The sequence below is a fragment of the Amblyomma mixtum genome, chromosome 4 (assembly GCF_055824585.1).
Source record: "Amblyomma mixtum isolate Tamu chromosome 4, ASM5582458v1, whole genome shotgun sequence".
Classification (NCBI taxonomy): Eukaryota; Metazoa; Arthropoda; class Arachnida; order Ixodida; family Ixodidae; genus Amblyomma; species Amblyomma mixtum.
The window spans coordinates 76,189,662-76,333,840 of record NC_143015.1 but is presented as its reverse complement, the minus strand read 5'-3'; the positions used below and the strand labels follow the sequence as shown (position 1 = coordinate 76,333,840).

At 46.9% G+C, this 144,179-nt stretch overlaps 5 protein-coding genes across 5 annotated transcripts in view; 1 reads left to right on the top strand and 4 right to left on the bottom strand.

Moving 5' to 3' along the window:
- LOC149347100 (4-vinylphenol methyltransferase 2-like) overlaps positions 1 to 2,954 on the top strand; it is an 11,620-nt gene extending 8,666 nt beyond the window's left edge. The window contains exons 3-4 of the mRNA XM_089541490.1: positions 134 to 293; positions 2,740 to 2,954. Coding sequence (XP_089397616.1) covers positions 134 to 293; positions 2,740 to 2,954 — 375 coding nt within the window. The remainder of the gene's footprint in view (positions 1 to 133; positions 294 to 2,739) is intronic.
- A 14,349-nt stretch (positions 2,955 to 17,303) lies between these two features.
- LOC149347099 (uncharacterized) lies at positions 17,304 to 21,600 on the bottom strand. Its single transcript, XM_089585492.1, has 3 exons — positions 21,465 to 21,600; positions 18,926 to 19,131; positions 17,304 to 17,561 (listed from the first exon to the last, which is right to left on the bottom strand). Exons 1-3 carry the CDS (start codon positions 21,598 to 21,600, stop codon positions 17,304 to 17,306), a joined length of 600 nt encoding a protein of 199 aa, XP_089441618.1.
- A 37,617-nt stretch (positions 21,601 to 59,217) lies between these two features.
- On the bottom strand, positions 59,218 to 72,189 carry LOC149347098 (4-vinylphenol methyltransferase 1-like). Its single transcript, XM_089541489.1, has 4 exons — positions 71,987 to 72,189; positions 69,659 to 70,004; positions 61,167 to 61,326; positions 59,218 to 59,387 (listed from the first exon to the last, which is right to left on the bottom strand). The coding sequence occupies exons 1-4, from the start codon at positions 72,187 to 72,189 to the stop codon at positions 59,218 to 59,220; spliced, it is 879 nt and encodes a 292-aa protein (XP_089397615.1).
- A 14,489-nt stretch (positions 72,190 to 86,678) lies between these two features.
- Positions 86,679 to 94,932, bottom strand: LOC149347097 (juvenile hormone acid O-methyltransferase-like). The gene is made up of 4 exons (XM_089541488.1): positions 94,721 to 94,932; positions 91,724 to 92,069; positions 88,774 to 88,933; positions 86,679 to 86,848 (listed from the first exon to the last, which is right to left on the bottom strand). Exons 1-4 carry the CDS (start codon positions 94,930 to 94,932, stop codon positions 86,679 to 86,681), a joined length of 888 nt encoding a protein of 295 aa, XP_089397614.1.
- Positions 94,933 to 121,840: 26,908 nt separating this feature from the next.
- LOC149347096 (4-vinylphenol methyltransferase 2-like) lies at positions 121,841 to 133,070 on the bottom strand. The gene is made up of 4 exons (XM_089585491.1): positions 133,011 to 133,070; positions 127,272 to 127,617; positions 124,383 to 124,542; positions 121,841 to 122,066 (listed from the first exon to the last, which is right to left on the bottom strand). Exons 1-4 carry the CDS (start codon positions 133,013 to 133,015, stop codon positions 121,897 to 121,899), a joined length of 681 nt encoding a protein of 226 aa, XP_089441617.1. The 5' UTR covers positions 133,016 to 133,070; the 3' UTR covers positions 121,841 to 121,896.
- Positions 133,071 to 144,179: the final 11,109 nt, after the last annotated feature.

The window sequence follows — 144,179 nt, the reverse complement described above, 5'->3', positions numbered from 1 at the left end:
TCGGACTGCTGTTTTTTTACAGATAGTGCTTGTAAACAGTGTCGTATCGCCTAATATTTGATGTCTTTTGTGGCTCGTTGCGAAATTTCTTTTTGAAGAATTTGAAACATCCTTCTTTTTTTCGAATGCTTAGATTCTAGAAAATCTCCTTCCGGAGTCTGCATATTTAAGTGACGTCGGAACCCTGAGAACATACGCTAAACAACTTGTCCGTTCTACAAACCTCACTCCGTTATCTTGCGAAGTTTTCATCCCGCCCTACGAACTTCACTGGAGCAGAGAAACAATGACAGGTGAGAAATTTTTCGCCCTCTATTTCACACCAGCACTCGTTAGAGCAATCTTACATGTATCTTACAATCTTACAAAAAAAACTCCGATTGACAGTGCGCAATGATTTCTTAGCGTAGAACCCATTTACGAATCATTGAAATTCGTTGAGTGATTTTTGAGGCTGAGTAAACTGAATGTACTAGGTGCTCGCGGTGATTTTCGTGTAGGCTTCTAGTGCATAGGCCTCTTGTGTTTTGGAAACTTCATTTCGCCTTTAAACGCTAGAGCCATAGTCCTGTTTATTGCGGCTCTAAACGCGGAATGTTCCCGGTACAGGAATAATTTCCTCAGCAAAGTTCTAGGGATTCACTTTTTGGCTCTTCATATAATATTCCAATAAAAACTAACCGCCAAAACACCGATTGCGTAAAAGTATTGATGCATGTTAACGAATTAAATTTGAGGCTTATGCCGGACTTAAAATCGGTATTTCGCGTAGTATGCACACAGCTTCCTGTCAAAAGTGATGCTAAGAAAGCAAATAATCGGAATGTGGAACTTTTCACCCGTTTATTACTAAGGTGAATACTGAGATATTTCCATTTGATAGCGGTAAAAGTGTCCAGGGTATTAATAGCTTGTGTAAGAAACTGTGTTTCCACGGCACCGTTCCCTATCTTCAGTTGCCGACGCACGACTGGTGTTCAACTAACTGTAATCAACAGCATCCGATGGAAGAACCAGAATCCTGGTTTAAAGCAAGGCCATTCGGTAACTGAAGCAAGCGTTCATGTTTTGTTGAAAAACGTGCACAACTCATTCTTCGAATTCATACACAAAATTACTAAGCTCCAAATAATAAAAAACAGCTATGAACCATCTGGACGTGAATGAAATAACAAACTTTAAATATCTGCAAATATGTTAATACCTACCGCGCAAAGAGAAAGCTTCTACATAAACAAAAAAGCGTGCAAGTGACCTCGTCTTCAATCATGTCACCTCTGCAAAGTTTATGAACATGAAAACCTAGCACCAGCGTGCACAGTAGCATTGGGGCCGGCTTGTCCTCTCAGCTACCCTATCTGAATTCCTGTCACGAAAAGCGCTGAGCTGGTGGATGCGACCTTGTTTGATAGAATTTTCTGGACCTGGATGCCAATCCCCATCCTCAGCATGTTCCTGACAGGTGTGGTCCAAACACCTTCAAAACTTGCATTTTCTTCAACTTCAAAAATGGCTTTTTTCTGCTCATCATCACCTTAAGAAGGGGTGTCCCTTGCAAGAAGCAAAGTGTGGGGACTTTTGTGTCAATACAGACCGCAGACTCAATGTTTCGCAAAACAAATCCTGAAAGTAGCGTTCCAGCTGTTTCAGGCAGAGTGGAATCGGAAAAACAATATCTACGTAAAACAGAACAGACGAGACTTGGGAGAGATACACAGAGAATAGCAAGTGTATTTCTTTTCTATGTATTGTCTGTTTCGCGCAAAAATTTTCCTTGCAATGATCATTGACCAACTGGCCCCAAAGTGTGCGCTACTCAGCAAGACTATCTAATGCAGGGGTTCTCAAACTTTTTTGCTTGGAGGAACCCCAAAAGCCTTCAATAAGTTCCAGGGAACCCCCCCCCCCCCCCACCCTGCTTTCACTTACCAGCAATGTTGTCGAGTGCATTTTTGCAAAGAGAGAGTTGCAAAAGTTAAATGTTTATTGCACCGATTAATACAAATACTTATATGATGGGTGGTACTGCTTCCCTTTTGAGAGCAAGTCAAAGCGTGGCTCAGCAGCACTCAGAGCCAGTCTCATATCAACTGCCGGGTCAGGGCCAGTGAGGGTTCTCGCGGAACACAAGAAGACAGCCCGCGGAACCCCTGTGTTCCGCGGAACCCAGTTTGAGAACCCCTGATCTAATGCAATGTCAAGCATCAAAGTCTTATCTCCGGCAGAAATAAAGCAGCCTTGTGTCCACACCCGCACGGCACAAAATCCGTCTGCCCTAAAATGTCGTCTGCGGGTCTAAAATTGGCTAGCAGTGTCCTGAAGAACTGACAATACCGCAGAGCCCAATTAAATATGGGACCACTACGAAAACGGCAACTTTGTCATGACAGGTTGCCCAAAGATCTCTCAGCAGCAGCCTCTTTCATGCTTCACATTGCTAGAGCCTGTGAAGTCGGTTACGAAGTATTTGAACAGCTTTCAGGTCTTCAAAATAGCCCAGCTGTGCTAAACTTCCACGGAACTCTGTAGAGAGTATAGAAGTAACGAACAGCAATGTGCTGTATGCTCTTACTCCTCAAAGGTCAGAAATCCAAGACTTCTTTTCGTAAATGGCTTTAAGTGTTGGATTATTTCCTGCTTGTTTCATTCTCTCTTGCAGGAAACAGTTCTCTGAGATCCGTTCGGATCAGATTCTGAGAGCGAAGAATTCACCTTGTTGTTCGTGTCCTCTTCTTTCAGAATCGCTTCTTTCCTTCAACCCAGTCTACTCGCTACTAAATGACGACGAACGGGAAGACCTTCGGAAATATATAAGAGATTTCGCCGCCAACATGTGCATAGACAGTTTCAATCAAAGACCTTCAAATCGAATGCTGATTTTTATCCATGCTTGCAAAGAACACAGCGCTGCAGACACAGCAAGCTGCGCTACAGCTATAAAAACAAATCAGTAAATGAATAACACATCGCTATGCGAGCGACGAAATGCCAAAAGCTTACTTCTAAAGGAAACAGCGGCAGTTTATTATGAAATGTGAAAGCAACGGTGACAAAGAAGTAATAAAGCAGTTCTTAGAGAGTAATAGCTCAATTTATCTGACACATTTTCTGTGTGGTCGCATTGTGCGGCACGCTCTGCGTTAATAACGGCAGCTCTTCTTAACAATAGTCTTCATTTTGAAAGCATGGCTTCTCCTCGTCTCAGAGTACAGCTTACTAAAACCCTTGAGCATCCAGAGGAGCTGTGCTTCATAATCACGCTATTTGGTCTTTCCTACTGGCACTCAGGTAAGTACAGAAGGCATCCACTCTAAAGACACAATTGTTTACTTTTATATATAAAACATCAGGGTGCTAATCAAGTTGCGCTCATTAAGGTAACTCCTGAGCTGCGCCGCCGTAGCATCCGCGAATGGATACGATCAGCCATGTGCAAATGACTTCTTTGAAGCGAAACAAGCATGCAGAGTTCGAAAGGCTAACGGTTCCACCAGAGCTCCTGGCGGCCACTCGCCGTTTTCACCGCTATCCGCTGCACTGTTAAATTGTTTGGTTTGCGTTTTATGGGGATTTAGCGTCACAAAGCGACCCAGTCTATGGTGGAGGCCGTATTGAAGGGCTCCGAAAATTTCGACCACGTGAGATTTTTTAACGCACGTGCACTGACATCGCACAGTACGCAGGCCTGTAGAATTTCGCCTCCATCGAGATTCGACCGTCGCGCCCAGGATCGAACCCGCGTCTTGCGGGTCAGCGACCGAGCGCCATAACCACTGATCCATCGCGGCGATGCACTGCTGAATGAAGGGCATTGGCTGGCATCATAGGGATCTTTACGTGGTTGGAAATAGCAGCATGTATTGATCTTCCGATTGTGTGTTGTGTTGTTACTCATTTTGTGTTTATAGGAATGTTTGGAGAGAAATTCTTAGTCAAAAATTTAAGAATTTTTTTTCCATTCGCCTGAGCGTTTAATGGTTTTGCTATTCTTGTGCTGGAGGAAAAAGACGACAGCTTCTCAAGCACATAAAAGATATATTAATCCGTGCACACACCCTGGGGTTTTTCCTGAAGCGAGTAAGTTTTGAAACGTCAGGCTTTAACAAAGGAGAAAAAAGGAGAAAAATCACACATTTGGCACAACGTCAAAATTGTTACGTGCCAGAAGTGGCCACGTGAGAAGCAAAACATTGCATTCGAACTTCATAATAGCTGTAGTAAACACAGTCTCACAAAAAACGGACACTTGGTCTCGCATAGCGGAATTTTTGGAAGCTCCTTGGAAACAGCGCCTACATTTGATAGCATTGGAATCACCAAAGCGTGATGTCCACTCGTAGCTTATTCCTTTCTATCTAGCCACTATCGCAAAAGCGGCTTCCAGCGTAATGACCAAGACAAAGCCGCGCACTCCAGCTCTAACACAGCCTCAAAAGGGGCGAGACCTCGTATGTCAGGACGGTTGAGGACCGGTGTCTACACCCTTCTGCGCAGTGGTTTGTTCTGCATGGTTGCCCTTTTATACGATGCACACGTACTACCGAGCACCCACATGACACGCAGGGTACCGTCACCGTTCTCGCGCATCTTGCACTCACGCATTAATAAGGATAATCCACTCTTGGGACGCTTTGATTATTTCCGGCAGTACAATTACGCTTCCCTATGTTCGCCTTAAGCAAGGACTCCACTGTACATGCGTCAAGATTGCGTGCGTCCTTCTTAGCGTTGTACGTTGGTCATTATATACACCTTCATCATCGCACCCTCTGAGAACCGGCACGGCTCAGCCTTCTAGTTTCACCAAGGACGGCCAGCCACCAATCGAGAACATCTGACCTCCAGTAATGGAGTGGAGCGCCTTTAATTCCGAGACCTCTGCTGCCAGACTTCTAGACTCTCAAGATATTGGATGTCTGGCCATCGATCACTAAAGTATTCTTCATAAGTGTATAATATCCCTTCAGCCTCCAGGACGCCATGTCATAGGCCAAGAAGCAGAACTAAGGCGACGGCCTGGCGCCTCCGGACGGCGTCAGCTTTGAGTACATATTGCGATTCCACTGCAGGGCAATCCATTTTTCACTGAAATGGAACTTCAGATGGAGCTGGCAGAAATGTGCTGACAAGGAACAGTTAAAATTACGAGAAATCTTCGAATCGTGCATTATTATAGAGGAGTGCGGGGCCGTCAACGGGTCGCTAGAAAAGTCGACGCCAAGCAGAAACCACTTTATTTCCTTGTAAGGGTTCTTCGTCATCATGAGGACGATGATGATGATGAAGTCAGAAGAACCGCGCCAGCAACACAAGAGGTAGAAACCCCGAAATAAATCCATTTTTATATTTACTTTTCGTGTGAATTAGGTACTACTTAATGTGTTTTGCCCCTGATTTCTTCTAAAATCAAGCTTTAAGTTTTCTCTGAGCCCTTAAATGTGCAATTCATTCATCAAAGTCAGTTCACAGTGTTGCGCACTATTCGTCAAAAAGATTAGAGCCTACGAAAGTTTGCTTCTGGAATTACGGCGAGTGGCTCGCTGTGCATCCGCGGAGATCCCAAGGATGAGAGAAACTAAGACCCTAGCCCTTCCAAAGGTTTCGATCCTCATGAAAATTACAAGGGCCCTAACCCCCCTAACCCTAATTACCCTAACCCCTTGCAAGCAAACTGCCCTCGGCCCTAAACTTTTGACAAAATCAGTACACCTCGGTTTTGTGCAGCACCATATAGGGGCTCCAATAGGTGGCATACTAAACTTAGCGCTATTTTTTACGTAAACCCAACTTGTGCCTATCATGCCACCAACCGCACCTCCCATGCCTGAAGACACAGTTTTTCAAGTCACGTTCGCTACGTCTAGACCCTCCTCAGGCCTCGGATTTCGTTCAGCTGAGCTGGCTTATTTAATTGTCGCAGTGTTGCAGTCAACTCGTCTAATCGTCTTTAGCATGCAAGCTCCCCCAGCTACCCTGCCTGCACAGCAGATTTGCAGTTTGCGCTCCACATCCCACCACCCTTTCCACATCACACCCTCCTTTCCTTTACCGCAACCTCTTCTTCAGAGCGCAAGCCCTAATTAACTCCTGCGAATGATGAACACCTTGCCCAGAAGACAAGTCATCTTGTCGAAACATTGGCAAGCAGACTCAGGCCATCCCTTGATCCTTGTTCATTTTGTGTTCATGCGAAAGCCTTTAATGCCTCATCGTTGTCGACGAAATATTGTCCTGAGACGGTTGTCAACAGAAGGTTGTCAGCAGAAGCTTGTCAGCTGAGGTGTCAAGCTTTTCTTTTGGTCAAAATGGTTATGACGTCAGAGTGCGCGGATTCAAAGTAGTGAGGTCACCCACGGGAAAAACAAAAAATACGAAAAATAAAAGGCTAAAGAATAAAAATAAAAATCAACACAGATGAAAAATAAAAGCAACAAAAACTTCAAAAATAAAAATGAAAAACAAATAAATGAGAAATATATGAATATAAATAAATAAATAAATGACAAACAGTGCGCCAGGAAAGGCTTTCGCCTTGCAGCACTTCAGAGAGCCAAAGTGCCGCCTTGAATTTTTGCGTTGTCAAGAATCCCATCTTCCTGCCCTCTCTCTCCACCGTGGAAGAGGTTTCAACAATTCTTGTCTTCAGTCATCGACAATCCCGGCCAAATGAAACAATATGCAGAAATGCCGCACAAACAGAACATGTGCACCAGAAGTTGGTTGGGAATGAGACACCGTACTTAGTGTACTTGGTATATTTCTAGAATACTTGCTAGAATACTTAGAATACTTAGTATATTTCTAGAATTTCACGCTCTAGAGCTCTCCAGAACACAACAAAATATGTCCAGCCTATGAATGTTTTAGGTCATACGTACCTAAAACATTCATGCTGCTTTTGCTCTTAAATGTCCTCGTGTTTTTGTTGTCGACAAGAACTTAAGAAAGCTATGATATGTGAGATGCTTATTCTCAGAATGCATTTTTATATGTGCTGGGTGTTCTGGAAACCAATAATTTGACGTCAAAAAGAGATATGATAGGTGTGTGTCATTAAATTTTCTTTTTCCTGCTTTATTTTTCACTTCAAATAACCTCGTCACCCCATGGATATCTATAAGAGCTAATGAATGGTTTGAGATGGAAGGCAATTAACCGAAACCTTTTCTTTTTTCAAGCCAGGCAGGTAGCAATCAGCCCCATCTAAGGAGTCTCTTTCTTGCTCAGATATCAATAGTAACCTCGATTTTTGGTTTTGTTTGTCTCACGCAGACTAATATAAACAAAAGAGCGTCCTAATTGCTATTCGATGAATATGCTAAAGTGCTATCGAACTATTTATCATCCGGAGGCGAATAGCACAGGATGTCCCTTATAAAGAAACTTCGCTTTGATCGTGGGCGCTTTGGTAAAACTTCCGCTCGCAGAACATGTTTTCATCTACTCCGTCAGAAATATAGCTCAACATATTGGGGACAATTATGTTCGACTTGCAGCAAAATGTGATTGTTGAAAATATTTTTATAGAATTTATATCCGTTTATATTTGTAATTGTTGTCTTGTACCCTTTTATGCGTAGAATGCGTACCCGCTCCTGCTATAGCCCCTAGAATGGAGCTGCAGGATTTTCAAATAAATAAAGAAATATAAATTCTCAAGAAACAATAAACAAACGCATGCCTCTCTTGTGCCTGCCCTGACGCAGACTTCACCGCAAGCCTGATGGTGATACCACCTAATTTTTTTTTTAATTCTTCCACTCTGGAGATGAACATAGAATGATCCATTTTTGATCATGCTGCTTTTACGCGCCCTTGACAACAAAATGAGATCGCAAACACCGAGAAACAAGCTATAGTTGTTCCAGACGGTTAGTACATGGCTCCTCAGTGTTACTCTCTTCAGCCGTTGTCCACATAATGATTTTGCCGTTCGGGATCTCCTGTGCAAAATTCAAGTATTTTTGTTTGGCCACGTTATGAAAGCACTGAATGTCCTGTGTGATTGATGTTGGCACAGAAATGTCAAATGCACATAGTTACGACTGGAAACGACAGAGCGTCTATTAAGGAAAGGGGAATTTTCAACAAGCTTGCTATTTAAATTATACTTTGGTCCCGGGTAATTGGTTCATAACTGGAACGGATTCTGAAGACGGCGCCAACAGGAAGTATAAGGAAGACACATAAAATTGGGGAGCCTGTCCTATTCTTTTTATGCGCCTTCATTCTCCCTGTTCTCATTTACGACTTTTTCACAGTCTGTCACATTTTGTATTTAAGAGCTGCATAGACTAGTAGTGACGCTATAGTAATGGCATCCGCCCCACCGAACAAGAGGATGAAGCTGGGAGGTCGAGTTCGGACCTCGAGTTGAAAATAAATGAACTGAATTGAACTGAACCCGCTAGGAATTTATAACAGCTATGGGAACCGGCCAAGCAGCACGACGTCTGTCCACTCTGCCAGCTCACAAGCCGCGGGGGCCCGGATCTCTTCAATAAACAGAAGCAGCCTGCAAGCAACTACCGGGGCCGTCTCTCACAACAGATGATCCAAGAAAGAGAAAATCGTAATGCAGCTAAAGAAAAAGAGGGCAAGGCGCCGCTCAAGTCATTTAGCAATTGGTGAACGCAATACGCGACTATTAAACGCTTTTGAAATTTGTGTCCACCTCCAGATAAATGTGTAATAGATTAATGATAATAATTAATAGGGCGGCAATTTGGATAAGCATTACCGACGTGGTGATATACACCAAATAAAGTGCGATAATGGCTGCTCTCGTTTGCCGATGGATCTCCACAGTCCGGCGTCAGGTATGGCCGCGGTGCATCAGTCTTATCAAAGCAGAGTGAATGCAATAGGCTGGCGATGATAACAGACAGGAAAAAATGTGAACTTTCAGAAAAGGAAAATGGGCAAGAACGATTAATAGTGTGGAGAGCGGAGGATGCTTACCTTGGGGAAGAAAAAGCGAACTGGGAACGAGATGAAATAATCCGCATGCGCTGCAGCTCCAGGATGGCTGTATATTTTTCGCCGCTCCTATAACCAGCGCATGCTTGGCGGCAAGGAGAAAGAGATAGCAAATTGTTTGCTTATGCCTTTTAATGCCCAGCCGATAATGTTCTACACAAAAGCACCGAAGTTTGGGCCAGTTGGTATTGATCCATCTTGAAAACGTAGCAGCATGAAAAAACGAGGACAAAAAAGACACAGGTATGACAAACGTGCTCTTCTCCGCCCCAAGCAAGCTATCAAGAGTTTGCCCTATGATGGTTAATAAGAAAAAGCCGATTTGTACTATCAAACACCAACTAGGTTTCTCCTGTTGCACCACTAAGATAGTGTACAGCATTCCGCTCACTTGCAACAGAGTGTACATAGGTCAGACTGGACGTTGTTTTAATGAGAGAGCTAGGGAGCATTACAATTCTGGTGAAAGAAGGGAAGAGCGGTCATCTTGCTATCCACTGCCGGGACTGTAAGTGTAAACCCATTTCTCGCAAAACTAAGTTTCTTGGGCATGGAAAGGATAGGATGGAAAGAGAGATTATTGACACATATCACATTAGAAAAGCAGGTGGTCAGTGTGTTAGCAGCGCTTCCTTGTCTCTTCTTGATAATGAACTGGCATTTTTGGACCATTGCGGTTGATTGCCACGGGACGATAGTAGCGCTGTGCTTAAGCTTTGGTTTCCGCAATAAAAATTCAGTGGGAAGTGCAGCATATGTCCTGTCGTACCTGTGTCTTTCTTGTCCTCGTTTTTTCGTGCTGCTACGCTTTCAAGAAAGATCGATAATAAAATCCTGTATAAAGTCAGCATGCAGGACATATTTCGGAGGTGCGAGAGAGGGCAATTCTTTCTAGTCGTTCCCTATGATATTGTCGTAGTGCAGTCAGTGCTTGGTTTTCGATCAACTGACTGCCCGAAAGACTCTAGTTCTTAGTTTTGGACGATGCAGTCAAATGATAGTTCTTTTCTGTGTGTTCGGCAGTAGCTGTGGCGGCGAGAAGAAAAAGTTCTTCAGCAACTGGCAGCGTCACTGAATTCTGCGAGGGGCATCATATCACGGGAGGCAGGAGCTCCATACGTTAGAATAACAGGAGTTTCTGTACCAGTCGCTTTGCAGAAACTCCTTCGGTGTGTTTGAACAGTGGAATGGTCTAATCTCTACATTAATCTCCCATGTACACGTAAAAACAATACATCCCTATGTGGTACTAGGTCTGTGGCAAGACTGCTCACCACACACTAAAAACACGGTCGCTGCTTAGCAGGACACAGTTACTGTACTGGAAAGTTTTGCAATAGGTGTTCCGAGGTCTCTTTATACTTCAAAACTGGCGGTATTCCTCTTTCCCTGCTGGCTTAATACATGGTCTCTTCTGAAAGTAGTAGGACTCATTTTTTTTAAACAAAATTTATTCAAGAGAATAGTACAAACGATTACAATTTTTCAAGGTAGCACCCTTCCGCACCTACACGCTGCTGCCAACGAGTTTTACAGTTTTCGTACGCCTCCAGGAACGCCTGGACCGGAATGCTGTTTAGCTCCCTCGTCACGGCCTGTTGAACCACCTCTACCGATCCGTGATGTTTCCCCTCAAGCGTCGATTTTATTCTCGGGAATAGAAAAAAGTCTGGCGGGGCCAAATCGAGGCTGTAGGGGGGCTGAGGAAGCGTTGCCGCCTTGTGCTGGGCAAAAAATCGGGGTCCTCATTAACATGATGAAGAAGATCCTACCGCTTGGCCTTTTCCTCCTCTGACAACACTCCCGGCACCAACTTCGCGTAAGCTTTCCTCATGGATAAGTTTTCTGTCACGATCTCAAACACTTGGGTTTCAGGAATGCTCAAGTCATCAGCAATCATTCGGATACTCATTCTACGATCACTGTTAAGTAAATGTTTCACTCGCTACACATTTTCGTTGGTCATGCTGGTCGAAGGGCGTCTGGAGCGGTCGTCTTCCTCCACTCTTTCCTTACCTTCTTTGAAAAGCTGGTGCCACTCAAAAAACACCTGATCTACTCATGGAAGCGTCACCGTAGGCCTCCTTAATCATGTTGTGAGTCTCTTTGTCCGTTTTACCAAGATTTACTCAAAATTTGATCGCGCATCGCTGATCCAGTAAACGCTCGACGATTCTGCGTGACGAGACGTTTCGACAGGGGTTCACAGTACAAGCGACCTCCTCTCTTCAATGGCCGAGAGCCGACTGCCGATTTTCCCCAGCATTCCCAATATCCCCCTTCAACGATCGTGCACGCGCAGACCACCTTTCGTCCGCCCGTGCGCCCAGGAAAAAACCAGTCCTACTACTTTCAGAACAGACCCTGTATTTAAGCGCTCTTGGTGTTTTGTATGTGCTTGCAATTTTCACTAGTTAGGGTTCGGAACATTGCTGGCAACGTGCAAGGCAAGAACGCCACCCCGATCAGAAACACGGGGCTCGCCAGAACCACGAGGTTTGGGCCGGCGGAGAGCAGCAACGACTTCTAGTGGAGGACCCGGAGTTGGAGGCTGATCAAGGTGATTCGGGAAAAGGGGGTGGGCGTTGGATGTTTCTTTTTTTTTCAGACGTAATTCGGGAATTTTCTATTGTGATCCTTTTCTTTGCTGAAGAAAGAAAATCCGGTGGCTCACTGACCACTGTGAACCCTAATTACGGAGGTTTCTTCGGCTCACGGCTGAAGCCCTTTTACACCATATTTATTACATAAATGGCGCCACAGTCCTTTATGTTCCTTCACGGCTGTACTTGCCGCGCTCAATAAAAACTGTCCTCGACGACGCGCACGGTAGTGTGCCGAATGTTTGTGTTTTTTTTCTGTGGAAACGCGACATCTATGCCACACTAGACTAAAAAACTAAAAAATGCATTTTAATTCTCGCGTCTCGGTTATAAGTTACACAGCACTCATCATACCTGCTAAAGACGAAAAAAAAATACTTGTCTAGAATACACTGTGTCCGTTCCAGACTCACAGCAAAGCAAATTTTATTGGGTGGTACGTGGAATAGGCCTTGCTCGCCGCAGGGGGGGAAAGGCCTTCAGAGAGGCCCTGCGGTGATACGAGGCGGGCACGGATAGGTGGCGGCGTTTCTTCAACTTTGCAACACGCCTGCACACCCGGGTAGCTTTACTCGGCCGCCTCTTTGGGCGCGCTTTATGACGACATTGCACCAGCAGTCGTTCCAGGACGCATGTCGCAGATGCCAGCAGCAGACCCAGGAACCACATCCAGAAAGACGCCTTGCAGTTAGCAAGGGTCAGAGTAAGCGTAGGCTCCGGTGCCGGCACAAGGTCGGCGTGAAAGTATTTCTTCCTCAAGTAGTCGATCAGGCCATGGTACCACAGCTGGAGGATCCTGTAAAAACGGAACAAGAGGGCACACAGATTTTTAGGATGAACCCATGAGTGGCTGTGCAGCTTCATCATGTCTGTGTCGCCGCGACCTGCGGCTCATGCCATGTGCAGACCTGACAGTCGATGCGAGAACAAGTGACTTGATAAGAAACGGCACTACCTTTCTCCTCACCAATTTCACATATTCACACTAGTGTGCGAATATGTGTTATTACTCTACTGGGAGAACGTACCGTACCCACTGGACCGAGGCTATCAAAGGCACTCAGGAAAACATGCTGTCCTTAACCCTCTATCGGATAGATTTTTTTAAATGGTACGCAAATGGGTGTTTAGTACGAGTGCATTGATCTGTTGACAAATAAAAAAAACCTTCGTACGAGCCTTACCCACATCAAACCGGACACAGAGGGCTAGGACACACCAGTTGTACTCATCACGGGCCAGATATGACAGTCGGCTTATGACGAGCTAGCCTTGTCCAACTATGTTTTATTAGTATATTATAACAATTCCTTCTCCAATCAATGCCATTTTTTTCATTTCTCATATTTCGTCATTTGCTAAAGTGACGTCACGCCTTGGCTTCAGCCAATATCAAGGGGAAACGTAGGGCGCTGGCTCGTCGATGGTGCATCTGGAGGCGAGAGGCTCCACGGTTGGTCTGGGGGCTTCACTTCAACGGACATCAGATTCCCGTAGGTACACAGCAACACTGATTCGCACTAAAAGATATGGGCTAGACTCCGGTCTTCAACATGGCATTCATGGAGCAGCTTTAGGAAGTCATGCACGCTTCGGGGCGGAGGTGTGGCATACGTGGATGTTTCGCTGAAATACTACGGCCGTTTCCTTTTATTAAGGCTATAGCGTTGGCTTGTGCCGCAGAAAATCGGGCGTCCCCGTCGGCGTTGCTGACTGTCAACGAAAAATCGACAAAAAAATACCGGGAAGCAAGCTATGAGGCAGGTGGGCCATCAAGGTCACGCAACCTTGCTACGTCCTGACAGACTACCCACTGGATTGTGGGCAAACTGAACTCCGTGGTGGGTGGCAGTTAAATTAAGGATTGGTTTCCTCAGGAAGAGCAACCTGGGTCTCGCAAGTCGCACCGCTGGCAACGCCTGCCACCGCAGGACAGTGGCGCATCGCTTAACCGCCGCACCACTGCGCCAGGAGTGAATGTTAAGTAGAGGGTGACCAATTCCGCAAATATGGGCATTAACCCACTAAAGCTATCGCGTCATACCATTAAAGCGGCCGCTTAGGTGTGCCCTGATATTGTTTATCTATTTCTCCCCAGACATTTGTTTCTCTAAAGAATTGTTTGTCTATTTCTCTCTAGAGATTTGTTTCTCTAAAGAATTGTTTATATATTTCTCTCTGGATCACCGTGCACTGCCACATCGCTTAACCGCTGCACCGCACAGGCAGGAATGGTATGAGGGCTCCAAGTAGAGAATTACCAATTCCACATATACGGGCATTAACGAAATAAAACTATTGTGTCATATCATTAAGGCGGCCGCTTAATAGTGCCCTCCAATTGTTTATGCATCTATTTCTATCTGGAGATTTTGTTGAAATAGTGTTAACTTTTGGCAGAGAATATGGCCCAGAAACTTTCATCCCTTAACTGTTCCAGCTTGCAGGCTCGCAGTATCTCCAACACTGCCCTGTCGCACAGTTTTCATGGAGAAATATTTCTATATGTCAAATCTACTCCACTGTTTCGCGCAATGTCCAAAATTTCTGAAGGGAAAATGCATGAGGTACCAATGCTGGGTTATTATTCAAGTCTCCCAACTGTACGTGTCAATTCAGCGGTAAGTACGGTTGCAGCGCTTTCCAGTCTTGTGTGCTGCCTTGCTACTCAAGATGGCAAAAATTACTGCCGCTCTTGCCGTCGTGTACGGCTATCGATCAGCACCGGTCGGTTAGCGAACTGATCATCACAGTGATGACATCACGCACCCCTGCCACTGCCAATTAACTTCCACCGACCGAACGTAAGTAGCGGCAGTAGCGAAGGATTGTTTAAGTGGATTCTTGACTGAGGGGAAGTACATGGTCTGTGCTGGGGTATAGGGTTAGAATTCGATTTCTCACTTCGCTTTGCACAGGGCAACTCCCATGCACAGTTGCCAAAAGGTCACTGTGACTGAGCCGGTACCTTCTGAAAAATGTTTACAGCTGTGCACATTTTTTCTGCGGAATCGGCCGTGTGGACGTGACAGTGGTGACAGCGACTACAACGCGAAATTTGACTAATACCGCAAGTGCTACAGTATTTCCAAGTGAATAAGTAAACTCAACGATGCCTGTGATAATTAGCGACGCGTTCAGGTACGGACACACTGGCGGCAAAACGGGCGCGGCACGCCGCCGGCGGCAAGGCGGTTGCCGCGAAACCTGCCGCGGCGGCGGGTTGATGTGCCGCGCAGTAGGGTGCCTCGATGCGCGCGCGCTCCGCTGAGGGTGAAGACAACTGCGTCGTCTGCTACGGCAGCCGCCATTGCCATGCCCACTTCAAAGGCGCGGGGCGTGCGCCAACAGGTTTTGTGCACTTGGCGCTCTGCAAAAGCGCGCTTGTCTTCGCGACCAAAAGAAAACACAACTGCGTTTCGCACCTTTTCTAATGAAGTGTCAACAGAATAGGCTTGTAAGAGACAACTGTCCAAATATTTTAAGATTTGGACGGTCATTTCTCCCAGCACACGGCGACTCGGGTGATAGATTGGAAGGAGTTCATAGAGCGCACTAGGAACTTAACTGCAGGACTAAAATAAATTAATAACAACAGCAATACCATAAGCAGGTAGATTGCATTTAATCACTCAATTGTGTAACTAATTAAGAACGCTTCAATCGCTTTATTCACATTTATTGGCAACCTCAGTACTAGAATGACGATTTTTTGTAGAAGAAAAAAGATTAATGCGTTTTACGTACCTTGTCCTAAGAAATAAAAGCCAGCGCATTCGCCACACGTACGCGAACCAAATATCGCAGTACCTGGGCCACGCATGCATACATTGTGCACTGAAAGCCCCAGATATCTCCAGGTATTTTTATACGCGTGTAGTCGGCCATTCGAACTTGGCGGGACCACTGTATATTGGTCAAATGATGAGGAAAGTTATTAGTCGCAGTGAAAATAAATCCGTTTATACTCGAATGGAATCGAAATTTTGGTGTCACTGATGGGTCAAACTAATGAGAGTCGACTGCATTAGTATAATTGAACGCACACTGAAGACAGTGTTTTAAAGACAAAGTAACAATATATTGCCGCGATCAGAGGTTAGTTGAAACGAAACAATCATTAATAGTGTTTATGACCATGAAAAATGTTTATTTGCCCTGAAAAAAATATTTCAGGGTACTTTGAAGGCATTTTGTGCACAATCATCATTGTCTTCAAAACCTGAAGCCAATGCAAACCAAACAATGCAATTTAGGATACTTATTAGGTGTAAAAATAGTAATTCTGTTAATGCTAGCAGAATGGCTGCACTTTAGTGTAGATAGCAACTTAGGTTAAATTAACTCCTGCACACAATTGCTTGCGTGACCATTGAGACGAGCTTTCTGAAGGTGTCGGAGGAAGATGCGCAGTCTCAATCTTGCGTACCTGTCGGTCAGCGTTTTCCAGATTTCTTCGTCATGGCTTGCGCAGAGCTTCAAGCGCGGTCGGTATGCTTGCATGCAGCAAACCTTTCCTAGGTGTGCTGTAAGTGAGCGGAGAGGTGACTTCATTGTCACTAGTTTGCCTGTGCACCATGAGTTTATTCCAACAAAGTGCTCCTCGTTGATTTTGAGCATGTGCATCACGTCATTACTGGGATAAATTAGGTTGTCACCCCCTGACACATATTCCTTCAGAGCAGTCATAGGCGCATGTTCATCACTAGCACATCCCAGTAGGGCATTCTTGCATTACTGCCAGCTGACAAACGGTAAGATTCCTTTAAAAATGAAGCCTCCTATGCAGTGCAGAATGCTGCACTCTCTAGTGGACAGTTCTTCAATGAACAGAATTTCTGAGTCATTTATCTCATCAGCTTCTGCTTCTGTCCTTTGTTTCTTTGCCTGGGAGAGAAGGTCTACCAGATATTCGCGGTCATCGAGATCGTAGCTCGTCGTCCGTGGGGTAAATAAAAACTGGCCCACGCTCACAAGCCTCAGAGCGCATTTCATGCCATACGCACTGGGTACAGGTTTTCTCAGACCAACCACCGAAAAGAGGTTCTCGAGACAATCTTGTAAGAGTCTGCTGGTAAGAAAAAAATCGCACTCCTCATTTCCCAGCACCACTTCTTGGAGGTGGTGGTGCACTGTGGCATACAACAACCAGGCATTTTTCGATATGCGCCCGGTCAGAACCAAGAGAAAAGTCGACAAAGCGAACGCACGTGTTACGGCCGCCGTGCCGCCCCGAGAAAGGGCATGAAGATGGCCGCCGGTGGACTGTCACGGCCGGTGAGGCGGCACTCGCCCTCTCAAAGGGTGACTTCACCCTAGAGAGGGCGCGCGCGCATCGAGGCACCCTACCGCGCAGCGAATGGGTCGAGGAGCCATTTTCGGCGGTTTGCCGCGGGCCGCGGAGCGGGGAGACCAATGAGGGGCGCCCGGCTTTGTCACGTGGGGAGCGTCTGTGTCGCCACCTCTTGGCTCCTGCTAAAGGCCAGCGGTGGCCGGTGCCACGCGCGCTCCTGCAGAATCGCGGACCTCGACCGGTTTGTCACGAAGGGAGCTTTGTGCACGGCGGCGACTCTGCCGCTCAGTGTGGCCGTCCCTTTCGCGGCGGGGGTGGCGCCGCCAGCGGCATGCCGCGCGTTTTGCCGCTAGTGTGTTCGTATCTTTTAATCTCCAAGATCAGCGCCCATTCTAAGCCTGCTATTTCAGATGGACCGTAGCGGAATCTTACTTGCGGTCGAATAGCGGCAGCAGCGGACTCCCCTTGGCCACGGCCATGCACCACCGGGAGACGGCCATCGAGGTGCCGGCTACGGAGACGCCGTGCAACCGGGCCTCTCGGATCCGTGCTCCGCCGAACGCCGCCTCGGCCACCCAGGCGGCACGGCGCCGCTGCACCTCCACCAACAGGTCGTCCACCGGGGTGCTCGCCTGGACCACGTGCACCTGGCGCCGGCGCCACAGCGACGCGTACGCGGGTTGCCTCTGCGCCGAGAGGGGTAGGTAAAGCGCGGGGACGGTACACAGCCCTGTGCGCCGCCATCACGTGTGCAACATTTTCTGACAAAAATTTTGAAAATTGGAAAATTCTAAGATACTGTTATGGAAACATTGAAGGCAATAGTCCATTCTTCTGATGTGTAGCAAACTCTTTCTTTTAAAGTGTTTGCGCCGAACGCATCGAACAGTTAAAATTGCCATTGAAAAGCAATGGGGGACGTTCTTGACTATAGCAAAAACGTTCATAGAAAAAAAAATGCAAGACTGCCGTCCGATGACCTGCGGAAATATTCACTGGTTTAGTGAAATCTAACACTATATGAAAAATTGCGTTCATAAAAGGTTTCCCGCTGAAAAATGCTTCTGTCCGGGATTGTTGGGTATGTGATACTGCTTAGAATGCTTGTACGAATAGAAGCGCTAAATCAACGGCCCACTGCGTAGATTCAAAAGTGTCTAAGTACGTTTTATCGTTTAAAAGGCGCCAGCGGTATGCATCTCTCGCATGCATGAAGTGGCAAAACTGCAAATCATTCTAGGAATTGAATGGAATCAGTTTCTAGCGCTATGGCCACTGCTTTTGGAAACAAAGTAGGTACGCAGTAAGAACACCTCGAATGTGGTGCATATCCGTAACTGAGTATTTAGGGCGTATAAGACAGCCTGCATTAGAATTCAGAATTGCTTCAAGAAGTACTAGAAGGCAGATGAGTTATACAGAGGGCTGAAAATCTTAACAATTTTTCAGATTTTCTTTCTTGCGTTGAACTTGAACTCGCCGATCGTACACTCGCGCTTGTAAACACGCAAAAAACAGTAAGGAGGCCTTTTTTTCCGAACATTGAAAGCGCGGGAAATGGTATGTGTAATCGTTCGATTTTAGATTTATATGCCATATTTATATGCTACATAGGTGCACAGTTTCCGTTTGCCGGCACTTGAAGCAAGTAGGGTACATGTGTCCCACAGGCCTACAAAGGAGGAGAATATTTCTGTGCTTCTACGCGCCGTGATCCTAAACGGACATTGAGGATGAATTGACGTTGGTTTGTATTCATAGATTACCGTAGGCTAAGGACAAATGCCTGTTTAATGAAAATGGAGCATTTTTGATCCAGAAAGGATGGGAAAATGCTATGGCGTTGCGAAAACGTACTGCAATCGGGTGTCCGTATGAATTTTTTTTGTTCTTGGTGCTGAATAGTTGGTACCCAAAACCCTTATTGCTCATTAAAGAAGTTACTGAGTTGTTCTCAGGAGTGTTAGAAACCCCCAACCCAATTTTCTCTCTTTTTTGCGCACACTACAATGAGAAATGTGCATCACTCAGGTAAGTGGGCACAGCTCACCACCGTTTCGTAAGGGAGCGAGCCGTTCTTGACGAGCACAACTGTGTGCGGGCGGCGAAGTACAAGCTCGTCCAAAGAGGAGACGGGTTCTTCCAGGGTAGGCAGGTAGAAGGCGGTCAGGCGGCCGCAGTACACGGTGCTGAGTACGAGGCACACCACGTACCAACAGCCCAGCAAAGGCCTCGGTCCTCCCTTCGTAGAGGAGTCTGCATGGGTTAGTGCGGTCGGCTATGGTGTGACGGAGCTGCTAGATTCATTTCCGGCCTTTGTACCATCGTGAGCAAAAGGTCACAGGTTACAGGTGTGAGGAAAACTAATTTCTCCGCCGTCATGCAATTGCGACTGTGAAACACTTGTAAACGTGATGCGACATGCACCCTCCTCACACTCGAACACCACGTGGCTGTGCAGCAAGATAAATAAATCAGAAGGAAATGCTTTAATGTGTTATCATTAAAAGCCCCACTATGGCGTGCCCGTCGTCGTGGTGTTGTTGGCAGACGCGGCCAAAGAATGACTGAGCACGCTTAGGCGTTTGAAAATTTCTCACGCGTTCCGCAGGGAAGATGTGGTTTGCTAGGCACATAAGGAAGCGAATTAGCGGCATGTGCTAATATATGTATAAAGTACTTCTTAATTTTTGCTAGGTAAGGCATTACAGGAGTTTGGTTGCTGAAGCGTGCTCCATAATAATGTGGCCGGGACTGTACACTTGCCCCCTGCCAAGACTCGCGGGTGACAAAGTGAGGAGAGGGAAATCCCCATCTCCATTTGCAGAGGAGATGAAGGAGAAGCCGAAAAGTCGCTCCCAGAGGATGAACCTAACAAAACACTTTTGTAAAAATGATCAGGAATAATAGTGACCAAAAATGACATAGCAAAAAATAGAATGACTGAGAATGACTCAGAAAAAATTGAAATGCCAAAGCAGGACCGAGAAAAACTGAAAATTATTACGAATGACTTAGCAAGCAGCATAGCAAAAGATAAGATGAACAGATGCAATTAAAAGAACGGAGCAGACCTAGTGCAAATGCACTGTCGTCACGTACTGATATTAAGGGTCCCCATTATTTCTCCAATACCCCATCCTCTAAACTTTTGTACGTGATTGCCCATTTCACGGAAGAAATTTCAGGTTACGCGGTAAAAAAAAATGCTATGGAAAGTTTCCTAAAATTCTCTAAAGGCCAGGTCGACTTATTGGCAACTCTTGGAGCGGATGGATAGGGGTGGAGATGTGGGGAGCGCTTTACTATTAGCAGAATGCACTTCTTGAGCTTCCTTCATCGGAAAAGTGAAGGGAATTCCTGGTGAAAATCTGCCTCAGTTCAACTGAATTATGGAACTATTCTCTGCGAGCTCCAGTTGGAATCAAGTAGAATCAACCGCATTGTGCCTTAAACCAGTTGGACCAGAAAATGTTTTTACCAGGAATTGAATTTTTTGCACTAAAAATTTCTCACCCAGGAATTGCGGTGGTATTAGTTCAAGTGGTGTACGTTACGGTAAAAATATCCGAAATTTTTTTTGTGCGATCTTTTGTGCAGGGCACCACGAAAACTGCTGCAGCATTGCAAGTGAATTTTAAGTTGTCGCAACACATTCTTTAACATGCACTGTCGCTCTAGTAGTGTGTCCTAAAGTCGGTCTCCAGAATTCTTTCGAGGTTCATGACACAACATCTGCCGTGTTTGACCATACGTTAAACGACACTCATGCTTTCCAAAAGTAATAATTAGGTAAAACAAGCTGCTTCAAGCGCAGATGCGATATGTTCACAATAGGTGTTAACATCGCCGTCGTGTTATGGAACAAAATTCATTAATATAGATCAAGTGTATCCGTCATGCAGCTTTCAATGTTGAAACATTTATGTTCAACACCATGTCGTAAAGTGTCACTTCTAGGCGAACTGCGCCGGCATCAAGCTGCCACAAATGATTCACCTTTCTTGCACAGATCGTTTCCAGGCAAGCACTGAATGCTTCCAATTCCACGCATTGGAAGCAGAGAATGTTTTTCAAACTTTGTGGGTAAAAGCGTTGGAGCACCACTTCAGAACAACACTATCAAACTAATATTTAGGAATTTTCGAAAAACATAAGGTTGTTTCGTAATCGACCATCAAAGACGGGTTGACATCCATTCTGCAGCGGTCACTGCCCTGTACGCTAAAGAAGACGAAGAGGGATATAACGGTTATTACAACGCCAGTCCCCCAACGTGGGTATGCGCCATTAATCCTGAGAGCGTCATCATCAGTACTACGTGGATTACAATGATTAGTACCTGAAAAAAACAAGCGCTAATCCTTGAGAATAGCTGAAAAGGAAATACCAGCCGTGGTTTGCCCCATCGACAGCGTTCATCGCGACCACTGGATGTGGCGGCTGGTCCCATTTGGCCCGTTTTCAATCCAACCCTGTACTGGCGTTTACGAGCTGCAAAAACCAGTAGTTACTTCTATACTGCTATGCTGTTCACCCTGTGCCCATGCAATTAGTTAAAAAGAAAGAAAGCTATACATTCGTCGCACCTTGTCTGAGTAGCGATTGCAGGACCAGCGTGGCAATGGCAATCACTCTGCTTCCGCGCTTGGGATGGCTGTGGACGCCTGTGAGAAACGCCCGGGCCACGTTGAAGCCGAGAAGAAACGCTCCAACCAGGACCATAGCGGCGAATGTGAGCATCCAGACCTGCAGTGAAGGCGTACTGGGTGAGCAACATGAAGTTCTGCGTCGAGGAGCACCCTTAACCACATTTTTGCCCATCACAAGAAATGACTTGGGAAATGTAGAGCAAATGAACAGCGCGAAATGAACAAGCACTGGAACTCGGCACCAGACTTGAGCTCTCACTGCCAACTTAGGTTTATTTCAGAGGAAAATATAGATATAATAAGTTGCAGTTTGACAATGCGCTGCCATCGCCGACTTCGGCGGAGCCACGTCGATAAATAAAAGATTATGAAGTTAAAACGAATAAATAAAAGTTTCAAAGTAGTGAGCCGCGAACACCAGCAAGGAGAAGAAAAAGCAGTTAAAACTAGTAAAATATTAGAAGTAGAAAGGCAACATGACGAGAAAGCCAGGGCTAAAATAGAAGTATAAAATGAGCAAGAGAACACCAAGGATTAAAAAAATTTGTTGCAGAGAGAACGATGCACAAAGATAGGACGCTAGCGACGGAACTCTCTGCGCGTGCTAAGCCGCGCCCAGTATTCCAGCTCTTCCTTGTACTGTATAAAAACAAGGACTGCGCAGAAAAAGGACAGGACAAGAGAGAAAAAGCATAATAGAGAAGAAGCATAGAGAGAAGAAGCCAGAAAAACGTAATCGTAATCGAAAAAATTAAACTTATTGCTTTGGTGTAGTAAACCAGTTCTTAGTCTGTGCTCGTCCTGTGCTCTTCTCCTCTCTTGTCCCGCCCTTTTTTTTTGCGCAGTTCTTATTTTTATAATGTCGTCCCAACTATCCCCTCACAGCAGTCTTCTAGATTCTTTCAGCAAAGGAATAGGGGATTCACTTATATACTGCTCATTTGAACGACGCATTTTTAGGGCTTTGAGTAATCTCCCTGGTCCCATGCGTCTCTCTCTAGGATTCCAGATATCTCAGAGAGTGATTGCGTACGTCTTAAAACGTGGAATCTTAATCTCGGAAGTTATCTCGGTAAGATTTCGCTACCTGCACCTGCATTTTTTGAGTACACATACCGCCAAGCCATAGCAGCCCTTGAGGTATGAAAACCGCTTCTCTCTCGTACTTTGCCCGTACGAAGCTTTTACGGCCAGGTATATTCGGCCAGTGCTGTCGTAAAACTGTTCAAACATTTTGCGAGCCCTTGTATGAAGACAGCTTGTGCAAAATAGAAAACGTCTTCTAGCTAGAAAGCACCCCTCAAATTTCGACATGTCATTAGCATGGAGCGTGATCAAGAAACGTGGACGTTCAAATTCGGCCGAAGGTGAAGAGAATGGCCGGAACAAAATCTTTCTGTTGCCCGCCTGCATTAAATAAGTAATTACCTGAAAAAAAGCAGGTGGCACGCAGAGGTGGAAGCGGTTTCTTCGGCACCTCGCACACGTTGCTCTCATCGAAAGAGAACAAACAAGTTCCACAAGTCTTTGAGCAGAGGCATTGCAATCAATAAGTTTTTTGTGCTACTTTTAGAATTATATAAAGACGTGCATTGGTCAGACTGGGAGATGCTTTAATGTCAGAACTAAAGAGTACGAAAACAATATCGGCAACACTGCAGTTTCTGGGAATATCAGCAAACACTATAAGTAATATGCAATACTAACGACCGCAATCTGAGGGAGCTTGTAAAGAACCCCAGGTGGTCGAAATTTCGAGAGCCCTCTACTACGGCGTCCCTCATACTCTGAGGTTCTTTGGGACGTTAATCTCCCACAAACCACCAACCACATTATCAGGAAAGAATGTCATGAATAAACCAGGGTGTTTATCGAGACTCGGAAATTCGTCGTCAGCAGGTTTCTGCAAGCCCGCAATCTCTTTTTAAGAAAGAGTTTGGATTCTTGACCATGCATAAAAATGCACTGGCCATGCACTGAGCATAAAAATCGATTTTGGTCACTTGTTTCGGGTACTCAAACGTCATTCACGTTCCGATTTTATTCAAGTACTTATATCCTTAAATGCCCTATTCGGCTCTCCGTCTTGTAATCACCAATGCTTTGTAGGTTGTTTTGTGATTTGTATTTTAGCCCCACCAAATTTCAGCACGTTTCCGTTGTTCGTTCTATTATTTACGGTTTTTTACTGTTTCGTCCCGAGAGGGACCTTTACACCTCTAACTTTTCAATTTGTATTGGTTCAAAATCCTCTCTGCTTTATTTATTAAAATGTCTTCGCTGAAATCCGGCCACTGCGCATTTTTTTTTCTCGAAGCACTGCCCATTTTTTGGACTATGTATGCACAGGGGCGTCTGTAGCCTCTTTTTCTTAACATCAAGGCACAAGCGGGATGAAAAAAAAATTCAGAAGGCACTTTGGCTCTCTAAAGTGCTGCAAGGCGAAAGCCTTTCCTGACGCACTGTTTGGAATGGACCTTTTTCATGGTGGCCCTCTGCTCATACGCACGCAATGCATTGCGGGAAGCGCGCGACCGCCATGTTTTTTGGTGGTTCGTCGGCCAGTTGAGCGGCCGGTTGCGTTGCTCGGTCGGCACTTCGCTGCTGCGTAGTTGTCGTCAACTCTGCGCTTTGCGTTCCTGCTGAAATCGCTGGCGAGATGCCTCAGCGATGCGCCGCCATGAGATGCTTTAATTTTAGCAGAAAACGAGGAAATGTAAGATTTTTTAAGTTCCCAGTGGCATCACTGCATGCAGCAAAAGGGCAAGTGGGTGCAGGCAATGTGCCATGTGAATGTTGATTTAGCTGCGAGGCAGCATGCTCGCGTCTCTGCAGCGATCACTTTGCGACAGGCGCACGCACATTTTCTTCTTGTATTCAGTTTTCTAAGAAGCTGTAGCGTGAAACACGGGGTGTGACGCCTCTGTTGTCCGTTTGCTAGTATAGCAGGAGTGGCTGCACAAAAGAATAAGCGGTAACTGCACGGGTCTGTCAATTACTCCCCGTGGATTATATTAACTTCAGTAGAACTTGTCGAGCTAGTTGGTTTATATAGACGCTAAGAACTGCGGGAACGAGACGCGGACAGCGAAGAGACAAAGACTGAGTGTTTGTGTGCGTCTTTGCCTTTTCGCCGTCCTTGACTCGTTCGCGCAGTTCTTTCTTTGCCGTATGCGGATAGAAGGGAGCCTAAAAGATAGGGTGAAAGGTAAAAGGAATGTAGTACGCCTGCGGGAATGTGCTCGCGCCGTGGCACGGCCGGCCTCGAGGGGAGCGCACGGCCGCGGCCAACAGTGTTCGCCGAAACGACGGCGATGTTTCCAGAACGCCGGGTACCTTCCTCAGGAGCAACTTCCCTGCGAAAGCAGTCGCCTCGACATCTTTTGCTGCAGTGGATTGTGCCCATTTCAGACCATAGCAGTGCAGTGGACTATGCGAGTGCGAGGCGACGGCTTCCTCAGCGGAACTCTCGTGCGCTCGCGAGCAAGACGAATACGCTGGTTAGTAAGAGCCTCGGTACCTCCACAGCGCTGTACTACGTTGCGAGATCGTCTGCGCATCATCGACACTCTGGCAGAGCCTTGTTACCGAACAACGAGCACGTTCGACTAGCTACCCCGATCGGGCTTTCAAACCATCGATCTTCAAACACAAGAATGCAGCCGCGTCGGGGCTGTCGCTCGCTACCTCAGTATCAGCAGCTCGCCCTCGGACGAGTGCTGAAGGAGGCAATATTAAATGCGGCGAATGTATTTCTCCTCTTTGAGAGGCCGTCATTTCCGCAGTAGCCTGTTCGATGCGCCAAAGTGCATGTCAAACACATTGTCACTAACCGGCAACACATTACTCAGATCATTCTTCCACTGCTTGCTCGCGTCCAAATATTGCGCGAAATCCATTGTCAGCTCAACAAAAAGAAAATTTTCACAGCACTAAAGGTAAAAGCATACTGGAACATTATAGGCGACGTTCGGATGAGCACGACAACTTCAGAAACTGATCAACGCACGGACGGAACACCGAACCGACCGCACCGACTGCTGCTGACCGCGCGACGAGAACCGACCGACCGAGCCACCAATTGTAATTCGGCGGCCGCCACTAGGGGCGCTCTCCCTACGTGAAAAAGGCCCATTGACTGCGAGACTGTTTGCGCTGTACTAGTGCATCATTTGACTACACACTTTGAAGGCTGACTTCGACTGATTCTTTTGCACGACTCTCTCTGCTTCGATGAGGTCGGTTGCATCCATGGCTCTGTTTGCAGTAATTATGTATGTAATGTGGTCACCCACAGACGCCTTGCGCCGCCTCTCGGAGCGGACGACAACTATTTTTATTAATTGTAGCCTGCTCCAAAAGGGAGCGTCAGGCATCCGTGGGTGACCTCATTACTTCGAACCCGCGCACTCTAACGTCATAACCATTTCGACCAACCGAAAAGCGTGACACCTCTGCTGGCAACCTTCTGTCGACAACGATGAGGCATAAAAGGCCTTAACGGCAAAAGCGGAGCGCGAAGGCGCCGCACTGTTCGCATTTCTTTGTATCCCGCCGGAAATTATCTCACGAATTAAATTTCACCTGGTGGTTAGCGCTCGTGTGGGACATAAGCATTCTTAATGCGTTGGCATTAGAAGAGTCACTGCAAGCTGAAGCGCCTAGCGCCATCTGTTGGCAGCCAGTACAACCCCAGCAGCACAGCGAATCGGCCCAGTATTGGAAATACATTGGCCACGGCCGGACCAACAAAGGACCAGAGTGAAAGTATTCATTCCCAATATTGGCCCGATTACCTGTGCTACTTGAGAAGGTGGCAATCTGCCCACCAGGCTACGATCGGACTTAGTATACTACCTGCACGAACTTAGTATACTACTTCGAATGTAACCAACCTTAGTACGCTAACTAGGTAATAACGAGATTTCGTTTGATAAACTAGGATATAACGAACCATCATATATACGACCTAGGATATAACAAACTTTCATGTGTTACCTTGGATATACAGAGTGTAGGTAGATCATCACGGATATAACGAAATTAGTAGTGTCGACCTCGTATATAATGAACGTTTGACTGCTAGAGCATGCAAACGATCCCCGCAGATGAATTAAGAGGTTTGTACTTGCTCATCCGCGATGCCAGGGGCCTTTCTTTATTATTAGAGGGCCACTTAGGAAAGATTGAAGCTATCCGTTATTGATAGATCACCACGCTTTTATATATATAAGATACTTTCACTGAAAATAGGGCTTTTGTAAGCTAGAAAAGTTCATGAAGTGAAATATAGGCAAAGACGTACAAGCGCACAAGAACATGGACAAATAAAGACGGAGACAAAACGAGCGCTACTTCCAACTGAAAGTTTACTAACACAAAAGTACATTAAAAATGCGATAAGATCGAAGCAGCTAGCATAGGCCAGTGTAAATTGGAGGGATATGAGCGAGGCTTTTGCCTTTCAGTGGGCGCAGCTAAGCTTATGACGATAGCGATGAAATAAAAATGCTTTTATGGCTAGTATTTTACCCGCTTCCGTTCATCACTAAAATCTCATGATAATCCTTTTGATGACTACATTTCAGATAACAAAAGAGAAGGTGATACAGCCACTTGGAAACGATTCATCCTTTAATCAAAAAAAATCTCTGCCTCTCCCGTAACCGAGAGTAGAGTAAGCATGAAATGTTTACGGGCCTAATGTCATCTCGGTGGACACCCGAACCGCACCGTACAGGAAGGGAGGAACGCCACCACCCGTTCAGCGCGATGCCTTGCCATTTGGTTTTTTGAGGAAAGGAAATGGCGCAGTAATTCTCTGCCATCTCGGTGGACACCCGAACCGCACCGTAAAGCAAGGGAGGAACGCCACCACCCGTTCGGCGCGATGCCTTGCCCTTTGAACGCAGCGCTTCTCCCCCGGGCCCCTGTGCACCTGCGCGGCTTTGCTTCGATGCGCGAAGCCCCTAAGAGATCACGTACGACAACGAAGTGTACGTGGCATTTATGTGCTTTTTGCAGGCGTTATTAGAAATCGGAAATTGTAATTCCTTGCATTATCAAACGCACAGCGCGACTGATATCTTGATAAACATTGAGAAGGCACTGGCAGCAGTTATTTTTTGTGACTCGTTTGGAGACCAACCGTTGCTTGCATGCCGGTCGCGTAGGAGGGCTTAGAGAGTCTCGTTAAATCTCGTTAAGTCTCGTACGGTGCCCGGATGTTCTCGTTTCAGAGCCCGGATGACTGGAATTCAGTGCCCGGATGACTCGATTTCAGTGCCCGGATGACTCGATTTCAGTGCCCGGATGACTCCATTTCAATGCCCGGATGACTCCATTTCAGTGCCCGGATGACTCCATTTCAGTGCCCGGATGACTCGATTTCAGTGCCCGGATGACTCGATTTCAGTGCCCGGATGAGTGGATTTCAGTGCCCGGATGAGTGGATTTCAATGCCCGGATGAGTGGATCTCGGTCTCGGCGTGACGTCACCACACTGCCGACAACGGGGGCTAAAAGCATTTCATGCTTAATACACCTCGCTGCATGACGTCAGATGATAGCACTGCCGACATCAAGTGGCCGCTCACAAGAGTTTTGTTTCTTCGGGATTCAGTGTAACAGATGGTGCTCTGACACAGGATGCACCCGGTTTCCTGCGTCAGGGCACCATCTGTTACACTCACTACCAAAGAAACGAAGATTTTGTGCGCGGCCACTTGATGTCGGCAGTGCTATCAGCTGACGTCATGATGCGAGGTGTATTTGGTGTACTTCTGTGTCAGTAAACTTTCAGTGGAAGTAGCGCTCGTGTTGTCTCAGTCTTTCTTTGTCCATGTTCTTGTGCGCTTGTACCTGTTTGCAATGCACCAACTCGCTCAACGGTGGGTGCTCCTAAAATATAGGCATCAGCACCACCGGCCGTTTCCGCAACTAAACTGCAGTCACGTCATGTAAGTTATTTATATCAACAGATCTCTGAAGATAGGCGACACTGCCGTTCTCTTTCCAACGGTGGTCACGGACTCATTTTCGGTCTTCACGCCAAGAATTCGGACCTTGAACCGGAAGCAAAAATTTTTCTTTTTCTAAAACTACCGAACGAAAATTGAATACTGTTGTTTTCAGAGTCGCTTTCAGTGAAACTGCCGACCATGTACAAAACAGCAGTCGCGTGTCTTGTACCTGCGTTTCTCTCTGGCAAGGAACCCATTGAAAACCGAATATACGTAATGTTATAACGTTCCTACCAAATGCTGGATTTATGTCTCTAGTCTATAGGGAATACACGACATTTTTCGGGTACAATGTATGACGCTCACGCCATTCAGAACGGAAAAAAGCTACAGAATTTGATAACTGAGTGGATTCCAAGCGAAGGCAACCGTAGCATGGGGCGGCAGAAAGTTAGGCGGGCGGATGAGATTAAGAAATTGCGGGAATACGGTGGCCACAGCTGGCGAAAGACAGGGCTAATTGGAGAGACATGGGAAAGGCCTTTGCCCTGCAGTGGCGTAGTCAGGCTGATGATGATGACAGAATTTGCGGTATGAAAGAGCACGGTCAGCAACTCCTCGCGCGGTATTAGTGTTGAAGTAGGTCTGAACGTAGAAACTGAAAGTAATTTTAGCATATGCCTATGAATTCTCACGCGGTCCTTAAGCATTTTCGGAGCAACGTTTATAAATTGACAGTCCCACATAGTGTGCTGCAACACGTTTAATTTTGTAAGCGTCTTTTCACTGCAATATTACGTTTTTCGAGCTCACTATATAAACGCCGAGTCAGGAAGCGGTTTACTGTAATCACAAACATATTTACCTTCCTCCCCCAATTTTCCTCAGTCATGCTGCAGTTGTAATAAGGGAGTAATTACTCATTGACATCCTCCCAAGCCCAGCCATACGGTTACAAAGGAAAGCTATACAGCTTTCTCAGAAACTTCGCAGTTAAAGAAAAACTCTTCCTGGTCCGGGGTTCGAACCCGGGACCACCGCTACACCGGAGCAGTCGCTCTACCAACTGAGGCAACCGGGACAGCAAGCTTATGGTAGTGGCAGCTCTCGTCCTATCATAAGCTTGCCGTCCCGGTTAGCTCAATTGGTAGAGCGACTGCTCCGATGAAGCGATGGCCCCGGGGTCGAACCCCGGACCAGAACGAATTTTTCTTTAACTACGAAGTTTCTGAGAAAGCTGTATAGCTTTCCTTTGTAGCCGTATGGCTGCGCTTGGGTGGATGCCAATGAGGATTTACTCCCTTATTAAAAATTTACTCCACCTTGGGAGATTCCCCTAAAAATTTGACCATCATGCTGCAGTTCTACCAAATTTTCAAGTCTCGAACGTATAAACATGCCCACGGATTCTCTTACAACATTCGTATCAAGCACTGTGGGGATCTGGGACTCACTGAGGTGGGGAAAGGCTTGAGCACCGTCCAGAGCCCCGGCTCTCTGGTTCCGCGCGAATAAACGAACGTCACGGCGTCGTCCAGGATGAAGGTGGTGAAGTCCACGAGTGCGTCACGGGCCGACGTCCGCGAGAGGTCACCCGCAGCCACGTCGGCCACCTGTGGAGTGCCCACAGAGTCACCAAAACAGCGAAGAGCGAAGTATGATGCCCTCTCTAGTCATGTCCAACAATCTTGGGCAAATATATTGAATACTAGAAAACTGTAAGGTACGGGTATCGAAATCTTAAAACTAATAGTCCATTCTTCCTATATGTAGCAAAATCTTTCTTTTATAGTGTTTCCATCGCTTGCATCGAGCAGCTGCAGCTGCCATAGAAAACCAATGGAAAACGCTTTTGACGATAGCAAAGAACGTTAATAGCAAGAGATTCAAGCCTGCCGACAGGAGATCTGCGAATACATTAGGTGTAAACTCGTGAGAAAGAGATTTAAGCTTCTCTGCCATTCTCGCTGCCATGTCCAATTGTGCTAATTACCGTCTCTACTTAAGATGACTTCCGAAAACACGCGCCTGCACTTACTGTAGGTTGAAGTCGCTGGAACTCTAACAATCTACGATCTCAGCCTCAGGTGCACTTGAACGCTCGGGTGGGACACGTAACATGCTCTGTGTTAATGCGCTAGAAATAATATATATGTGCCTGCTATTCGGTTGCGGGTCCATTAAAGCTTCCTTGAAGCCTTAGATAAAGTAAGAGCAGGAAAAAAAATGTCGGCTCGCACAGCAGCCTTTATTTCTCCCCGCGTGTTAATGACATCCACACGGGTTGATGACATCCTAGTCGAAATCAAGAGGAAGAAGTGGGGTTGGGCAGGGCATGTAATGCGAAGGCAGGATAACCGCTGGTCCTTAAGGGCAACGGAGTGCATTCCAATGGAAGGCAAACGTAGCAGGTGGCGGGAGAAAGTTAGGTGGGCGGATGAGATAAACAAGTTTGCGGGGATAAGCTGGCCGCAGCGGGCACAGGGAAGATACGGAAAGATACGGGAAATGGCTTTATCCTGCCGTGGGTGTATTCAGGCTGATGATGATGATGATGTGGGTCACTATGAAAGCAGAAAAAGGCCAGAAATGAGATCAGACCCAGGAGAAAGCCAACATATAGAAAGGGAAAACACTAACTTTTGGTGAAGCAGCTCACCTTCCGGACAACGTCGCCAATGACACCGACGTGCGATCCATTGTCTAGCTGAGCGAAGTAGTAGTGGTGCTGTGGGTCCGTGCTCTCGTACCTACGAGCCCATAGTATGAAGAAATTAGATCTCCCGCTTCGCTGAGGGCCCTCTTACATTTTTCTTGTTAAGTTGTGTATGGCCAACATAAAATACCTCAAAATGACGGAATGGCTAAAATCCTGAGGCGATTAGCTGTGTTTCAATAAATTAATGTAAGGCATCTATACGGCCATTAATATTGCGGGGAGATTACTATCCCTGCGCGCCTGTCAGCAACGTGCATTTTTCCGCCGAAAAAAAAAATCATCCCTGCTCTGGAGTTTGCGGCTTTCAAAAAAGCGTTTAGCAGATTGGCGTAAAAATTTTCTGAAAATATTTTGAAAGATTCAGAATCGAGTGCTTGTTTATAATCATCACACTAATGAACAAAAATAATCAACCGTAATCAACAATAATCAACAGTAATCAACAATGCTAATCACAGGCTTGGTTATCTTCGTCGTAATTTTTTCTTCTGTCCCCAGCTCAATTAAATTCCTCTTGTACAAGACACTTATCCGTAGCAAACAAGAATACGCTGCATTCATTTGGTACCCATGTTGTGCGTACCTAACTCATGGCATCGAGCTTGTTCAGAATAACTCCGTACATTTCGTTGTGCATAACTATCATACTACTTACTACTAGCATACCATCAATGAAACGTTTGTTAAGCCTACCCTCAATAGCTTCTCGTCGGGAATTTTCTCGCAGTTGCTTATTCCATATTATTTTTAATATTTGTCTCAAGATTCGTACCGCACTCATCGCTTGGCCGTCGTACATCTCATCTCGTCTGGACCACGTACACGGGGTTTGAATTGCACCATTGGGGACAAAAACACGCAGCGACTCGTGCATTCCCCGAACATCCAAGGAGTGGAACCACCTTCCTGGATCGATTTCCAGCATTGAAGACATTCCTTATTGCATATGTAGATAACTGACTTGTCTTCTTCGCATTTTCTTTTTTTTTGTATTGCATTCGTTCCAATCATTCACTCCGCTCTGTAATGCCCCCGATCATGAGGGTAAAATAATTAATTAATTAAATTAATACGTGGCAAAAGAGACGTAAAGTATGTACTCTTGCAGAATAAACTAAACTGCAGTTCTAAGCTTAGTGCAACATAGTAATCTAGCTTGTGTACGTAGGCATATAGTTATAATAGTCTTTCGGTTTCTAACTGGGCTTCATTGCTGTTTTCGAATCGCTAGCTTTCCTGGTATAACGAAGTGCAATCTCTCATGAACAAAGCTAATAAAATCTGATGTTTTAAACACACACTTCACCTTCGCTCAAATTCACTGAGTATTCATTCTGCCAATCCGTCAATTACGATATTTAGAAATGTCAGTGACAGCAAGCCCTTCAGTTAGACTTGAATAACATCCTTCTTTAACGATGAAAGCGGGCAATGGAACTAGCCACTAAGAATGCAAACTGATAAGCGCTTCACGACGTTTGGGATGCCCGTCCAGCTATACACCGAACAGCAGTAAACTTCCGTTTATTTTGCGGTGTCTTTATTTAAAGATGCTATCATGATTACATTAATCTCAGTACATGTAATAACGACCGTTTGTCAAGATTTTGGCACAGTATTTAGTCACAGCTCCTCCTTTTAACAAGGGAAGTCGACTTCAACTTCAGCATTAACCAATAAGCCTCATATTTGCCTGATGCTAACTCAAATCGCACATTTGGATACTGAGACTGAGCTCTATTACAGTTCCTTTTTCACTAAAACCGCTTCTTAAAAAATGTCTTGCACGCTCCAATTAGAGTACTCAGCATAAGTCTGGGAGTATAACGACGTGAATTCAATATAGCTAATAAAACTAACTTATAACTCTTAGTTCGCTCTTTCAAACTGTAACCGCACAACCACTAGCCAGTCCCCGCAGCTTTGTCACTTCGAAGAATATTGTTTTGTCTGGTTCTGTTTCATGACGACCATCATCATTAGCTTTTGCAAAGCCACTCGAAATCTGCGCCATAGTAGTCTTCTTCACCAGTTAATTACTAGCACAAATTTTAGAACAGTCAGTGCCCATATATCTGACTACTGGAAGCACCCTGCCGCAAAGACTGAATTAGATATTATACCATATTACCATTATTATATTATATTATTATATTTTTTTATTATTATATTATTGTATTATTATACCATATTACCATTAGATACCATATTAGATACCATGAAACCCACATCGTCACGACTGCTTTTAGAATCTTTTTATATACAGACCACGGATCATGTCATTAACAGGACGAAGGGTAATCTCCCGGATAACTACGCCCACTCATTGCGCTGTCAAGTGCGCATATAAGAAGCGGCCCATTCCGTCCATCATTAATTGTGAACAAGAGACCCGTAGGGGTCCCGAAACGTCAAGTTTTTCAAAAACCATTTTTTTTGCGAGTGTATGTTTTATTTTACCACCGAAGACTGAAGCATTAGCCGGTGCTTCCGTTTTCTCTGTATGCGTTCTTACATTGTTGCTAGTTTTTGTTTCCCTTTCAATGGTAGCACTTTGCCTTTTTTTTCTTTCAGCTTAGTTTGCTCGACATTTGTATTTTCATTGTGCGTCAGCTCAATAGATTCCTGTTTGCAAAGTTTGCCGCCTTTTTTTTTTGCTTTGTTACATGACAGCTCTTCCCTCCCCGTTGCTTCGACGATTACGGTTATGTGAAAAAAAAATAAAGCAATAACGCACCTTATCCACGGTGCTAAGGCCCATGATAACCAATAAAGCAGAAGAGACCGCCTTTGAAGAGCGCCGCCGTTACCTTTTCCCTGTCTGCTCGTGACGAACTCATTTTCTCTTCGTTTCTACGACCGCCTCACTTTCACATAGGAGGAAATGAGACAGACTAGTTGTCGCCACCCTCAGGCCATGAGATCACAGTAAAAAACGAACCTTCTCAGCGGGAGCGGCAGTGCCTGGTAATCTCCTCTCTCTCTTCAGCCGCCACCGGCAAGCGGACATCTCATTTCTCTCTTCCTAAGATGCACTAATTGCCCAAGCAGTCGTTCGACTGCAACTGCGAACAAATTACACCTTTATGTAACGATAAGATTAAACTTTACACATGCCACTTGTGTTTATCCCTGGTGCATTTTTTCTTTTAGTGGGCTCAAAGTGGGAACTGTGTTTCAGAATTTCCTCCTCTGAACCGCTGCGAAATCAACCACCAGGGAGCAGGATTTATGTGCATATTACACTGATAGGCCCACGGTGTCCTTTGTTCCTGCTCGTTATGCTTTCAGGTGCATTTTTACACCCCAGCTCCCTCGTTTCGCACTGCCTATGTGATTCCTGATGTTTCAAATCAAATGCTCTTATTATCTTATTATATGCGGAGGCTATTTATCCGGATACTGGTTAATTCTGCCCTATTTTATGCTACCTCACTGAATGAAACGATACCGTCTCTTTTACATTTATCTCTCTGAAAACTTACGAAATAGTAATAACACTGCCGTAGACAAATCTCCCGCGCGACCAGACGTGTTGTTCAGATTTAAAATAAATAAACAGGTCTCTTAAACTTCTTTGTATCTCAACAGGCAATATTTCACCTGTCCAGCTCCTTTGAAAACGTTAGTGGTCACCCTAGCAGAAGCTAAATTTGCAACTAACACGTATAGTGATTTTCTATTACCTCTATTAAAGGGAAGCTGAAGAGATTTTCGAATTCATTAAGATGCTCACGTATGGATGTGGGAACCTTAAAAATCATGCGGGTGAAATTTTTTTGCACATTAATCACTTAGGAGCGACGTAATCGCCGTTTAAAATTGCGCGGTAGCTCCGCCCCCCGCTGTCCGCCGAGCGCTGCTGATGACACTGACGATGCGAGCCGAAACCGGAAACCGTGGGGTGGTGACGTAAACGTTGGTGTTCCGTCGCCTCGCAGCCTCCGCGACCGTGCTTGTTTCTGCGTGCGTGCCATCATAAGCTGCTTCGAGCTGCCGTGTGTTTCTTTATTTGTGCGTTTTTATGTTTGTGGTGACGTACAGAAACGTGTGCAGCATCGAGTGAAGCGGTGAACCATCATGCCGGCGTTCTGCGCAGCCTTCGGCTGCACTAACACCAGCGGCATCGACGATGTGGTCTTTCATTATTTCCCGCAAAATAAGAAGCTTTCCGCGAGGTGGGTCGCTGCTGTGAAGCGAAGGGATTTCATGCCCTCAAAGCTACAGTGCTATGCTCTGACCACTTTCGTCATGAAGACTATAACCAGAGCCTGCCGATAATGCGTTCATTGGGCCTGTCAACAAAGTCAGCTCGACTGAAACCCGGCGCAATACAGTCTGTCTTCGCGCACAGGAGCTCGTCACCGCCATCGAGGCCAGCTTTCGCGAAAAGGAGGAAGCTCGAGGTAAGAATATGTGTATTAACTCTATGAGAATTTGACTGCGCGAACCGGTGTTGTGTGTAGTGTATGGCGCGTTATTTCGTGGATGCAAGACTTTCGGTAGTAGTGAGATGAACGGCGCTGGAATGAGAACGTCAGGACGGCAGCAAACTGCAGCTTACAAAATAAGTGCCTAGCTTTTATGCTTGCAGGCATGCATCTCGTACAGCATTACTCATATCAGAGCTCGGCCCTAAATTTTTTGGCTGAATAAAAATCTTAAACCGCTACTAATACTGCAAGAGCTGGAGCGACGCGAAGTGCGCCTCACAACCGGAGACTGCGCACCGCGCGTGAGCCGAGAACTTCGTTCGGTATGTGAGCATGTGAAATTATGTTGGAGCTCACATATTCTAGGATTCATGCGTAGCCCTCAGTGGCGAGAACATGGGGAGTAATACGCGGCACATTTTTCTTTGTGCTCGGAGCGCCGAGAAAACTCTTTGCAGATGTTTCTGGTATACGGGCGCGTGGCGGTTCGTTTTCAATTTGGTTTCGCCTGGGGCCTGTCTGATAGCCGCCTCGTCAGCGTCCAATGTGCGCAGTCATGGCGCTTGCAGTCCGGCCCCAAAGCGTACACTTTATTTTTTTAACGATCTACGTCGGACGCGCCCGCTGGCGCTGTGTTAGCGCGTGAAGTTGACTGCCAGGGTGTAAGTTTTTAAAGAGATATTTTTGCTTGGCTGTAGTATTTGCAAGAGGTGCTCCAAATCTGCAAATATAACATAATATGAAAATAAAAATTTAATTAAGATATGCAGTTTAGTGAGCTAATGGCAGCCTTCTGCCCATTACTGGTGTCTTCCATATCCCCCAATATAGCCCCAGGGATAAAATTAATACAAAATTAGTTACCCATTTTTTAAAATAAATTTTGGATCTTATAAAGAAACACCTGGTATATAGTAAACGACCTCACTTTGCACGGAGCTCGCCAATCAACAAAATGGTTTATGAAATAAACCAGAAGATTTTACTCATACTGAAGCACACTTTTGTTCTGTTTGCAACAATAACATCATATGGCTTATGCCTTTCAGGTTCTTGCCGAACTGCTGCAAGATCAAGACTGCACACCAGACGATAGTGCAAATCAAGAGTGCATGGAAAATGACATCACACCTGGAGGCTGCACACCAGACAGTCAAGAATGCACACCAAACAGCAATACAAATCAGGACTGTGCAACAAGTCGAATGCCACTGGCAGATGCTGCTGAGGACCCTGCACTGAACTTTTGTAAAAGTGCTGAGAGGTCTGTTCAACTTCTAATGCAGCCAATACCAGTAAAGTGTTCTGCCAGGAATACGTTTATAATAACACATGTAGTCGTAAAAAATTGCCGAGTGCAGCAAGGCTTCATACATTAATAATAATATATAATTGTGCGCCACGTGTGCTACAGCCAGCCTTGCGATTCGGCCTGCTCGGTTGCAGCCCGTGGCCATCGAGTTAGTGAAAAAAATCACTTGTCGCTTGATCTGAGAACAGCACGATAAAGGCGGCCGCAAACGGATGGAGATATTCCTACAAGGGCTTGCAGTATGAAGCAACTCGCCTAAACAAGGATTTTAATTTACTGCCAGATACCATCTTGGCACGCAGAACGGAAGGCGCACGTTTGTCACCTCGACGAGTTCTGCAGCAAAGCGCCGCGAACTTCTGTTTTACGCGTGTGTTATGAACCGAGCCGGCACGCAGCGACCGTGAAGCGATTGCAGCATAAAATTTGCGTGCAAAAAGAGCCTGATATCTTCTTGCGCATGTCAGTGGTCTGTGTGGATTACAAGCAGATTTGCGGCAGCACCGACAAGCGGCAAGACAACAGTGCCGACGATCGCATCCCGCTTACATTGCATTAGGAAAATTTCGTGGAGCAGTGCTATACAACATTTGCTCGCTTCAAAATTAATTTATTGTATCTCTGAATGAAGTTTGGCTAGAAAAGTATGCTTACGAAAGGACATTTCCAACACGTGGAGATGCTGACACTCAGCTTTCGTTCAAGCCAAACGCACCGCTTGCGCCAGCATCGTTGCTTCCTTGGAGCGGTTTGCTCTTTGCGATTGGTTCGTACATGTAGGGGATGACGCCAAGATCCTCCTGGTAATCTTCGATGTGTTCCATTGTGATATAAGCATCAAACCAACAGCCCGAACCACCGCGCGACGCGCTTCATGTACTACATCGGCGGCGACCGAGCCGGGCTCACCGAGCCAACGCCAGTGTTCACGTCACGAGGCGCCCAACCAATCACAGGCGGCAACGAGGCGCGCGAGCTGGCCCGAGGCTGCTGCTGCACTTTTCGCCAAAATAAAATAGGTTTACGCTTTCCTCTGCCTAATTTCGATGAGAAATTCGAATTCCGAGGGTGGAAAACTGTAAAGTGCATCTCTTCACTCAATTTTTTTGGGAAACCTTTCAGCATCCCTTTAAATTACAGCACGCTTTTCCGTTCGGCATTCTCATATGTGGACATATGCAAAGCAATGAAACCCATAAAAAACCACATGGCAAGACATTTACACTTATCACAATTTCAGTAGGCCCGTCACATTAAGTTAAATTGAAGGCTCACCTTTTATAATTAAACCGTGCCATAAATTTGCCATTGACCCGGTTAAAACAATTTAACACCTCACGAAGCAACCATTCTTTTATTCTGACATCTGATCGCCACTTGACTGCCGCATAATCATGAGGTCAAAATGAGTTATTTTGCCTTTCGAGCGAACTATTCCGGAGTTATAATAACAATAAAAATAATTGCAAGAAGAATACTTATTCACCTGATTATAAAAGCATCATACATTGCGAGTGTAGCCGCTGATCGCATATGAAACCCCGCGTCAGTTGTTAGACCCTTGTAACAATTTGTCTTGCCAATGTTACCAGATATTTCATATTTATGTAATTATGTGCCGATTCTGTGATTTCGCATAAAGGCAGCATGCTTTCCTGTTTCCATTGCGCGATGCGAGGAAACAGCTCGAATGCCGATACATGTTTCATATTGGGTCCGCAACAATGAATAAAGAAATAGAACTTTTTGCTCGGCTAGTTGGTCCATTCTAACAAAAGTGAAGCAGCGCAAAAGAAGAAGCCCGAAGGCGAAACGAATAAAGGACAGGAAAAAGCGCTTAACTGACAACTGAACTTTTATTGAGCGAAACTCGCACAATATATAGGAAGGCAGTTGCAAAGGTACTCAGATGCAGTCAACGTCACGTGGTGTAAAGAGCCATGAAAGCGATAACAAACGTAACAGGGTGATAACGCTAAAAGTGGACTGGATCTCAAAAGGGATGGTAATTTAAGGTCTTTATAATTTATATCATTTTACAATTTCATTTCGTCAGTTTTTATCCCTTTTACGCTTGTTACCATACTATTGATCTTTTATCGGTTTTTATGGCTCTTTACACCATGTTATTTTAACTGTTTATAGTCATCAAGTGTACTTTTTTTCATTTTGTTACCATCCCCTTTGAGATTCAGTCGACTTTTAGCTTTATCAACCTGCTATGTTTTTTATCGCTTTTATGGCTCTTTACACCATGTGACGTTCAGTGTATCTGATTATCTTTGTCACTGCCTTCCTATATATTGTCACGTTGTAGTGACGGCAGTCCAGTGGTCAGGAAGACACCAGAAAGACTTGAAAACGAAGCTCTTTATTTGGGCTGACTTGCGCCCACAAAAGAACTGGATCACTCGGTGGCGGCGTAAGCAACAAGCGTGCTCGTCAATCGTCGAACTACGAACGTCCGCCGCTCGCGGCATCGCTCAATTTAAAGGCGGCAAGGAAACTTCCAGATAACAGGACAAGATCATCTACAGTAATCTAGAAAAACCTAGATGCAGCCTTTCATGGCAGCGATCAATCGATATTAGTCTGGTCGCTTCTCGCGTCACGAACAAAAGTGATAACAGCCCTTTCCTGCAGCCTTGAGCGTGAACGAACAAACACTACAATGATACGTGGCATTACCCCCCTTCCAAAGAAGCATCGTCTCGATGCTTTAAAATGAAAATAAACACGGAGAATGAAAACTTCGAGTCCTTTAGCGTTCATAATACGGCTTCAGGCGTACGACATGTACGACTTCCGGGCGTGGGTGGCGTCGCTGAGATGCTGTCATGCCGTCGGGGATGACTTCATAGTCGAGGTCACCGATGCGGCGGAGAACCCTGTACGGGCCAAAGTAGCGTCGCAGCAACTTTTCGCTCAATCCACGGCGGCGAACTGGCGTCCATATCCAAACCCGATCACCTGGCTTGTAATGCGTGTCTCGTCGGCGCAGATTGTAGCGTCGGGCGTCGGTGTGCTGCTGGTCTTGAATGCGAAGCCGCGCAAGTCTTCGGGCTTCCTCGGCGCGATGAAGGTAGGCAGCGACGTCGAGGTTGTCTTCGTCGGAAACGTGCGGGAGCATTGCGTCGAGTGTTGTCGTGGGCTTCCTGCCGTATACCAGCTGGAATGGAGTAAACCTGGTTGTCTCCTGGGCGGCAGTATTATAGGCGAAGATCACGTAGGGCAGAATAGAGTCCCACGTCTTGTGTTCGGCGTCGATGTACATGGAGAGCATGTCTGCGATGGTCTTGTTCAGACGCTCTGTCAGTCCGTTGGTTTGCGGATGATAGGCAGTTGTCCTCCGATGGCTTGTCTGGCTGTACTTTAAAATGGCTTGCGTCAGCTCCGCTGTAAATGCCGTCCCTCTGTCTGTGATGAGCACTTCGGGGGCGCCGTGTCGCAGGAGAATTTGTTCGACAAACAATTTTGCAACTTCTGTTGCGGTACCACTACGCAACGCTTTTGCTTCGGCGTAGCGGGTCATGTAGTCGGTGGCCACGATGATCCACTTGTTACCTGATGATGAAGTCGGAAAGGGGCCGAGGAGGTCCATCCCTATTTGCTGAAAGGGCTTAGTTGGCGGTGGTATGGTGTTCAGGAGTCCGGCTGGTCTAGTCGGAGGTGTTTTGCGTCGCTGACACTCACGGCACGTTTTCACGTAATGGGAAACGTCGGTAGCTAGCCGCGGCCAATAGTACTTCTCCTGGATGCGGTGCAACGTGCGAGCAATCCCGAGATGCCCTGCGGTCGGCTCATCATGACATGCCTGCATAATTTCTTGCCTGAGAATTTTGGGCACGACAAGAAGATGCACTGTCCTGTTGGGCGCGAAGTTCTTCTTCAGGAGGACATTATTGTGAAGGACGAAGGACGATAGTTGGCGCTTGAACCCCCGGGGAGGCGATGCGGTCTTGCCTTTCAAAAAATCAACTAGGCTTTGCAACTCAGGATCCGAGCGCTGCTGCTGCGCGAAACTGCTGGCGCTTACCGGTCCTAGGAAAGCGTCGTCGTCTTCCTCTTCCGGTGCTGCGTCTACGGGGGCTCGCGATAGGCAGTCTGCATCGGAATGCTTGCGGCCAGATTTGTAGACTACAGTTATGTCGAATTCTTGAAGACGCAGGCTCCAACGAGCAAGGCGGCCGGAGGGATCTTTCAAATTGGCCAGCCAGCACAGAGCATGGTGATCACTCACAACCTTGAATGGTCGTCCGTACAGGTAGGGGCGAAATTTCGACGTGGCCCAAATAATGGCGAGGCATTCTTTCTCTGTCGTCGAATAGTTGGCTTCGGCTCTCGACAGTGAACGGCTAGCATACGCGATAACTTTCTCCTGTCTTCCATTTTTCTGAACGAGCACCGCTCCTAAGCCCACGCTGCTTGCATCGGTATGAACTTCGGTTTCGGCGTTTTCATCAAAGTGCCCGAGCACAGGAGGGGACTGTAAGCGGCGCTTCAGCTCTTTGAAAGCTTCCTCTTGCGGCCTTTCCGATTTAAAAGGCACGTCAGCCTTTGTAAGTTGGGTCAAAGGTTCAGCGATGCGCGAAAAGTTCTTGACGAATCGGCGGTAATAAGCGCACAATCCAAGGAATCTGCGTATAGCTTTCTTGTCCTTAGGCTGTGGAAACTCTGCGATCGCAGCCGTCTTCTGAGGGTCTGGGCGAACTCCATCTTTGCTTACGACGTGACCAAGGAACAGCAGCTCCTCGTAGGCGAAGTGGCACTTCTCTGGTTTCAGTGTTAGTCCTGAAGACTTGATTGTTTCCAGCACTATCCGAAGCCTTCTGAGATGGTCTTCAAAGCTTGAGGAGAAGACAACAACGTCATCTAAGTAGACTAGACAAATTTGCCACTTCAAGCCTGCGAGCACCGTATCCATTACTCGCTGGAACGTCGCTGGGGCAGAGCAGAGGCCGAATGGCATCACCTTGAACTCGTAGAGTCCGTCTGGTGTGACGAACGCAGTCTTCTCGCGATCTCTTTCGTCGACTTCAATTTGCCAGTAGCCGCTCTTCAAGTCCATCGATGAGAAGTATTTAGCGTTGCACAGCCGGTCCAATGTATCGTCGATGCGGGGGAGGGGGTAGACATCCTTCTTCGTAATGCTGTTCAGGCGGCGGTAATCGACGCAAAAGCGAAGGGTGCCGTCTTTCTTTTTCACTAGGACGACTGGTGCTGCCCAGGGGCTCCTCGATGGTTGGATGACGTCGTCACGAAGCATTTCCTCAACTTGCTTGCGGATAGCTTGGCGTTCTAGCGGCGATACGCGGTAGGGGCTCTGCCGCAGTGGTCGGGCGTGTTCGTCTGTGACAATGCGGTGCTTGGCAAGGCTGGTTCGTCGCACGTTCGATGCTGATGAGAAGCAGTCGCTGTACTTTTGAAGAAGGCTGCGTATTTGGTCTTGTCTGCTCCGGGTTAATGCTGGGTTGATATCAAACGTTGGTTGATGGCCTTGGTCAGATAGTTCTGCGGGTTGGTCGGGTAGGGCAAATACGTCTCTGATGTCTGCCAGCTCGTCGAGGAAAGCGATCGTCGTACCTTTGTTTAGATGCCGGTATTCTTCGGTGAAGTTGGTTAGCAACACCTGGGCTTGGCCATTTCGGATTTCGGCGACTCCCCTCGCGACGCCCAATCCTCGATCCAGGAGTAACTGGGTGTTCCCCTCGATAACGCCTTCGGCATTTTCGATGTCTCCAGTACCTACGCCGACGAGAACACTTGATCGGGGCGGCACGCTCAATGCTTCATCGAGGACGTTTAAGGCAACGTGATGAGTCGCGCTCGTCGCAACAGGTATGGCTTTTTCCGTGGAAAGCTTGATCGACTTAGATCGAAGATCAATGATCGCCCGGTGTTCGTTCAGGAAGTCCATTCCCAAAATCACGTCTCTCGAGCATTGCTGTAGGATCAGGAAGGTTGTCGCATAGGTTCTCCCATTTACAGTAACTCTCGCGGTGCAGCGTCCTGACGGCGTAATCAGGTTGCCACCTGCGGTGCGGATCAGCGGGCCATCCCAGGTTGTTGTTACCTTCCTGAGTCGGACAGCGAGTGGGCCACTCATGACAGAGTAGTCAGCTCCCGTGTCCACCAAGGCAGTAACCGCGTGACCGTCGACCGTAACTTCAAGGTCACTTGTTCGCGTTCTGGTATTGTACGTTGTCTTCGGTGTCCGATCTCGGCTTCGGCGAGTAGTGAGGCTGCGGTGGGCGTACTGCGACGTTACTTCACTGGGCAGCGGTAAAAGCTTCAAGTCTGGCCGCGTCGTCGTCGGTGTTGTCGTCGTCGGTGTTGTCGTCGTCGGTGTTGTCGTCGTCGGTGTTGTCGTCGTAGTTGAGGCATGGTCTTGAGTACTCGTCGATGGAGGATCTTTGTCATTGCGCTTAGAAGCAACCTCACCTCCAGAGGCTGCTTTATTTAGTTTAACCTTCGGGGGCTGGGGGAGCGTCCACGCACGGCGTAACCTCGGCTAGGAGATACGAAGCGCGGTGACGATGGCGACGGGGAACGTGATAGGCGGCTCGGCGATGAGTATTCTTCCCGACGTAAAAACTCCTCGATTTCGGCTGGTCGCTGGCCGGGTCGGGGTCGTGGAGCGTCGTAAGAGAACCCTCGAATGCCCCGTCTTCTGTACGGGCAGTGCCGGAGGACGTGACCGGCTTCGCCACAGTGGAAGCATAGTGGGCGGCGCTGGTCGGGAGTTCTCCACTCGTCGCATTTCCTCGGCTGCGCGCGTCGCTCGTAGGACGGGCGGGTTGGGGCGAGTGGGCGGCGGTCCAACGCAGCTGGCTGAGGGCGATAGGGGCTTGGGTCCCGTCGTCGAGGTGCAGGACGGCGCACAGCTGCGGCGTAAGTCATGGCTGGGGGCTGCAGAGGCTGCGTGGGTGTCGGCGTCACACCCAAGGCCTGCTGAACCTCGTCCCGGATGACGTCAGTGAGCGATGAAAGTTGCGGCTGCGTTCCCGTTGGCAGCAATCGTCGGAGCTCCTCTCGCACAACTTCACGTATAACCTCCCGCAGGTTATCGTTGTTAGCGGTATCCATGCAGCTTGCTGACAAAAAGCGCTGCTGGCGGTCATACTGGCGGGCTTGGGCGTCAAGAGTTTTCTCCATTGTGGATGCCTCTTGTACGAATTCCGCGACGGTTTTCGGTGGGTTGCGAACGAGGCCGGCAAATAGTTGCTCTTTAACTCCTCGCATAAGCAACTTCACCTTCTCTTCTTCCTTCATGCTCGCGTCGGCACGCCGGAAGAGACGCTTCATTTCCTCAGTGTACACAGCAACGGTCTCGTTTGGGTGTTGTATGCGAGACTGTAGCAGCTGCTGGGCTCTCTCCTTTCGCACAACGTTCGTGAAGGTCTTTAGAAGCTGCTCCTTGAAGGTTTCCCAGTTCGTGAGGTTAGCTTCCTCATTCTCAAACCAGACTTTTGCTGGTCCCTCCAAGGCGAAGAAGACGTACCTAAGTTTCGTAGCATCATCCCAGTTGTTGAAGGCAGCCACACGGTCGAACTGTTCCAGCCATTCTTCGGGGTCGGCGCCAGGCGAAGCGTCGAAGGTTGGTGGCACCCGGGGCAGGTGAAGAATGATTGGAGCCGTCGGCTGGGGCAAGCTCATGGTGGACGTTCCTGCTGGCTTTCGTTTCCGGGTAGGGTCAGGCAGAATCCCGAACTCAGGTGCGTCTCCTAGCAGACGTCGGCTTGCGCGGTGGACTGGACTCAGGTCCTGCGGTGAATGACTCGAAGGGCTGGCGTCGCGACTTGCTGGGGGTGTCCGGTACATGGAAGGCTACCCCGCACCTCCACCAGATGTCACGTTGTAGTGACGGCAGTCCAGTGGTCAGGAAGACACCAGAAAGACTTGAAAACGAAGCTCTTTATTTGGGCTGACTTGCGCCCACAAAAGAAATGGATCACTCGGTGGCGGCGTAAGCAACAAGCGTGCTCGTCAATCGTCGAACTACGAACGTCCGCCGCTCGCGGCATCGCTCAATTTAAAGGCGGCAAGGAAACTTCCAGATAACAGGACAAGATCATCTACAGTAATCTAGAAAAACCTAGATGCAGCCTTTCATGGCAGCGATCAATCGAGATTAGTCTGGTCGCTTCTCGCGTCACGAACAAAAGTGATAACAGCCCTTTCCTGCAGCCTTGAGCGTGAACGAACAAACACTACAATGATACGTGGCAATATTATGCGCGTTTCGTTCAATAAAAATTCGGTTGTCAATTCAGTGCTATTTGCTGTCCCTGTTCGTTTCGCCTTCGGGCTTCTTCTTTCGCACTGCTTCACTTATGTCACTATGGATAATACTCGTCGCAGTTTCCCGGCAGGCATCAATACATTCCCCCAACTTCATGGACTGTAGCCTCGTTTACTCGAACGCATATTTTCGACAAATCACCCGTGCAGCGTAGTCTCTTGTCTTTCGCCTAACATGTCAATACCTGAAGCGTCCCGTGTGCACTGAATAAATAGCGTGCTTCATTTACTACTTTTCTGAATTTTTTTCTCTGATTAGAAGCTTAAAGGGGAAAAGATAAATAGGTATTCACATACACGTTGATGACCATTGACAATAAGAATGACCAGGGAAACTCTTTCTGCTTTTATGTAAATTACTCCGGATACACCTTTGCCGTGCCTAGTTCGGACTGAGCTTTTGTAAATGCAATGGCAGGTCTGAATAAAAACGGAATGACCTTTACCTGAAGTGCAAGGAATCAGCGATGCAGTTGAGCACGTCGAAAACGAAACCGCTCCACTTCCACTCGCCCGCCTCCACCGGTGCCTTTCTCACTGGATACACCTGAATTAAAGCATGTTCCGCAGAAGGCAAAAGGCTGCCGGCTCGCTTAACACAGAATCAATATTAAGAGGCTTTGCCAACGCAAAACTTGAAATAATTTTTCACATATTTTTTGCGTGCGCTGGTTCATTCTCTAGTCAGAAAAAGAAACAGGGACTCTCTTTTCACTCACGATACTAAGAAATATAAACAATGTCCAGAGCGTCTGCATATAATATTTTTGCATGAAGTTACTCACCAGCAAATATATAAATCTACAGCAACAAAGAACAACATATACAGGGGCAGCATCACATTTTCTGCAACATGTAAGCGCAGATTTGAAACGCATACCCGGCCAATTCTTTAACAGTACTGCGCGGCTACCGGCCCGGCGGCTTGCCACCACCTTATCATGGCGCGGAGAGGCGAATTGCGAATTGCTGTTCTGTTGCTAGACTGTTCAATATTACTTTGGTTTTCTGCATGTTAATTTTTAGCCCCCCCTTTCTGCAGTGCCTGTCTAACTCATTGATCATGCTTTGCAGTTCATGTGAAGAGTGACTTAGCCAGGCAATGTCTTCAGCGAATCACAAATTACTCAGGTATTCTCCATTAACTCTTATCCCCAACTGTTCCCAATCCAGGCCTCGGAACACCTCCTATAAACAAGCGGCATTGGCGAGATCGTGTCCCCCTGCCTGACATCCCGTTCCCATAAGCTAAATCTTGTTCACTTTTTAGGCCGAATTAAGCCTTTATAAGCCGGATTTCTTAGCAACATAGGCTTTGGTGATAGTTAAGCTAAGTCTCTGCAGGGGTTAGCTGATGCGAGAGTGATGTTAATGTGATAGTTCCAAGCTAAATCAAAGTTGCGGTGCACTCCTACGTACTCCTACTTGTGAGTAGCAGCTACCTCAAAAGTTTTCTCTATGGCTTGAACGCGGCAAAAACATGTAGTAAAAGAGACGAGCTTTTTTGGATTTGCTAGCCATTGCGAAGTGATTAGCCATGGTGAACAGTAGGTGTTGATCGAATTTACGTCAGTTTCTAAATTCTGGCTGTTAGAGTCACTAGTAGCGTTAAGGTAACTGCGCCGCCATCGGCGAATAGTCTAATGGGGTAAGTAATTAATTAACGTAATTAACGCTATTCGGTTAGGCATTATTGTAAAAATAAATGAGCGTGGCACGAAGCACGCTTACTTGTGACACGGAATATCCTGGCCGAAGGATTAGTAATTATCAATAACTGAGGTGAACTGAGTCCGAGATGAAGGTTGTTGATTAATACGCAACCTGCGAGTGAATATACTGATATGCGTTAATCTAAGCGGACGTCGGTGGTGAATAATCCTGTCAAAGGACTTCGAAAAGACACTAAAGAAATAGTCAATTTCTATCCCTGCATCTAATGAAGTAAGTATTGAGCAAATCCAGAACCTGAGTGTCACATGGCAATAATTTGCAGAAAGCATGCTGGTAGTTAAATATGATGCAGCAATATTCGGGAGAGATAATAAGTTTTTGTGTGTTCAATGTGTTAAAGGAGCTTAGACATGGGGAAAGTTCATGAAATAGGTCGATGACTGAAAAGATCTCAGTGGTCACCAGAATTGGATATGTGTATTATTTTGTCTACACCTGAAATATCCTCCACTCAAATATATAATATAGTTTCTCATGCTGTGAACATAGCCAGCAGACGAAGGGGAATGTTGCGGCAGTTAGAACAGGATGGCTGTGTTTCTACGGGATTCTAGTGGCTCGAACGTGCTTGAAGTCTCACTTTTAAGCTTAATATATGCGTTTCTGTATGTATTCTGAACAATTTTTCTTCTCCATCATTTTCGTCTCATTTCTGTACGCTGTAGGACAAGCTCATTTTGGAATGATTTGAAGGAAACCCTGTCCTGCGCCATCTGCAAACACCGTCTGTACCCATTCGCGTATTGTCACATCCACCCACCTACTGTCTATAGCACTCTGCTTCGTCTCCCATCTCTGAAAACACTTCGTTAGCCTACAGTGACCATCCCTGTTCCCATGATTATCACTAGCGCTTTTAGAGTTAGCGTTTACGTTATTCCATAGGCCAAACAAGCAAGCTAGGAGCGTTTCATGAATAATATGACGTATCTCGTCCTTGTATATTCCACCTATCGTTAACGTTCCTTGCATTCGCCGACTGAAACTGAAATAATTGGGTAAATGAAAGTATTTTGAAAGTGGATTTGTGCTCACGCCAAGGGAGACTACTTTGAGCGTCCTTCCCGCGAGGTCGCTGGGGTATGGCTCGAAAAGCTGCACTTTCGGATCGGCGACGCGGTTCCAGCAAATGCTGCCATTCCTCGACGTAAGCAAGGAGTAAGAGGACGCTGCTGGTCTCTGAAAATACAAAGGTACCAGAGCAGTTAGTAGACGGGCCCCAGAAGAGGCCAAATCGGTAGTATAGAGAAGGAGGGTATAACAGCTGCAACAAATTACAAGGAATTTCAGCTCATTAGTTCTAACAAATAGCAAAATACAGCGCGCTGTATGAATTTTCGACTATTAAGTGCTGAATTCTGGACAGTACTCTAAATGAGTCTAAATGTGTCTGAATCAATAAATACATTCAATAACTTTTGTTATCATTAGCAAAGAGCCCTTATAAAAATGTTCTATAGACAGTCTATAGACTTCTATTGACTCTTTTGATTTCCTATAGATATTGCAGTTTGTCTATTCACAGTCTATAGACTGTCAATACACAAACGTCTTCTAAAAGTGTATGGGCATAAGTCTATAGATTGTCTATAGACTGTCTATGGCATTTGTATTGCCTATAGACTGTTGTCTAGGATTTGTTTATAGACAGTGTATAGACTTTATAGACAGAAGTCTATAGACACTCCATAGACTGTCCAAACCTTTTTTTTTGTAAGGGAGGTTTCGATTTAAACGTTGTAGAGCGTGGTGATAATCGCCCGTTTGGGGCGTTTCTTTCAATGTGCCTTTAATGTTGTTCCTTTTCTTTAAGCTTAAACTCTGCCCCGCGAGGTTCTGAAAATTCTCCCTTGATTTTGCGTCTTCGTTTCCGGATGTTATCCCCAATGGAATGAACTCAGACACGCAAACAGATAAACAGGCCACCAGTAAAGGCGATGACCCTGCGGTGAGCAAGGGACCTTCTTTTTTCTGAAATCATGATTTTGCAGCCATGGGCGCGACCACGTTCGACGCTAAGAGATTGTCTGTATCATGGAGTTAAGTGGTGATGGCATTTTCGAGTTCCTACTGCAAGCATTACTATTCGAACAAAATGAATCACCTGCACTGATCGCGAGACCATTGTTATTACCGACTGGCTGTTAGCTGAGCGCGTCTTTGTGTAGACGACTTCCCTCCAATTGAGTGTATTTGCGTACGCTAACATGGCAGTGCGGAAGTGCATGATCACATGCATGCTTTAGATCTCGCGGTATTCATTTCAGTTCGAAGAGAAAAACGACACTAAATTTACTGTGTAAAAACGAATCAATGGGTATTTCTTAACTTGATTTTAAACTCGTACACTGCGAAATTTTAGGTAAATTTAGGTAAATTTACTAGGTGCTCGCTAGCTGAACGTTAACAAAGCGCTATTTCTTTTGGTGAATCTTGGTACTACTAAGCAGAAGCGCACTATATAACAAAAAAGCACTTATTGAGCCAAACGCTTAGAATAACAAATGATATAAACATATTCTGGCTTGATGACGGAAATAAGAGCCCTGCACTGGGAAATTCAAAAGTCAATAGCAAGGGTAAGAAACCATCGACTACTGTATACAGAACGCACAGTTAGTCCTTTGTCAACGTAGCCTGAACTGTAGTCAGGAATGACAGAAGAAACAAAGGGATAAACAACTCCATGCTTTAGTGTTGTGTGTAACCTTATTCATTTTATCCTTGCCGCCTGCAGTTTAAAAATGTTGAGAAATCGGTAGTTAATTTAGAGAAATATTTTGACGGAGACGCGTAGCAAAATATGGCCGGCTGTTTTTTTTAAATAACAAATGTTTTTTATCAGTTAGTGCACCAATTTCATCGTGGTAAAGCGAGCAATCAAATATTTTCGTCTTTGTGTCTCACAAAATCTCATATTTCTTCTCAAAAAAGAAGATGCGGAAAATAGACAACACAGGAGGAAGACAGACGAGACAAAAGACGTGTCCTTAAAAGAAAGCCGAACATAAACTGCGGAGTCATAGTTGTTTATAGGAATCAGCATTTTCCACCCTACTAGGTAATCATTCTGACAGCCAGTGTTTCCCGTTCTTTCTTGATGCATTGCCTAGCTCTCCAGCATCTAGTATGTGTTCAAACATAGGATCACCTTTTTTTGTCCACCGCAATCGTCGTGCACAGGCGAAGGCTTGGGAAAATGCATTACCAGCTGTTCCCCGTCATAACCAGGAAGAACAAACAGGTTTTCTTCTAGCGATGAGACGGCCAATACCCAGCGAGCTCCTTGTCTGGTCAAGTTCCGTTTCTGCGAGATATTACATCATGAGAAAAACTGAAAAACAAAACGAGATTTTGCGACCACATATGAGGGGAGAGAGGAGCCTAAAACCACAGAGCGGAAAACATCGAATAACTAAGAGTTTTAAGATATCGATGCGTTAGAGTATATAAAATTTTGCAACGCTTTATTGCGTTAGGCCTTGTGTGGTTATCTATGTAGAAAGTCCACGGCACTTTAAAAAAAAATCCTTTTGCTTGGCCACCCGCTTCTTCTACTTCGATATTCCTGTTGATCATCAGTAAAGCGGCGAGTTGAGCGAGTTGGTACATACTTGAAGAAAACAGCGCAGCAACAGGGACAAGAGAGAAGACGGGACAGGCGCTTGATCAGTCATGTTGATCAGTCATTCCAATACAACTGTGTGACTAAAGCTTTGATTTTTGCTCGAGGCTTCGTCAAGCATTCTTGGCCTCATAACCAGACGCTGCGCCGGACAGCTGCCACGCTTTTTCATTTATAGGTCAACCATAGTTTGCCAAAAATGGCAAGTCCACTTGTAAATATGTGACAGGGCTTATCATCCACCTTTGTTGCCTAACGCTAACAGGTGCGCTTGCTTCAATTACTGCGCGGAAATCAGAATCAGGGGCATGTTTGGCCGTTAAATACTTTTTCATCTTGTCGCGTTTTTCTCCTGCAAAGGCTAGAAAAGACATCAGTGAACCGAAATGTCCTAGCTGCTGTGTGAGGTAGGAAGTTGGGCGAATTCGCACATACTGATAATCGGCAGGAGTGAAAAGCATGGACACCGACGTAAAACGAGCTACGCTGTCGGCACCGTCCCGTATCTTCTCTCATACTGTCTGTTGTGTCAGTCAGCCTGGGATTCTCATGTTCCCCCAGCTCGAAGCCATAGCAAATATTTCCCAGCCTAAAACATTGCCTTCGAGTAATCATTAAATGTATCTATATTTACACCCACCGTGGTGGCTCTACCTTCTCTCGGCACTCTTAAAAATTCCCGGCTTCTCCGTAACAAAATGCTTTGATTGATCAATTTCCTGATGGCTTCATCAAGATCACATGAACCCAGTTGACCAATCAGCGAGCACTGCGGTATCTGAAATTCCATTGTTGTTCGAAAGAGGCCTCATGCAATTGTGACATTAGTGGATTGGAGTTACGGCGGTCTCAGTTTAGCAGACCGGGGTATAGAACCTAAATTATGATCTATAACTTCGAATAAACTTTGAGAAACAGCCAGTATATGTCATTTATTTGCCTTTTAAAAGGCGTAAAAATTGTTTCCACAAATGATGAGATCGTCGCTCGTCGCCACTTTCTCAAAAAGATTTTTGAGGAGGGGGCGGGGAAAATATCGAGCAGAAACATGTTTGATAATAGAAATGCTACGGCAAAACATTTACCTTCAGAACTGCAAGAAAACCAAAATTCTTATTTTCCCACATCTTTCTCCACTCCACTTCCTATAGATGTCATAGCTAACAAATTGCGGTGGTAACACAATTGCTATAAACTTGAAGCCTCGACCACATGTCCCCTACATGCTTACGCATGTGGCGCACGTATGATTGTACAGAATGAAATGACTGTGTTCTAGCCGTTACAGTAAATATGTAAGAGGTACCCTCAGTGAGGCCAGAGCAATACTCAGCGTTCCTGGTGTGGAGGCAAGGAGCAGCCCAGAGAAGGCTTCAGTTTCTGGAACCAGGCTTGCTTCAGAGAACAGCATGACCGATGGAGCGGCTTCCATGAATCTTGGCCAATCAACACTCACTGGGACACACAAAATGAACAGGCGCAGATATGAAGCAGGTTCTTAAATACTAAATCTATGCACGTGTCCATGCGGAAAGTGATGTTACTTTCAGTGTGCCCTAATTAATTAGTGATGCACGTTTCAGCGGCTGCAGCCACATTATGGCCGCAAGTGAACTATATGACGATTCAGCTGCTTGGCACTTTGGAATACAAGCAATCCTTATTCGCCTAAATTGACCAGATTTTGGTGGAGGTACTTTCACACATCTAATTCTTCAAACCTCAACTGTACAATTATCGTCAGTTTGAAGCGAGAATAGCAGTTCCATGCTTTGTTCTCATTTTTGTTTTGTCCCATTTCGCCGTGGACCGTGGTAAACTGCCAGAAGGTCCTGCTTTCCACGTTCTAAAAGTGCACCAAAGTTCTCACAGTAAAAGTACGCTTTACTCTAGGCATAAACAAAAAAAGTAAAAGCATGAACCCCCGCATACATATTCGTTCGCGCATTCATTTGCAAGACTACACTAGGTGACTCAAGCAGCGAAACATGCAGGTCATCAAGGCTGCTGCCAACTATGCAGAATATTAGACATGTATATCAGAGTGCACGCAGTGCTATTAAAACTTATTTAAGTCATTACAACGATGCCGTTATGTCTGTAATGCAATGCGCCTTCGGATACCGTGTATACAGTCGTTAAGGAAAGCATTTTTGTTTACTATTTCGGCGGTGTGCGAACCTTGCGCAATAGAGAAATTTTGTGTTTCAGCTTTAGGACTATTTTTCGGGGAAACGCATTTATTGTATTAGTCAGTGAGTTACTGCATTCGAAGATAACTTTCGTGTACCATTCAGTTTCTTCGACGATATCGCCGCTGCTCGGGCCTGGCTTCTCACCACTCTCGTTAATGTAGCCATTTTAGGTTCCATTCATTGCATTGTAAATTCCTGCTACTTTAGAACTTTTCAGTGTGCCAGGTGACACCTCACTCCTCGAATCCAAATCCAGAACCACAAGAGCCGCACTCATGCACTTCTTAGCCCTCCCGTCGGCCTGACTTTATGGTCGGCTGTTGCCATACTCTGCGAGAGGTTGGTTCTGAATTCTGCTTTAAACGGCCCACAGCTTCACTTGGCTGCATGCTGTGATGTGGTAATAACTATAGGAACAGGCTGCTGTTGTCATATGGCAGTTCGGCGCGGAGGTCGCCGCGTCAAGAAATCTATACACTCGTAAAACGCAGTTGCTCATTCCGAATTTTTGTTTCCAGTTTCCTGGTCACGGTATTCGATGTAGAGGCTCATGCTCGCGTAATATTCTAGTGCTTACGGTATATGCTAAGTTCTGTGTCGCCCGTTATAATTTTATCCTCAATTCTTTAATTACTGCACACGTTCAGGTTAACTACGCATCTGCATGAACAGTAATTTTTCCCTGCAACCACATAGCGACAACGACCTCGTCACATTCCTTGTTATGTCAAGGTTACGATGTATTTTAGTACAAACCCATTGCTTATGCGCATTGAATGCAATATATTAGTTTGCGGACCGGGAGATGGAGGTTTGGCGGACCGCGCTTACCTTGTCATCAAAGATTATGTAACGAGGAATCGTTCTAGGAATGCAGACTTAAAAAAAAAACAAAGCACATACCATTTTTGTCTGCAATCACGATGAGCAGAGTATTCAGGGATTGGTTGGTTGCAAGTATCAGGGCACTCCTCCACGCATCCTGGGGTTCATTTTCTGTACAGGCATTAGACACACTTGATGTGCACAGCAGTCACAACATACATTTCTAAGTTAACCGCAAAGCAGGTAGTTTGTTATATTCTTTTTTTTAACTGACTTTCCACAATAAAGTATCTCGATTCGAAAAACAAGCGCATTTGAGCGTATCCTCGACTATGCCATCTTTAAAAAGCCTTATGTGAAGCGCTCATGTCAGGCTTGTTGTAGCGAAGCAAATTGGCCTAATGCAAGAAAATTAGCAACTGATTTCCTATTTTGCGATGTTTAAGGCCACTGCTGAGCATAATACTAGGGCTGATGACAGTAGAGTTAACGACATCATTTTTCTGAAGGATAACAATGACTCAAATTTGTCTCCCAGCGTCACAATAACAAAATGTTGCGAACATGCCAAATCTGCACTGCGTATCAGTTATACCTCACCTCTTTTCCAGCGTGTTATCCTAAACCAGCTACAGAAAAGTAACTTCAGGTGGGAGAGCTTAACACTGCTATCTGCTGTGAAGAAGTTTTGGCCCATGTTACACGGGAAACACGCATTGAACACATGTGCTCTGCTCAGGCAACTGAAGTTATTGATGTAAATCTAGAAAAGATAATCTTTTCTACATGAACCTTTAGTCATCGCTGAACCGGTGACGCTAACTTTCATGCCACGCCTTCACACTGCAGTTCACGTTAACAGTGTTCTCAACCTTACGCCAAAACCCAACTAACCTTGTGTCTTTCCTGCAGCGACCAGTAGGCACCAGATGAGAAACATGTCCTGCTTGTTCCCACAATCACTCACAGAATGGGACCTCCGCAAGGCAACACGAGGCGTCGTGAAAAGCGCGGTGGCCATTGCAAAAGGTCGTGTAGAGGGAGACGCTCTGGCACCACCGAGAACCGTAGTGTCTGCCCCGCGAAGAGACAAAGGCACTTGTCAGGAACCAATCGATTGCAGGCAAGCCCGATGGTGAAGACAGCAGAGCTGAAGGAAGAACTTGGGCGTGGGGAGAAACCTAGAACTGCGTCTGGCTTGAGAACAACTTAATCACAAAAGATCCGGAATCGATTACAATGCAGCACCCACGCAGCAAAAATAGCGGTGTGGGTAGAAGATTCTCGATGGACGCGTATGCATGTGTGTCTCTTGTATGAAGACTGAACTATTTCGAAAGCGCCAGGTCCGAGAATTATTCCGCGGTCTTCGTTTCCTGACTCATGTGACTCCGAAAGGTGGTTACCCTGCAGTGTACTGAACTCCGTAAATGATCATGGCAAAGATGACTTCGGAATCCCTGTTGGCCCTTAGTGGCCACAAGCGTATAAGCGCCCGTCACAGGATGCATTGGATAAGAAATTAGGACAATTGTGAGACTTACTATCAATTCCCTGGTTTACGAAAACAATAACACTATGTATTTCCTGATGAAAACACCACAGACAAATTCCACGCATAATGCAACCGGTAATAAGAGGTCTGAATACAAGCTGTTTCTTCGGATTGATATCATACGCTAAATATTACGCTGTAATAAGCGAAACTAAAGTGCTATATTACCACTCATTAAGTCAATGCTAATTAGCACACAGAGCCCGAAGGAATTTGTAACTTTCTAGCATGTAGTTAAACAAATTTTCGGGGCGTATTGCATGTAATTAACGAAATTTTCGGGACGTATTGCAACAATTTTTGACAAACCCACATCTCCAGTTTGTGTTCTGCCTCTGCACTGGTAGAGTGCCTAGTATAATATTGAATGATTGATTGAAAACCTATTCATTTGCTGAATATTCTTAGAACATGTGGGTGGGCCGCCTAGTCCGGTAGTCCACTGGTTATTGCTGCTGCGCTGGCCCTCCCCACCAGCCAGTGCTGACGGTCAGGATCATCGCTAAACCTGCACAAGTGACCGATCACCGGAGAGGCGCCTACTCTTCGCTGTTCACAAGGTATTTACTCAGATAATCCCTAGCAAAATCGACGCCGCGTTCCATCCGTGGCTATGGCGGTCAATTGCAGAGCCGATGGACGTGGATTCAATCCCGGTTGCAGCGGGTCCATTTCGATGGCGGCGAAATTCTAGAGGCCCATGTGCTATACGATGTCAGTGCAAGTTTAATAACCCTTGGCGGATGCCCATCCACCATAGTTTCCATTGACAAAGCAATGGAATCCCAATTACGAACGGTGCCAAGCAAGTAGACACGTTCTCTACTGTTCTATTACCCGGGTATTTAAGAGACATATTCTGAGATCTTACCTGGCCAGAGTTTAGGGATAAAAGTATATGTGGATTACCTCAGTAACCTGTGATTTCATAATGATATTTACTTGCCAAGTAACTCTGAGAACAATATGCAATGCCTGATGAAGTGCCTAAACAGAGGAAGCAGAGCGATGAGCCTAGTAACTAAAGTAATTATGAACACCCTCCGAAGAGCACTGATGTTTACAGCAGGTAGCGAGACACTGGAAGTTCTAACAAAATACAATTACTAGGGGTGATTAGTGACTGAAAATCCCGACAACGAGAGTGAAATACGTAGAAGAGTAAGTATAGGTTGGAACGGACTTAGCAGATACTCTCAGATTATGATAGCAGCTTTCCAGTGTCACTGAAGAGAACAGTATATAACACCTGCATATTACCCGTACTCACCTATGGGGCATTAACGGGGAGGCCTACGAAAAGGGTTGAATGTAAGTTGACAGCAGTGCGGTGATATATGTAAACGAAAACTAAAGGTGTGTGTAACTTTAGATACCGCAAGCGGGCAAAGTGGGTCAGGGATGAAATGCATGTTAATTACATCCTAGCTGATCTCAAGGAGTATAAATGGGCTTGGGCATGGCATGTAATGCGAAGGCAAGAAAACTAGTCGTCCTTGGGTGTAACTGAGTGGTTTCAAAGGAAAGGCAAGGGTTGCAGGGGGCGGCAGAAAGTTTGGCCGGCGGATGAGATTAGGAAGTTTTCTGGGATACAGTCACGCATGGCAAGGTTATGCTGAAGGATATGAGCGAGCCCTTTGCCTTGGGCTGGATGTAGTTAGGATGATAACAAGAATATCGCTGCTTAGACGGCAGCGCTATGAAAGGCCACTACAAATTCACGCGGAGCCAACCAACGCTCGAGTCTGCAAAGTGTCACTTCGACTCTCAAGAAGCGTCCCACTTGACAAAAATTCCTTCCTGCCCACTTCGCTTAGCTACGAATGTGTAAATGGCCTGTTACGCTCGCTGAAAATGTGTTCGCGAGCCGCAGAGCACCGCTTTGCGATTCCACTGTTCTAGTTGTCTGTCGCTTGGGCGAGTCGTTTTTGCCCTCCACTGTAGGTTTTTTCTGTGCCATAAATCGCACCAGCGACACATTACATATCTGACGAAGTTCTCTTCGCGTGAGCCCTTCATCATTCCTCACGTTATTCAGACACTGTTTCTTTTGTCCCAACTATTCGAAGTAGCTATTTTTCATCGTTTGGCTCATAATTGCTTCTTTTACCCAGAAAACTGGGTACCTACAAAGGATGCCCGTATTGTACAGCTTTTCGCTGTCGTTGGAAGCTTAAAGAAGGCCAATATAATTGCTGCCTACTTTCAGCAAAAGTCATCCCATGGATGGGCACTTTTTTACCATAGATGCCTTGGCCCGCCCATCCTAATGGTCCCGGTGGTGAGCTAGGGACTATCGACAGGCATACACATGCACTTCTTTGAGTCGCCCTTTCTGTCAGACCGCCAAAGAACCGACCAGCCCTCCTTGTACTTCTAAGTGCCGATCGATAAGTGCTAATTTCCTTTTTGTGTGCGATAAAATCGATAGCCATTGCCCATAAGACGAAAGAGCGCGTCCAGAAAAATCTTTCAGAACACATTTTGTCGTTCTAGGAGGTGATGTGAGCATTTAAAGCAGAAAGCGTAATATGCTTCCAGATGAACAACGAGTTGAAGACGATCACACCAATACGGCAAACTTTGGGGAAAAACACCATATCAGTCTAGTTGCACAATATTATAGACTGGTTCTTTCTGCTTGGCACATAAGTTAAATTCTTCTGTCCACTTCGTAGTGTTATGATCAAGTTGTAAGTCAGATATTATAATAAGGCGCTTGTAGGACACGTGAACAAAGGCTTTAGAGAAATCAATAAAAATTGAGTCAGTGTACAAGGCGGTGTGAATGGTAATATGAAAATTTGTTATATATTAAAATGATTGGTTTGACACGAATGCCGGCTTCTAATAATAAGCTCATCTTCAAGATGCACATCAATAATGTTTAAGTGTTCCATGACAATAGTGAATAATATGTGTTCCGATAGTTTTCAGCACACTGCAGCTAGAGAAATGAGTCTACAGGTGTTAAGATTAATATTATGCAGATTTAAATACAAGTCTAACTTGTGCAATTGGCCAGTTATCTGAAAAGCAGCTAATGTTTAGTTATTGCTGTAGCGATAACGATAACAGCATTGCTAGCACGTGAGAGGTCAATTTTTAAAGTTCATTAGTTATGATATCAGAATAGTGGCTAGAATGAAATGGAAGCAAATCAGTCGCACCGGCAAACCCATTGGTTGTGAGAGTGAAAGGGTTGGAATGATAATATATAGATCAGGAAACTTCATGTTCACGGGGATATGTGACAGATCTGTAGAAAATTGCTAAAATTATTCTTAAGAGGATATGCGCATGTTTCTACGGGAATCGAATTTCCATTTTCGCCCCTTAGATTTATTAGCTCGTTGGCTTCTTTGGGATTTAGCACAAGCCAAAATTTTTCTGGTTGGTTTTTAACAGGTATGGCAACGTATGAATCAAAAAATAATGTTTTGCTTCTTGTATAGTTTTTTCGGCAACAGCCTACAGTTCTTTAAACCTTTGCCAAGTACGGTGTGTGTAAGAATGAGTAGCCTCTGTGTATATCCTTTTTTTCGGATCAGATGCTTCTTCATGTCCTTCGTGAATCAAGGAACATCTCTTTTTGTCTTTCTCTGGAGTTTCGATTGATGCACTTAAGCTCGACACGAAAAATTAACTAAATATCGTTTGTAGTGTGATCGTCGAAGTTATGTCGGAAAGCAGGCACGATGTCTTCAAGTATAGGGTGCGTTTTGTCTTCGTCCGCTTTGATGTAATTCAAGATATATTTATTCAAGAGTTCTGCACAGAGAGCACGAGAGGGAGAGAATATTTATTTTACCGCCATAGACCGTGTCGCCGCCTCCAGTCGAAGAGCCGAAGTCCTTATCGCCCAGCATGCGGCCGGTATGAGCAACAAGCAGTGGCCACACTATTGGGTGGAGTGCAACAGGAGTGGCGCCCCACCTCTTGCGGACTAAGAGGGAACAAGTGCAAGCCAGCGCTTTTCGGTGTACAAATCCTTTTATTGAGAAAAAAGTAGGCAATACAATTACAACCCTAAGTAGATGGCTTGAACGCATGAATGACGAGCACCATACGATCTTCTGTCTTTTTATCGGGGTTTTTAGCGAACATAGAGTCTACGAAGTCTCTTGTAAACTCGAGCAACTCCGCCTTTTCATCTTCACCGATGAGTGCGTACACCGGATTAAATGAAAGAAGCACCTCTGAAAAAGAAAGAGGGTTTGACGTAATTAAGCCAAGTAGGCATGCGCAAGCATGCGCTCATTCCTCGCCTCTTTCTGGCATTTGCATGTGCCCGCAACCACGTTTCTCGCTCTTCATCTATCTTCACACCCTATCTCTACTCGGCAGCAGCTGCCGCGACACCCTCCTCCCATTGGCTACAGCTGGCGCGACACTCCTCCGAACTTACCCGAACTTCCTCCCATTCGCTGCAGCCTGCGTGACGCTTCTTCGGACAAACCCGAGTTTACCCGAGTTACTCCGAGGCTTCACACAGGATTCTTGGTTGGGTTTTACTCCGTTAAGTAGTGCTTTCAAACTAAAAGTAATAAAGCTATTAAACCAGTTGTAAATAAGAGCAGTTTTTCATTGTCATTCTATAAGAATTAGTTTTTGACGTCCACACCAAAAATCTCCTTCCTTTCAGAGCGGCCTAGAGACAGAGGCGCCGATTCGACGGCGTCAAGTAGTTATCGGAGGCGAGACCGCCGAGTAGTGGGTGGCACAAATAGGATCAAACACGGATCTAGCGCCAAGAGAAGTGATGATGTGCCGAGATGGAAGAACGCCAAGCTACGGCTACCTTGCGCTCCAGCAGACCGGTTGTTCTGAAATAAGTTCAGGCAAAACGGCAGCGGCAACATGCGTGATGCGTGAGCGCGACTATGGGTGGAGGGAGGTGCGTCATCGCCCGAAGGGCAGTCTTCGGGATGTTTATTCGGAGCAAGTCACTTTCAACATTTTTCACACTCTTCGCAGCCTGCCGACATTAACTTGTAAAAGCGAAATGGACAGCTACGTCAGCGTATCACGCTTTTAGGTACCCAAGTACTCAAGGGAGATTTCCCTGCCGGACCCCACCTGTGTCCCACCCTTACTGTGCAGGCAAACTGCCATTCATGCAAACACTACGTCTTGTCGTCGGTGGTCTCAGCACTATAGGGGAGGTTGCGCATGTATCACCTCTGTCTCTCTCTCCACACGCACATGGACGTGGTTACCTTTGTCCAAGTTCGCATGGATGTTCTTTTCAACTCGTTCCAACAGACGATTGCAAACATTTTTATCATTACAGAGAGGCAGGCCACCCTCACGAATGCTAATGCAGACATTACCGATAGAGTACATTATTACTTTATAGGGAAAAATAAAGGTGTTGTCTAAAAAATTTCGCAGAATACCTCGCATTGCATCTTAATTATTATTAAGCCAAAACCGTTATAAGCAATTTCAATCATGAGCTGCTGGAGGTCGCATGCTAACGTTAAGAAAATTAGGCATGATGTCAAAATATGGGCAGTAGGTGTCAAATTCAAGTAATAGTTGCAGACAGGTACTGTATTAGCGAAGGTAGCAACTAATCCTAATGAACAAAAAAGACAGCCATCTCTGCAGCTTCTATATAGAAGGTCAACGAAAAATGTCCCTTTCTCTTGTATTCCTTCAAACAGGCCTCACTGCTGTAGCAAACAGATGCACAAGATTTTCTTCTTTCGATTAAGGACTACGCAGCTAGAACTGCTCATCGAAATGAGCGTGCGGCAATAAAACCAACGCTAAATATTTGGTAGGAAAATCAGTAATTGTTCTTCGGCCTACTTTGCTACCTTTGCGGGCGTGATGGTATGTTTTTGGCTTCTCTATTTTGTTTCCAAACCCTAGTAAACGAACTGTATAAACGCTGAAGCACTCAGTTGTTTTACAAAACCAGTCCAAAGGTGATACCAATCGTAAAAAGCAAGCTGTTGTGTTCAGCTTACCAATTCCTTTGTCCTTACTCTTTCCCCTTGGAGTGGAAACTGCTAACACCTCGCAGGAGAGTGGTACCAGCTTTGTTGAGACGACCAGATTGCTTAAATATGCCCTCAAAGACACAACATCTGGTATATCCCATGTTTCCGGCATGTTGTCTTGCAGTACCTGTTGGCGAGAATGGATGGAGGTCAGGTTGTGGTCTCTACACCACGCTAACATGGCAGAACCGTTCACCGCACCACCAGTTCTGATCAAAACACGCTGAAGTACAGAAAATAAAAATTGCAGCTCCTTATGCCAACGGTACAACGAGTGATCAGCGCTAGCTAGTTCTCGAAGTGATTAACTCATGATGATCCAAGTGTGACGGTAGAGCAACTGTAATTGTGTACTGCAGTTGTGTGGTTCTATGGTGTGAGAAATTTGTGGGCTCGGACTTGGGCGTCTAGTCGCACGTTTCGTTTCCGGGCAGCATGCCGAGAGCGTTCGTCTTCTTTTTCGAGCCACCGCACTTCGGTGACTCTGACCTCTCACGTACGTGCAGCGTTCCGACCACGAGGCGCCGCCTCGGCTACGGGAAGCTTCCCAAGGGCGTTCGTGATCATTTCGACCTGTGGCGCGTTTGTGACAGAGAACTTCCCCAAACCCTCCTTTCTCTTTCCTCCTATAATATCATTCTGCATCCTATAATATCACTCCTAATACTATAGGAACATCCGTGAACTCCTATAGTATCCCGCTTTACCTTTCTTTCTCCATCCATGTTCAAAAATAGGGATATAAGTTGGAGTCTAGGCGGGACGGCGACGACGACTTCCAAACAACAAAGAATAAGGGGAACAAAGCTTCTGCTCTGAGATTACACATACTTTGCTTTTTGGGCAAGTAGTACACAGTCACTCAGCTGAACGCGGGCTTAAATTATGAGGTGACACAATCAGTACTGAATAAGAAGATTCAACATTTATGTAGTGCAGTATGTTTTCCTTACATCCGTTGCAGAAATTGACTCTCTTCACTGTAAGTTACAAAGCGCGAGTTCGCCATGAAAAAAAACTTGCCGGAAGTAATTATTTTTAATCACAAGCGAAACAATAGTGTCGGAAGAAGAAATACACACGAAGCTGAGCCAACAAATGATTTTATTCAGAGCGACACTTGTGAATAATTCTTTATGCAAGCAAACGTTTAGATCCCATGAAAAATGGAATGAAAGGGGGGTTCGCGTACTAGTGACCTCAGCTATACAGTTCACCAAACAGCTGAGCGGACGGCAGCAAAATCACAGTCAGTCTACACAGCCAGGGAGCTGGAGCCGCGCGCACCGGCACACTTCGTCGTCAACTTCTTCGTCTGCCATTGAGGCAACCTGAGGCGCATTCATAATAGTTCAGGCGCGTTAATTGTAATTCACTACAATGGCCCCGGGATGGAAGAGGAGCCATCCTGGCGACCTATGGTGCTGGCAAGAGGAGCGGGTCGTAATAAGTCTTGAGGCGACTGACATGGACAAGCTCACGGCCGCGACGACGCAAGTCCGAAGAGGGTGTAAGCGGCTCTACAATATAATTAACAGGGGATGTTGATTCGACGACGCGGTAAGGGCCATGATGTTCTCTGCGAAATTTCGAAGACTGTCCTGGTGTAGTGGAGGGGACCCAAAGCCAAACTAATGAACCTGGAGAGAAAGCGTGCGCGGTTTGATGTGCATCGTGTTCATGCTTTCGGCGACCTTGGGAGTCCGAGGTGAAAGAACGGGCCAGTTGGCGACATTCCTCGGCGTGCTTGGCGAGTTCGGAAAGGGGCGTGCATTCGGAGGCGTCCGGAGTGTACGGCAAAACCGTGTCCATTGTGGAGGACGGCTCACGGCCATACAACAGGTAGAAAGGGGAAAATCCGGTGGTTGACTGGGTGGCGGTATTGTATGCGTACGTCACAAAAGGCAGCACAGAGTCCCAGTTAGACTGATCTGACGAGACGTACATGGTGAGCATATCGCCGAGAGTGCGATTAAAGCGCTCAGTCAGCCCGTTAGTTTGAGGGTGGTAGGCAGTGGTGGTCCGATGAATGATGCGACACTCTCTGAGGAGGGCTTCCACCACGTCCGAAAGAAAGACACGGCCTCGATCACTGAGCAACTCGCGCGGCGCACCATGGCGGAGAACAAAATTGTGCAGCAGGAAGTGGGCAACGTCACGAGCAGTGGCAGCGGGTAGTGCGGCGGTCTCTGCATATCGGGTTAGGTGGTCGACGCCAACAATTATCCAGCGGTTCCCAGATAACGTGTAGGGCAGCGGGCCGTAGAGGTCGACGCCAACACGATCGAATGGGCGAGCCGGGCATGGCAATGGCTGCAAGGGGCCGCTCGTACGTGGCGCGGGAGACTTGCGTCGCTGACAGGCGATGCAGGAGCGGACGTATTGGCGAATGTACCCGTACATGCCCCGCCAATAATAACGCTGAGATATTCTTTGAAACGTCTTCAACACACCGGCGTGGGCACATTGTGGGTCAGCGTGAAACGAGGCACAGATCTCAGAACGTAAATGGCGAGGTATCGCGAGGAGCCACCGTCGACCATCTTGCGTGTAGTTACGGCGGTAGAGCAGGCCATCACGGAACGCAAAATGTGGTGCCTGGCGGCGTAGAGTGCGCGAAGGCACAGCAGTGTGAGCGTTGGTCACGACGTCGATGATCGACGCAAGCCACGGGTCTTTGCGCTGTTCCGCAAGCATATCAGAGGCGGTAAGAGGCGAGAGGACGGGTTCAGGCACGGATGAGCATGCAGCGGCGGTGGGCAGAGGAGATCGAGATAGAGCGTCGGCGTCCATGTGCCTACGGCCAGAGCGATATACAACGCGGATGTCGAACTCCTGAAGGCGGAGAGCCCACCTGGCGAGGCGGCCGGCCGGGTCTTTAAGAGACGACAACCAGCAAAGCGCGTGATGGTCCGTGACGACATCAAACTGGCGGCCGTACAGATAGGGTCGAAATTTCATGAGTGCCCAGACGATCGCTAAACATTCCTTCTCCGTAACGGAATAGTTGCATTCAGCCTTGCTGAGCACCCGACTCGCATACGCCACGACGTATTCCTCATAACCATCTTTCCGCTGAGTCAGGACAGCTCCGAGGCCGACGCCACTTGCATCAGTATGCACCTCGGTAGGGGCTCTCGGATCGTAGTGGCGAAGTATGGGCGGCGAGGTAAGAAGACGGCGCAGTGTGGTGAACGCGTCTTCGCATTCGGGGGACCAAGCGGACAGGTGGTTGTCTGTTCCAAGCAGTTTCGTGAGTGGCGCAATGATCGACGCAAAATTGCGGACGAAGCGCCGAAAATAGGAACACAGACCGATAAAGCTCCGAAGCTGCTTCATTGTTGTCGGCTTGGGAAACTCCGCAACAGCGCGAAGTTTGGCCGGGTCGGGGAGAACGCCTTCCTTAGATACAATGTGACCCAAGATGGTTAGCTGCCGGGCGCCGAAGTGGCACTTCTTCAGATTAAGCTGTAGGCCGGCGTCGGTGAGGCAAGTCAGAACCTGCTGCAGGCGCGTGAGGTGAGTGGAGAAATCTACCGAAAAGACAACGATATCGTCCAAGTAACAGAGGCACGTATGCCACTTCAGCTTCCGTAAGACGTTATCCATCATTCTTTCGAATGTAGCTGGCGCGTTGCACAGGCCGAATGGCATAACGGTGAACTCGTAAAGGCCGTCGGGGGTAACGAATGCGGTCTTCTCACGGTCAGCGGCAGCCATCGGGACCTGCCAGTAGCCCGAACGCAAGTCAAGAGAGGAGAAGTATTCGGCGCCTTGGAGACAGTCAAGAGCGTCATCGATGCGGGGAAGCGGATAATTGTCTTTGTGGGTAATTTTGTTCAGTCGCCGGTAATCGACACAAAATCTGATAGAACCGTCTTTCTTCTTGACCAGCACCACCGGAGAAGACCAAGGGCTGTGAGAGGGACGGATGACGCCACGGTGCAGCATGTCTTCAACGTGCTCACTTATCACTTGACGCTCAGCCGCAGACACGCGATAGGGGCGCTGCCGAAAAGGCGGGTGGGAGCCGGTCTCAATGCGATGAGCCACGGTTGATGTACGGCCTAAAGGCTGATGGGCTGCATCGAAAGCGAAGCGGAAAGTGTGGAGAAGGGCTGAAAGCTGCTGACGGTAGGTGGACAGAAGAGTATCGTCGATGGCGGCGCGGAAAAGTTCGTCAGGCTCAGGTTCAGTAGCGAGCTCGGAATGCATGGCGTTTAGAGAGGGACCGCTGGCTGCCTCGTGGACATTAAGGGCAGAGAGAAGGCAGACAGGTTGAATGCAGCCAGGGGACTCACCAGGTAGCAGGGTAAGGGCACACGAGGATGGATTGTAGAGCAGCATCTTCGTGACACCTCGCCGAACATCGAGGACAGCAGAAGGTAGCGGCAGGTTCTTCCGGCGTACAAAGGAAGCAGACGGCGTAAATAAAACGGTGTCATCCGACGCGGCACGGCACGACAGGGAAACAAGGGCAGATGCTCCCGGCGCTACTTCAACATCTTCAGCGATAGTGACCTTGAGTGGCAAGGGGGCAGATGTTTCAGTAGTAAGCTCGTCAAACAAAGGGGAAAATCCAACTTCAGCGCGGGCGCAATCGATGACGGCGTTGTTGTGTGACAGAAAGTCCCACCCGAGAATTATGTCATGTGAGCATGAGGACAGCACCAACAACTCGACTGAGTACAATATATCGTCAATGATGACTCGCGCTGTGCACGAGGCGAGAGGGGAAATGCACTGTTCACTAGCGGTGCGGAGCGAGAGACCCGTAAATGGCGTCGTGACTTTGCGCAAGCGGCGGCAGAGTTTTTCGTGAATCACTGATACTGAGGCACCCGTGTCGATAAGCGCATGTACCGGCAGTCCGTCGACGATGACCTGAAGAACGTTGCGTGGGGAAAACGGAGGCCTTGAGCTTTTCGAACAGCGCGCAGTTCTTGCCTCCGGAACTGCGGATCTTAGTTTCCCTCTTCAGCGGAGGGAGGGCGACGGCGCATTGGTGACAGTGAGCGACGGCGCGGTGATGGAGAACGTCGGGTCTCGTAAGCACGACGGTCGGGGGCGTACGCGTCTAGCGGCGAGGATGGAGAAGCCGAATAAAACATCTGGGATGGATGCACAGGGGTTGAGATGGTTGGCGATGCCACCATGCGATGGCGACAGTGGCGGGCGACATGTCCCGCGTACCCACAAGAGTAACAGATGGGTCGGTTATCCGATGTGCGCCAAGGGTTGTAAAGCCGCTGCGGAGACGGCGAAGAAACCGGGGCTGGTCGTAGAGACGGGACGGGGCGCAGGACGGGCTGACGAGGTGGAACAGTCAGGGGCACGGAGCGCGCCGCTGCTTCTGCGTAGGTCATCCGGGCGGGTATAGGAGATGGTTGGGGATACTGAGCCTCGGCGTAGGTTAAGGGAGCAACCGAAGGGACTGGATGTGCAGTAGGAATAGCCTCGGCAACTTCATGGCGGATGACCTCCTGCAATGGCGCCACCAGAGGAGTCGCAGCGTCGTGACTGGAGGGCATCAACGAGAGCTGACGCGCGACTTCCTCCCGAACAAACTGCTTTATCTGCGGTGACAGTTGCGCCGGGTCGGTGTCAGATGTGAGGGAAGCAAGCGATTCCTGCTGTGAGAGCGGAGAACGGGTGAGGATGCGTCGCTTCCGAAGTTCGTCAAAGTTCTGGCAATGAGTAATGACGTCGGCGACTGTGGTGGGATTGCGTGCCAGAAGCATCTGGAACGCATCGTCGTCGATTCCTTTCAAAATGTTCTCAATCTTGGCGCGCTCAGACATAGAGGCATCAACTCGTGTGCACAGGTTCACAACGTCCTCTATGTAGCTGGTGAAATTTTCACCAGGTAGCTGCGCCCGACTTCGCAGGCGTTGTTCCGCGCGCAGCTTGCGCACCGCAGGCCGGCCAAATACATCAGAAAAATTGGACTTGAAAGCTGACCACGTGGGGATGTCGGATTCGTGGTTTCTGAACCATAGGTTCGCAACGTCCGAAAGGTAGAAGATGACGTTGTTGAGTTTGAGTGCATCGTCCCACTTGTTATGGGTGCTCACCCGTTCGTACGATGCCAGCCAATCCTCGACGTCATCGTCGCCGGTGCCACTGAAGAAAGCGGGATCACGCTGCCGCAGCGCTCCAGCGCACAGAACGGTCGGGGTGGGTGGTGCAGGACTGGGCACGGAGTCCTTAGGCATTGTGAGCGGCGGGAGAAGACGGCTGCGAAGGTCCAGGGCGTCAGACGACTACAGGAAGCACATTCATCTTGCTGCCAGTAGAAAACTATGTTTCGGCGCCGAGGCACCCCCTAATTTAAATAACTAGAAGTAGAAACTCTACTCGATATGATCATTGATGTTTATAAAAGGCTTACAGACCTTTTTCTTTATTTTAGCAAACATCCAAAAAACCAGTGCAAACAATTCCTACTTAAAGTCGCGACCCATCGAAACAGCAAGTTGTTGTGGTTGTCATTATTTTTAAAATGTTTACTGTAGGTCATACGGCCCACTTTTTGGCGATCCATTTTAAGTGATTTTTATGAAGAACAAAACAAAGTAATCACTTTTTGGCGAATTTTAACTACGGCCCCTCTGTTGTCATCCCCGAAACCTTCATCAACTGACATGCGAAATTTTGAGATGGAAGTTACTGAGAGAAATCAAGGCTTGATTGAGTTTTCCATCCATGGCACACTTTTTGTGTCTCTGCCAGAGTTGAGTCTCTAACAGCGGCACAACGATGGGCTTGAGAGGGTGCCGGGACATTTTGTTTGCCTTTAAAACATGTTTATTTGCATGAGTCGCATGGAACCCAATCACAGAGAAGCTCCGCTCTTTTGTTTGCCAGTGAGTGGGATGTGCATATCTGTGCCTTCTTCTTACCGTCATGAACACTTAGGAGATGCGCGCTTTAGCTATCTCTAAGTACAATGTTTTCTATTTCAATGTATTCTGAGATAGAGCCGGCTATAACCAACAGCGACATGTTGGTTTTCCCTTCACACGGCACCTAACACCATTATCGCTGTTTAAAGTGCCGGACACGGATGCAGGATGTTATGATCCAGAATGGCGCGCTTGATATGGACTATTATTGCCTTCGCTGGAGCGGGCATGATAAGGCCTTGACATTTATTTTGTGAGAGGCACATATGTAAACAGGAGGCCGCGAAAAAAAGAGCAGTCCCCAGAAAACTGTAGTGAATGTGTGCACGTAAACACTACTGCGGATTAGCAGACGACGCGAGCGGGCGTCCACAGTGGCCCGCACCATGGCCTTCAAGTTCACCGACAGCTTATCCCAGAGGCCATGTCCACAATAAGGAGGGTCGCTGCTGCGCCGCAAGGTGGCGCCTCGGCTCGATCTCAGGGCCCATGTGACACTTCGGCGCCATCGTTGCGTCATAGTTGTGGTCGGTGTCCTCGCAGATTCCCACTCCTACCTAAGCCCATGACTGCTTAGTGTCCCTGGCTACTTTCTCTCGGCAAAAACGAATTCTCCGGCGCCTACTTACGTCTGCTGTAATACCAGTGCAGTGTCTCAAACGCATCGGACATCTGCACTTCAGCGCAGATTCACTAAACGCTCCAAATGGCATCTGAATTTTTGCACCAACCGAGCTGTAACTGGATATCGCATTACGACAAGGGTCAACGACGGACGAATTTTCAGTTAGCACATCGTTTTCCGGCGCTTTGGATACCAACAATTATGAACCTATATACGCAGTGCCGAACTGCATTGAAATGCATCTTAAGCATCGCAGACACTAAACAGAAAAAAAGACGTTGTCAGACATATGCACAGAGATTATCTGTGCATGTGTACATGTGCATCTGTGCATGTGATTATTAAAGGAAGCACATTATCGACAAACGCGTGGCCTGAGCCAGTTCCTCCTTGAGTGCAGTGCCTCCAGCGTCGGTGGTCTATCAAGCCACTACACTCTCTTCTGTTTTCTTTCCCAAAGGGGTAATAGCGTAGCGCCGCCTCGCGTCAACGGCGCTAAACTATTTCTAACAGACGCTTCTACCAGCTTTGCAGAGATCCTTTGCGCATTTTCTATCGACGTCTGTATTTTCAGCAATAATGAAAAACTGCCAGCTTTTCTAATAATTATAAATTTTACAGCTATAATTATACAGGCGTGGAGTAATAATAGGCTCGCGCTCCCCATTGCGCTCTAACTGAAACAGGCGGACAATCCCAATGCTATGGGAACGGGCGTGATGCTGCAGGCACTGTACTCAAGGAGGCAATAGCTGTGCACGAAACAACTATATGCGATAGAACATCGACTCTATATTCTTAAATATGTGAGAACATAGCAGTAACGTCCTATTTCACTTCCTTTCGTCTAGTTTTCCTCCAAACACTTTTCAAAAGATGGCAGTAGCTAAGAAAATGATCCCGTTACTTCCCACGCCAACAAAGCCTACCTGGCTGTACTTTGACCAGCGTGGGGACTTCATCATATTCTCGAAGAGTTCACAGAAGACGAGGCATCGCAGGAAGATCACCAGGCACTCCCCGCCGGGAGCCAGGAGCTTCTCGAAGTTTCGCATGACCAGCCGTTGATCCCTGATCCAGTGCAGCACTTGGAAAGAGTACAACCGCTGGAATTGGCCTTGTTCCTTCACGAAGTCGTCCACGTCTCCTAGGATGTCCAGCTGCAGGTACTGTATTCTCGGATGCGAGTACTTCTCCACAGCCACCTTCAGCATTTCCTCCGACTTGTCCGTGGCGACTAGTCTTCGGCACGGTGGGAGGGACGGAAAAAGAGTCCTGCAACGATAAAAGAGAAGCTGCATGTCCAATTTCTTGGACAAAAATTTTAAAAATTGGAAAACTGTATGATACTGTTATAGAAATATTGAAGGTAATTGGCCATTCTCCTCATATGTAGCAAAATTTTCCTTTTAAAATGTTTCCATTGATCGCATAGGACAGTTAAGACTCCCATAGAAAACCATTGGAGAACGCTTTTCACGATAGCAATAACGTTAATAGAAACAAAATTAAGACTGCCGTCGGGTGACCTGCGGATATGTTGGTTGTTATATTAAAATTTTCCATTATATTACAAAAAAAAGCGTTCATAAACGGTTTACTGCTCAAACATGTTTTTGTCCAGAATTGCTGGGCACCGCTGCGGTTGCTCAGTGGTTATGGTGCTCGGCTGCTGACCCGAAAGACGCAGGTTCGATCCCGGCCGCGGCGGCCGAATTTCTTTGAAGGCGAAATTCTAGAGGCCCGTGTGCTGTGCGATGTCAGTGCACGTTAAAGAACCCCAGGTGGTCGAAATTTCCGGAGCCCTTCTCTGCGGCGTCTCTCATAGCCTCAGACGCTTTGGGACGTTAAACCCCCATAAACCAAACCAAACCAGAATTCCTGGGTACGCATATACTATCATTTCTGAAGGCATGAGCCATCGTTGAAGCTATATCTATACCATGATGTCTGTCCAGGGATACAAAAACTATATAATCTATACGTGTTCTCATCATAGCAAATTTCAAGCAAAATAAATGTGTCTGTTGTTTGTACTAAGCATTTCACAATCTGTTTAAAGGCGAAAAATTTATCTACCTGGCTAACAAAAGTCCCCGCATAATTACATCAAGAGCTTTGAAAAGTGTAATGATGAACGAATGGCAAGAATATAGCACTGCCTCGTGTGCGCATTGCTATTGGACGAAGAACATATACACCATGGCTGTATTGTCCTCGTGTGAAAGACGAAGTGTTAAGGCTGGAGGCACAATTCGACTGCATGCTGGTAGTTCTCCTCAAGAACACCAAAAATTACCCATAATTGCTCATCTGCCAAGAAAAGGGCACAAAGGGCATATATTGCTTACATAAACCAAGGTTCCAAGACAAATTCTTAGAGTGAAGGCAGGAAATTATAAACATCTCGCGGAAACCAGAATTCTGAGTTGCTACCATGGCGGCAACAGCCAAAGATTACAGCCAGGTAGTGAAAAGTGTGAAATGCTAGCAATGTCGATGAGTTCTGCTCTGGTGACTACAAGTACGCTTCACAAAATCATTCATAAGAGCTAATTATTGATTTCGAAGACCTTTTATCCCCAAAGCTCTGCCGATTGTTGTAATTCACAAGAGCAAAACGCAACAAAAGAGACAAAATTTTGCTACAGAAATTAAATAAACTAGGAAATATCGTTCCCAGAAAAGAAGAGAACAACGGAGCAAAATACTACTCAGGTAGTAGCTCTAAAGGTGGAGTTAATTCCTGTCGCTGTACGTGTCAGGGAAAAATGAAAAATAAAAGTTCTCCTTGGGGGATTGAGTAAGAGTGAATTTGGTTCGCTTACCGACGGGCGGTGAGTGGTCGGTAGGTGAAAAGGGGAATTGATTGCGGGAAAACTTGCGACAGTAGTTCATCAGAAACAAGTCAGTGAGAACAACTTTACGGCGCAGTGGTAGACACAGTCAGCCTAAGCTGTACCTAACTGAAGTTATATTTAAGTATGAAGGGTGAAGCTAGTACCATTATTATGGTGAGGATCTTAGATGCAAGCAGGGTGTCCTAGTTGTGATCTGACAAGCGGTTAATGAAGAGGCAACTTTAGTACTCCGAAGCCATAACATAATAAATTAATCTTCCGCCCGGGAGCCGTTGAATGTGGTATTTAGAAGTACCTTAGAATCTACATAACGCAATATTTATTCGCATCAATTGCCGAAGACACATTTAGGCTTCTGCGAAATTGGAACCTTATGTGCAGACAACGTTCACTTACTTCATCGTGAAGCCACCGGGTCCGCAGCCGATCTCTATGAACTGCTGCTGCTCGACATTCTTGGAGAGCGCGAACGCCTTGGAGAAGAGGTCCAAGATGGCGGTTGATGTCTGTACGCATGGGTCGCTGCCGGCGTCGTAGAGCTCAGCGCTCTCAGGCTTGAGGCCAAGTGTTCGCGTTACACTGTTCTTTCCCTGCGACATGCTGCATACAAATCTGTCAAAAACATCTTAAACAGCACGTGGTGACAATTTGTTGATCCTTACATTTTCTTCGAAAGCGCATGTACATAAATGACAGGCGCGCCGTAACTCGTCGCCATAATTCGAGGAAGGCAGCACCAGCCTACAGTTCTTGCTAGCTCTCTCGAGAGAGAGAGCAAGATAAGAGTTCATATTATTGTTTCTGCTTCGTTCTTGCCTTTTTTACTTTGAATTAGGATCTTTGTGAAAGATTTCCAAAGGCAAACAATACGTGTTCTGGTTGTTCTCAGGAATAGGCTTCCAGATATCTTCTTCGTACGGCAACCCTTCAGTCTTACGAATGGCGCAGTAAAAGAGAACGAAAACTTTTGCCTTTGAAATCTATGAAAAGTGGGGATTAAATGTGTTCTTAGCAAAGTAAATGGCTAACAAATTTTAGCTGCACAATCTAACCTTTCGCACTACCGGAACACCCATGACTGCTCAACTTAGCACTCGTGGCTCAATTTTCAAAGCAACTTCGGAAATATGCTGACCGATAAAACGAGCGAATAAACGAAACTGGTGCAGAGAGCAGCATATAAACCACTGACCTGAACCACGAGAGAAAACAAACAAATTGAGACCATCTACAGCCGTACTTGCCGAATGTTAAGCGTCCTGTTAAGCACACAGATTTACTTGCTATCACAAAAAACAAACAAAGTGCATAACGCACTCAATAAGAATTGCGATCATACGTCTCGGTACATTATTGTGCCCGTAACTTATTATTCTGATCCTTTTATTTCTTCCACAAATTTTCTTCACCACTACATGTTCATTTTTCAAATCTTCCAAACTGCCTCATTCATAATACTGCACTGAACATACACCCGCGATGACGTATCTTCGTCATGCAATCAGCTCTGAGTAATGCGAATGCGTCCTTGTTTTCCTGGAATAAGCAGTTATCATAGCGTGCTGAATCACAAGTTCGGAATAGTGTTACGGTTCCTTGAACGTAGTAAGGAAAGCATGCGAATTAAAGAAGCGGTAATCACCAACTCTGACCCAACGGAAGTCCTGTCCGCCATAACTCTCGCGGGACTGTTTTAGTCACGAAATGCTTTTAGCCCCCATTCTCGGGCAACTATGGTGAATTAAGTCCGTAAACCCTGGCGAACCTAAGACAGAATATGAAGGCGAGTATGAGCGCGAAATTTTCCGTCCGAATAATATCCAAGAAAAAAATTTTCGCTATACTAAGGGTCCCGAGCGTGCCTCAATTTAACGCCTATGCAAGCAAAGGCGTTTCTATCCAGATGCACTGACAACTCGAGCATCGCCACAGCCTCTCGCGATCTGAATTCTAACTGATGACCTCTCGCGCTACGTATTTTTTAACTGTTCGTTCTAGGCTTCCAAATACTCGGCCGCAGCAGCTCTATATTCTTCCACGAACAATGAGGCCGGATGAGCCAAGAGATACCTCGGTTTGAGCGCAGCGCGGCTTAGACCACAATCAGACTGTTGCGCTGATTCTAAGTCGATTGTGCTCATATTGAGCCGTCTCTGGATGATCGTCTTTTCAGCCTGGGAAGGCAACGCTGCTTGCTTTCCCAGCCTGATCGTTTTCCTCCGTACGCAGCCGACCCTTGTGCCGGAAAGTTCGGCCCCGTCATGCTGAAACTGTTATGACCTGCCTCACATACAGAAAATATTCTCGAACACCAAATGCGCTCTGTGCGAGTTGTGAGGCTTCACTGGGAGTAACTGTTTGACTGAGGATAGCGAGGGCCCCATTCCGAATTTATATCGCGCTTATGTTCCCACTTTACCCATCGATTGTGTCGCAAAGAGCAGCCGCGCTGCGCTCAGACCGAGGTGTGTATTTTGGCGTACCCAAATGGTTCGCGCGCTTCGGTGGCCCTTTGAGGGTGTTGTGAGCCTTCTCTCTGCAAAATGGCCTATAAGCGAAAAACGCATAACGCTTCTGAGAGTTTTCAACGGTGTTTTCGCAGTGCGCTATATTGGTGAAAAACGGTACAAACCGCGGATTCTCAGCTGCTTACGAATAGCCAAATCACCGCCGGAACACGGACTCTTGCCTTTACCTCTTGTACGTTTGCCCTTGGGAAGAAGCTGGCGAGCAGAGCTTGGGCTGTCCCGAAGTTTTCAACAAAAGTCATGAGGTGGCTCCGCCGCTTGTGAGCAATATCCGTAAGAATTTTGCACGGCTGCTGCAGTTTGTTGTGCCACATAACGAATTTTTCTTGAGTGGTTGGCTTCACTGCAGTCAGGTGAGTCAGGTGCAGTCAGGCGAATGTGTACGCCTGTCTCACAACTACCAGCAGGACAGTGGGTCTAAAAATAATATGCAGAAAACTAAAGAAATGTACAGCAATCTCGGAAAGGAACTCCAGTTTGGATAGGTAGCGATGCGCATGAGGTGCTAAAGGAGTGCTTAGGGCGGTACTTTGGGCCGGCAGTGATCGCAAATCCGGATTACGAGAGTGAATTAACTAGAAGAATAAGAATTGGGTGGAGCGCATATGGCAGGTTCTCCCATATTATGAATGGCAGTTTACCAGTATCCCTCAAGAGAAAAGTATACAACAGCTGTATGTTACCGGTACTCACCTATAGACAGAAACGTGGAGGATAACGAAAAGTGTTCAACTGAAACTGAGAGCAACACAGTAAGCTATGGTAAGAAGAATGATAGACACGAATTTATGAGAAAGGACTGGTTATCTTGCCTTTGCATTACATGCCCTGACCAGAAATAGACATGGTCAGGGCATGTAATGCAAAGGCAAGATAACCAATGGTCTCTAAGGGTGACGGAGTGGATTCCAAGAGAAGGCAAGCGTAGCACGAAGCAGCATAAAAATGGCTGGACACTAATTATTAGGAAGCTTGCAAGGGTAAAATGACCTCAGTTGACACAGGAACGAGTTAATGGGACAGTTATGAAAGAACCATTTGCAATGCTTTGGGCGCAGTACGGTTGATGGTGTTGATGACCTGTCGAGTCGCTAATTTGACATATGTACTTTATGGCTCAGAGGGACGCTGTGCAATTTAACACTTCATGAAACAGATCTCTAAACAGGGAATTATATCTACAGTCAAAGCTTGTGTACAGTGTGTTTCTAGCTTCTCGACAATCTCTCGTAGCACTTTAATCCCAGCGGAGCATTCGTGAGCATCTGTCGGAGCCGTTAGTGGTACCCACAACATTAACAACTGTATTTTAGCTACAATAGTGCAGCACATTTTCTTGGAATGCCAAGCCTATACAATGAGGGAGCATGATGCTATCTTGCAGCAATGCAGCTGAATATCTTCTAGAGGTAATAAATTGTATTTTAGGTCCCTTGCTTCAGTCCTTTCAGGAACATCGTGCATAGAGCTTATTGCGTTCTTAAACACAAACGACTAGCTTCCGGATAAAAAACGAAAACATGAGAAACTTTCTCCAACACCAATGCGAATTCATGCCCAGGCTTCCATTCGAAGGGAACGTACATTCTTCAATTGGTACTTTTTTCTCCACTAAGCTCCTACGCAATATTTGTTACTTAAATCGCATCGCTTGTGCAGAGCACTAATGCCGAGATTTTAATCCTGAAATTCCCAGCGTACCACTTGTGATACGGAGAGGCAAAGTATGAGTAATTTTTAGTTCTCACAAAGCTAAGTGAATTGCTAACAGTATAGCAGCAGTAGCATTTCCAAGAATATTCACGAAATCAGTGATTATCAACTGACAGACGAGTAGAGGCTTCAGAAAAGCTAAAAGATACAAAACGCCCACCCTAAGAGCTGAACAACCAAAAGTTCCTATTGGCGTAATGCTGCATTGGCAGGCTATTAAGCCGTTCTGACTTTTGCTTCTGCTTATATGCGCGAATTTTTATCGTCCTTTATTGTTAAGTAATCAGCCCAATAGTGAAAATAAAAAACGCAACAATTCGGTCATATAAAATAGATTTTTTTTTGCATTCCTGAAATGGAAATTATAAGATAGTTAGATCCTAGGATTCCGTAATTTTTATACGATATTTTCCATAGTTCCGCACTACAGTGCTATATACGCTATTAAAACTACTTTTTGTTGTCAACAGCTTCCTTTCTTTGTCAGCCTTAACGAGGCACAGATTTTTGTTTCTATTTTTATTCAGCTGAAGAACTATCACAAACATCCTTGGCATGCCTTAACAGCGCTTACGTTAATTGGAATTATGATGACATACCTCTGGGGTACACGTCTGCTCTCATGATGGAGTCTCATTAGAGCTCCCATTAATTCTGGTAGGAGAATATCCAACAATTATGTAATCGGAAGAGGAAACTAAATCGCAAGAGGAATAAATATGCTGTTGTTAATATCTTACCGCTGCGCCTACCATTATTAGTAGCCGTGGATTGCTAACATGGCTATTAATCAAGGGTATTAAAACGGGCAATAAATTTCCGTGGGAAAATTTTTCTCACTTTTAGCAGTCTTTTTTTCTGAACGTGTTCTGAATTTTTAAGTATCTCGATTAAAGCTTTTGCATTAAAAAAGTTCTCTGCGATTGCTACGCTGTGCGCAGTGGTATACGTACATCGACGGGCAAGCGACGCGAAGTGGCCAACACTTGTGTTTGTACCGTAGCAGATGAGGAATCCTGTCCAAGCTGCGCGTGTACGAAGTGAGGGCAACCCCGGCGAGGAGAGAAGGCTGCTGGGATGAAAAATCCTGCCCGTTTGTCAGGTGTGCTACTTAGCGTCCGTTAACCTGACCGAAAAAGCAGGTTTCGGCGCAATGACGAGACTAGCACATGTATCTGAAAAGTTGAAAGGGTGTCCTTTTAGACGCGTCGTGCGTCAGCAAAAAAAAAACAAAAAAAAACAAAATTAGGAGTAGAGAACAAAGTAGTGCTCACCTGAGTCTTTTACTTACTGATCTCGGAAAAAGCTATAGGCAAGACTGTCTGTTTTCGTTAACCGATGGTACATGGATAGCGCGAGCTAGCATAGAAAATTGGAGAGTTAAGTAGTGTTGTTTGTCCTGGATTACACTTTGTCTGTGCTCGTTTAAGCCCCCACGTGCTGTTTCGCATTTATAATGTTTAAGCACAGTAACCGAACCACGTTCCAATTCACCGCACTACATTAGTTCTTACAGCATACCGTAAGGTAGCACCAAATCGCGTTTGTTTGTTTTTTTGTTTGTTTGTTTGTTTGTTTGTTTGTTTGTTTGTTTGTTTATATTGTCATCCCAAGTAAGAGCGTTTACAGGAGTGGAAAAAATACTACAAAGAAAAGATGACAAGTCTCTCCCCAAGTGGAAAGAAAAACGACAATCCAAAACAGTGGCAATATCTATATCCCACAACGGCGACCGCGTTTCGGTGGAGGCGAAACCAGAAAGCGATAATATGCTGATATATCAACACGTGTTATCGAACCCCAGGTTGTTGAAGTTAACTCTCTGTCCACCGCACCGGCTTTCCTCATAGGCAAAAGTCCAGCTTTAACTATAAGAACTCAATTTATGTCCGAGTTGAGAGAGTAGCGCATCCTAATTTGGCACCATCTAAAACGCCGCTGCAAAACCACGACCACTGGTTTCATTTAGACGCCCATATTCGTAAGCAATGCACAATTTCCTAAAAAGTTAGAACGGGCGTTCAATAAGTGCTAAGCCTCAGTAAGAAGCAAGTACCTAGAGGAATTTCAATGTAGCACGTGCATTACACCGCGCTTTGACGTCATAGCTACAGGTGATGTCTATCTTCTCTTATCAGCTGTAATGTCCCAATGAGTTCAGTGTCAATAGGTGGCAGGTAGCAGTACCGAAAGGGAGAGGGAAGCGTTGTGCCGTGATCAATACTTCTACCTAAGAGAGCGCAATGGCCTCCATTTTTCGCGGGTGTTTGATGGATATGCTTCAGCGGCATTTCTACGTCATGCGTATTTACGCGACCGTAGAGACAGTGAGCAGCTATGTACACGACCGTCAGCGACTATTTGTAGAAGTACCCATTCACCCGTCTCAGAGTACAAACAACCACTCCGTAAATTTGCTGCGCAGTGGCAGTAGCGCTTGTGACTAATAGGCACGTTATTGGTCTGCAGTGGCTGTTGGAGAGTGGCGAATTGATACTGGGGCCCTGGAAGTGATCCTTTATACACCTGTGTGCATCTCCATGGTTTGCTTTTGCTTCGTGGGAAATTTTTTTGCATGGCAATGAAGAATGGTTTGTTTACGGTTTATGATGCCGCCGGGTAGCCACAGGTCATGCAGCGGGTACAAGCTTTCCCCTGGCCGGGTGCTCCGTTTCTTCGGGATGAAATGCTTCAGTAATGGGTCTTTGACCTCACCTCGAGTACACACAAACACCTTACTCCGTGGCGCTCTTTGGCCACAGATGCCCTTTCTTCATAAACATTCATCATCACCTCTGTGCCTTGGGACAGCGAGTGCGGCGTTCACATCGCCATTTCTATCGGCAAAATACCATCCGAAACCGGTCGATGCGATGAAAGGTTCATTCGTCCGAAGGAAGACATCAATTGTCACCGCTACGCCGAGTATCCGCTGTCCCCGCTTGGGCAGGCCAACCTGGACAGCGTTTGCCACCGGCATCTGGCACATTGACCCGGGCCCGCTGCCTCCCATCTACAGGCGAACCTCCAATGACCCTACCGTGTTTCTGGATGAAAGGCGCAGCGGAACTATCGTCAAGCTCATCTTCATGCGTGCTCCGCAAATAGACAAGCAGGTTCACCTGCTCTTACTTGCTATCCATTTCTCGTTGGTGAGAGAATGCCTTTTTTTTTTGCTTCCGAATAAAGATATTGCTGTCTAGCTTTCTCGAATATTCAAAAGACATTTTGTTGCTGTAGTTCATTATGCTTTTCTTTTGCCTCCGAATCAAGATATATTATTGCAATGTAGACTTGCGAAGTATTCGAGACATTTTGTTACTATAGCTCATTGACTTGAAGCTTGCACACTAAGTATATAGGAATATAGTAGGATACAACTTAGAAAGGAACAGCAGTTGGTAAAACGGTGTACGAAGCGCGGAGTCCTGTGTTACTTCGGCGACCGATCCCAACAGTGAACAGAATGAGCTGTTTAATGTTTGGTGTATTAAGCAAGCCACAGCCATCAAAAATTTTGGAGCTTATAATTTTGTCCCCATGACTAGCTTCCTCTTTAGGTAACAAGAAAATACTTAATAATGGTCTACTTTTTGTCACGCAGGATTAGAGTTCCACGGTTCTGAATGTAGGCGGAGCTTCACTTTAGATTTGCGTTGCATCATAACTTCCTTGGTTGTATCTTTCTATGCTCTAAAACCGTGATCCTACTCAGCACATTTCTCACCTCATAATAACTTCTTTATACTTACATCGAGAAAAAATTATTATTTAATATGGGGTTTAACGTTCTATAACTGCACATAGGCTGTGAGAGAAGCTGTAGGAGAAGGCTTCAGATAAATTTGAACATCTGGGGTGCTCTAACGCGTGCTAACATTTCACAGCACACGGGCCGTTTTGCACTTGGCCTCCATTCGCGGCCAGGATTCGACCTCGCGACCTCGAGCTAAGCAGTTTAACACTATAGCTATTTGGCCACGGGCGCGAGTAACTAATTACGGTAAGTTCACAACTAATATCCAACGAAACACCCTTTAAGAACCGCAGTTCGTAAGTGTCATGCCTGCCATAAAATGAGGCAAAGCGGGCCGTCGAACGAGGAGGTATATTTAAGGAATTTAGTCGCATTGCCAGGCAACATCCAGAAACCAGACAACGTTCCAACAGTTAAGTTACACTTGCGCCGTTTTCTCCATTCCGTGTCAGTATTTTCTTGTGCGTTATATTTTTGCTATGACTACAGACTAACTGTCATGCATTCCAGATTTATCTACTGAGAAGACAAAGTTTCCGTTTCAGTCTCCGATCCTGACACCATCTTCATCAATTATCATTTCCTTTTTTTTTGTGTATTTTTCACCTGGGGCATGAATAACGCCAGATCAAAAAAAAAAAAGAATTAGGACACCAAGACGGCCCTCGTGAACTGCATAGACGCTTGCTCCAATGTACCGATGACGCCTGAAGTTGTAACAGCCTTTTCTTTATGTGGTGTTTTATGACGCTAAAATATGTTCCTCCAGACAAAGTGTCAGGTCCTGTGACCCGTATTCGCTCACGTCCCATGTGCGGTCTGAGCAGTTCAAAGACCCGGCCTTCATAGCTGTCTTGCCTGTCATAAAATGTAGCACAGTTCGCCGTGGTGTGAGGCTGTAAACTCGAAATGGAGCACGAGGCAACTGGATCGCTCACTAAAAAAATTATATCTCGGAAAGCGTCAAACTTCAATTTGGGATCGCTATAGCTTGGGTAAAATGTTCAATTTCCGTGCTCTATTCATGTTGTCCAGCTCATTCTATTGTTTCAAGCGAGGACACGCGAAGGATATCTATCTAGCCTACCAGAAGCAAGAAGGGATTGGAAAATGGAAAAAAATGTACTTAAATCAACAATAGCAGCTTGTGCACTCTGAAACGAAACATACTAACCTTATAAAAACGGTCTATAGACAGCCTATACACTTCGTATAGACTCTATTGCCTTTCTATAGGTAATTGTTTTTGTCTATTCGTAGTCTATAGACAAAAGCCTACTAAAAGTGTACGGCCATAAATATATAGATTGCCTATAAACTGACTATAGCATTTGTATTGCCTATCGACTACTTTATAGGATTTGCCTATAACAGACAGTCTATAGATTGAAAATCGATTTTGTGGCTTCCCATGGCTATGTTGATGGTGTTTCGGCATCAAAATATGGATTTATCAGTAAGAAACGTGGACTGGCAAGTTTTCCCGACATTGGCGCTAAGTTCAAGCCTGAAAGAGAATGCCTGTCATGCCATGGGCGGATAGCTGAGGTGTACGGCCTTAGGGACCCATGTTATCAACTTCGTCGCAGTCACCCAGTTCATTTCTGAAAATTACCCATGGGGACGATCCCGCTGCTCCATTTTATCATTTCCTAGTTTACGAAGGCTCCATTTTGATTAGATTAGTATCTGTGCGCTTACAAGGCGTTAATTTACGGATACAAGCATAATTAGGTGACTCTTACTTTCCGCGCACAATAAACAATTGGAATGCACTGCCCGAACAGATTGCATCAAGTGATAATTTTGAAAATAATCTTAGAAATGAATTCTTGTGTGCAGATTGATGTGTAATGTATTTCCTTTGAATTGTGTATTTCCTCATTTGTGTCGTGTGTAAACCTTTTGCCTATGTAATAACTATATGGCGTTTGTAATTATGCCTTATCTGCCCTTCCTGCTTGGACCACATGAGGTCTGCAGTATTATGTAAATAAAAAAAAATATGTTGTGAGCAAAATCTGCTGTAATTGCCTAGATTAAAAAGAAAAAGAAAGATGTTTATACAGTCAAGCAAATAAGTGTATATCTGCACAATGCTTCTTGTGCAGTATTCATCAAGAACCCCAGGTGGTCGAAATTTCCGGAGCCCTCCACTACGGCGTCCCTCATAGCCTGGGTCGCTTTGGGACGTTAAACCCGATAAACCAAACCTCAACCATCTGTTCGCGGCCACTTCGGCGGCCAGTTGCTCGACGCGTAGCCGGCTGTGTAGTCGTTTCCTTGAATAGGGGCACATTTAGACGGACTCCCAGTTCGGCTCTAAAGCCGCCTCGGTGGCTCAGTGGTTATGGCGCTCGGCTGCTGACCCGAAAGACACGGCTTCGATCCCGGCCGCCGCGGTGGAATTTCTATGGAGGCGAAATTTTAGAAGTCCGTGTGCTGTGCGATGTCAGTGCACGCTAAAGAACCCCAGGTGGTCGAAATTTCCGGAGCCCTTCACAACGGCGTCCCTCGTAGCCTGAGAAGCTTTGGTACACTGAACGATAAACGAGTTCGGCTCAAAGGTGACACGTTTATTGCTGGTCATGAAGATAATTCACGCGAGCTTGACCCCCAGCAAAAATCTCTCTTAAATAATTTCACCTCGTTTTCACGATTTGGTAGGTGTATACACGGAACTAGCCAATACTTTGGCAGCGCTTCCAAAAATATCCATATGATTAACCCGGACGCGCAGTCGCCAGCGTCTACGGAGCAACATGCCACGGCGTTGGTCATATCTGTGATATGCAGTACTAAACAGCCACTGCCGATGCTTGAGCATATCAGATAAGCAAGTCTGTAGCATATTTCCAACCGTTGTGATCTATTCCACAAAATACTGCCACGAGCAAGGTTTGGAGAAAGAACAGCATGATGAAGTGGCTGCTCGAGCTAGACGCTGCTTGCAGCAGCGGTTTTTGGTTGCGCTTTTGGCGGTCCCTTTCACTGTATACATATCCCATGCTTATGCACATTACGTTACAATTTCGCAGCTGTGCGTTCTTCACTTGGCATAGCGGATATTTTGAAAAAAGCCTCACCCTCGAAAAGCTTGTCCCGTCGTCCTCTACTCAGCCGTTCAAGGTGCGTCTGAAATGGGAGAGTCATTGTGCATTTCTTTGCTGCATCGTTTTCGATTTATTATTGAATGGCGGTTGAAGTCTCGTAGTGTGCTAGTAGCTCTTGTTTTCTTTTTTTCGTCTCGCGGTTGATTTCGTACAAACAAAAAGAAAGAAAAACTGCAATTTAGTTTCTGGCCCTAATCTGTTCATGCCTCTGCGTGGTGTCGGCAGTCCGCCATTTGTTGATCGCTTATCTCATTCATTTCCTCCCATTTTACCGCACCGTCTCAACAGAAAGCGTCTCACATGTTTCCTAGCTATCACCTTCATATTCTGACAATCATGTTTTGCCCATAGCGTGACGACTAGCGCATGAAAGCGCAGCTGCAAATACGCCAGGTAGCAAAGAGCTACTAAAATACCTGGCAATATGCAGCGTTGATATCTTTATCTGACTTACTCCGTGCCTCCTCAGAAAAGCAGAGAAGTGTAGGCTTCGCTTCCAAAGGCCTGTCTCCAGACTGAGGAGAAAAACTTGCACAGACAAGGCACGAGAGAGGGAAGCATGCAGAAATCGTTAGATTGGGACTACTGCAGCTACACTGTTATAAGTCTCCAAAACAATTTTACCGCGGCATATTTTAAGGACGACGCCTGACCGCCGTGTAATTAAAGCAAATTACGAAGGAAGTTTGCTCAAAGACCTTCATAGCACATTAAATAGGTACATTTCCAGGAACTGGCGGCCCGCAGTACGAGCACTAGAGGGCTAATTGAAGCTCTGTTGGAGAGGCCTTCATCTAGCAGTGTACGCACATAGGCTTATTATAACGTCGGGATGAGCATGTGATAGAGCCGTGACTGTTTGTAAAGTTTGTTATGTTCAAAGCCGCTGGTACGCAGCTTTATTGCCTTGTTTCTGACGCGAGTTGCGGCCAGATTTATCAGATTCTATCTTCAATGAGCGGTGCCATGCGCCGCTAAAAATGGCTGTGGCTTAGCTTGGTTAAGCCCGGTAATTGCGAAAGCAATATCCGTAGCTACGCCATGGTTCAGCTGGTAGTGTAACTGGTGGTGGTACTTGTGGTTAGGCTTGTGGTGATGCATCGGTTATACAATCCAATCCAATCCTATGCAATCCAATCTAATCTAATATTATCTAATCCAATCCAATCCAATGCAATCCGCGCCGCGCGCGGCGGGCGCAGGAGTTAGGCAGCAGCTACCAAGCGCGGCCTCGCCTCGCGACGGCACAAGTTGGAGCCCTGCTCTTGCAGCTGTGACGTCACACCGCTAGGCGCGCCGCTCAAGGTCAATTGTAGCTACCGCGGCCGCGCCACGCGAGGAGCTGAAAGTGAAAGTAGTATTGCTTCGCAATAATAATACGTTTTTCGAGATTGTAGTGGTTGCTAACACGTTCTACACGTCTCTCAACTTCACGGTATCACCCCAAATGTTCAGCCAAGTAACATGGTCGTACAGATCGGTTCACTGCACTGCATCGTCGTGCACCTTTGCTGTGTACTCTATTATGCTTAAACCGCTTGCTTCGCCCTTCTTCCAGCGGTACCTTACAGTTGTCTTTCGCATGAAAAAACGTCATTACAATATTTGGTCCCGGACCAAATGTCAGCGGCCTCACAAGTGACCTTTGGCTCTTGTCACTGGTGGCAAAGGTCTTCGGGGTAGGTATTCGGAGCTTGGGCTACAACGTATCGAAGAGGCGCCTAAGCTATGAGGGACGCCCGAGAGGGGAGATTTGGATTATCCCCTTATAGAATGGTGTACAGGCTTTCTATAGACTTTTTAAAAGACTAACCATGTTTTATACTTTTTCTTTTGTCTATAGCCAGTCTATACACTATATGTAGATTAAACAGTCTATAACCGTCTTAATTTCCTTCTGTCTATAGGCAGTCTATAGACTATCTATAGACTAAAGTCTATAGCAGCCTTAATTTTCTTTTCTCTATAGAACATAGAATTTCAAATGCTTACCATTGCGTCTCTGCGTCTTTTGGCCAAGAAAGAGTGACGGAAAGTCAAAAAGTGTACCACATCCTATTTGGTGGGAGACGCAGCGCGTATGAACAAACCAATAAGGTTTGGTTCTCGCGAGAACAATATTGTTGTTAAAGCGCGAGTAGAGAATTTAAGTTTATAAACCAATTGCCCTCTGTGGTCTTGGACACCACATCAAGCTACACACGGCAACTGTGCGAATGGTAAAGATACAACCGTTAAATGGGTTTCTGTTTCACGTTTTGCCCATTTTACCGCGAAACGGCGGAAAATCATTCAAGCTGCTAACAACTGTGTGCGCTGATATTTTGGTGTCGTCTGCGTGCTCTCTCGCGGGTTTGTTGTCAAGGAAATTCAACTTATTGTTCACTCAGGGTAAGCCTACATGATTTTTTTTATTAATATGGTCTCCTAAACCACCCTAAGCAGAGCTGTGTGTGCAGAACAGATTACCTGCGCAGGGACAAACTTCCTGTTCTCGTTCGTAATCGGCGTTATAAACAGCGCAGAAAATTGGGCTTTCGAGCAATGCCGCATATGCCTGTGCCGCCATGCTGTTCCTAACTCGCAGAAAAGCAGTCGGTGCGAAACCCGTGATGATAAGCCGCTCCTCGCGAGCTGTCTACTGGCTTTTTCGTGTTGCAAGGTAGATGCGCGGCCAGAAATATCGCTTAGCCCTTGAATGAAGATCGAAGTGGAACTATCCCTTATTTACCGTCGTGTGAGCTGGATTTAATCGGCGCCTCCGGAAACACACGCTCGAGTTTTGGGGTGCATTACGTTTATTGTTTTCTCTGCTATCGCCTGTCCGGACGATGAAGTGCTGTTCATTAAGAGGCGTGCATTGCTTGTTACGTGTAGATGCTCGCTCAGCACGCGTCGTGGACAGCGACGTTTGACCAAATATGTTTTGTAACGCTATAGGGTTGAGCACGGGACGTTTGTCTGCTGAAGGTTTAGTAGAGGGGTATATAGACTCTCTGTAGACAAAGGTCTATAGCATTGCCAGGCCTTAAATCCATCGAATGCCTATAGGCAGTCTATAGAAGTATGTCTGCTGGACCAGTAGACTTTTGTCTATAGACTCTGTATACAGAAATCTACAGGAAATTTATGGCCACAATACTAAAGATCATGAATACACTGACCATAGACCTGTGTCTATTAGCAGAGTGGTTTCTTGGGCGAGTTGGTTTACCATATTGAAATATACCTGCGCTTAAAAGACACGGGCTGAAAGAAAGAGACACACACACAAAGCGCTGGACTTACAACTGAATTTTTATTCGGGAAACACTGCTCTTTATGCACACCAGCAGCTGATAAAAATGGAAGATGGTAACACCCGGATGATAAAAAATTTGACAACTGTCTCGTCACATGTCCAGTCCTACCTTCCCTTTCGTAAAAATGCCCTTTCCTTCTTTCCGTCTATTAGACGTTTTTCTATAGACTGTCTATAGGGGAAAAAGTCTACTGAAAGCGGATGGCCATAAATCTATATACACTGTCTATAGACTATTCTAAAGGATTTGTGCATAGAAAGCGTATATACTTCATAGACTACAGTCTATAGACAATCTATGGACTGTAGAAAGAAATTTTTGCACGGGTCTTACGCCATCCGGGGTTCATTAACGTGCGCTGACATCGCAAGGCACATCGGCGCTTTTACATTTCGCTTCCATGATGCAACCGAGGTGGTCAGTATTCGGTGCATGACATTGGGATCAACGACCGAACATCAAAGGCACTCAGCAACCACAAAGGCTTCATCTTCAAGGTGTTTAGTGGTCGAAAATTCAATATAAGGGGATATATTAGCACATGTGCCCCATTTAATGCTGACATGCTTCTGCACAGAAGCATATCCCTGGACCATCAGATGCCCAATATAAACAAATATCGTCCTGTACAGGAATCCTTCTGTTCATAGAAGTGTAAGGAGTAGAGTGGAAGCCCTATTTAAGTGGCTTGAATGCGTGAATGACCAGCACCATAGGATCTCCGAAATTCTGAGCGGATCGTTTTGCGAAAGCAGCTTCTGTGAAGTCTCTTGTCAACTGGCGTAGCTCCTGCTTTTCCTCGTCGTTGATCAATGTGTACACAGGATTGAATGAGAGGAGCATCTCTGCAAAAATAAAGCAGTAATAATAAATTACCATTTTGAGAGCGGTCCACAATAGCAGAAATATACTTTTCCCAATTAGATTAAGATGTCTGACCTGAACACCTCTACACAAGGTTTTCTTCTTCTTTTAATTTTCAGCGGGAAACTTGTGAGGCCGTTCCGCAAACAGTAAACGTGACCGAATCAAGACATAAATTCTTGTGTTGAAACGGGATATGTACTGAAACCATTGATAAGCAGCGATGCCCTTTTTAATGCAAGAGCATTATGTGGGTCTGTCGCGTCAGCGAAAGGTGGCCGCAATTTTTTCCTCACGATTACGTCGTTCGATGAATATAAATGTATGAAAGTGTGATGTGAAGATAGCGTGTGATAAAATGTTGCCGTGTAAAAATTTGCCACATGAGGTCTATTCATGTATAAAACTAAACGCGAAAAAACACACTTAGATGTCAAAGTAGCCATGGACGTCGATATAGTGCATGGACGTCAGAATAGCCACGGACGTCGATATAGTGTGTGGACGTTTTGCTTTCGCATGGCTCCAATGCGGGTCGCCGCAATGATCTCAAAGTTTTTATTCTCTCTGCACTCTCCCCGTATGCAACCCAGGAGTCTCCGGCTAAATATGGCACCATAGGCATTTTTGTTTTCTTGTTCGGTGCCGTAGTTCTCACCCAGTTCAAAACTGGATGCAAAAAACTCGTTCGCAAGTTGATTAAATACTAAAAAAAAATTAGACGCACAGAAACTTGTACGAAACGAGCACGAAGAATTTTGTGGACACTGCGTTGTCCAACGACTCATTATATTTATTGAAGTCATGCAATAAACAGACAACTTGGGAGAGCATCAGCACACTGAAAATATCAAAAATAAGGTATTAAAGTTTGGAATAAACGTATTGCAGGTTTTAAATAGGCCAACCATGCCGTCTTGAAAGTTGAGATACGCTATTTCCTGACATTGCAGAACAGTGCTTTTCTCGCTGACGCACCTGCGTTCTCTATTTTACGAGTTCTCTATTTTACGTGTGTGTTGGGGATTGTAATCGTTATTTTTTTTATTTTGATTTTTTTAACAGCCTTTGACAGAAAGCCGCCCTGAATTCACATTACAGCTCGTGTGGGGCCACGTTTCTTGTGGGAAGTTATTTTAGAGAGTGCTAATGCGCTCTCAAAATGTCGCTGAGGTACAACGCAGCGATGTATGGAAAGAAAAATTATACATGTAATGTTAAGAGATCGGAAGCGGGCTGAGTGGGTGAGGGGACAAACGCGCGTTAATGACATCCTAGTCGAAATCGGGAGGAATAAATGGGGTTGGGCACGGCATGTAATGCGAAGGCAAGATAACCGCTGGTCCTTAAGGGTAATGGAGTGGATTCCAAGAGAAAGCAAACGTAGCAGGTGGCGGCAGAAAGTTAGGTGGGCGGATGAGATCAAGAAGTTTTCGGGTATACGTTGGCCATAACTGGCGAAGGGCAGGGTTAATTGGAGAGACATGGGAGGGGCCTTTGCCCTGCAGTGGGCGTAGTCAGGCTATGATGATGATGACTCATCCTTCGACTGAACTCCTTTCCAGTCGCCGCTCGATGTGCGCGGCTGCGCCTCCGCTGAGATTTTGAGGCGCAGCGTTTCGCACAAGCCGCAGCACACAAAGTGAACCAAATTCCTCTGCCCTCACCATATCCTCCTCCTTCTACAGTACCCTTCTTGGTTACCATGGTAATTCTCCTACGCTCGCTCTGCCGGCTATGCCGACGGTCTACCACAACGACAACGACACCCAAACCTAAGGAGCAAGCGCTTACACGCTGCACTGTAAAAAAAAAAGTTTATGAAACGCATCCCTCCTTGTCATCAAGCTGCAAAAGCTGTAAATACTAGTTCGTGAAAAAGAAAGGTACTCGACGTTCCCCTTACCAATCGTTCCTTCCTTGCTTTGTACCCCAGGCGCAGGAACGGTAAACACCTCGCAAGACAGTGGGATCAACTTTGATGAAATAACGAGCTTGCTTGTATACTCCCTCAATGAAATAAAATCTGTCATTTTCCAGGTTTCTGGCGTGTTGTCTTCCAGTATCTGTTGGTGACAATGAGGGCGCATGAATTACTTGTCCATACAGCACTCAAAACGAAGACCTGCAATTCATAAGAAAGCATGTGGACGTACATCACATACCATTTCACGAGTCCTGCATTTGGGCACGTTGGCAGGAAATGCAACTGTTAACGCCACGTTATGATTATGAAATACAACAACAATTATGTGCACAAGAAATAGAGAATAATAAGCGTCAGCTTCGCCATCGCCCGCTTTGTTCCAGTCAGCCATCGGCGAAACTGTTGGTCTTCACTGTGGATGGTAAAGACTCAAGTTTTCAATATTTGTTCAGTGCAAAAAATAAGGACGTTAGAAAGAAGAGATGCGGCTTGCGCTGAGCTTGCAGATGATCATATTCTAATGGACGCTGTAAAACAAATTGCTCACACATGGAAAGTCATAAATCATATCACAAACCATATCACATAGTCATATCAAAAAGTCATAAATCATCATATCATCATAAGTCATAAGCCATCATATCACAAAGTCATAAATCATATCACATATCGCCTACAGAAAATATGAGCAATATAGTATATGGCTTTATTTATTCACAGTAGACACGTTGTTTGTTTGAAGGCGCAAGGACACTATTAACGTGATAACGTTAAGGATCCTGCTCCGTAGAATACCCGGTTTCGTCGGCGATGCGAGTGACATATCTTCGAAGGAACCTAGGAGGGCCGCCTAGGTCACGTGACTTTGAGCCAGCATCGCAACCTGCCCACCAGATAGTGGATGTCATAAAAATGAGTGTCACTTTACCACAGTCAAAAATAGCTGTGCCGGCGGAGTTTGTCAAGCTTCGTTAAAGAACCTTTGACAGCATCCCTTGACAGAGCAGCTTTTCTGGCATAACGCATCCTCAAGACGATTAACTAGAAAAGTGTATTTCAACCTGAATATTGAAAAAAGGGCATAATATAGCAGTTGTGTTCTAACCTCACGTGGTGTCACGAAGTTTGAAACAAGTACTAAAGTGTCACAGTTGAGTTGAATAAACTTCGCAAAATTTATCAAGCTTCCAGTAATACTTTCCTTTGTCTGCGCCATGAAGCACCATAACTGTTTGGTATCATGAGCGCCTCATTGTTTCGTATCAAGCTGTCTACAGAATCCTTCTAATATGAAAATGCTACCCATTGCGAGGCAGGCAGCGGTGTTGAGCAGCAAGGTTCGTAAGCACAAACGTAATATTCGTAGCATTACGTGAAGGGCGTCTTGTGATTACTTAAATTGTACGAATATGCCACGTTTTCAAGACAGCGCTGTCAACACCAACGACGCCATTTGCTAGCACGAGAAGTCTTCGAGACCGATATTGCTGAGGCAAATAGCACGCTTGCGTCAGTTTGTAAATCCTTGAAAATCCTACAGTTTCAATCACAAGCAAATCAGTTGCAAGTCCAGCGCGGCTGTTGGACATAGGCTCGAAAGAACACGTCATAACCCTCTCCGTTATACCACGAATCAGATCGTAGAGAAGTGTTTTCACAATAAAGTGTCTAAGATATCGCATTTTTAATATAACCGGTAGACGTGAACAGGCTTTGTGACGAGAAAAGGCTCATCGTACTTGGTTAGAAGCAACGATGTGTTTTCTAGCGACTTCTTTCCTGCAAAGCGGAAAATTCAGCCACCTTTCATGTCATCTATCATATATCATCGCTAAAAGCTGATGCACTAAAAGTTCCTGAGAAATGTCCTTGGTTGTGGTATTCCTTTTCTTGAGCTAGCCGCTGCAAACCATGGCAGCTGTATGTGCTATTTGTGTAAACTAGTAAGGAGGTACTCTGAAACGGAATTATTTATGGAAAGCTTCAAGATTCTTGTTAGCAGCACATTTTTCACCGTATATGATCTCAGCCTTTGAAATCTTTATGTACAGCTCGGGTACCATGATATTTAGATTAAACACAGCAAACATTAAAAAGAAAATAACACTCTTTGAGCTGCATTTAGTCACAGCGGTCTTCAGTACGAATTCATGCAGAAAGAAGACGGGGACGCTGTTCATTTCAAAGGTTTCAACTTCAGACTAAAATTATCAATTGTTTATCGAACGCAGCACGAAATTTTTGCATGGTAGGAGTAGATCAAACTGATAAATTAAATTTGTAGAAATTGGCTTTCGCTCTCCGTGGTTTTCTCCTTCCTGACCAGTGTTGCGTCAAGCGCCCTGAAAATGACATAATACATCAAGTATAGAGATCATTGAGAGGACATAGTAGTAGCGCTTAAAAACAAGGACCAGAGGGTAGAGAAAGACAGCACAGGCGCTAGCCTCTACCCTCTACCCTCTAGGCTCTACCCTCTGGTCCTTGTTTTTAAGCGCTACTACTATGTCCTCTCAATCTAAACACCAACTAGCCCAGCTGTCTGCCTTAAATAGAGATCATTTTAGTGAACCATACCCAAGGATTCTTAGCAACAGCATTTTTGAAGGGAAAATAATTTATGAACGCAGTTTTTTTTTCATATATTGTAAGATTTCACAATAACAATCAATATATCCGGAAATCTCCTGTCGACAGGCTTTCATTTTTTGCTATTAACGGTTTTGCTATTGCCAAAAGCATTGCCCCTTGGTTTTCTATGGCAGCCTTAACTGCTCGATACCAGCGATCGAAACAGTACAAAAGAAAGATTTTGCTACATATAAGAACAATGGACCATTGTCATCAATATTTTCATATCGGCACATTGCAGTTTTCCAAAATTAAATTTTTTTTTCTGGGTATGTTGTACAGGGTCATGAAAACCTACTTGGCTATACTTTGACCAGCGCGGAGATTTCATCATTTCTTCGAACAGGCCGTGAAACGGCATGCTCCGCAGAAAGATCACCAGGCACTCTCCTCCGGGAGCCAGGAGCTTCTCGAAGTTTCGCATGACGAGCCGTTGATCCCTGATCCAGTGCAGCATGTGAAATGAGTATAGCCGATGGAATTGGCCTTCTCGGCGTACGAACTCCTCCACGTCTCCTAGGATGTCCAGCTGCTTGTATTCTATTTTCGGGTGCGAGTACTTCTCGGCTGCCAAATTCAGCATTTCTTCTGACTTGTCCGCAGCTACCAGTCTCCGGCATGGAGGGAGGGTTGGAAAAAGAGTCCTGCAGGGTTAATAAAGAAGCAAAATGTATTCTCTGCTAGCCTGCATTCAAGCGTTTTGAAGCACTGGCATCATCATGAAAGCTATTTTTGTATTATGAAACCTACTTCTTAGATACGAAAAAATCAATAGCGAACACGTGCTCACGAAATGATGACTTCAAAATAAAGCTTGGCGCCGCTTTGGATCGGTCATTTCACGACCTTGCTTCACTAGTAAAAAAAAAAATCTTCCAGCGTATCGTTTGGGCTCCCGCTCACATGGGCCTTGAGGGAAATGAGGCAGCTGACGCCGCCGCCCGCGCGCTCTCTCACCGGACATTCCCCTCCTACCCTGACGATCAGGAACTCGAATTTATTCCAGCTTACACCTTCAAAGACATCGTTTTACTCTATCAATCTGGCCATGGTCTTTATCCCCGCCCGTGTAAAGGTCTGTCAAAGGCGGAGGAGCGGCTTCTGCTCCGCCTGTATACTAATACTTTGCTGTGCCCGGCAGCTCTGAAACACTTCGACCCTTCTTTCTCGGGCAGCTGTCCGCACTGTGCGGAGAAGTCTTCGGACATCTACCACATGGTGTGGGCCTGCCCCTCCAACCCTGCTATCCCCCCTCACCCCAACCCAACCCGGGAGGACTGGGAGGCGACCCTGCTTGGCTGCTCTGACCTGCAGGCCCAACGGGCCTTGGTCGCGCGAGCCCGGGCGGCGGCCGATGCCACTGGGGTCCCGAACTAGGGACCTCCACCTAGTATTTGTAAGGGCTGGCCCCCTCTGGGTCAGCTCATGCATAACCTCCTGTATTATACCTGTACATAAATGTTTTCCACCACCACCATCCAGGGTGGTCCCCTACTGGTCCAGGAGTCCACGGGCTTGTGCTTCGCGTAAAGCCCGATCCACCAGCCATTTCTGGCCGGCGGGCTGAGCGGCCCGTAAAGCAGCCTCCCAGGAAGAATGAGTGGGATTGGGGATGGGAGGTACTGCCTTTGGGGAAGGACGTTCCCAAAGCTAGTGGAAAAGTGTGGATCAGGGCACGCCACAGGTGGTACAATCAGGAGGAAAGGTGGGGTGAAAGCATGAGAGACGGTAGATTGAAAGATGTGAGAAGACAGATTGATAGAAAAGACGCGCGTCGCAGCAACCGCGCCCGCCCAAGCGACGACGCCGGCTGTACCAGATAGATACGCCAAGCCCCTCCAGTTCGCAAAGCAGAGTTGTTGCTGCGACTGAAGGAAGGATGAAAATTCTCTGCCTCTCCCGTAACCGAGAGTAGAGTAAGCATGAAATGTTTACGGGCCTAATGTCATCTCGGTGGACACCCGAACCGCACCGTACAGGAAGGGAGGAACGCCACCACCCGTTCAGCGCGATGCCTTGTCATATGAACGCAAGGTTTTTTGAGGAAAGGAAATGGCGCAGTAATTCTCTGCCATCTCGGTGGACACCCGAACCGCACCGTAAAGGAAGGGAGGAACGCCATCACCCGTTCGGCACGATGCCTTGCCCTTTGAACGCAGCGCTTCTCCCCCGGATCACGTACGACAACGAAGTGCAACATGCAATTTATGTGGTTTTTGCACGCGTTATTAGAAATCGGAAATTATAATTCCGCGCGTTATCAAACCCACAGCTCCACTGATATCTTGATAAACATTGAGAAGGCACTGGCAGCAGTTATTTTTTGTCTCGTTTGGAGACCAACCAGCGCTTGCATGCCGGTCGCGTAGGAGGGCTTACGGAGTCTCGTTAAATCTCGCTAAGTCTCGTACGGTGCCCGGATGTTCTCGTTTCAGAGCCCGGATGACTGGAATTCAGTGCCCGGATGGCTCGATTTCAGTGCCCGGATGACTCGATTTCAGTGCCCGGATGACTCGATTTCAGTGCCCGGATGACTCGATTTCAGTGCCCGGATGACTCGATTTCAGTGCCCGGATGAGTGGATTTCAATGCCCGGATGAGTGGATCTCGGTCTCGGCGTGACGTCACCACACTGCCGACAACGGGGGCTAAAAGCATTTCATGCTTAAAAAATCAGCTACTGGGAAGTCAAAGCAAAAATAAAAACAGGGGTGCTTGGTGCCTCATCTTGAGATTGAATATCATTATCCCCCTTCCTACGGGGTTGCGCTTGGTCATACAACTCACGGACTTGTGCAAAGCGGCTTTCGGGCGCTGCAGTGAAGGACTGCAAAATAAGATGTGTGATTCTTTTCGACTGTATCCTAATAGTGACCATCATTAAAACGAAAATGTTTTGTATTTGCCCATCTGCCAGAAAAAAATACTCACAAAAAGACTGTGAAGAAGAGAGGTTCGCTGGAGCAAGAACTTTGCCTTTCCAAAGTTATTATCTCAGGGGCAATGGTAAAACCGATCTATAATGCTGTATCGCCGTGTGACAACAAGAACACTAAGTTGTCTTCCTCGGAGAGTATGATCAATGAATAGACCATAGTTTTTCAAACAGTACCAGTGAGGACAAGATGTGTAAAAAATATATTGGATGAAGCCTCTCATGGGGCCGCAGCTCGGGATGGAAATTAGTTTCTCGTTATCTAGTTTATGATTCGGAACATTAATTTGAATCAACCACGGGAACAACATCCTAGAGCGACAGCAGGCAGAATACAAGGTCAAAAAAAGAGTCGCTTACTTCAGCGTGAATTTACCGGGTCCGCAGCCGATCTCTATAAACTGTTGCTGTTGTTGACCATCGTGTTCGCAGGGTGCGAAGGTTTTGCTGAAGACTTCCAAGAAAGGGTTGCTTAAAGGTGCGCCATGGTCCACTGCAGCTTCGTAGAGCTCAGCGCTGCCAGGATTGAAGAAACGGTTTTGCTCTGCAGTCGTCTTCTTTTCCTTCGACATGCTGCGTGAATAACCCGAACGCGCCTCTTAAAGAACACCTACCAACTCTTGTACAATGACAGCTGTTAAGTGCGCGTTTCTACATTCTGCGGCGTTGGTATAACAGCGCACCACGCAGTGACGAAACGACTGACGTCATGGTAATGCGCCATGCAAATGATTATGTTGTCAATGGTCCGAGTACAGGGACGTAGCGAGTCACTGCATATAGACATCGCGCTCACACTACAAGAAAAGAAGACTAATAATCGTACATAAGTAATATAATCACCACTACAAACAGCTGTCGCTGAACATCTCGTCACAGAGTAGTAACGCTTTTTTTTCTATTTAGGGCTCAACAGGTGCGTATAAAGTATACGCTCGTCTGGAAACTAGTCACCTTACTTGTGTTACTGCTTCGCAGCATGTTATGTGGTAAAACTACCGTTTTTACTTCCCAGCAAAACAGCAAAATAGTTCTTTAATTGGGCTTTCTAAGCGTGAAATTCTTCTAGTTGTGTTTCTCGGCGTACTAAGACGAACATAGTCAGCAATATGCAGTGAAGCTGGCGCTGAAACTGAAGACGAACCGGATGCGGGAAGGTTTCGAAGCGCTTCGGAATTTTTCTAGCCAGAAGTATGTAGCAGGAAAACAAATTGAGGAGACACTTAACCACCACCTTAACCTATTAAAGCTATCACTTTAATGGCTTCCTTCAGCGGCCTGGGGTCCTCTATGCGTATCTCTTCGCAAACGCGGGTACTGTTCTTTCTTTCACCATAAAATAAGGCTTACCCTACTCTTAAGGGTAAAATGAGCTAGCATTAAAGATGCCTTCGGGCGAGAACTACTCCTCTCGCCTAGGTTCGGCCTTTGATTGATTGATTGATTGATTGATTGATTGATTGATTGATTGATTGATTGATTGATTGATTGATTGATTGATTGATTGATTGATTGATTGATTGATTGATTGATTGATTGATCGATCGATCGATCGATCGATCGATCGATTGATTCAATTTTTATTTCTCAACATTCATACAAGGCATGCTTGTGAAAACATCTGGATCCCTAGCTGAAAGCTAGTTGGGATCCATGCAGTTCAGTTTCAAAGAAAATTGCAGGCATAACAAAAACTAATTGCATACATATAAAAGCTCATGAAATTAGAAATACATAAATGGGTACATAGAGCAACGATATTCAGACCACCAAGCCTCTTTTACAAACAGATACAAACACACAAAAATACATGAAAAGAAAAAACGGTGGCTTCACTCATTGTTTATAGTATTTTTCAGTATTTCCCCATATATGCGGAAATGGTAATTTCCTACATTCATAGATCCTCATACCCCTCCTGGCGCAGTGGTGCAGAGGTTAAGCGATGCGCCACTGCCCCAGCCGATGGCTGTTTCAAACAGAGCCACCGGCGTCGCTCGTGAGACCCATGTTGCTCTTTCCTAGAAACATCTCTCAACCAATCTATCGCGACCAAGTGGTCTTTAAAGCGCTATTCTGCGAAAATCCTGATGGCATGATCGCCAGGATCTGGAATATGCGCTTACTGGGCTCGAGAAAAACAGCATATTTTCAGTTTTCGGAGCTTTAAGAAGCGCCACTAAACTTTCCGGCTGCTCAAAACACGGCATCGTACTGTGGCTTCTGACATAAAACTCAGGTATGCTTCTAGAGTATGCCCGACCGCGGTGGCTCAGTGGTTACGGCGCTCGGCTGCTGATCCGAAAGACGCGAAGTCGATCCCGGCCGCGGCAGCCGTATTTCTATGCAGGCGAAACTCTGGAGGCCCGTGTACTGTGGGATGTCAGTGCACGTTAAAGAACCCCAGGTGGTTGAGATTTCCCGAGCCCTTCACTACGGCTTCTCTCATAGCCTCAGTCACTTTGGGACGTTCAACCCGAATAAACCAATAAACCAGCTTCTAGAGTATTGCAAAGGTTACGGAGCTTCTGGTGTCGCTGTACTTTAGCGGTTGCCATTAGGGCTCGTGACCGTGACGTCCGCGCTACCATGCCGAACGACTGCTTTAGAAAGGCCTGCGTCATTCCTCTCCCTACTCGTGATATGCTCGACATGGATTCCAGCTCCTCACGAAGTTCCACTATCGTAGTAAAGGAGGAAAAAAAGGCCGCGATGCAGCGGCGGAATTGAGAAAGAGCCCCACCCTTTATTCGAGTACGCACCAACCGAGATCCCCCTCGCACTCGCTTTTATGGAGCGCTGTCTACCCTGATTCGCTCATTTTGGGATATACCCGTACTTTGGCAACTACTGTTTATTTGTAGGGGTGAACACGTAACTGGCTCAAAATGATGCAGTTGTGAAAATGGCACAGGTAACGGCTTGTATAATGACCCGTATGTATGATGACAGGAGCGGGCACTGAGTATATTGTCTATATTGCTGCGAATCTTTGTTCTGTTTGTTTGGTCATTCTTCAAAGCTGCCGGCACGCGGCTTTATCGCCTTATTTTTGTGGCAAGACGCGACCAGATTTATCTCGAAGGTTGTAGCCAGGCTGAAGTGATTCTACGTTTTCCCACACTGTTGTGGCTATTTTGTACGCCGCATCTCGGAAGTGAGTTGTCAGCTTTAAATTGTACACGGCCGCGAGCGGCGGGCATTCTGTTCGACGACTGCCGAACACGTTGTTGCTTTCGCCGCCGCCGAGTCATTCAGTTCTTTGCGGGCGCAAGTGGGCCCAAATAAAGAATTTTATTTAGAAGTCATTTTCGCTGCCTTCATCCTCGCCGCACTGCAGTAACCACTACGTGACAATATGCAAATCACTGACTGTCTTTACAAGCTCGAGAGTTTTTTCGTAAACAAATCCGAAATTTTTATACCACAAATCTTCGGCAATAGTTTTCGGCTGGCGCACATGTTTCCGTCTTGCAATTTCCCTCCGCTTTTCTGCTAATGCATTTTTTGTCATATCGGATCCCTTACGCATAGCAACATGTCCTTACTGAACACTCTGTACAATCTCTGCTTTCTGAAGTTTTACACGTCGGACACCCACACCTTACATACACACAACTTCTTACTAACAAAACAAGACAAACCTCTCTGCAAAATGTGTGGTGAACTCACGGTAAACCACATTTAATTTTCTGTACAAATCTAGAAGAACTGAAAAAAAAATATTATACATGATTTAACCATGAATACATTAATTTCCACCCTGTGTTACTTAGGGTGATCAAGCATTTGTTGATTTCTCACATATTTATTCAGTTTCTCAAGGAAGCTAGCATTTTAAACAAACTATAGGTATTCAAAATTTCACCTTACCTACAAGACACTTTGACCCTTTGTTTGACGTATCATAACCTTAGCTGCTTTTGCTCTATTAAACTCAATATAACTAATTCTTCTAGTGACTTCCTGCTTTACTCATTCTCCAAACCTTTGTTAACTTCCGTACCTCTCCATTAAAGCTTCGAGTTCATAAATGTTCGGTAATCGATAGGAAGTGAGCAATAATGCTATACGTACATCGAGGGGCAAGGGACCCGACGGTGACGAAGCTTGTGTTTCTAGCGGAGCAAAGGATGAAAACTGCCTCTACTAAATGCCCACGAAGTACTATGAAACCCCCTCATCTAATAAGGCTGTCGCGAATCAAAGCCTTGCATTGTGTCAGCTGCAGTATTTCCCTTCACTTGTCACAGAGAGAGAAATCTGGATTCGCCGCTGTAAAAGCGCGAGCAGGGTGAAAAAGAGGACGTTTTGGGAGCGAGGTCATCCAATTGCAAAAAAAAAAAATGAGATTACTGCGGCGACCCGCACTGCAGCAATGCGAAAGTAAAACGACCACATACTATATGTACGTCTGTGGTTGTCCTGACGTCCATGTACTATATTGACGTCTGTGGCGATTTTGAAGTCTAAGTGTATTTTTCGCGTATTTTGCGTTTAATTACCTAATTGCACCTCATCAACCAAATGTTTTTTGCACGGCAACATTTTATCGCACACTATCTGTCGCAATCACACTTTCGTACATTTATCTTCAGAGAATGACGCAATCGTGCGGACAAAATTTGCGGACACGTTTTGCGGGTAGTTTTTGCTCACGCGACTGGGCCATATAAAGCTTTTGCATTCAAAGAAAACGAACAGAGAGTACCACAAAGCTGGCATGGTCCTTCTACTTGTAGTATGGGTTACAAGCTGAACACGTTCTATCGGGGACGTAAGTAACTAAACCCTCCCTCAAAGTTCCCAACCATACCGCAGTGCGCCACCTGACTATCCACTCTGGACACCAGGAATGCATCATCATGTGGCACCCACATGCAGTACGGCACGGTTAAGAGCTTAGAGGGGGGGGTCAGTTGCTTTTGATCGGATAGTATATTTTTAATGCGAAAGCATTTCTTGGCTCATGAGGGGCGTCACCGGAAGCTGTGGACGGGCGCTTCAAGAAGGCATTGAAGAATACGTGTTGATTGAGCTAGCAACTAATGGTGCCACCAGGTGGCCAGCTACTCAATGCGTAGCTGGTACATAGCTTGATTTAACTGCGAGAAGTCGAGTGTTCTTCACGCAAATACGTGGCAATAAGCAGATGCCCAGCCACGATATTATTTCAATTGCTCCCATGAGCTTTGAGCGTTAATGCGGCCCTACTTAAGCAGAAAGTTTGAAACTTAAGTAACTTAAGCAGCAAGTTTTGGAAAGTACGGCGCTTCAGCGCCTCTCCAAGCAGCCGGCCATGCAGCCTTCAGAAGTAAATTCTTCCCGTGAAAGCTATCACCGCAGACAAATTGGTTCTTGAGGAAAGGGAATGAAGCACTATCTGTCGCAGATACCTCGGTGGACATCATCCGCCGAGCTCAAAGCCAACTTAAGGGTGCGGACCCAGGGAGTCAAGATCCACAGCGCCCGAATGCTTGGAAAGTCAAGCTCAGCCGTCATCACGTTCGACGGACCCACCACCCCAAGACAAGTACTATACTACGGAGGGGAGATGTGGTTCTACACTCTAAGAACTGCTACTCCTGCATTAAGAGTAAAAGAGCCTCGCTACTCCTGCAGGTCTCAATCTACTCTCTCTACAAACGAGAAAGAGTGAAAGGTCCTGTTCACTCCTCTTGACAAAAGAGTAAAATGGCATTTCCACTCCTGCATACCCCAAGGGAGTTCAGTGCTTGTTTTACTCCTCCGCCAAAGGAATTAGCAAACAAATGATAACGTTCATGCGGCTCCACAGGCTGCACAATAGATATCATTGCTCATCGTAGCAAGCAACTCGTATTATTTTCTTATGCCGCAAAGAATAATCTACAGCGAGTACGCGTTGTTCATTTTGCTAAGAGCGCTCGCCGTGCATTCCTTCAAACTTGCGTTTAACTGTATTTTCGCGGAAGCACTTACTATATACGTATACGTGAACTACGTGAACTAAGGGACTCGCTACTGCAACCGGGCATTGAATGCCCATTCACACTTGCAAGGAGCAAAGGGCATGCGACCAGCAGTCGCTTGCGACCAGGCAGCAGCTCCACGACACCGTTCCTCACACCTACAAGGGTGACCTGCGGGTCGCCTGCTCGTTTGATTCTCACGTGAAATGAGGTCTCGGGAATGACGTCAGTCACGCGCTTTGGCCCAGGCTCCTGCGCCCTCGCGCTCGGTCTTTTAAAGTGGTCTGGTTCCTCGTTATTAGCAGTGTGCTGCTACAACCTGAGCAAAGAGGAGAATATCGTGGCGGTTTTGATGTGCGCCACGGCCATACAATCGTAAGGGCGCGCTAGCTTCTCGGGGCCGGCCTGCCAGCCTGGATGCCGGCTGCCGGCGTCAGAAAAATGCACTGGTATTGTTTGTTCACGACGAAAGCTCTGGGATAGAGTATCATTAGCCAATGTCGAGTTGTTGGTAGAAGCGATAACAGCCATACAAATTTCCTCCCATAGCCGCTTTGCTGCTGCTCTGGAGTTCGCCTGGGTCGCGGAAACCGAGCATATATTTATTTCCCTATGACGCGGGGTTCAGAGTAAAACGGTGCCGAGGGTAGCACCTAAGTGCTGGCCAGTTTCGAAGCGCATTCAGCTACAGCATCTATGTGAAATCGGCTCCAGGTTTAGCGACGACAAGGGCAGCCAGCGAGCAGCGCACAGTTCGTCGCCCGGCGCGACCGCGGGCGGCGTCGTTGCCGAAAGCTCGGCTCGCTCAATGATTCGCTCCGTAGCTTGCGAATCGCGCACGCAAGGCTGGAAAATCGAGCAGCGACTGGCCTGCGATTGAGCGAGCCTTTATGCCCACGTTTGCAGCACAGGTGAACAAATTTAACACAGCCGCGCTGCGGTGGCTCAGTGGCTATGGTGCTCGGCTGCTGACCCAAAAGATGCGGGTTCGATCCCGGCCGCGGCGGCTAGAATTTCTTTGGAGGAGAAATTCTAGAGGCCCGTGTACTGTGCGATGTCAGTGCACGTTAAAGAACCCCAGGTGGTCGAAATTTCCGGAGCCCTCCACTACGGCGTCTCTCATAGCCTTAGTCGCTTTGGGACGTTAAACCCCACAAAAACAAAACCAAACCAAATTTAACACACATATATGCATGGAATATCGGCTGCGTTGCGGCGATTCTTAAGCTCGTCCTCGACGCCATCATCACCGTTCGGGTGGACCCGAGCATATCTTTATTTCACTACGAGACATAGTTCACAATAAAACGTACTTCGAATGCAAAGAGTAGCACCTCAGCGCTAGCCAGTTTCGAAGCTCTCTCAGCTCTGGCATCGAAGTGAAACCTCCTAGGCTTAGCTACGAATACGGCAGCCAGGGAGCAGACCGAAGCTCGTCGCGCGGCGCGCTCGCGAGCAGCGTCATTGCTGAAAGCTCGGCCAGGGAGCAGGCCGAAGCTCGTCGCGCGGCGCGCTCGTCATTGCTGAAAGCTCGGCTCGCTCACAGATTGGCTCAGAAACTTGCGAATTGTACTCGCAACTGTAGTAAAATGGCAGTTTGGGCGAGTTGGTTAAGCATCTTGTAATAAAAACAGCGCAAGGACACAGGACGAGAACGGAGAGTAGACACACACGGCGCTGAACTTGCAACTAAGTTTATTGGAAAAACACGCTGCTTTTCAAGGCAGGGCGTCAAGAAAGCGCGCGCATGCGCTTTGTCAAAGATACACTTATCGGGTAATAAAATGTCTCCTAAAGCGCCGTGTGTGTCTACTCTCCGTTCTCGTCCTGTGTCCTTGCGATGTTTTTATTACAAGATGCTTAACCAACTCGCCCAAACTGCCATTTTACTACAGTTCATTTCTAGTTCCTGGGCCTCTTTTACATGTCGACATCTGGATTTGTCACAACCAGCTGTTTTGTCTCCGCTCATCGCCGTGTGCATTTGCCGTGCCCGCTCAGCCTCCTACCATCTCCGTCATGGAACCTGCCCTACGGATCTACAAGCTATGTGTGGAATGTTGAGACCATCTGTGGGCCATACCAGGAGAATGTGCAAGATTATCCAGAGCGAATATTGGAGGCAGGCGAGGTTTTTCAAGGACATGCTTTGGACAAGGTGCTGCTGCGAGGATGTACGCGGGGATCAACGCCTCTTCCGCGAGTGGTGCAAGACTACAGAACAGCTCACGGAATTCCTGTGGAAAACTGTGCGCTCTTCGTTTCCAAGAGCAGCCAAGCGCCAGCAAGCTGAAGGCAAACTTTTGGTGCTTGGGGACATCACCGTGGATCCTCGCCAAGAGAAGACCCTACGCCTAGGACCAAAGTTTTGTTTGGAAACCGGTATGAAGACTGTTGAAAAACTTGGTTTTGCTCGCAGTGTATCGTCTAGGGCAGCAATAGATGACCGCTCAAAATGTGTTTCTGAGTGTGTAGATGTTGTAGGTCATTGTGAGACTACTAAAGGACAGAGTAACCGGTTTAGTTCCTTGGTAAACTATATGTGTGATAGGCAGCTTCGAGCGGTGCAGTCGGACAAAGAAGGGTTTTTTGTTGTCTTATCGGAAGACCTTTATGCCGAGAAAGCCCGCCATACAGTGATGAAGAATTTCAGGACCGCCAAGGTAAAACCAGCACGTTGTAAACAGAAGGCAGAGGCTCTGCTGCTTAAACTTAATTTAGAAGGGCTAGCAAAGAAGGTGAAAGATGCTGAGCTAGGGGTTCTGGAAATCTTCTTCGCGGCCAAGACACATAAGCCGGAGATTCCGTTCAGGGCAATAGTTTCCGAGCATCGCTCTTGGCAGTTGGTGGTTTCCACGTACCTAAACAGACATCTTTCAACACTGCATGTGAATGACCCGTTCCTGATTCCAAACTCAGAGGAAATTGTTAACTTTCTACTCAGTGACAACCCTGGAGACTGTTCTGGTTTTAGTATAGATGTGGAAGATCTGTTCTTTTCTCTACCGCATGTGCCTCTCCTGCAATATGTACAGCAATCCATTGAAGATCAAAATGACGAGCATGCTTTTCAAGATAGATGCGGAATTTCTACGGCATCCTTTCTGGAACTCCTCACCTTCTATCTCAAGAATACGTATGTCTCTTGGGAAAACCAAACAGTCTTGCAAAAGTCTGGCGTGTGTATAGGATCTAAAGTAGCCCCGGTGCTCAGCAGCATCTTCCTTAGTCATGTCGACAAGGAAGTGGCGAATGAATTGGCAGGTGGTTTTATACGCATTTTTAGGTATGTTGATGATTACCTTGTGATTGTGAAGTCCCCTCAGGCAGAAACCGTGTCAAGTGTTTTAGATTGTTTTGTAAGGAAAGGGTCCGGACTGAAATTTACGCATGAAATTCCTCAGCATAACACATTACAATTTTTGGACTTACTGCTGGTCTTCGAAAAAGACCACGTGTGCTGGCAATACTCCCCTCGGAGTGAGAAGCCCCTGCTGAACTATAGGTCTTGCCACTCGAAACTAGTAAAAAACGGGATAGTAACAGGGTGCATGAGTATGGCGTTAAAGAAATCCTGTTCTCACAAAATGAAGACTAGCCTCTGCGCCCAGGTACACCGCTGTAAGCAGGCCGGTTTCCCAGACTCAGTTCTTGTGTCGTGTGCGGAAAAGATCCTGAAGAAATTGAAAACCTCCGAACGTGACTCTGAGCAGCGCGCCAGTGTGGACGATAGAACAAAGAATATAGCTGTAATGCCGTACGTACATTCCCTTTCGCACAGATTCAAGAAAGTGGGGGCCAAGTATGGTGTCAACGTTGTGTTCTCGGCACCTAATAAGGTAGGCAAAGTGGGGGCAGCTGTTCAAAGGAAGAGGGATGGAATGGGAAAGAAAACAGGGTGTAAAATTAATCATGCAAACAGGTTCGTCTCGTGTAAGGTTGCAGTGGTCTACCAGATTCCTCTGTCCTGTGGCCGTACTTATATTGGCCAGACAGGTCGCTGCATTAATGTACGGCTTTTGGAGCACCAAAATTCTTTGGGTAAGAGTTCAACAAACTTGGCCAAGCATTGTCTCGAGTGTAAGTGCACCCCGTTTTTTGTTGACACCGAAATCTTGTTCATACATAACGATCGTAGCACGAGGGAAGTAGCAGAGGCATTTCATATCTTGAGGAAAGGAAACAGATGTGTCAGCCAGCCTTCAATAGCATTGTCCTCTAAGGAAATGAAGTTGCTAAACAGTGGTTAGCACCGATAATCACACGTGCCTTTAGGAGACATTTTATTACCCGATAAGTGTATCTTTGACAAAGCGCATGCGCGCGCTTTCTTGACGCCCTGCCTTGAAAAGCAGCGTGTTTTTCCAATAAACTTAGTTGCAAGTTCAGCGCCGTGTGTGTCTACTCTCCGTTCTCGTCCTGTGTCCTTGCGCTGTTTTTATTACAAGATGTACTCGCAAGGCTGGCAAATCGAGCAGCTAGCGGCTGGCCTGCGACTGAGCGCACGTTCGCAGTCCAGGTGAACAACAATTAGCGCACGAATGCTTGGGATACCGGCTGCGGTGCGGCCACGTTAAGGCGATTCTTAAGCTCGTCCTCGACGCCATCGTCACCGTACGTGACACACAGGCTGAGAACTTGAATTCGAGTACGTGCTAAAGTAAGCTGCTCGTATTTCTCGGAACAATCTGAACTCGAAAAGACAGTTGCTTCTGTCGGCTTCCATGCATGTGGGCTCTTGCTAGTGAAAGTACACTCGAACAGGATGCGGCGAGTGCGGGCCGCTGTTGCATATAAGCTAAAGTGTGAAGCAAGTATCTTCGTAGTTCCGTAACGCAGTTGATATCACAGTAATCCGCTTGTACGGGTCACATTTAAGCTCTGTTTCATGTAGATCTCCGTCGAGCATGCCAGTGTCGTGTAGAGTAATGCATCGCAGCTGCTCTTTGTCCTACCGCTCGCGTCGAACATATCCTTGATATGGACCAGTTTGCGATACGGTGAGTTTCTTTGCCTTTTTTGTCGCATTTAAGGGATTTTCGCTGCCGTCAATCGAAATTGTATTCCGTCAACAGCGTCATCTGCGCCGTCGTCTGCTAGGACACCCGGGGATGGGATCACAGGATCGCAGCTTCTACAAACGACATGTCAGCAAAAGTATCTAAAAGCGCTTTGGTATTCGCATTTAATAAAGAAATAAAATGAAAAAATATAATTTGTTTTTGTTGCGAACACAATTCAAATATTAGTAATAAAAAAAGCGCATTTGTAGGTTTTTTCAACGAAGCAAAACTGCAGCTGTCGTCACGTTTTGTGTTATTTGGGTTTTCGTAGCATTGTTTGAGTCGTTTGAGTGCTCGTGCGGTGGACGTGTATGAAGAACACAAGTGTGTTTTGGAAACCAACGACGAGAATTACGCCCTGTCAACACTGGTGATTTTGAACGGGTAAAGCCGTGAAGAAAGGTAGCGCTACGACTTCTTGTCATCTGGAGAGGCAACGAAGAAGAATGTGCGGTTTTGCTAAGCCTTGATGAGCCGTCTGAACGGTGAGTCCCGTGTACGTTTCTTTACTTCTGATCTCTATTCGCACGCGTTATTAGTGTGCGCCTATATAGGGATGGCAGTGCAGGCAGTCTGCGTGCGGTTGCCTCAGCTATAATGCGTTAAGGCCGATTCACACGACGATCCGTTCGCCCGCGGCCCGCGCACTACGTATTCATGCGTCACCACATTGAGAGGCGCGCTGTCGGCCGCGGCAGCTGGCGAACGGACCGTCGTGTGAATCGGCCTTTACCAGAAAAGAACGGGCGTATAGGCCGCATGGCAACTGTTGCTCCATAGTCTCTATCTGCGTTTAGTACTCGGGTGCCGCGGTAAATAAAAATGCCACCAGTTATCACAACAGAGTTATGCGGTCGCTTGCTAGCGCTGCGAAAAACAACAGACAATGTTTACTACATTCCAATAGCATAGATTTGTGCTACGTAGGAGAGGATGATGAGCGTGCAGTGCCACGTTAGAGAGCGCTCTTGCTAGGCCAGCTGCGGACAGACAAGGGAACTGACAACGGTCGAGTTGCCTCGCGGCTGGTGACCGTCGGATTGAATTGTGCTACTTAGAAGATGACGATGAGCGGCAGTGCCGCGCGACAGAGCACTCGCGCTAGGCCAGCTGCCAACAGACAGTGCTCAGTGTGTGTACTCGTCGGATTAGTGCTTACGCCTTAATATTTGTCATACAATTTTTTCGGGGACAATGATCGCGTGTAAAAGGCTGGGGCGTATCCCTTGCCTAGTCATTTGTAAATTTTTATCTGTGCTTCCCCATGGAACAGAATTTGACACAGTATTATGTCAAAGTTAGATCGTTCTTGCGTCTGCCCTGAGGTGTAGGTGTCGATGCTTCCTCGCCTTCAGATTTTGAGAACTGTTTGGGATGCAACTGCGCACTTATTTAGGATTTCAAGCTTTTTGCTATATCCCTCGTTTGTGCGGCCCGCTTTCAAGTCGTTCGCTATATCGGTGATGGTTTGTTATTGATTTTCACTTTCTCTTATTTATTCTTGGTTGACTGCCACCAGCTGTGCTGCCGGCGATTCTCCGCGCTCGGAACTATTCCCAGGCACGAGACCCTACCCACAGACCTCCCTGCACCACACTCACCAGTTTTCTTCGGTATTTTTTTCCCTTGCTCTTACTTGCATTGCCACTAGGCAGTTTTTATTTCTGTGCAGATTTGTTAATGCAATACCAATTTTCGTTTCATGCTGTGATGTGAGATATCGTGCTTCTTGCTAATGAATGCATGCCTTTTCCATCCTCTCGTCATTTGTGCAAAGCAGACGGGTCTACTGGTCGCTACGTTCAATTTAAAAATGCCTTTGGTGCTGCTGCAAAGCACCCTAGTAGTAATAATTAAATCCTGTGCATGCTATATTCGAATAGTTACGCTCTTTTCATCATGCATAAAAATAGTGGTATTCCAGCCTGCACATCTTTCTATGCGGTTGTGACAGTCTTGTAAATCTACTGAAAAAATGTATATCGGTGCATCACATACAATCTGTTCATTTCTTTTGTCATGGGCCATCTCATTGCTTTTTGTGTTCCTATGTTAACACCTTATTCTAATTTATGAAGCAGTAGACAATTTCTTCTCTTGTCATTCATGACATTGTTACGGCCACTGACAACAGTTGCTCTGACATATTTATTTGCAGTTGCCAGCTGCCAGTATCTACTGGGCCATTCGTGCTTCCACCTTTTGGCTGTGCTATCTCTCCTCAGCTGTTTGTGGTAGGTATTGTTTTCCAATGATGCATACCTTACCTGCCTATTTAGAAAAATTTCGTAGACATAGGCTCACAGCCGGGTTTAGAAATGCATGCAGAGCTCTACGTGCACTTAGCAGCAGTACCTCCCTGTATAATCACATGAATCTGATCCTGAATTACATGAATGTAATTGCATGATCTGTATGAAATAGTCGCTCATGAAGCTTTTGACTGCTGCTGTTAAAATAATGGAGTTTACACTGCTTCAGGTGCAGTGACTATTTCACACGTTGCCTCTTATGCATATGTGCCCTCTGAAAGGGTGAACATATTCCTTTATCCCTTTAAAATCATTGTGTTCTATCATGATGCTTTACCGGTATTTCTGGTGTATAGACCAAAATGTCACTCAGTATTGTAACATGAAGCGGGAACTCAGTTTGTCCAATGTTTTAGAGGTAACATGAAGCGGGAACTGAGTTTGTCCAATGTTTTAGGGGTCCTAAAACATTGGACCAACACAGTTCCCACTCGAGTTATTGATCACTTCGCTCTCGCCCTACCATAAGCTTGCCGTCCAGGTTGGACAAATTGGTAGAGCGACTGCTCCAGTGAAGTGGTGGTTCTGAGTTCGAACACCGGACCAGGACGAATCTTTCTTTAACTACGAAGTTTCTGTGAAAGCTGTATAGCTTTCCTTTGTAGCCATTTGGCTGTGCTCGAGTGGATGTCAATGAGTAATTACTCCTTATTACAGATCTTTTGTCAACGCCAAACTGATTCAGTAGCAACAAATAGTAGAAGGGTAAAAGCATGCTGCTCCCAAAAATTCGTTAAGCATGTTATAAAATGTATGCTGTATTGTTTTAACTGCTGCAAAGAAATAACGGTGATGTTAGATGCCCAGCCCCTATTAGGTAAACATAGCTCGCAATTAACACAGTGGATGGAAAAGAAATATGGACTTCAACCCTCACGACGACCCTCACCCCAGTAAAACAAAAAGTGCCAGTGTTGCCATACTTTAGAGCTTTGCTCTTTAAAAGTGCAGTAGACTGCCACTCAAAGTTGACAAAAAAATGCGTCTCGTTTTCTGCATGTGCATTCCACAGTGCTGGTGCCATTTTCACTGGCCATTGACATTCAGTCGCATGATGTGCACCCCGCTCCTCGAGTTGATTTTGTTTGTCTTGTGAACCTGCCGTCAAAATCAGTGCAGGATAATGCTTCCCCAGTTGATCTGCAGTTAACCTTGTCCTTTGCCAGCTGCTGTCACCCTTTCTCCACAGAGAAGGGCGGTGGGAGTCCAAGCCAGGTGGAGTTGAAATATTTGACTAGTAGTGGACAGGGATCCTGCGGTTTGTTGAGGACACAGGCAAATTGGAGACTTATGGAAGAATTTTTTTACCAGCCAAAAAAGACGCATACACAAGAGAGAACCGCACAGGACAAGGGCTGGTAAAAGCCGTAGTCCTCTGTGGTTCTCTCGTGTGTATGCGTGTTCCTTGGCGGGTAAAAAAATTCCTCCGTAAGTCTCCAATTTGCCGGTGTCCTCCACAGATTGGAGGATCCCTGTCTGTTACTAGTCAAATTTCACTACTCCACCTGGATTGGACTCCCACTGCCCTAATCAAACTTTTGAAATCCTGTTGCCCTAGCAGATCATCAGCTGTCGGTTGTATTACTTTCGCTTCAGTGAAATTTGACATGTAGCGGGCAGGGATCCTAGAATTTGTGGAGTACACAGGCAAACTGGAGACTTATAGAAGAATTTTTTTACCAGCCAAGGAAGACGCATACACAAGATTCGTTGTCTGTGTTTCACAACTGAAAGTTCTAAATGCGTGCAAAAGTGTATCGTGCATTCGCAAGTAGTTTGAAAACTCAATTTTTGCAGCGTTAGGTTTTCGGAATTGGAGCTGTAGCATTGCCGCCACAGAATCCCGCTCGTTAACAAAGCGCACACTTATTTGCTAGGTATATATTCGGTATACCGCAACCAGTACACGTCACTGTTTGGAAGGTTCTGTCGAGAAATTTCTGATTGTGCAAGGTAGGTTTTCTTTTAAATTCAAGCGCTCTCTATTTGCTTTTTCCTGTGCATATTCATCGGTCGTTTCAATTCGGAAGCGTTGGTGCTGCAAGACGTGCATACGGAAGCTACGTTTGTGCACAAAGCTCCTGAATTTTTGAAAGCGCAGCTCTGACAGTTCTCGTTGTCATAAACAAGTACAAAGCAGCCTAATCTTTTTGGACACACCATTTCATGCTCTTAGCTGTTTCTGAGAAACAGGCTGCCTTTTTTTCTGTTTTTGGTGTGAAACATTCCTAACAACTTCTTTCTTTCTCCATGCACAGATAGCCTATGCATACACGGGCAGCTTGATTGCAATATTTAGGGCAATATTTATAACAGGTGCAGTGAGCCTTGGTGCATGTGGACAGAAATTAAGCTAGGGTGGTGTGGGGTATTTTCGCACAGGGTAATGTTATGCGGAGGGTTTGGCGTATTGAAACCGAGTCTTTCTGAGCTCTTATTAGACGTCCCAGCACCAGGACAGTAGTTGAGGCTTTTCTTCTTTGTTGTCTAGTCAATGGTTTCCATCACATAAAATAGCCTTAATTCTAGCTATCCCGTGGCCGTCTAACAGAACGATGCAGATATACTGAAGTGATCAGTGTTGCATAAAAGTAGTGAGAACATTGCAAATGCAAGACAACTTCATTGGTTTGCAGTGCACTATTGTGGCAGTCATAGAGAATTACACATTACATTTGCAAATCTAAATTGTGCATAATAGTATGGACTGGCACGTAATGTGCGAAGTAATCACAGTTATCTCGTTCATGCCAAATGCTTGTGTCAAACATTGTCAGTATTGCATATTTATAAAGAGCAGACATGCTGCGCCTAACTTGTCGTTGGATAGATTTTATTACTATGAAAGCAAAAAGTTTACACATGGCTGTCGTGTTCTTGCGTGGGAAGTAGTATTACCTTAAATGAGTATAAACACCAAATTTTTGGTTATGTGTGTTCTTTGTAGCGACGTGCTGGGCATTCGTATACATAGAATTGTTGCATAGTATTCGTCTCCAATTGCTAAATAATTACAACCAGATTTCTTTTCTTCCCTGTTTCATTAGCATAGCAATTGCTATGACATCAATGTTCAGTATAGGTTATGGAAGGCACAAAAAAGCTACAATATCGCTACTTCATCGTTTTAATTAGTTACAATGCTAAAGCCAGCCTGCCTTAAGAGTCGGAATCACAATGAATGACGAAGCCGCAATTATATTGCAGTTTTCCTCATGCCTCCCCTGGCTTATACTGACCTTTGATGCCATTGCCATTGCTCAGTTTTTAAAAGTGAAGCAGGAGAGAGAAGATATTTAATTACAAATTATTTAGCAGTCATAGGCGAATACTGTGTGGTTATCCGTGCATAGTAATGCCTTATGCATCATTAAAAACAAAAAAAAATGTGCAACTGAAATTTGCTCGGCTGCTGACCCAAAAGACGCGGGTTCGATCCCGGCCGCGGTGGCTGGAATTTCTTTGGAGGAGAAATTCTAGAGGCCCGTGTACTGTGCGATGTCAGTGCACGTTAAAGAACCCCAGGTGGTCGAAATTTCCGGAGCCCTTCACTACGGCGTCTCTCATGGCCTGGGTCGCTTTGGGACGTTAAACCCCATAAACCAACCCAAACCAAACTGAAATTTGTTGTCTGCCTCGTTGAGATGAAAAATTTTGAATTTTTCCTTCACTATTTTAGAGCATGAAATTCAGTTAATGGTATCTGAGAAACAGGAATTGCAACAGACATTTCTCTTCAGCAAGAAAACTGTCATTGGTTTAAGTGTTTTCCCGATTCAAGGTTACCCTATATTTTAAACTGCACAATGTATTATGGGACAAGAAACCGTCAAGCACAATAGGTGTGGTTTTAGAAATGGCTGGAAGTGATAAGGGAATACATTTACTTAGAGCAGGTAGTGACCGCTGATCCGGATCATGAAGGGTAATAACTAGAGGAATATGAATGGGGTGGAGTGCATATGGCAGGTTCTCTCAGATCATGAATGGCAGTTTTTCAATACCCCTCAAGAGAAAAGTATACAACAGCTGTATCCTACCGGTATTCACCTATGGGGCAGAAACGTGGAGGCTAACGAAGAGGGTTCAGCTTAAGTTAAGGACAACGCAACGAGCTATAGAAATAAAAATGATAGGCGTAACGTTAAGAGATCGGAAGCGGGCGGAGTGGGTGAGGGAACAAACGCGGGTTGAAGACATCCTAGTCGAAATCAGGAGAAAAAAGGGTGCTTGGGCAGGGCATGTAAGACGAAGGCAAGATAATCGCTGGTCCTTAAGGGTAACGGAGTGGATTCCAAGAGAGGGCAAGCGTAGCAGGAAGCAGCAAAACGTTCCATGGGCGGAGGTTTGCAGGAACACGGTGGACATAGCTGGCGAAGGACAGGGTTAATTGGAGAACATGGGAGAGGCCTTTGCCTTGCAGTGGGCGTAGTCAGGCTGATCATGATACTTGCAGAAGAGCTTGCTCATGTTAAAATTTTCATTTGGTAAATATGTGCTTGTTTTACATGCACACAGCTTTTGAAAGGACTAGCATAGTGATAATTGTATTGGGCTTCATAAAATTGTAGCTCTGAATGAAGGTTTGCAATGAAAGGTGTCTGCACTTGGTCACAATATAGGTACACACTAGTGGCGACATGACACACACGATCAGTACATTCTAGTTGTATTCTTTCTTTTTTTTTCATGGGGTTATATGCAGGATAGTATGAAAAGGGCATTGGAATTGACTCTTACTTGCATTATTTTCATTCATGTTTGCAGGCACCCGGAGAAATGCACGCATAGCCAAAGCTCCTTCACTCAGCCGAGCAAGCTACGGCATCATCCAGCATCTTAGTTTCTTTTGAGCGCTTACAGCTCACTGCGGTGGATTTGGTAGATGGGTTTACTTTGCTTTTGGCAGTGTTCTTGGCATTTAATGTCAAGTACACCCCAAAAACAAAGCGGGCTTGTCTGCTGCTTGAGACACTAATGGGGCTTGATCCTAGCGAGCCCCTCCCGAGCGTGTTTTGGGCACCAACAGCAATCACAGCAATGACTTGAGAAATAAAAGTTATCAGTGTTGTACATTTGTGTCATTATTTCTTGAACCATTGTTATTCCCAACGTAGACAGAGCACCATACTAATATGCAAACTGTAGTGTAGCCATAAAGTAGTTGTATGAGCAAAAATTATTCTACTCAAAGATTATAATCCCTTTTGCTCATTACTCTTTTGTAGATGTAGCGCAGGTGGATCCTGCAGAACATATGACCAACTTGCTCTGAAGAATATGTGAAATAAGAAAATTAGTAGGATACATTGAGAACACGTGAAACTCCTTTTGAAGGAGTAAAATAAGATCTGGGCTGATACTCCTTGAAGGAGTATAGTCACTCTAACAAACGGAGTCCTGGAACTCTACCTGAAAGAGTAGTAGGATGCTGTTTCAATGTGGTAGCTTTACTCCCTCGGAGGAGTGTCTGTACTCTATTGCAGGAGTAGTACAGTACTCCTTGAGTAGGTGTTGGATCACTCTTTGTCCAGAGGGAGTAATTTTATTCTGGAAAAAGGAGTGGAATATGGGACAAGCGAATACTCCTTCAAAGTGTGTTCTGGGCACTCCTCTGCACTCCTTTAGTTCTTAGAGTGTACCCACACCGCCCAACGCGGCAGATTTGCTATATCTGCTGCCAACAAGGGCATAGATCGGACGTCTGCCCCAACCCGGAGAGCAAGGCCTGCAGGCTCAGCGGAACGCAGAACCCAATGGAAGGACATTCGTGCACAACCAAGTGCCTGGTCTGCGGAGGCGATCACGCAGCCGGCACGAGAGAATGCAAGCACCGGCTCAAGACGGCCGAAGAGCTGCGAGGAGGACCACCACGAGGAGGGCCCTCACAGCGACAAAGCCGGAGCCGAAACCGAAAGGGAGGACGTGGACCAAGGTGGTTCAGCTCGGAGCGGACCGGGAGCCAGGCCCGGGACGAGGCGAGCCAGTCCAGGAGCCAGTCGCGGAGCCAGAGCCGGGGGCAGAGCTGGACCAGAGACGAGTCCTACCCACCCCTGGTAAAGCAAAGCGGAGGCCCGGGACAACAAAAACAACAACAGAACAAGAGTGGAGTGAAGGTGAGCTGGGGAGCAGGCCCTCCCAAATCACTCTTTCCGCACTCGGGTCAGCAAAATCAGGCAAATAATGACAAGAAACTAGTTGAGGAGAACAGGGCACTAAAAAAAGAGCTCGAACTTTGTCGCGAGGAAACGCGGCAACTTAAAAAAGAATAGATGATCTCATAAGGGAGATGCAGCTCCAGAGGCAGGGTTCGCCTCCGCGGATAATGAGTCCGCCTCCGCGAACGCCGGGCCCGCCCTTGGAGCAGCATACACAACAACCACAGAGCTTAAAAAGCAAATTAGAGAGCTTCATGAGTATGATGCAAAATCAAATGACGCAACTGCAAACGCAGATGCAAAACCAAATGACACACATACAGCAGAAAGTAGCGCTGCAAGATCAGAACTTCCGAACATACGTCAAAAGCCAAAACACACAAAACACCACAAATGACGCCCGAGACAGGCTTGTTAATGAGAGAAGATTCGGAGCAGAAAACCAAAGTGGAAAAAGTAGTGACGCAATATGGCAGGACAGAACCAACTAGACATATGGCAGTGGAACTGCAGGGGATACCGGCGCAAGCAGGGACTCCTCCAGCAGTTCATTAACACTAGACACGCAACACCAGACATCATCATGTTACAGGAGACTAACATAACACCCACCCTGAGGGGCTATACATGCCAGGAAAGCGGACGCACCGCCACCCTCATCAGCAACAAGCTGGTCACCATAGCACACAGGGAAATTGAGGGCACACAGATAGAACGTGTAATAACAGAGATTATACCCAAAAAGAAACACAAGGCCAAAAGCACTTTCATAGTTAACCTTTACAGCCCCCCCCCCCAGACAAAGGGATGGCGATTTTAGCAAGCTTTTTTCGGAGGCGAATAAGCTAGCCAAGACAAACACCATAATAATCGCGGGTGACTTTAACGCAAGGAGCTCGAGCTGGGGATACCAAAAAACTGAGAAAAAGGGGCAGCAGATATGCGTAGCGGCGGAAAACATAGACTGCGACCTCCTAACGGATGAAAACCAACCAACTAGGCGAGGTAACAGTGTGAGTCCAAATACTTGCCCTGACCTCACCTTTATTAAGGGAGCAAAGCAGGCCGAGTGGGAAAATCTGCTGGAAGACCTTGGCAGTGACCACTACATTCTAAGAACGACAATCGAAGCAGACAACGTAAAGAAGAAGATCGGAACGGCCCACCTTACCAACTGGGACGCCTTCCTCAAGCACAGCGAACGGCTAAAAGGGGAAATCACTTCCATAGAGGAGTGGAGCCAACAGCTGAAACAAATAAAAGAACTCTATGCAAAGGAAATAGATAGAACAGAACAAGCACCGGAGGTGGACAGGCGGCTGCTCGGGCTATGGGATGCAAGACGCGGGCTCACCAAACGCTGGAAAAAACAAAAGCTAAACAGAAAACTCAGAAAGAAGATTGCCGAAATCACGATGAAGGCAGAGGAGTATGCGACGCAACTGGCCAGGCAGGGATGGCTGCAGTTCAGCAGCTCACTGAACGGCACGCTGAGCACGGCCAAGACGTGGTGCATACTCAAGGCCCTCATGGACCCAACCAAGACAGCAGAAAGTGGCAAGGCAATTCAGAAATTGGCCTACCAGTACGAAGGATCGGACGAAGAACTGCTAGAAGCAGTCCGCATCAAAGGCTACGGCAAGGACAACCCCCAGGGCTACAACGGGGAGTACCAATGAGCAGAAAATCCCGCAATGGACAGGCCGACCACAAGAAAGGAAGTCCAGGCGGCGATAAGCGCGACAACACGAAATACAGCAGCCGGCGCAGACAAGATCAAGAACGTCTTGATCCGCAACCTCAGTGACGAGGCGATCGACCACCTCACGGCGTACCTCAACACGCTGTGGGAAGAGAGAGTGGTGCCGAAGGAGTGGAAGTACGCTGTCGTGGTTATGACACCCAAACCCGGCAAGAAGCTTCAGATTGAGAACCTGAGACCCATTTCCCTCACGTCGTGTCTTGGCAAATTGTACGAGAGAATCGTCACCAGGCGAATTCAACAATACCTGGAGGACGAAGAACAGTACCCGCACAGCATGTTCGGCTTCCGGGCGAACCTGTCGACGCAAGACGTCCTGCTGCAGATCAAGGAAGAGATCATAGACACGGCACCTAGAACTGGCGAAAACATTATCATGGCCCTGGACATCAAAGGGGCCTTCGACAATGTTAGCCACGAGGCCATTATGGAAGGCCTAAACAACGCCAACTGCGGAAGAAGAACCCACGACCACGTAAGATCCTTCCTGTCAGAACGCACAGCGACAGTGGGATTGGGAGACCTGCGAAGCGACACCTTTACCACCCACGTAAGAGCACGCCGCAAGGATCCGTAATCTCACCAGTGCTTTTCAACATTGCAATGATCGGACTGGCCAGAAGACTCAGCAAGATCGATGGCATCCAGCACGCGATGTACGCCGACGACATTACGGTCTGGGTGAATCGAGGCTCGCTAGGACAAAAGCAAGAGAGACTGCAAGAAGCAGCAACGTGTGTAGAAGAGTACGTGAGGGAAAGGGGCCTAGCCTGCTCCACGGAAAAGTCGGAACTTCTTAGGGTAGGGTCCAACCCTACCAAGGAGGAACTGACAGTGAAGTTAGAAGGCCAAAATATACCAGAAAGGGATATGATACGCATCCTGGGCATGTGGATCCAAGGAAGCAGGAGGTGTACCTACACACTTAGCCTACTCAAGATGTCAACAGAACAAATAAGCCGCATGATAAAGAGGGTATCACAGAACAGAAGCGGGATGAAAGAAAGCGACACGATCAAGCTCGTCAGAAGCCTGATAGTCAGCAGAGTTACGTACTCGTTGCCATACCACCGCATGACCAAGAAAGACAAAGAACAGACGGAGGCGCTGCTAAGAATGGCGTACAAGACGGCACTCCACCTGCCAAGAAACACATCAAATGAAAAGTTGCTACAAATGGGCCTAAACAACACATTCGAAGAACTACGGGAAGCCCAGCTAAGTGCGCAAATAGTCAGGCTCCAGCAGACAGCCACCGGCCGCAAGCTCCTAAAGAGATTAGGGCACAACGTAGAAGGGATCGTAGATAGAACAGCTAGCATTCCAGACGAGGTCCGCCAGACACTGGACATCAGCCCTCTGCCGAGAAACATGGATCCCAACCTCCATGCCTCTAGAAGGCAGGCCAGGGCAGACTATGTGAAGCGGAACCTAGCCACAATGAAAAACACAGTATACACAGACGCGGCCCTCTATCCATGGGACCACAGGACCAGAAAGTTCCGAGTCGCGGCAGCAGTGATAGATTACATGGGGGAACCAATTAGCAGCGCGACATTAAGAAACTGTACGGTAACGGAGGGGGGGGGGGGGGAAGCTGCCGTAGCTCTAGCGGCGGCCGAAGGTTACCGTAGGAACAAGTTTTTGATAATCCTAACAGACTCCAAAGCAGCATGCAGGAACTACATACAGGGCAAAATAAGCAAGGAAGCGCTGAGCATCCTCCTCGAAGCAAAGCTTCCAAATAAGACCTTAAGACACAGGATTTTCTGGATACCGGCACACATCGGGATAGAGGGTCACTCGAGGGTAGACAGCCTAGTTCGCGAGATCACGAGCCGAGCAGGGCAGTCCGAAACCCTAGAGGACCCCATGACGGTGGAACCAACGTATGCAGAAATATTAAACTACCACAGAGGGCGGAGATTCAAATACCCACCACCCCACACATCATTAACACAGCACGAGGCGGTCTGCTGGCGGAGACTGCAAGCAGGGACTTTCCACAATTTATACATTCTACATAAGATGTTCCCTACACAATACAGGGACACATGTCCGTGGTGCGGAGCAACCCCCACGCTATATCACATCACATGGGAATGCGAACGTAACAGAGCATTTCACAAGCTAAATGACCCGAATGCGGAACAATGGGAGGGCCTCCTGACCAGCAGCGAGCTCACGGCGCAAAGGGCACTGGTGCAGCACGCCTGCGAAGCAGCAAGGCTCAGCGGTGCCCTGGAATAGGGGCGCCGACCTTGTGAAGAGGCCGAAGACATGAAGACAACGGCCCACCGCTAAAACCTGATTTTTGGAGCAATAAATGCTTTTCACTCACTCACTCCCGTGAAAGCTATCACCGCAGACAAATTGGTTTTTGAGGAAAGGGAATGAAGCATTATCTGTCGCACATACCTCGGTGGACGCCTGAACCGCGCCGTAAGGGAAGGGAGGAAGGTAGGAGTGAAAGAGGTGCCGTAGTGGAGGTCTCCGGAATAATTTCGACCACCTGGCGATCTTTAACGTGCACTGACATAGCAGAGCGCACGGGCGCCTTTTGCGTTTCACCTCGATGGAAACGCGGCCGCCGCCGTCGGTTTCGAACCCGGGTACTACGGCTCGGTAGACGAGCGCCTTAACCACTGAACCACCGCGCTAGAAAAACTTTGGTTTGGGCTAGTTGGTTCGTAGCCATGTTTGGCGCCTATCCTCTTGCATTACGTTCCTTCTTGTCCACGTCCCTTTCGCGCCTTTTCTGTTTCAAACAGAGCCACCGAGGCGGGTAGTCAACAGCTGTTTCTTACCGGTATTTACCGAGGGGGCACAAACGTGGATGCTAACGAAAGTGGTGCAGCTTGAGTTAGGGACAACCCAGCGAGCTATGGAAAGAAAAATGAGAGGTGTAACGTTAAGATGCCGCAAGCGGGCAGAGCGAGTCAGGGATCAATCGCGGGTTAATGACTTCCTATTCTATCGTTTATGAAAGTTTAATGTCCCAGAGCGACTCAGGCTATAAGGGACGCCGTAGTGAAGGGCTACGGAAATTTCAAACACCTGGGGTTCTTTTACGTGCACTGACATAGTATTGTACACAAGCTTCTAGAATTCCGCCTCCATCGAAATTCGACCGCCGCGGCCGGCACCGAACCCACGTCTTTCAGGTCACCAGCCGAGCGCCATAACCGCTGAGCCACCATGAAACCAAGAGGTGGTGGTAGTGGAAAACATTTATAGTGCAATAAAATTTTACAGAAAGGTGATTGGGGTAGGCCCTATTGGCCCTTTCCCCTAACAATACTAGGTGGAGCCCCTATTCCGGGGCCCCATTGGCAAGCAACGCCGCCCGCGTCCGGTGAACCAAGGCCTTTTGGGTCTTTAGGTCCTGACAGCCGAGCAGGGCCGCCTCCCAGTCCTCTCTGATGGGGTTGGGGGGGGGGGGGATAGATGGGTTTGATTGACACGCCCAAACCATGTGGAAGGTGTCAGCCACCTCCCCACAGAACTGGCACGTGCCATAAAAGGATGCGTTGAAATGTTTAAGTACCGCCGGGCACAGTACAGTGTTAGTAAGAATTTTGATGAGGAGGCGCTCGTCAGCGCGATCCAGTCCCTGACAAGGGGCCGGGTAGCGCCGGGCTTGGGCAGGGCATGTAATGCGAATGCAAGATAACCGTTAGTGCAGAAATTGCGCAGCACAGCATTCCTTTGGTATGGAATCGGGAGGCGCTATTTGGAATCGCATGCATCCCGCCGACACCTAAAATGGAGGGAAAGGTTCTAAAATTTAACTTCAATTAAGAATTTAGTCACTGGAAGTTGCATTGTACGCTATTTTCTGTCAAAGACAAGGAAGTGTTGATTTCCGCAAAAAATACTTTGAAATGCCTAATGAGCCTCTGGTTCCAAAAATGGGAGATGCCACCACACTGCCAAAGCAAGCACCATAGAAGCACACTAAAATTGATCAACTCGATGGAGGGTCGTGTTAGTCCAGTGCGAGTGTTTTGTCTTTGTGGCTTCGGTGAATACGGCCCCTTGCGTAAACTATTGGTGAGTCTGCATGCGTCCTACGTTTCTTTCAAAACTGTTCGCCATATTCAAGTACGGTTAGTATTCTCTCCAGTGTATCTCTTCATATGAAAAAAAAAAGATCTTATCGCCTGGTTGATGTCCTCTGTTGATTTCATATTAGTTGGCACTGCAGCCTGCCCCAGCGCAGTACAAAAGAACGAACAAACGAGACGTCTGCCGAGCCAGTGATTTTTTTTTTTCAGTTTTACTCTATGTTTTCATAGTCCGGGTCCCTCCGAGTTGGTACAAAGGCGTTTAAGGAAACGGAGATGAAAGATACGCGTCGCGCGGAAGCGACAGTGGCTGCTTTTCGAACACGGACGCCGCGTGCGACTCTTTGAAGCATGAAGGCTGCTTCGAAGGTGAAATGGGAGTGAGCTAAAGAGCTACAAACTCCAGAACGATGCAGCAACACCTTCACGGCAGAAAAGCAGCGCTCAGAACTAAGAGGCACAGCTGAGCGACAGCAGGGCCTCGTTCGGAAGTATATAGCAATGCAGAAAGTTGGGCGAGGTAGGAATACATGTTGAACTTAGCAAAGCAACTAGCTGTTTGTCCTGTGTGCTTCTTCTTCTTGTCCCTGTCTTTTAATTGCGCTTTGCTAAGTTCGACAGGAAGCATATAGGGCCAGAATCGAGGAACATTTTAAGGCCAAAACCTTTAATGACTCGTACTCGCGGCCATGACTCTGTCCGTCTGTCCGTCCGCCCCTTACATCTGAAGTGAAAGTCCAGAAAAAAAGTCCTAAAATTTTGAGTACGGCGAGAATGGAACCACTATCCATCGGTTCCATAGCCGAACGTGCTAACCGTATGCCACGCCAACTTCTTGCCAACGCATATGCAGTTCTCCTTGTCTAGCGTAAGGACGCCGGAGAGCGTTTCGGGAAAGGCTTTCGCCTCCTCGCACTTTAGATCACCAAAGTGCCCCCTCGAAATTTTTGCGATGTGACGTTTCCTGCATGTAACGCTGCCAAGACTATACGATGTCATGGGACACTCCGCCGCAACGAAAGCGTTAACGGTTGACAGCGTTACGCTTTAGGTTGAAGTAGACCTCTAGCTTCCCATCCCGGACGATGGCACAAGACGAACTCAATGAAACGAGCGTTTGAAGGTTTGGTTGCCTGTAATGCTCGGTGTCGACGCATGTGAATGTTTTCCTGCTGTGGGCTACGCAGACGTAGCATGTAGCACGGACTGCTCCGCAATTTTTTTATTAGGCCTACTGACGTAACGTGAAGCCGTACTGAAAATACCACCTAATTCCCCCGTTAAGGGCAAATTGACGCCGATCAAAGTAGATTGCGAAGTAGACCGGCGAAGAAGTTGCGGCAAACTCTCGTGAACGTGAAAGACTGTCTGCCAAAGGAAAAGTTTCCGGGCGTAGTGTACAGTATACCGTGTAGAGACTGTTACGTGGGTGAAAGTGGAAACTTTGTTAAAAGATTGAAACAACACCAGTATGATGTTGAAAACAAGAAAGCTTCGTCAAATGCACTCGCCGAACATTCCGAAAGCAGGCAGCATGACATAGATTGGAGCAATGCGCGCATTTTAAAAACCGAAAAGAATCTCAAAAGCCGCCTATATCTGGAATCATTAATCATTCAGACAACCGACCACACTCTTAATCGCACTGACGGGGCACTTCCTAGTGCATACGCCCGCTGCCTAGGGCAGGGCATATTTTAAAGCATAAATAGCCAGCCTTTTCACGTCTGTACCTTTTTGTGAACAAGGCTCCCGTGTGGGAGCCGAAACGTCGTTTAAAGTGTTCATTTTTATTTTGGTCGGTGTTCTGCCTTCTTCTTCATGTACACCCCCGACCAGACGGGTTTCGTCCAACCCTCGACTTCATCAAAGTAGATTATAAAAAAAAATCAATAGGCGATGAATGCGATTGACGCGGAGGGGATTGCGTTAGCAAGCGAGCGCCGAGGACTCGTGGCGCCGTCTTTATGCATACATGCAAACTATCTCGTAGATATATTCCTAGCACCTGGCACAGGACGGCATTGTTTCAAAGATATTGGAGAGGCCCTTGTCCTGTAGTAAACGTAATTAAGCTAAGGATGATGATGTGTTCTGCCGAAATCCACCTGCAAAACAGAAGTGTTGTTAGAGTGCTTCCTTTGAAAAACGAGCGCTCTCCTTGACCGAGAAGTGCCAAAGTGGCATTTTATTCTCAAAAATTGAAGCTACAAAGTGAGAGCATTACTGATGGGGCTTGAACGCGTGGATGAGAAGCAACATTCTTTTTTCCTTCTTTTCATCGGAGTTCTTAGTGAAGAGAGTTTCCGTGAAGCCTCTTGTAAACTTGAGCAGCTCCTGCTTTTCGTCGTCGTTGATAAGTGGATATACCGGGTTAAAGGAAAGGAATCCCTCTGAAAAAAGAACGGTTTAACTTCACTATAATGATCAAAGCTCAAGGAAGAAATTAAGGAGGATGTTTTTTTTCGTCCCAAATCAGTTCACCTGAACGGATAGTAAAAACACAATTGTACAGACTGCACGCTTCACTCCATCAGCACTTGGTCATAAATGTTTTGTTGCGAGAGAAATACTTGGCTCGTTGTGCGAACCCCCCCCCCCCCCCTTATCAGAAAGCCATGGCATACAGGCGCGGCAGAAACGTGGCATGCGAATGACGTCAAAGCCCCTCCTGGAGGGGTGGAGTGTCACCACCACCACCCAGGTAAGAGAGGGAAACACTCCTCCTTGCATTGCTAAATGCGACTCTCCCCCTCCGAGAAGGGCAAATCGACTTCCGGGATTAATGCAAACAGGTTTGGGGCGCACCTGCTCCTCCCTGGGGTGGCTGTACAATACCTCCTCAGTCTGATAAAAAGCAGATAATGCTCAAAATGGTAGTGGCTGGCCGGTCCCCCGCAGGCCCTTGCGGAAAGGCCACCGTCCCGCCTGACTTGATGTGGCAAGTGTTAAAAGTAGCATGTCGCCTCAATGCAATACGCTACGAAATACGATTTTCCACTGACGTATCGTTGTAAACGCGGCTAAAGATTACACTAAAGGGGAAGTTACGGTGCGACAACTCTAACGCTATCGTATTAAAATTTTAACCGATGATAAAAAAAATGTTCAGGCTGTCGTATGATTCGATGCGACAAATCAATTTTGCGTTACAGGTCATACATTTCGCTTCACCAGGGGTCACCTTCCCGTTGAGCCTCTAAACTGCACTTCGCCGTCGATGTTTTGTTTCAGTGCTGTGTGTGCTTCTCATGGGGGCAAACGTCTGGAGGATGTAGGAGGGTGGTAGGTAGGGCCTTCTGGAGGGTGGAGGTGGGCTGTTAGTGGTGGCTGGCAGCTTCTGGACGTTTAAAGTGGGTGGAGACCTTCTGAAGAATACAAGTGAATAGTTGGTGGTGGGTGCAGGTAGGTAGTTCGGTATTTGGTGGAGGAATTTTGGAGTTTGGATATGAGTAGAGAGCAAAGGCTACTGGGAAGCGAACGGACGTCTTCTAGAGGATCGCGGCATCACAAAGCATCAGACGCACAGATTTTACGAAACTCAAGGTAGTAATGCTAAGGCATTAAAAATACAGGATAGATAGCTACACGGATGTGCTAGGGGGATCAGCACCAGCTGGCTTGAATGAAAGTAGTGTTTGGAAAGTTTGTTGCACAACTTAGCCTCTCGAGTACTTTTATGTGGCTTTCGCGACAGCCAAGGCGGTGAGCCGGTGCAGCCCATCAGACATTAATCAGAGCGGCCTACAGCCGCGCTGCTAAAGACCCTTTGCTCTAACTAGTGCATGCTGCAGAGAATATAACGTGAGTGAGCGTTTACCAAGGGTTTCATTATTAACGGCAGCACTGAACTCTTAAACTATAAGAATTCTTTCCTCTCTGTAGTTATACTGCAATATGTCGGGAACAGTTTGAAAAGAATTTCCGCTCATGTGTCTTCTATTTAGTATGCAATTAAAAAGCATTCGTTGCCAACAACTGCTCCTTACCAGCATGGTGCTTTATTGTTTCGCTAATTGATCAAGCAATAATCAAAATCATGATCAAAGCATGATCAATCAGTTACACAGGCAGAGCACAACGGTGGGGCTATGAATTAGCATGCAGAAAACCAAAGTAATGTTGAACAGCCTAGCAAGGGAACAGCAGTTCGCAATTGGTAGCGAGGTGCTGGAAGTAGTAAGAGAATATGTCTACTTAGGGCAGGTAGTGACAGCTGATCCGGATCATGAGAGGACAGGGTTAATTGGAGAGACACGGGAGAGGCATTTGCCCTGCAGTGGGCGTGGTCAGGCTGATGATGATGATGATGATAATCAAAATCAACAAAAAATGCTTCGTTCTATTAAATATCAAAGGCTTCAAAATGTTCGTTCTTGCAATTTAATCTTGCGTAAACTTTTTGTTCAGTTATCAAGAAGAGCTTTAACAACGAACTGTTCCTTTCACCCAAGAGAACAGTAAGCGGCAGCCATCATTGTGGGCCGAGCTTTACTGCAGACTTGCGTTGTATACAACTGTCGCCTCAGCTGCTAATTCACTTCCACTTATGTGAACACTTTTATTGCTATCATTTTCTTCTTTTCAGTTCTGGCTTTGAAGGAACAGCCTGGTAAACACTGCTTAAAAGCAAAGCCATTTTCAGCGCAGAAACTGCGCATGTCAATTTTTAACCGAAGTAAAAATGTAGAGTGGTTGACAGTTCTTACCAATCATTTTCTCCTTTTCCCATTGCCGCAGAGGGGGCTGAGAGAAAACTTCGCAGGACAGGGGAAGCAGTTTTGATGAAGCAACGAGGTTGCTTGCATACGTCCTCAAAGAAATCGCGTCTTTAATTTTTCGTGTTTCTGGCATGATGTCTTGTAGCACCTGGTGTAGAAAATAAATAGGTGTCAAATTCGTGCCTTCACCAACCTCTTGGTGACATTAAAATAATTCACACCACTCTGACACTTCCTTACGACAGCAGACTTACAGATACTACCCTGCTGAAAAAAAGTTCTATGATGCAATAACCTCATAGATCATTCATCATAGAATATCATACAATCGGTATGATATTTCATACGGATTGTATGATATATCATACAGATTGTATGATATGTCATACCGATTGTATGATATTCTATGATGAATGATCTATGAGGTTATTGCATCATAGAACTTTTTTTCAGTAGGGTAGCATTGCATTAGGCTTGATAATGGGTTCAAACGGTGTGAAACCATACTGCTGAGTACCAGTTTACGCAGTAGAGACATTGCCAGTACTTACGGAGAAGTGTCAGCGCTGACTTTGACCCCTCTCACTTTTGTTGTCTTCCGTCCAGGAACCTCACGAATGGCAATGCAAGTTCCATCTAATATATTTGCCCGCAAAACCTGCGATCAGTCGAAATACCATCTCCCCCTCCCTTCGTACCACCCCTTATCCACTGCTGATTACGAATAGAACAAGGGAACTTGCACAAGACGTTTGATTACAGTCGAGCCCGCTTATAACGAACCTGATGGTCACGCAGTTTGCGTTCGTTGTATCCTATGTCCACAGTAAGGGAACTTTCTGTATTACGGCTCGAAATACTAAATCTGCCAATACCGGCGTTTGTTCCCTAGAAATTGCGCCTTCCGCTTCTATTTCATCAAAGGAGACCCTACTGCGGAGCTTTCCAGGGTCTTGTTAAAGGTGGGAAAAAAAAAGACTTCACCCGTGTCGAACGGAGGCACCGAAAGGATGGTGTGAATACTATCCCACGGTGAACCGACCTGCCTTGAAACGACTCCGTTCTCTTCGCTGAACTGTCTAACAGCGGATACTGTCCCCTGGCATTTCTTTACGAAGTCCGGGTTATGCGTTGGTGCCTTTGCTGGGCGCAATTCTTCCACTTAATCCTGGGCAACAACTGATGCATCCAACCCCTGTTATTCATGATGCTGCACTTCTCTCCGCCACCATTTCCTTTTTTAGGTCAAGATGTTCTTTCCCGGAGTTTTCTAGGTGTCTGAGAGACGCTCTTAGTTTTCCGGACTTAGCTAGAAGCGGTAGTTTTTTAACTTGGCGGGCGTTTACGGCGCCTCCTAGTTTTCTACACTTGAATGGTGCGACCACTGTTGCTCGCTGTATCTGAGACGAATCGCCATTCGCCAAAAGCATATTATGATGGTAGCCCCACACTCGTTCGTAATAAGCGAACGTTGGTTATATCTGCAGCCGTTATAAGTAGGCTCGACTGTATACAGACGTGAAAGGCATTTTGAGATGCAGGAAGCGCATGTCATACTTTTGTGAGATTCAAACCCAAAAGACGGCGTGTTAGAACGGTTTCTGTCAAGAAATATATAAAATTCTCTTATTGTTCAATTTACTCATCAGGTGCTGCTGCTAGAAATATAGTGCATTGAGAAGGCAATCGCAAATATATACCAATGTGAAGCTCTGCAACCACGGTGTCATTTAATAGGACTTTTTTCTCACTACCAATAGTGGCTTCCAAGAGAGTACAATGAGAGGAATGTTTCACGCTATACCTAGGGCCAGGTTGTGCAAAGTAGTTGAAACGATTAAATACGCAGCTGCATCCACCGTGCGTGATTACGCGGACGAATCTAAAAAGAGGCAAGTTTTCATTCGGCGCGATTGCCGCGAAACTTAGGCATAGTATTATCCTAAGCCTGCGGATGCGACACAAAAGCAAGACACTTATGATGGAATCCAATGAGAGATGAAATAAACATTAAAGCAATATAGCGCTGTTCTAACCACTGTATTTCTTCTTCCTTTATTTAATGCGTGTGCCCCAGAGAGCAAATTAGGAGACAGGTGGGCAACCTAGGTCACGTGACCTTACGACGTCATCACGTGACTTTACGGCGTCATTCAAAAATAGGCTTTTTGGGGTAAAAATGTGGCTTTTGCGGCATAGTATTACCATTGTTGGCGGACACCGAAAAACCGGTGAACTGTCTTAAGTAGTAAGCTGCTTAGCTACTCTTTAATAATTAACTTTTCAACTAGTAGAGTTAGACGCCTAGTTGCCATTAGAGATTGGTAGCCGGTCGTTGGTACTAACCATATCAGTTTTAAGAATTTCGAAAACGCGCTTATCATTGGCGCTGTGGCACGACAGAATTTGTTTTTTTTTTTCGACTCGTTACGTACATTGGAGGGGTTGCTTTGCCTGCGTGATTTCCAAGGCGCATGTATTTTTGCACGGCGCAGCCAAATTTTGTCGAGTCACGGCGGCGAGGGTAATCGCGTTTTCGAAATTCTAAAAACTGATATGGCTAGTACTAACGGCCTCCTACAAATCTCTTTACCATTCAAAGCTATTCATCGGTTTTCTCGGGCCCGCCAAGACTGGTAATATTATGCCGCAAAAGCCATACTTTACACCAAAAAGTCTATGTTTGAAAACTTTCGCTGAAGCACCCGATATATTGGAACTAACGCACAAGGCTTTCGCGTCATACTTAAGTCTCCCCTCAAATTTTCACAACACTCATTTTCTGTAACACATATCTCTGAATAAAATAGCTCATATCCCGAAAATCAAACGCAATGACACCTATGTCAAATATGGACTAGCGTCGTAGAAACCTACGTGGCTGTACTTGGACCACTTCGAGGACTTCAGCATTTCTTCGAAGAGATCGAAAAAGTGCAGGTTCCGCTCGAAGAGCAACAGACACTCCCCTCCGGGTGCCAGAAGCTTCTCGATGTTCTCCATAGCCAAACGCTGGTCCCTGATCCACTGCAACATGAGGAAAGAGTAGAGCCGCTGGAACTGGCCTTCTCGGCGCACGAACCCATCCACGTCTCCGAGGATGCTCAGCTTCAGATACTGTATCTTCGGGTGCGAGTACTTCTCGGCTGCTAGCTTCAGCATGGCTTCCGAGTTGTCCACGGCAACCAATCTACGGCAGGGCGGCAGTGATGGAAGCAGATACCTGTGACGGTAGAAAAAGAGGATAAAGTGGTTTGATGCCTGCGTCCATGATAGCTTTGCGAGCACAATATATTGTCATCATAGCTGGATATCTAATAGAAAACATGTCTGTAGATACAAAAAAATCTGCGCAAGGCACTTGAGAGTACTTAGGTCCTTTGAGTGAGTGAGCGTTGCTTTAGACCACAGCTCTAAAGCGATGGTTCGTGGGTTGAACCGCCTCGTCACCGATGGTGCAACTGACCCAAACTACAAATAAATAAATATAATCATTACCGCGATTGGGATTCGAACCCGCTGCACCGCGAACAGATCAACTTTGTTGGCCAATGCTCTAGAGCACCAGACTATCGCCGCCGATTTCTCTTCCTTGCATGGAAATCAATGCCGCTGAGCTACCAGATGCTTTGCGTACGCACATACTATTCCGCAATGCAGACACGCATTCTGATGTCTTCGTACACTGCACTCCACCTGCAAACCTAAATTGCGGGAGAGATTCACATGCTTCAAGAACCAGCAGTCATTCTGGCGGCCGGTCGTAAGCAGCATAAAACCCCCGCACCAAGGCGCACGAGGCGATCACTCCTCGTGTTAAACTGCATGCAACTCTCTCGCGCTGCGCATTGCGCGTCGTCGTTTTATTCAACTGATACTGTTATCAAACTAACATGCACATTCTCGCGCGCTTTGCATTGCAGAACGTGGACGTCTTCAACTAATACTGCTATCGAACTAATCTCGTCGCCAAACGTGTCGACTACCCAGAAAAGGAAAACAATAAGCCAATAAAGCCCAAGACACCGGCAGCGCTGTGTCAGATTTTGGATTATGTAGAATCGCCATCGCCCATATAATTGTTACCCGTTTATTTGCTTTTTTATTTTTGTCTCTTCCTTTCTAATGACACACCTACCCATTATCATACAGACGTAAGGCGACACATACACTAGGTCCACCTAGTGGAGCCCACGGCTCCCATAGGGCTTGGCGCATAAGACTGCGCGACCACACCACATGCCATCTGCGTCATTTGTGTGTGAACGAGTGCACCCGAGTGAGACACCACCGCTCATGTCCGGCACGTTCTTTGTCAGCACAGCAGCGAGCATGCGTGTGATCCCGCCAGCGGCTAGATAAGGCCGGGCTGACAGTGCACTTGGGATATCAGCGCGGTAGCGCTGCCTGTGCATTTCGTGGTCAGACGGCGCGGACCAGCTGCCTGTGAAACGTTCGTAGATCGAGCTTTTCGGGAGTGGCCTCGGATCCGGCACGGCGAAGGCGCCCCGCGAAAGTGACAGCAACGCCGCCAGCCCATTATTTGTGTAACGTTGAAAGCTGAGTATCTTTTACGAAGTTTGTTCAAGCGGACAGCGCCCCTGTTTTATCTTGTGTCCTATAACATTGAATTGTTATTGGCAGTGTAGTCGAGTAGTCTTTGATTGCCGCCGCTGTAGCTCAGTGGTTATGATGTTCGGCTGCTGACCCGAAAGACGCCGATTCCTTCCCAGCCGCTGTGATCGCATTTCGATGGAGGCGAAATGCTAGAAACCTGTCTTCTGTGCGATGTCAGTACACGTCAAAGAACCCCAGGTGGGAACTTCCGGGGCCCTTCACTACGGCGTCTCTTATAGCCTGAGTTGCTTTGGGAAGTTAAACCACCACAAACATGCAACAGTCTTTGATCGTTGTAGAACGCGTGTGGATGTAGCTGCGTCGTCAGCACTGTTTCAGGTAGCGCGCATTGCGGACCGCTGTAATTTTTAAAAGCTCGGACGTTACTGTGCCGTGACAAAAGTTTGAGAGCTGTATCTTGCTTGAACCGCAGTGCAAGTGCATATTTTGTACATTTTAGTGCCGCTTTGATAGCCCGTAATAAACGGTGCTGTGTGCTGGTTCTGGTGTGTTATTTGTCGGGCGATACCATGGCCCGTGAACCCCCCTGAACATGGAGGTTCCATCAATCTCTGTACGCTAAGAATCAACGGGATTTTGTGGCCTCTGGGAGGTTTCGTGCTCACCTTGCAGTCTGGGAGTCCTGGGGTCAATTCCCCGAACATTCCGAAGAAATCTTATTTTTTCTTTGACACCACGGTGACGTCATCTCGAACTTTTCGTGATCACTTTTGCAGTCAACGACAACGCCTTGTTTCGTTGTGTACGAAAGGTGTAAAGTTTTCGCATTAAAATCAAAGCAGAAAACGTAATTGCGCCGCGATCAGTTCGAACCAAAAGAATAGAGAGCTGCCGCACAGCGCATTGTGCTTACGCGGTGACCCTGCTTCACGTGCGCAGTGGCAGGTGTATACGCCCTTTGGAGACACCTGCATATGCACAGATACTTCTTCCTGCGGAAGCGAATAGCTGTGGCGGATCGCCAACCGCGCTGTGCTGGAAGTGTACAGTGGTTTGTTTTATGGCTTAGCGGGGGTTTAACATTCAAAAGCGACTCAGGCTATGATAGACGCCGTAGTGAATGGCTCCATAAATTTCGACCACCTGGGGTCCTTTAACGTGCACTGACACCGCACAGTACACGGGTCTCTAGAAATTCGCTGCCATCGAAATTCTGCAGCCGCCGCCGACATGCAACCCGTGTCTTTCGGGTCAACAGCTGAGCGCCTTAACCACTGAGCTGCCTCAGCGTGTAAACAATCCAATGAAATGCAGTCAACGTGTTTCGCACTTGCCTTCAGAAGTACCAGCAGAAAATGAAGGCTGTGCTCTTGGCGCATGGTCTTTGATCATGGAAAGCGGTCCTTTTAATGGCAGTTTCTACGTAGTGCTCTAACCTCTTCGAAGGACTGCACTAGGTGCTGTCCGACATCATCGTAAAGGTATCTTTCAAGGAAGCGAAACACTGTTCAAGAGATCCCGTCCTAAAAGCTTACAGGCTGCTGCGTGCAAGCCAGGTTGAGTAGGATAATCCAGGAAAGTGCCGTACTTCATTTTATAGAATAGGCTGTCGTTTCGTTTCGGTTCTCGTGAACACGTAGAGACCCATGTATTTTGCGGGTCTGTCATCTTCGTGCATTGCCTCTTCCTCTTCTTCGTCTTTTTTTAAGCGTACCTATACAAGATGGATAACCTCTCCTGCACCCGCGGTCATGTACACAGAGCGCATGGTACAGTTGTACACACTTCTCCTGCGCTGTGGTAGTGAAGTAATGATTGGTTTAGGTTTGGTTTATGCGGTTTAACGTCCCAAAGCGACTCAGGCTATGAGAGACGCCGTAGTGAAGGGCTCCGGAAATTTCGACCCCCTGGTGTTCTTTAACGTGCACTGACATCGCACAGTACACGGGCCTCAAGAATTTTGCCTCCATCGAAATTCGACCGCCGTGGCCGGGATCGAATAATGATGCGCCGTGTTACGCTGCTGATCACACATCAAGACGTGTGAATCAAGGTGCATTTATTCACTCTTTTCTTTGCCGTTCCCTTCGAAGGCGTCGCTAAAGACGGCGAGTAAAGGCATGCGCCAGGTGAATTAGCTACGCCACGGAGATCATTCTGTTGACGGACGTGTGTATCACGAACAAGTAATTTGATAATGCGAGTGGTGTTCCTGGTTGTCCGTTTCGGTGAGTCGGTTTTGTTCATTTGTCCCAACGTTCTCAGCTCACCCGGATGCGTCTGGATGCCAGGAAGCGTGTATATGCAGTGTATTCTTGCGCTTACACTGGGGCTCCTCTGTTATCTAGGTGAGCTTGGAAGAAGCTATTATCGGTCTGAGGAAGGCTGCCGCTGAAGACCACGTATTCTATAGAGACTCTCTTGAACTACGTCTACAACTCTGTCCTCTTTGCATTCAAGAGGCACCTGGGTAACCCAGCCTCCTACTTACGCGATCATGTAGAGGTGGCAACGGACACGGTCATGGTGTTGCGGGTTATTTGGTTTATTTGGCAAACCAATGAGGAATTGTGCTAAACTGCTGAGTGTCGTCGCTTAGCCCAATTTCACAAGGATGTAGACACCTTGGGCCTATAAAGACTTGTGCATTGTTCCTTCTTATGCAGAACTGAGACGTGCAGATCTAGGTAAGTGCAGTCTGTGTATAGGATGAGCACAGAAGCAAAGGTTTACAGAGGTGTACCTGTGATTGTGCCCGGAGGGAGGAAAACAAGCCCAGAACAAAACCGTCCAAAGTAAAGTGAAAAAAGTAAACAAAAATTACATTTTACGTATTGGAATAACCGATTGGATGGAAGCGGACAGAGGGAGAGTGTGTGCCTGGAGTCCGAAACCGGAAACGGGAACCTCAAAATATAGGATGCATTTCATGCATTAAGCCAATTCATAGGGACGCTTAATCCGATTATATATTGTCACTGCGAGAGCATTAGCAATTATTAATGCATTTAAAGTGACACCATTTCCGGTAAGTTGATATGAATACCCCTCTGTTAACGTCCCCTCCCTCCCGTCATTGGGAATACTCCCGCCTGGTTACATCGGTTCCCTCTAGCCAATCATAATGTTCCGGTCTTGTGACTTCATTTTCTTCCAGCCAATGGGAATTTTCCTCTATTGTGACGTCACTTCCCTCTAACCAGTGGGTGAAACTTATGACCAACATCGAATGGGGAAACGCCCATGGGGAAACGCCCTGACCATCCGCAGTTGTGAGAGCAAAAAAGCAGCTGGTCGAACAACCGCACTGCATTGGCAGATGCATTCGCAGGAGGTACAAACAGTAGCTCCGTTTGTCTTATACTATGAACACACTACGAATGCGAATGTACCAAATTCTTGTTGTTCTTGGTGGTGGTGCTAGGCGAAAAGACGTTGATGGTGGCAGCGGAGGCTTAAACGTCTCGCGGGTTTCGATGGAAGCGAAAAGCAAGAGGCGCCCGTGTGCTGTGCGATGTCAGTGCACGTTAACGATTCCCAGGTGGTCGAAATTCGTCCGGAGACCTCCACTGTAGCACCTCTTCCTGTCTATCTTTGGCTCTCACCTTCCTCCCTTCCCTTACAGTGCGGTTCGGCTATCCACCATGCGATATTGGTACTGCGCCATTTCCTTTCACCAAAAAACAAATTTTTAGCCCCATAATAAAACTGCCGGCAATTGTTTCGTCTTTGCTATATAATTTTTTAGTTGTCAAAGGTTGTCTTGTTTTAGGTAAAAGCTAAAAAATCGAGCGAGACCTCTCTATAATTAACAATGCAGGTAAGATCCCAGGTGATTGTATCGGGCGCGCTATTCGGTACCACCTCTTTCACTCTATGCATACATGAGCGTAACCTATACCTTAAATATTTTTGGAAGTTGCCCTACTCTCGCCGTAGCCTGCCTCTTATATAGCTGCTATTCGCGGCAACAGCAAGATTTAACAAGGCTTAGCTACACTTCAAGATGAACGCGGGGAGATGAAAAGGCTCACATACTTCATCGTGAAGCTACCGGGTCCGCAGCCGACGTCTATAAACTGCTGTGACTCCTCTTCTCTGCAGGGCATGAACATTTTGTGAAAGGCCTCCAAGATGGCAGCACTCTCTGATGCGTAGCGGTCCACCTCAGAGTCGTAGAGGTCAGCCCGTTGCGGCTTGATGCACGATGTTTGTGCTGTTTGCATGTTGTTCTCTTTAGATGTCCTGGGGGCAAAAAGTTGAAAAGTTATCTCTAACTAAATTCCGCGACATCTGCTTGGCGCTTTCCATGTCGTATGCTAGCATACATACGCTAAAGGGAAGAAGCTGCTGTAGGCGAACTCTTCACCTTAAGCGTAGGAGAGGATATTGAGTGCACTGGAGCTGACCTAAAGATGTTCTTCTGCTTAAGAACATTCCACTAAGTGAGGGCAATAACTAGAAGAATAAGAATGGGTGGAGCGCATATGACAGGTACTCTCGGATTATGAATGACAGTTTACCAGTATCCCTCAGGACAAAAGCATACAACAGCTGTATCTTACCGGTACTCACCTATGGGGCAGAAACATGGAGGCTGACGAAAAGGGTACAGCTTAAGGACAACGCACGGAGATATGGAAAGAGAATTGATAGGTGTAGGGTTAAGAGATAGGTAGAGGGCAGAGTGGGTGAGGGAACAAACGCGGGTTAATGACATCCTAGTCGAAATCAAGAGGACGAAGTGGGCTTGGGCAGGACATCAATGCGAAGGCAAGATAACCAATGGTCCTTAAGGGCAACGGAGTGGATTCCAAGAGAAGGCAAGCGTAGCAGGGGGCGGCCGGAAGTTAGGTGGGCGGATTAGATTAAGAAGTTTGCGGTGATACGGTGGCAGCAGCTGGCAAAGGGCAGGGTTAATTGGAGAGACATATGGGAGGGGCCTTTTCTCTGTAGTGGGCGTAGTCAGGCTGATGATGATGAAGTGAATCACTTCGTTTGCAATCTCTTGTTTCGAAAAATAAACCTCCAAAACCTCTGTTTAACGCAAACAGTGTCTACGGTGACCTTGCCACCTCGTTGGTCAAAGTCGGTTTCATGGCAACGGCTCAATAGGATGTTTAAATTATTTCCTACCGATTAATAAATTATGCGCAAAGTCAGTGGGGCTACTTGTTCAAAATCACTCGACATTCTTAGGACTGCGCTGCTGCGTGCTGCGGCCAGTATCAATGAGTCAGACTTCAGGTTTCACGCTAGAAACTAACCAGCCTCAGTGCGCGCAATGTACTATTTGGAAAGTGCTCCGATATTCATGTTTCTTCTTGTAGGATTTAGAAGTGTTCCCCTACAAATAATAATGAGGCATCACCACTTGCACATCCAGAATAGCCTAAATGTCTACGCTAAACTTCATTGGCATTCACTGTTTTTAAGCATCTGAAAGTAGGCGGATGCAGATGAGTAATTACCTCAATATTTGAACCTCACCTCTTATCAATGAAATTGAAATATACCTGCGCTTAAAAGACACGGACTGAAAGAAAGAGACACACACACAAAGCGCTTTCAATATGGTAAACCAACTCGCCCAAGAAACCACTCTGCACTCTTATCAATGGACTGCTCAATTGCAACTACTGAATAAAGCCTGACTCTTTTTAATCGTCCGAAGGCATTCCACATTATTAGGATTTGTAGGGCCTGTCTTATGATTAGAGACCGGATTTTAGGCAAATGCCTATTTTTTTCAACGCTTCGTAGGTGCACCATTTTTACATATGAGCACGAATTAGGTGTTGACAATATGTTTAATACTCTTTTTATAGCGCCTATAAATGCATATTTCCGACGTCGGTGCCTAAAAATGCCCTATTTTACAGAAAATGAGACTGAAATACGCTGTGGTTTTGCTTTCAGATTCTGTTTGCTTTCGAATCCATTTCGGTTTTAAGTAGAACACACACGTGGCAACATTAGATGACCTCGTCAGTTGGCTGTGGTGAACACTGCACCTACGCCGGCTGTGTACACAACACCAACCACGTCAGCCGAAAATATCGAAGCAACCTTTTTTCCTATTTTCTGCCATTTTATCGTGGCAGCTTCTTGATGACTTTGGCTGTTAAAGTGGTAGTTGATCAGATGGCACGACATTTCGGAATATACGGAGTAAGTTATAGGTTCGTCCAAATAATTTCCAGTTGGCTAAAATTGAAAATGTTCCATAAACCTGCTGGAAACAGTTTAACTGATTTTTTTTTCTGAAGGAGATTTTTTTTCTTTCTGAAGAACTCAGAAAGCACTTCAAGGACGTTAATGAACTTATTGCTTCAGTCAAGTGTGTGTTTTTGAAAGCGCCTTCTCGTGTGTGCGCGTTTAAAGAGCAGTTGCCGGAAGTGCCTCTCCCGCCGGAGAGGCACTTCATCTCACGTTGGGGAACGTGGCTGGAAGCAGTTGAATACTACAACTACCACCTTTCTGACCTGAAGGCCGTTATAAACAGTTTCTCAGGTCAGGTGATGAGAGTGCTCTAGTCAGGGGGGCTCAAGCTGCCCTCTTTCAGGACAACCTCCAAGGAGACCTCGCGTACTTGAGCGCTAACTTCACTTTTCTTGCGAGCACTATAAAAAAATGGAATGTGGGGATGTAATGCTCACTACCAACATTGAACTAATTGAGAATGTGCAGCAACGAATCGCTGCTCTTCCTCACGGAGAAGTTGCCAAGAAAATCCGCGCAAGGTTGCAGTCCGTCTTGGACAAAAACGAGGGATTCTCAGTCTTCAAGCAAATTTCAGGAGTACTTACCGGTGAACATTCTATGATACTGAACAGTGTAAAGCCATCAAATGTTCCTAAGTACAAGCACGCTCCTGTAACATCTGTTAATGTTGAGCGTTCCTTTTCAGCATACAAGCTTATTCTTACTGATAAGAGGCATAAATTTGAGTCCATCAACCTGGAGATGGTGCTTGTCTGCTACTGCTTCCATAGCTTTAACAGTGATTTCTTGATGGATGATGTTTATTTTAGCATGGATCCTCGTGGATGTACGTAGGCCCGTGCAGAACTATGATTCTTTTCGGCGTATTCCGCATCAAGCAGCACTGTGTGTAACATTTTCTAGCACCTCGTATTTATGGTTTCCAGACCCTTCTAATGGCAAGCACCATTTGATAGACGCGTCGCTCCAGACACGTGAAGCCACAAACTATAAAACACTGTTCAATTCCTGTGTGAGCGAAGACTGAACTCATTTGTCAGATGCTTTGAATTGACAATGTTTCTATCAATTTCTAAATACATGGCCACCTCTTAAGGTGTTCATTGTTTCTACTTTTGTACACGACAAGCGAATTGTTTGTTTCAAGGTATATCAAAGTGTTTTAACATGGTTGGTAAACGTCCCTTTTGCTCTGCTGAAGCATGTGTATTGTATGAAAAGTTTCTCGACAGCCTTAAAAAAAGCGGCTTCTAATGTTCGCACTTTGCTTAAGGTCCCAGATCGTTCCTGCTGTGTTTCTGTTTTATTTTACGGCAGATATTGCGTGCTGAAGTTCGGAACTGTGTGCACTTTTGATAAAGTTTATAGTGCCTATTTTTCTCCTTTAGGTGCCTAAAATGCAATTTTAGCCGCCTATTTATGGCGCCTAAAACGTGCTTTTTAGTGCCTAAAAATCCGGCCTCTACTTATGATGTCACTAGTGTAACGAATTACCACTCAGCGTGTTCGCATTTATAGCATGGCGATGGAGGAGAGAGCTGACACACTTCCCGAAACAGAAGGAGACGACATGAAGGCAGTTCAGCTTCGTTTGCTGGTAGAAAATTGAAGCACCACAATGGTTTACCCCATCGCCTTCAAGGCAGAAGCTCCTCAAATTTCCATTCGATATGCCCGGCTGTGGCTTTTCTTCCTCATCTTTAAGACACTTCGTAGGTATGTTTCTTGAAAGGATTCGCATTCTGTGAGCATGACCTTTCAAAGCACATCTCCCCTCAGTACGCAGAATAATGGGTGTACAATGCAGGAACGTACTAAGACTCGAACCAGCAACACTCGTGTCAGAGCGCTCTGTAGCCTCGTATCTTGTTTTACCTCTCTGCGTGTGTTTTTCCCTCTTTGTTTAATTGTTAATACGTGAAAACAAGCCCCCCTCTCACGCTCCTAACATCGACCGCCTCTGTCCCTAATTTTCCTGTCTTGTGCGAGAACCACGTAATGTTCATTTAACTGCATACAAAGACGACATCGGGCTCGAACTGGTAACGTGTCGTGTTGGTCGTACGGCACAGAAAACTAATAACTAGACAGAAAAGAACGGACGCGCATGGTGATGTTACAATAGGGAGAACCGCTCGTACTGTCAGAAGCTATACTACGACGCCCTCATCCTGTGTTTTCACAACGACAGCCTTTAAATGCCCGTTCGTAAAGGGCTTAGCATAGCAGCAATTGTTGTGGTTTCATTAGCAATGGTAGTTGCAGTAGGAGGAGTACTAGTAGTAGTAGTGTGCGGTGGAACCAAGGGGTGGTAACCAGGAGAAAATGGAGGGTTACCGTGGAAGAGGAATGCTTCGTTTGCGGCGACAATGGCACCTAGCGCCGGGGAGGCTTCGTTGAAGAATGAGATGTGTGGAAAACTAAAAAGAATACTCTGTAACCATGCATTTATGCATGCCGCCATCAAACTCATTACCTCAGTATATTGCTAAAGCAAAATGCATCAATAGCTATCTCTCAGTCTCGCGTTACGATGTGGTAACCGTCCTGAGAGGATTTTTTTTTTACTGTACGGCTTCGTCGTTCGTGGTTTTTACGCAGTATTAGCAAGCCTACTCCCTCGATTCTGACATTCGTAAAATGTCGCCATGCAAATACAGCAGAACTAGAAGCACTCACTCGATCAAGGGATCTTTGTCGTCGATCGAAAGCAAGCACAGGTAGCTGTTCGCAGTGAGACACAGCAGGGTAGTACAATTCTAAAAGTAATGCTCTCTCACATCGAGGGGGTCTGGGGACGCGCCGTACACTGACCTAAAAAAGTAACCACAGGATGTCCTCTCAGTTCACTTGCGTTGCTGAGCGGAAACGAAACGATAAAAGCTCTGCTTTTATTGTACCAAAAAGAACAACGTCAGAGTGAAAAGCTCTCCTCTGGCCAGCTGCACTTTTCCCGGTTTCAGCGACCGGCAAAGAATGCTATGCACAGGTTCTTCCTTTTGCTGATGGCTAACGCATCTAACCTATTCGGTTTTTTGCCAAGAAGGCCGCAGACATGTGTTAGCTCTGTACCCTGTCCTGTGGCACCTCAAAAAGGCGACATGTCTTCGGACGTGTCCTATCCTTTTGGAGTGCATAACTAGCGGATAACTTAAAAGATAGATCAAATAACTGCACCATACGTTTTTTCTTTGAAACATATTTAAGCCAAATGGCTCGCCGCCATGAACAAGGTTTTGGAGCAGTTTGGAGTTAGTGTATTCCTTGGGAATGCCAGCTCGTGAAATAAAAATGTCTCAGTGGCAAGGAACGCCACAATATAAGGTGACCAACGCAGCGAATCATTTACTTCACCAGTTGAACTCAGCCAGGCATTGCCCTACGAACTTCCATGTAAATTAAATATATTGCCACGCGCCTAACGCGCCGCGCGGCCTCCGCGCTGAGTCGAAGACGACGACGAAGCGACGGTGGGCTCTCGTGACGCGCTGTTCTGTTCTGTGTCGTGGAAGCTGGCTCGATAATTAAAAGAAGGCTCCCGGTCTTGGGTTCTTCCCGACTTCTACCTTCACGGCTCCTCTGGTCGTGACACTGGTGGAGGTGCGGCCGATGCTCCCTACTCCTGAGGACGACTCGACGCGTCCGCCTCTTGTGACCACCCCTGTCCATCGTGCCAGCCGGAGGATCCGCGGCCTGTCCCCCGAGGCCCTTCCTATTGTCAGCGCGCCTTCAACTACCACTCCACTCATGGCGACGCCACTGCCCGCCCTGCCTACGACTGTCCCTCCAGCCAGCCCCACCTATCTCTCCCTTCAGACTCCACGCACGCCTAAGCCCTTTCACGGCGAGCTGTTTGAAGATGCCGAAGACTGGTTGGCTCACTACGAACGGGTCGCGACCTTTAACTGCTGGGACGACGCTACAAAGCTGCGTAACGTTTACTTCAGCCTTGAAGACTCTGCACGAACGTGGTTCGAAAACCATGAGACTACTTTCTCTACGTGGCCGGACTTTCGACGTCAGCTCCTGAGTACGTGCGCCAACAGCGACCGCCGGGAGAGCGCAGAGCGTGCACTGTCCTCTCGAATTCAGCTTCCCAATGAGGGTGTTGCCATGTACGTCGAGGATGTGAAGCGTCTTTGCCATCGCGCCGATCCGGCCATGCCTGAAGAAAAAAAGCTGCGGCACCTGATGCGCGGCGTAAAAGACCAGCTCTTTTCCGGCCTCGTGCAGAACCCGCCCAACACCGTCGCGGAGTTCCTGGCCGACGCCGTGCACATGGAGAAATTGCTGCAGCAAAGATCCCATCAGTACGACCGGCAACTGCGCCAAACGTCGACTCTATCAACGTTGGACCGGTTCGACCATGATCCCAGGACGCATCCGGACTCCCTTCGCGAACTCATCCGTTCCGTGGTCCGCGAGGAGCTGCAGCACCTTCAAGCCACCTTTGCCCCTCGCGTCGATTCCGTCACCAGCGTCATCCGCGAGGAAGTCCGACAGGCACTCAGGGCACAAGACGCTGCAGCTGTGCCGGCGCCGCAACCGACCCCATACGATCCCGCGCCGTACCCGACTCCTGTCCAGCCAGTCACGCACGCGGACGTCGTGCGCCGCGCGGCCCCATCTCCTGGGCCTTCGCCTTACACCGCATCATTGGTCGCGGTGCACTCTGCCCAGCCGACTCCTTACTGGGCGGATCGGCGCCAGGCACCGCGGAAGACTGACCTCTGGCGCACTCCGGATCAACGCCCGCTCTGCTACCACTGTGGTGAGCCCGGCCATCTCTACCGGCGGTGCCCCTATCACGAAATGGGACTACGCGGTTTTTCTGTCGACAGCCCCCGTCCACGCCCTGGAGAGCGCCCTCAAGACATCGCCGAGTATGTCACCCGCCAGCGTAGTTCACCATCTCCTCCGCGCCGCGAGTCGCGATCGCCCTCTCCACGCCGGTCTTCGCCCTCTGGGTCCCGTTTCGGCTCAGGACAACGTGGTTCCTCGAGCCCTCGTCGGGAAAACTAGCTCCGGCGGCCTTTGGAGGCGAGAACGCCGAACGCCGTTCCGACGCAAAGCTTCCACCGCCGCAGCAACTGAATCGCCCCGACGTCGCGCGCCGCATCGCGGCACAGTTTTCCCCGACGCGCCTTTCGTATCGTCGCGATGCCGCAACCCCAATCGCCGACCCGCTTCCGCCGCCGCACCGACCCAATTGCCCCGACGCCGAACGCCGCATCGCCGAAGAGTTTCCCCCAACGCGCCGCTTGAATCGCTCCGACAGCGCAACCCCAGTCGCCGACCAGGTTCCGCCGCCGCACCGACTGAATCCTCCACAACAGCCATCGACGGGCCGTGCTGAAGGCAGGGTCTCCTTGGATATCCCTGTTCTCGTCGACACAAAGGAGGTCAGCGCGTTGGTTGATACGGGCGCAGATTACTCTATCCTTAGCGGACGGCTTGCGACGGCCCTGAAAAAAGTGACGACACCCTGGGACGGTCCCGACATACGCACGGCAGGCGGACATCTTGTCGCACCACTCGGCATGTGTGCGGCCCGGGTTACGGTTCGAGGCTGCAAATTCGTTGCCACTTTTCTCGTTCTCCGTGAATGTTCTCGCGATGTCATCCTTGGCATCGACTTTCTTCGCGAGCACGGTGCGATCATAGACCTCCCGAACCGCTTGGTGACGTTTTCTACCGCAATGGCCACAGAAGAACCTGCGCACCAGGGTTCTCGGTCCGCCCTGCGAGTCGCCGACGATAACGTTACGGTGCCACCACGTGCCAGCATTCTCGCTAGAGTTACCTGCGACGAGCCACATAGGGGACTCCGGGTTGTCGAGCCTAATGTCTCCCTCGTACTCACTAAGGGGGTTGCGGTGGCACGGGGCCTTGGATCCTTTCATGACGGTTGTACAGAGGTCCTTGTCACCAACTTCTGCAATGAACATCGACATCTGTTCCGTGGCACAGCCATCGCTTACGTCGACCATGTTCAGGAAGCGGCCGAATGCTTTGCTTGTGCGGAGGACACACCTGGAGCTGACGCTGAAGCGGTCACCAGCGTAGACATAAATCCTGGCCTTCCACCCACTGAAAAGAGGCAACTCCAGGACCTCTTGCGGGAGTTTGGTGCGTGTTTCACGTCGTCGTCCAAAGTGCGCCAAACGTCGATAGTTAAACACCGCATTATCACGTATGAAGGAGCCCGACCCATCCATCAGCAGCCCTATCGTGTGTCCCCTCGAGAGCGAGATGCTATTCAAACACAGGTCGAAGAGATGCTCACAGACGGCGTCATCCAACCGTCAAGCAGTCCGTGGTCGTCTCCTGTCGTCCTCGTGAAAAAGAAAGACGGGACACTACGGTTCTGCGTCGACTACAGGAAGCTGAACAGTGTGACCAAGAAAGACGTGTACCCGCTCCCGCGTGTCGACGACTCCCTCGACCGACTTCGTCAAGCCAAGTACTTCTCTTCGGTCGACCTCAGAAGTGGTTATTGGCAGATAGAAGTTGATGAGAGGGACCGTGAGAAAACCGCCTTCATTACACCGGACGGGCTGTATGAATTTCGCGTCCTCCCATTCGGGCTCTGCTGTGCTCCTGCCACGTTCCAAAGAATGATGGACACCGTTCTCACCGGTTTGAAGTGGCAGACCTGTCTTGTTTATCTTGACGATGTCATCATTTTTTCCGCAACGTTCACGGAACATCTGCACCGCCTCAGGACTGTCCTCAAAGCCGTTCGATCCGCCAACCTCTCCCTCAAACCAGAAAAATGCCACTTTGGGTTCACCGAATTGAAGTTCCTCGGGCACGTCATTAGTGCTGACGGAATCCGCGCTGACCCAGAGAAGCTTGCTGCCGTTGCTGCCTTTCCGGTCCCCTCCCACAAAAAAGCAGTCCAGCGTTTTCTGGGCCTGTGCTCCTATTATCGCCGCTTCATTAGAAACTTCGCCCAGCTCGCCAGCCCTCTGACGCTCCTAACGCGTGATGACACGTCATTTTCCTGGGGCAACGAACAACAGACTGCCTTCGACGAGTTACGACGCCTACTCCAATCACCGCCCATCCTGGCACATTTCGACGAAGATGCCGACACGGAGGTGCACACGGATGCGAGCAACGTCGGTCTTGGCGCCGTTCTAGTTCAGCGGCAAAACGGTGTCGACAAAGTAATTGCCTACGCCAGCCGCGCACTGTCGCGTGCTGAGTTGAACTACTCTACCACGGAAAAAGAATGTTTAGCGCTAGTCTGGGCCGCCAAGTTCCACCCATACCTCTATGGCAGACCGTTTCGTATTGTCACCGACCACCACTCGCTGTGCTGGCTGAAAATTTTAAAGGACCCTTGCGGCCGCCTAGCACGTTGGGCACTACGCCTGCAGGAATTCGATTTCACCGTCACCTACAAGTCAGGCCGGAAACACACCGACGCTGATACCTTGTCACGCGCTCCCGTCGAACCTCCTCCGCAAGACACCACCGACGATGATAGCTTCCTTGGAGTGGTCAGCACATCTGAGCTCGTTTCCAGACAGCGTGCCGACGCCGAGCTCCGTCTGCTCATCGAACATCTCGAAGGTGGGTGCCCTGAAATACCACGAAACCTAGCTCGTGGACTATCGTCGTTCTGCCTGCAGAGAGGGGTGCTTTATAAAAAGAACTCTACTTCAAGTCCGACAACTTACCTGCTCGTCATACCGTCTGATCTGCGGGATGAAGTCCTCCTTGCCTGCCATGATGAACCGACTTCCGGCCACCTTGGAGTTACCCGCACCTTATCCCGAATCCGGCAGAACTATTACTGGCCCAACCTAACTTCAAGTGTCAAGCATTATGTCCGGACATGCCGGCAATGCCAGCGGCGAAAAAAACCCGCGCTCAAGCCTCCTGGACTGCTTCAGTGCATCGAGCCGCCACAAATACCATTCGACAAAATCGGCATGGACATTCTGGGGCCATTTCCTCTTTCGTCTTCCGGCCACAAGTGGATCGTAGTCGCCACAGACTACTTGACCCGCTACGCTGAAACGAAGGCCCTTGCGCGATGTACTGCCGCCGAAGTTGCCCACTTCTTTATGCACGACATCGTGCTTAGACACGGCGCCCCATCGGCCATCATTACTGACCGAGGCAAGGCGTTTACAGCCCGACTCCTACGTGACATCTTAGCGCTTAGCCATACTGCTCATCGACCAACAACAGCGTATCATCCCCAAACCAATGGTCTAACGGAACGGCTCAACAAAACATTGGCGGACATGGTCTCGATGTACGTCGACGTTGAACACAAAACCTGGGATGAGGTCTTGCCGTACGTCACCTTCGCATATAATACCGCGACGCAGGAAACCACCCAGTTCACCCCGTTCCGTCTCGTGTATGGCAGAGAGGTTCGCATGATGCTAGACGCCATGCTGCCGTACGGTGACGCAGAGCTTCCCCCTGAGGCTGACCACTTCGTGGAGCAAGCAGAGCAGGCCCGTCAGCTGGCCCGCTTGCACATCAAGGACCAGCAAACCGCCGATGCCCGACACTATAACCTTCGGCACAGGGACGTGCACTATGAGCCGGGCGACCACGTGTGGGTGTGGACACCAGTGCGCCGCAAGGGATTGTGCGAAAAGCTTTTAAATAGGTATTTTGGCCCGTACAGAGTCCTGCGCCGCCTGAACAGCGTCAACTACGAAGTTGTCCCCCATGGAACTGTGGTCGTCGGCCCTCAGCATCAACGGCCTGAAATCGTGCATGTAGTGCGCTTAAAGCCGTACTTTTCGCGTGACTGAGCGCTGTGTTCACCCTGTTTCGTACCTTTTCCCCCTTACCCCACGTGTGACCTTGACTCTCCCTGCATGTCATCTAGCGCGCACTGTATAGTTCGCCTCACCCCCAGTCTTTTTTTTTTGTTCCTCCTCCTCTCACTGTACACATCCCATTCCACATCGAGACGATGTTTTCTTTCGCGGGGGGGAATAATGCCAC

Bases quoted from the DNA above. Each gene is read 5' to 3' on its own strand.
- LOC149347099 (XM_089585492.1), bottom strand. From the start codon at position 21,600: ATGGTCCTGGTTGGAGCGTTTCTTCTCGGCTTCAACGTGGCCCGGGCG. The intron at 19,132-21,464 runs GTGCGACGAATG...TAACCCATGCAG, and splicing joins GCAATCGCTACTCAGACAAG to ACTCCTCTACGAAGGGAGGA. The intron at 17,562-18,925 runs GTGAGCTGTGCC...CTCTCGGCGCAG, and splicing joins CGCTCCCTTACGAAACGGTG to AGGCAACCCGCGTACGCGTC.
- LOC149347098 (XM_089541489.1), bottom strand. From the start codon at position 72,189: ATGTCGCAGGGAAAGAACAGTGTAACGCGAACACTTGGCCTCAAGCCT. The intron at 61,327-69,658 runs GTAGGCTTTGTT...TCTCGCCAACAG, and splicing joins GCTGGTCAAAGTACAGCCAG to GTACTGCAAGACAACATGCC. The intron at 59,388-61,166 runs GTAAGCTGAACA...TTTCTTTTTCAG, and splicing joins GAGTAAGGACAAAGGAATTG to AGGTGCTTCTTTCATTTAAT.
- LOC149347097 (XM_089541488.1), bottom strand. From the start codon at position 94,932: ATGTCGAAGGAAAAGAAGACGACTGCAGAGCAAAACCGTTTCTTCAAT. The intron at 92,070-94,720 runs GTAAGCGACTCT...TTAACCCTGCAG, and splicing joins CCCGGTAAATTCACGCTGAA to GACTCTTTTTCCAACCCTCC. The intron at 88,934-91,723 runs GTAGGTTTTCAT...TGTCACCAACAG, and splicing joins GCTGGTCAAAGTATAGCCAA to ATACTGGAAGACAACACGCC.
- LOC149347096 (XM_089585491.1), bottom strand. The intron at 124,543-127,271 runs GTAGGTTTCTAC...TTTCTACACCAG, and splicing joins AGTGGTCCAAGTACAGCCAC to GTGCTACAAGACATCATGCC. The intron at 122,067-124,382 runs GTAAGAACTGTC...TTCTTTTTTCAG, and splicing joins GGAAAAGGAGAAAATGATTG to AGGGATTCCTTTCCTTTAAC.